Genomic DNA, 124592 nt, shown 5'->3' with positions numbered 1-124592 from the left:
CTTTTTTAAATAGCTTTTTTCGTTAATTTAGGCATGTTATAATTGTCCTATCGATTTCAAATTTTGCATGGTGATTCCTGTAATAGTTAGGTACGAGTTAGAAAGCGTAGCAACTCTATAATCATTACCAGAATGTCCGTACGTCCATTTTAAACATGTTGATTTTTTTACATTTTTAACAACAAATTTGTATGTGACCTAATTATCTGATTGGTCTGATTTTTGGTATACTGATTCCTAGGACAACAAAGTACAATATTAAAAGCGAAGCAACTCTATAATCAAGTCCTAAAAATGTAAGTATGTCCATAATCATTATCCTGTATCAAGCAGTTTTTCAACAAATTTACTTACAATTTTGCTTTGACTCTTATACATTCGCATTCTGATTATTCAGTTCTGACATTATACAAGTCTTAATGTCCGTTTGTCCTTCCATTTCAGAGCTTCGCTTTTATGGATGTTGTCATCCTTGTTACATTACAAATGGTAAAATATAAAACCATTATTTTTCAAAATACAAGCTAGTATAGCTTTTGATATTAATGTCCTATTTAGATATAGAGACTTATGTACTATATATACGTGTAGGCAGTGTTGTGGAGCCGTTTGATGTTGTTTCGGCTCCTAATTAAAATCAACAAAAACTCAAAAATAAATCTATTTTTTACTTTTGAAGGTTTTAAAGGTTAAATTTTTTAGAAAAATCGATTTGAAACAATTAAAAGGGTTTCCAAATTATCAGCGTTGCGGAGCCATTTGATTTTGGTGAGGCTCCAGTTCCGCGGAGCCGTATATGATGATGGCAGCTCCGGCTCCGGATTTTACTCCGAAATAAAATCAAGAAAAACTCGACATATTTATTTTTCTAAATCTATTTTTGACTTTTGAAGGTTTTAAAAGTTCAATTTTTGATAAAAATGGACTTGAAAAGCTTAAAAAGGGCATTTGCACATGACAAAACAGAGTTACCAAATTATAATTTATACAAAATCTCTTTATTTATCTAGCCTGGAGCCGTTTTTTAACGAAAATTACGGCTCCAGCAAAATATGGCGGCTCCCCGGCTACGGCTCCACAACACTGCAAATTATAAAACTTAAACATTAAGTTTAATCAAGGCATAAAAAATCTTTTTTACAGATATTTTTTTTTGCTACCCCCGGAGCCGGAGCAGCTCTGAAAATAACGGCTAATATGGCTTCTCCGGCTCCACAACATTGCTTGTAGGTATGTGTAGCTTGTCTTTCTTACTCTTACCTTGCTTACACTCGCACTGCTTTCAAGAAAATGCATATTTTCATGCCTTTACTTTCGAAGTTGTTTTTACTATTCTTGTTCAATTTAGAATGTATACACACATGTATAAATTACATTTTAAGTATCTAATGCTTTTTATTTTAACTAGTGGCTTTGCCCCAATATTAGGAGTAGTAGAGCTACTTTGTATATTTTCTTTGTTAAAAAAGAAAAATACCTGATATTTCGGGAAAATATTTTTTCTTTGAGCCTAACCTGTCAAATGGTCTAAAAACCTTGCTATTTCCAATACTTGAAAATTTGATAATATTACAAGAACTTGGGCTTAATAGATCTTGTATAAAAGGAACAGGATCTGTGAAGGTGTCTGTCTTTCCGTCCAAAAGAATCTTGCTAACAACCACTGATGGTTCTCCTTGACAGGGCAGCTTCTCATAGGACCTGGGAAGGTTTATAACTAAAAAATTATTAAAAATGAACCCCCTCCACTTTTAAAAACTAAAATTTAAAAAGGACAAGGAGGGGGGGGGGGGGTAGGATTCGACTCCACCTCAAGTGCCACTAAAAAACATCAATCTAACACTCACCGCTATACTAACCCCACCCCCATCCCCTTCTTTTTCAGTATATTTTATACCTTTCATACAGTATCGTATGTATAAATCACCTGATTCGAAAATCAATTTTCTATTGTGTGTTTAAGACGAAACTTAACAGTACACGAAACAATTAGGAAAAAACACAAATTCCTTTCTAAATTAGAATTCAGACTACTTTAGAGTCCAGAGAGGAAGGGGTAAATATACTAATAATTACTCTTGTCTGTAAAGTTTTATAACACAATCTCCCATTCGTTAGCTTAAAAGTAATAGGACTTTTATGCAATCTTGATAGGGTTGTACAAACCTTCAGTGGCCAAACTTTTCCACCAATTATATTAATATATATAAGGGATATTTGGTTTTATCTTGTTTAGGCTGTACATCATTATATCGTCCATTGTCTTATCCATTAAGATTCCTGTATTTCAGATGATTCTATAAACTGAATGTATAAAGTACATATAAATGAGTTATAGAAATATTTTGTCACTGATTTTCTGCTAATCAAACCTAGCCATTTTTAAAGTTTAAAATGTTGATTTGTTGTTAAAAGCAATAAAATTAATATAGGTAAGTTTTAGGTATATTGGTCCAGGGATGGATTTACACTTCACCCTTCCTCCACACACGAATTTTTTTTTAAATAACAAAAATAAAATTTTGGAGAAATATCGATTTTTATTATAAAAATAAAATTGGAATTCTGATAAAAAGAAATAAACATTAAGCAATATTCTTAATTTAAGTAAGAAATATGAAATAATACATTAAAGCGAGAAAAATTGTGGACTGACACTTCATTCATCTTGAATAATTACACACTTTTCTTACTCAATTATGTCTGCTACTTGTGAGTAGCTTAGCTGCTCTATAGCTGATTCATCTTGAATAATTACACTCTTTTCTTACTCAATTATGTATTCCACTTGTGAGTAGCTTAGCTGCTCTATAGCTGATTCATCTTGAATAATTACACTCTTTTCTTACTCAATTATGTATCCTACTTGTGAGTAGCTTAGCTGCTCTATAGCTGATTCATCTTGAATAATTACACTCTTTTCTTACTCAATTATGTATCCTACTTGTGAGTAGCATAGCTGTTCTATAGCTGATTCATCTTGAATAAATACACTCTTTTCTTACTCAATTATGTATCCTACTTGGGAGTAGCTTAGCTGCTCTATAGCTGATTCATCTTGAATAATTACACTCTTTTTTTTACTCAATTATGTATCCTACTTGTGAGTAGCTTAGCTGCTCTATAGCTGATTCATCTTGAATAATTACACTCTTTTCTTACTCAATTATGTATCCTACTTGTGAGTAGCTTAGCTGCTCTATAGCTGATTCATCTTGAATAATTACACTCTTTTCTTACTCAATTATGTATCCTACTTGTGAGTAGCATAGCTGTTCTATAGCTGATTCATCTTGAATAAATACACTCTTTTCTTACTCAATTATGTATCCTACTTGTGAGTAGCTTAGCTGCTCTATAGCTGATTCATCTTGAATAATTACACTCTTTTTTTTTACTCAATTATGTATCCTACTTGTGAGTAGCTTAGCTGCTCTATAGCTGATTCATCTTGAATAATTACACTCTTTTCTTACTCAATTATGTATCCTACTTGTGAGTAGCTTAGCTGCTCTATAGCTGATTCATCTTGAATAATTACACTCTTTTCTTACTCAATTATGTATCCTACTTGTGAGTAGCATAGCTGTTCTATAGCTGATTCATCTTGAATAAATACACTCTTTTCTTACTCAATTATGTATCCTACTTGTGAGTAGCTTAGCTGCTCTATAGCTGATTCATCTTGAATAATTACACTCTTTTTTTTACTCAATTATGTATCCTACTTGTGAGTAGCGTAGCAACTCCATAGCTGATTCATTTTAAATAAGGGGGGGGGGGGTTTAATGCAACCATCTCGTAATCAGTGAGCAAATGACACTTAGAATTCGAATTTCGATCTAAACTTTTGCATGAGTAATCCTTGATAGGTCTAATTTCCCTAAATCGAACAAAAAGTTGGAAAAGTAACGGCTAGCGGCTCAGCCGTTCAGCCGTTTTTTGCCTATTTTCAGGGTAAATCCATCATCAATTACGTAGGAATCAACTTTTTGAAACATATTTTTGGTTTAATTCATCTTAAATGATAGCAATAACCAATTTTAAAACTTCTAGTACCAACAGCTACCGTCTAGAACCGATTGATAGCGTTTTGGAGTAGAAAAGAGTATTATGTTGAGAGGTTTCGTGACTAATTTGCAATATAGATATCAAACAAATGGCAAAACAGATGAGCCGCCAGCCGTTAGCCGTTACTTTTCCAACTTTTTGTTCGATTTAGGGAAAATAGATCTACCAAGGATTACTCATGCAAAATTATAGATGGAAATTCGAATTCTAAGTGCCATTTGCTCACTGATTACGAGATGGTTGCATTAAAAAAAAAACCCTTACACACTTTTCTTACTCAATTATGTCTGCTACTTGTAAGTAGCATAGCTGTTCTATAGCTGATTCATCTTGAATAATTACACTCTTTTCTTACTCAATTATGCATCCTACTTGTGAGTAGCTTAGCTGCTCTATAGCTGATTCATCTTGAATAAATACACTCTTTTCTTACTCAATTATGTATCCTACTTGTGAGTAGCTTAGCTGCTCTATAGCTGATTCATCTTGAATAATTACACTCTTTTCTTACTCAATTATGTATCCTACTTGTGAGTAGCTTAGCTGCTCTATAGCTGATTCATCTTGAATAATTACACTCTTTTCTTACTCAATTATGCATCCTACTTGTGAGTCGCTTAGCTGCTCTATAGCTGCGTTACATATGTTGTCTGTCCTTACTTCTTTTTTATTATTTTACACACAAAGACCTACTCAAAGCTAGTATTAAGTTATTTAATTCTTAACGTTAGCGTTTATTTCAATTATTTATTTTGTTTTTGCTGCGTTTATTATGAACATAATTGTTCTTGTATTTCTAAAGTATTTCTGTATGTGACGTTATTCCAATTTATTTTAAATATGTTTATTAGCATTTTATATTTTTTATTTTTATTAAAAATCGATTAAACTGTATTTTCCAAAGAAAAATCGGATTGCATTGAAAATACTTATTCTCCTATTTTTTCTTTAAAAAAAATAAGATTTACAGTGATTGAACAATTTCTTTTAGTACGAAAATTTCTGACGAAATAAGACCAGTTAATGAAAAGGATGACAACATCCATATGTAGCTAAGCAAAAAGTCATGACAAACGGATAAAAGAATTTTGATGCATTACCAATTAAATTATTTACTTGATGCTCATTAGTATTGGGAATCTACCAGAATTTTTAGCTGTCATATCCAAAATAACAGCCGCGAATCGTATTTTCCTACAGCCGGACGGACAGACAAAGTGTATTAGAGAGTAGCATTGCTAATAAAAACATTTTTAAATGTAATGCTAAAACACATAACTACGTCATATATTTTATTGAATTTGTGAGTTTTTTCCCGTTTATTTTTCTTGTAAATGAGTCATAGTCCATGGATCTAAAAGGATAAGACAATGTCCGATAAACTGATAAACAAAATTTAAGAAGGTCCTCAAAGTTTTTGAGCCAACGAATAAGAAAACGTTATTTTGGAGTAATAAACAGCCCAATGTCTCCTTCCTCCCTGGTCACAGACCGTTGCATGGACGCACCTATTGAAAAGCTGTGCTATAATAAGGGGGGGGGGGGGGTAATGCAACCATCTCGTAATCAGTGAGCAAATAGCACTTAGAATTCGAATTTCGATCTGAAATTTTGCATAAATAATCCTTGGTAGGTCTTTTTTCCCTTAATCAAACAAAAAGTTGAAAAAGCAACGGCTAATGGCTCAGCCGTTTAGCCGTTTTTTTTGGCTATTTTTAGGGCAAATCTGCCATAAATTATGTAGGAATCAACTTTTTGAAACAAATTTTGCTTAAAATCATGTGAAATGATACAAAAAAAAAAAAACATTTTTAGATTTCTAGTACCAGCAACTAGCGGCTAGAACCGTTTGAAAACGTTTTGGAGCAGCAAAGAGTACTATGTGGAGATAGGTTTCGTGATGATTTGACTTGAAAATAGTTAAAAAATGGCTACTTACTTTTCCAACTTTTTGTTCAATTTAGGGAAAATAGACCTACCAAGGATTACTCTTGCAAAATTTCAGATCAAAATTCGAATTCTAAGTGCCATTTGCTTACTGATTACGAGATGGTTGCATTAACCCCCCCCCCCCCCCCTCCCTTAGATAGGAAACCAAAAAAGCGACAGCAAAATTTACATAGCTGCTGTTAGAGGGATCTAAAGAATTTAATTTTCAGACTAAGAACAATGTTTTCTTGAGAGTGAAAGTATGGGATTTTCTAGCTCCCTTCAGGTAATATTTTTATGTACTCAGCTTTACTTTTGCGGATGGTCTTAGAAGCTAAGAAACTTCTTTGCAACGCTTGTTTATTATGAAATAGTTGAGAAATAGTTATTTTTATTACTGACAAAGAAAGCCTAAACCCTGCTTAGAAAAATTCATCATTGAAAATGTTTCTTATACATAAAGGGTGAGCAAAAAAAATGCGTAGATTTTTAAAATTCAAATTGCGCGGCTTGTGTTAATGGTAGAAAAAAGGCACGCATATCGTTAGAACCGCTAAGAAGTCTATTTTTAGAAAATATAAAAACGATTCCTATGCTATGTATAGTTTAGGAGCTACGTGTTAAAATGTCCCAACTGACTTAAAACTTGACTTGCGAGTAAATTGTGGGACATTTTACCATCTGGCTCCTAGATTATTTGTAGCACAGGAACCGTTCTTATATTTCCAAAAAATACAGTTCATAGCGGTTCTAACGGTATGCGTAACATTTTTCTACTATTAACACAAGCAGCGCAATTAGAAATTTAAAAATGTAGGCATCTCTTTTTGCATAATATCTTCTCTAATTTTTAGTTATATTTTAAAATTTACTCGCAAGTCAAGTTTTACACCAGTTTGGACATTTTAACACGTAGCTCCTAAACTATGCGTAGCACAGGAATCGTTTTTATATTTCCTGAAAATAGACTTCTTAGCGGTTCTAACGACATGCGTGCCTTTTTTCTACCATTAACACAAGCCACGCAATTTGAATTTTTAAAATCTACGCATTTTTTTTTGCTCACCCTTTAGTTGAGTGTTTTCTTATACTACTAGCGGCTACGCCCTTAGATGCTAGGGGCTCTAATTTAAAGGAGTAGAGAGGGACAGAAAATTGCTTAAAACCATCTTAGGATATATATGAAGCTTCCCTTAAATCGATTAAGTTGTTTTGGAAATCTTAAGCTACTTTATATCATAGCATACTTGCCACACATACAACTTTCTACTTTTTCATTAAAAAGCCATTTCATAGATTTTAATTGACACACATCCAGCAACTTGTATGTGTAAGATTATAAATACAAATGTATATTAAGGGGGAGACAGCCCACGAGGCCCTGCTGGCCAGACAGGATGCAGAGCTCAGGCTTCTAGAGAATATGAAAAGATGTTTAGCCCTGAGAATCAAGTGTGACAGGGAATATGCCATATCCATGAACACAGTAGTTTTACAGGTAACAAAAAGTCAGGGAGGAAGAGGACATTGGGTTGTTAATTACACAAGTCTCCAAAGTTTTACAAGGTTTTCTTATTTGTTGGGTCAACAACTTAGGTATTTTTATTGAATTTTGATTGGTTTATTCATTAAGTTGAGTGTACAAACGTTTGAACCAATAATTGTAATCTACAGAAGGGATAATTATATTAATAATCATTGGGGATGTACATCAATGTATCAGCCATTGGCTTATCCCTTTAGATCCCTGAAAAAAAAGTACAAATCTCCTTCAGTGCATAAGCTTTGCATGTCTATCTGTCTGATTAATAGAATGTAGCAATTTATTTAAACACATTTTACTGTAATATTTAACTGTAGAAATTAAGAAAACGTTTTACAAACACAATTGCCGAAATCAATCTTAAACAGTAATAAATTCAATACTTTAAAGTCAACATAACGGTTTATTGTTCTTTTATTTACTTGCATAGCTGCATAACGTATTAACATATTTATCTTAGTTTAATTTTTTTTACTTATGTAAACATTGTCTGTTTAGGCGCAAAAGATGGACAAGGTTGAGCTAGCTGGGAGTTTGGTGGCCCAATCTTGGAGCACTTTCATTGATGAATCTGAAAAGATTATCAAGTCTATGAAGGATAATGCTGAGTTCCTGGCAACTACCACCCTGGAAACACTGGCTAATCTCATGGCAGAGAAAAGAAATAATAGAAAATGTTATTATGAAGAGCATACCAGAATTTGCAATGATTTAAATAAATTACAGGTAAATTGTTATCAAATCCCCTCCGCCTCCTCCCCCCCCCCAATTAAAAAAAGCTTGGATGTCGCGTCCTTGTAACTAAATAACTATTCTCTCATCCTAAATCGCAACTGGTAAACTTTTCTTTTATTTTACTTTCAATTGGTTTAACTAAATATCGTTCAAAGTTATCAAAAATATATCTTCCTTCGTATATCCGACTAGGTACAAATTCTTCTTGTTTTAAATTCAAATTATTTTGATTTTTAAATAAACCTAATTAAAGCTCATTTGATTATGCAATGACGTATTTTTTTTTTACATTTTAAAGAACTTATTTTTTTGTTCTAATAATACCAAATAATTTTCTGTCCCTTAAACAAAAATCTTGTCTCACGTAATTGATTATTTTATTCTTCATTATAAACAATAATATAGGGAGTTGAAAAGGAAAATAATTTTACCGGTTGAAATACTGTTTTAATCCAAGTTATATTAGAGATTAGCTGCAATACTAAATAGCACGAAATTTCTGCTTAACCCAATTAAAATTATGCAAGAATGCACAAAACCACTTGAAATTATTTTCAAAAATGGAATACATAAGTAGTAAAAAAATTACTATATTTTCTGGCATATTTTATTGAAAAAAATTGCCACAAAATAATAGTTATTTCTTGCATCGTATTATAAACGGCTTTCCGCGGATATAGAATGTACAATTATAAAATTAAAACTATTTTTTTTTAGCCCCGAGGTGCCGAAGGCACCGGCTAAAAAACTGGTTTTAATCTTATGATTGTACATTTTTATATTCGTAGAAAGCTGGATATAATACGATGCTAGACATAGTTTTTTCGTATGGATGAGAACCGGTTCCTATCCACCGGATTCGAATGAATACGAGAAAATCAATTATTTTTACCTTAAAAATTCTACCAAGTCTTGCTCGCATATCATCGCGTGGCCCATAAGCATTAGAAAAACTGTGCTTCTATTAAGTGAAAATATTTTTTATTTTATTGAAGGCAAAATGCATAAAAGTCTCGTCTCATCAGACTAAACTAAACAACATTAAATGTTTCGTATCAAAATAAACATAGAAAATTAATGCCTGAAAAGATATTTTATATGTTATTAAATATTTTCATAAATATTTTAGAAATGATTTGAGGGAGTGAGTTGACATTAACACTGGATTCCAAAGTTTTATAAACACATTTTCTTATTGGTTAGCTTAAAAGCTATTGGCACTTTTATTCGATCTTAATTGATTGGTTAAAACTAGAAATGTCCAAACATTTCAACCAATGGTTTTAATTTACACATGGAATTAATAGTCCCTTTTTTATAGATTTAGATTTTTTTATGATTTCAGGATAGCGTGATGCGACTAAGATCAGATTATGAGAAAGCTTTGGATCAATATAATTCTGCTAAATCTAAACTAGATGAACAAAAGGCAAAGGGATCTAAAAGATTAGATGAATACAAAGATAGATTTGTAAAGGTAAGTACACCCTTTTAAAAATTATCGTGTTGGGTAAATTGTGCTGAAATCTCGTAAACTAAGAATAATGTGCAAAAAAATGGCTCCTCTATTATATTAGTTCGATTTGGATTAAAGGGGGGGGGGGCGAAAGTGACACTTTTTGAAACCAAAACTAAAAGTCAACAAAGGAAGTCAACTGTCAACCTGTAACTTTTTTTAGTTGAGTTCCTTTGACATTTAGTTTTGGTTTCAAAAAGTGTCACTTTCGCCCCCCCCCCTTTCATGCCCTGATGATATGTTTTATTATTTGCTGATAATTTATTTTGACATCCATTCCCTCCTAGTATAGATATCTTGAATGAAAAAAAGAAATTTTATTAAAACATTTATGTATTAACTGTGCTTAATATTTGTAAAACTAAGAACTATTTTAGTTGAAAATGACATGAAATCTTTAACTATTTCATGGGTCAATTATTTTCGACATTTTATGAAGATTTGAGGGGGAAAAAATATAGCCCAATATTTTATGTAGAAGTTGCCGAATAACTTTTTTTTACATTTTAATACACGAAAATTTCATTAAATGTTTTTAATAATTGAACAAAATGAATATGTTCAAATTATTTATATTTGTTCGGTAATTTTTTTTTCAATTTCTGATTTTAAAAGTTCTACTCTAGGGGCTTTACTCCAATTTAACGGAAAAATAACTAATTTAGTGTTAACTTTCAGGCAAGTAAAAAGCTGAAGTTGATCCACAATGATTATGTGTTGTCCCTGTGCGAAGCAGCAGAATTTGAGAGAGATATGAGGAAAGAAGTTCAATTTTGTTTTGTTAACTTTACTTTTAACAAGGACAATTATGTCCATAGTCAGCACAACAAAAACAAGAACATGTAGATTAAGTAAAAAGCACAAGTTGTTACACAGTAATAATATAGAAATTTTTAGACTAGTTTACATGTAAAGCTGACTGTAAGTTATAAAATTGTAGTGTGTTTGAATGTGTTATATATAAATGAAAGAAAAATAATTTATTACCTTAACTGCTGAACAGATTCGGTTCTATTTTACAGTGTAGCTTCTCATATGTCCTATTTTTTACTTTTTCTTTTTGAAACTAAAATAAAAAATGGGGGTGTGGGTCGTATTTAAGCCCCCATCACTTCATGTGCCTTTAGGGGCATAGCCGATGTCAATATTAAAACAAGGCTATCAAAATGAAAGATTCGGAATTGTTCTTTGTTACAAATTTTTATATTTTGACTGTGTGCGGGTGATAAGAAATTATAATTTTGTCCCAGATTTATTATTATCATATCAAAACATGAAAATAGATTTTACTTCTACTTTTCTTTATCGAATGTTTTTTTTCAAGTTTAAGATGAATATTTCAATGCGGTAATTATTATTAGAAATTTACTGTTTTGTTTTACTAAAGGCGATAAATAAAAAGCAAAAATAGAGTGGGAAGAGGGTTGAAAACTAATTTTTTAGTTACCTCTTTTATATGCGACTTTATTGAACTCTTTATTTACCAGAACTATTTTATTACCTGGATTATTGGAACATCAGCAGGCTGTACAGGAGGATACCACAGACAGATGGAAAATGATATTACAGGTAAACACGTATAGATCACCCGCTACAGTGGCTCAACTCGTGGCACTCGTAGTCTGGGAGGTGAAAGTTTCGAATCTCGGCTTAACACCACGTCATAAGTAAAGACGTTAAAAATGATTCCTACTTCTGCTATGTAGGTCAGGTGTGCGACATAAATAGTTAAAGTATGGAGGAATGCCATGGTGCAAAACAGGCGCAACCCATTACCATGCACAGTTAGTACTTCTAAGACAAAGGTCGTGCAATCCAAGAGTTGGTTGTTTATGGGGCGAATGGAGTATGTTTCAAGGTGCATGGAGGGTCTTGAACACGAAGTGACACCAAGATGGCAGATATATTGCAGTTTGATTTTTCATTATTACAATAATTCTATGATATATTTTTTTAAAAATATTACAATGCTAATTTGCTAAATAACTAAATTATCATTTTTATTTTTGTGAAGGAAATAGCAAGATGTACCAATCTAGCCAATGTAAGATGCCAAGAATCTCAAACAAAAATTGAAAAAGGAATGAAAACCTTAATTTACGAGTATGAACGTTTTTTTTGTATTGCATTTACTCTACGGATAGATTTGAACTTGTGAACTTCATTATTCACTATATTTTAAGCCAAGGCCTTCGGCCTCTAAGGATAAAAATCCAATATTTTTTTTTATTTCCCCCTCTGCAGACAACTGTTGTGATAACCTGGTATGGAGGGGACTCTGGCATGTCAATTGTACTTGTAACCAAAGATTTAAAGATACATTCTCAAATTGATTAGCCTAAAACTTGAGGCACTTAAAATAAATCTTAATTGCTTCAAAATATAAGTTCCAGTTCCAGTAAAATCCTAATAAATAAAGGCTTTTTTTATGAAAGGTGTAAATAACATAAAATCATCTGAAGAATATGCAGAATTTATAGACAGAAACAAAACCTCTCCGCCCAAACCAGTTCTATTTAAATTTGACAAAAGCTTGCTGGAGCAATCCTCTGCTATGCTGCCGTCCAGCTTGAAGCCCAATGAGATCGTAGTGGACGAGTGCACCATTGATATCCTGAGGACCAAGTGTCGGGAGCAGGAGGTGGAGCTGAAGGAGACCAAGAATAAGATAAAGGACAAACAGACCTTGTTGATACAATTAGATACGGAGTATCAAACGGTTCAGTTTAAGTCAGGAATGGTTACTATGTTTTTTGTTTATTTTACTTAATCAATCAAAAATTAAGCAAATAAATTTTGAATGTTAAAATAATCTTTTATAGCAAATAGTTACGTTGCCTTAAGATTTTAATAGGGGAGACTTTACTGTAAGTATTCTCTAAATCTTAAATATATATGAAAGTAATTGAGACGTAGTTTAATTTTTCTTCAAATATTGGCTGTGTTATAAAAATACCTATATATTGATATTTAAGATGCATATAAAAAAAAACATTAAACTGTTGGTTCAGATGCTTTGAGTATAAGTAGAAAATATGCTCTGAAAAAATCAATGGATCTGTTAAAAAAAGAAGTTAATGAGCTCAGGTAAGATTTACATATTACTAGGTAACAGAAGGGGGAGGGGGGGGGGCCAAAAAGCGCCATTCTACGAAAGTTTTAATAATGATTCAAAGCTGTGAGAAAACATTCAACGTCCCTTTTCCCTTAATTTTTTTTCCGCTGACACCCCCCCCCCCCCATCATAATAATCTATTATTTTGATTTATTCTTGAAAACTTTGGGGTTCAGTGGTAAAAATAGTTTGAGTGAAAGCACTCTATAAATTCTCGGTTCTTTTAATGCCAAAGACTGGTAGTTCCCTCCAATAAAAATTTCTTCATCTATATTTCATAGCTTTATGATTTAATGTTAAATCAGGCCATGTATCAAATAAAATGAACACGTCTACTTTCCTTCTTCTATCATTTAAATTGTCCGAGGTAATTTGTTATTGATGCATTTTATTAATAGATATAAACTGCTTAAAACCGCTTTTACATATCTGAGAGTTATGAACCATGTCAAAATCCAGATAAAAAGTTAACCACACCCCTTCTGTGCAAAAGTTTGTTACAATCAGGGAGGAATAGGACAATTAGGGGAGAAAAAGATCTCTGCACGTAGATTTTTATATTGGTCGGGGGGGGGGGGGGGGGGGGGGTACATCTAATCAATTATCAAAATCCTACACCCAAGGTTTAAATTTAAAAAAAAATGATTCGTGAAAAGCATAAACTTAAGCATCATTACTTAAATTTTATTTTTTATATGGCATAGATTGCCTAATTTAAAGCAATGGTAATTATTTTAAAAATAGCTAAAACCTGCTCAGTACCCAAATAAATCTTCCATGAAATGGAAAACTAAATTATTTCAGTTATTAGATAAAACAGATTATTTGTCTATTTGGTTATCCTGTACTTAGCTTTTGCTCAGAAGTGGTGTATTATTATGAACTATAAAAATAGACAATTCTCATCTAATTGTTATGTATCTATTTAAAACTAAGGATTCACAAAATATTCATTTTTTACACGGAGCACTTGTAAGATTATCGTTAAAATTATAGGATGTTTTCAGTAGAGGATTTTTCTTATCAATGTTTTTCTGTTTGAAATTTTTTTCTATGAATGTTATTTAGTTCAAAGATTGTTTTTAATAGTATAGGGTAAGGGGGGGGGGGTTCGTTTTTTTTCTTTTTTTTTTTGAAAAAAAATGGGGTAAATATTAATATTTTCAAATAAAACCAAGACCATTAGAAAGCCTACGGAAGGGACTATTACGTCCCAACAGGACGTTATCCTAGGTCTTTTAGAAGTTGGTCGAAATTGGACTCAAAGAAATTACCGAAAATTACCCGGTATGGGGGCAATTCTGGGTAATCATTTTCAACCTAAAAAAATCGAAGAAAAACGGCCAAACGGCCAGTCAAGCATAAATAATCATAATTAGTATAGGTTATAGGGATTATCCACATAAATTTTCATAAGGATCGGACTATTCCTTATATGTTAAAAATACATTTTTTTTAAAAGACAAGAATTTACGATTTTTTTTTCGAAAAAAAATTCTGAAAAAACATAAAATTAATGTAAGAAAAAAAACGTACTTAATTACTTTTTAGGTCAAAAACATGAAAATTGATTATAATCGGATTTGAAGCAAAAGTTTCATCTTTGCAAAAATTCATGACTACATTTTAATTTCAAAATTAGTATAGGTTATTGGGATTATCCACAAAAATTTCATAAAGATCGGACTATTACTTCTATGTCAAAAATATTTTTTTTTCGAAGGACCAGTAATTTTGATTTTTTTCTCGCAAAAATTTGCTTCAAAAAATAATCCACGAACGAGAGTAAGTGATTCCAAGCACCTTCCAGCATTGATCCATAATACTTTTTTAATGAATATAATTGGTTTATGTTTAATACATGGTTTATCGAGGAAAAATTTAGATTTCACCATTGCTTTATATGAAACTAGCGGCTACGCCCCTAGAAGCCTCTAGGGGTACTTAAGGTAGGAGGTGGAAAAGTCGACCTCATCCCATATTAAATTTGAGTTCCAAAAGAGTAAAAAAAAATATTTTTTTGCTTGGAGGGGGGTGAAGACACCCTCCCCAAAAATAGTTTAAAACCTTCCCAGGACCTATAAGAAGCTAACTGTAAAGGAGAACAATATCGGTTCAGCGGTGAGCGAGATCCTTCAGGACAGACAAAAAACGCTTACTACTTTATATAAAAGACTAGCGGCTTCGCCCCTAGCCTCTAGGGGCTTTGCCCCAAGAGGTAATTTAAAAAATAAGGTAGTACATGTGGTGGATCTTCATCTTCATCATATTATAATTATACATCAAAAAAAAAAAATTTGGATCCTCATCTTCTTCAAACTATATATCAATTATACAAAAAAAAAAAAAAAAATTGGATCCTCATCTTCTTCAAACTGTATATCATCAAAAAAAAAAAAAAAATGGGGGGGATTTTTTTTGTTTTTGGGGGGGTTGGGGGTGTCCCACCCCCCAAGAAAATAGCTTAAAACCACCACAGGACCAATAGGTATATACCCTGAAGAGTAGAATCCAATCGGTTCAGTGGTTACCGAGATCTTAAGGGACGGACGGACAGACAGACATCGTTCTACTTTGTATTATAGATATACTTTAAAATGTAAAGCATTTTTTGATAAAATATCAACAAACGCTTTGTTGAGTTCAAAGGACAAAATAAAATAACATGGCAGAAAAGCATCAAATGCTGTAAATTGCAAAAGTAAAATAATAGGTAAACTGTTTACAATATTACAAGTTACCAACCCTTTTTTTAAATATACTTTTTTTTATCAAAATAATATTCTTTTGCATGAAGCTTTTAAACAACAGTTTGAATTCATCAAAACATTTCATGATATTGCACCAAATAGTGCTTAACATTTCAAAGTTTTTTTTTTTATATAAAACCATGGTGAAACCTAACTTTTTAGTCGATAAACCAAATATTTAACATAAAACTAGTATATTTATCAAAGAAAATACTATGGATCAATGCTAAAAGGTGCTTAGAATCACTTTTCAAAGGGCAATAAACAACGTACGTATGCACACCCTAAATGTTAAAAAAATGCTTTTAAAATTAAATTTTTTTCTACTAAAGAAGACTACTAGCGGCTGTGCTCCTAGCATCTAGGAGCTATGTATTTGACGTAGAGAGATATAAGAGTTAAATAGCCTAAAACCAATTCGTTCAGTAGTTATCGAAATTTCAAGCTAAAGACTTAAAAAAAGCTTACCACTGTATATAATACTAGCGGCTTCGGAGGGAGGATTTTTTATTTTTGGGGGGGTTGGGGGTGTCCCACCCCCAAAGAAAATAGCCTAAAACCACCACAGGACCAGTAGGAATATTCCCTGAAGAGTAGAATCCAAACGGTTTAGTGGTTACCGAGATCTTAAGGGACGGACAGACAGACGGACGGACAGACATCATTCTACTTTGTATTATAGAAGATGACAAATAAAAGACCAGTTTTTTCATTTATTCCTAATATGTTAATTCTTAAATTTTTAGATGTATAGAACAGAAGGTTGGTAAACAGATAGAACTAATATCAACTTCCTTGTCATCCATGAGCTCCTCTGCTGGCTCTCCAGGTAAAGGAACCCTCTAGTTAGGTAAACTAATAGAACTAATATCAACTTCCTTGTCATCCATGAGCTCCTCTGCTGGCTCTCCAGGTACAGCAATCCGCTAGTTGTCGGGGAAATCATAGAATTTACTCTTAACTTTAACCTCGTCATATGTAAAAACCTAAAGAAATAAATGTTTTAGACTTCCAGATTTGTTAGGTAAAAAGGGTTGGTTGAAATTAAGAGCGTCGCAGAGAATTATGGTAGAAATAACTATTTTTAGGTTTGTTTTTCAATTGTCGGGTTTGAGTATTCTTGAACATTTTGAAGACTATTCTATATCTAACCCTTTTTTCCATTCAAGTATCGAAGTATAATATAGTATGAGATAACTAAATCATGTTTTTACTGACATAATTCTTTGGGATACATCACTCCAAAAGTAAATAACTTTTTTGTCAAAAGATGCCTAAAATAATAAAAACTTTTCTCTTAAGTAATTTACCAGCCAAAGAAGGATTTGTGTTAATCATTAGACAAATGTATCGATATCTTGTACTGGCCATTTGGTGTGAACATGAAATTGTATGGCATCCTTGTAACAATATATTGTGTGTGTGTCAGGATCTGGCTGTGATGAATCTCCTGTCTGTGATACAATAACAAATATGATGATGGACACCCTGGCCAGCCCGGAGGATTCCATGAGCCAGTCATCCATCGGGAAGAAGAAGTCGACGCAGGTCATCAGCATGCTCAGGAAACCTTTCGCCAGAAAAACAGAAAGTCCGGTCAGGTTGGTGCATTTTAGATTTGTTTAAGATTGTTTAAATATTAAAAGTAGATCACATATAATCTACTTCCAATCCATTTTGTTGTTGAGATCTCTATGTGTACTTGTTTATTACAAAAAAAATCAAAGATGATATTTCTGTAATTGTAAGAAGGGGGGGGGGGGTAGTTAGGAAACTCATGGTTTAATAATAAATATATTTTTAAAGATTTTAAAAATCAACTTATTTTTAACAGCATTTCAAAAAGAGCGAAATTATGAGAATAGCTTCCTAGTATAAATGAAATATTCAATGTTTACAACGCTAGTTACCTTTTACTACGTTTCGAACATCAACGTAAAAGAACGATTTTGCAGCTCACTGTATGGAGAACACGAATTTCAAACACTTGCAAAATTGTTGACTTAGTGTTGACTAAGGTGTGACGACCTACGGACATACTTGTATTTGCTGCTAAAATTATTTTTTGCACATCGTGGCCTAGACCTTATTTCTATTGTTGTAGGACATCTAACCGAGTAGTCCACGACCCTGATGATCTGCATGACAACCACTCCTTTCCTGTCGGCCTTCTCCATAACTCTGGTACACATGAGAGAACCCTGGAGGAGGAGCTGTGGTTCCATGGGGTGCTCCCGAGGGAGGAGGTGGTCAGGCTTTTGCAACATGATGGTGACTTCCTGGTCAGAGAGACAACCAGGTATTGTTGTCAGCCCTCATACAAAGATTTTGTTTTGAAATAAGATATTTTAAAAAGAATAAGGCTGTTTTCTTATCCCCAATGTGTGATATATATTAAAATCACGCTAACCACTGAACCATTTTAGTGAAAATACAAATAGGACCAAGCATAGTTTAGGCTTTTTGTCCGTTTCTTTCCCGCCTTGTTCATAGAGCTCCTTGATGACAGAGGAAAAGCTACTAGACATTGAAAAGAGAAACAGGGGTATATAGCTTTAAGTATTGTTATTTATTATCCAATAATTTGTTAAATAGGAATGATGAGAAGCAGATAGTTTTGTCTGTAATGTGGGGCTCTCCTAAACATTTCATTGTTCAACTCTCTCCAGAGGGACTCTTCAGATTTGAAGGTAAATAGTTCTAGACTCTACTACAAATATATTTTAGTTCTAGGTTTGATAGGACTACCTTTTACTAGTGTAGTTTGTAGACTAATCTTTTTAGTAGCGAAGCTGCTTTAAAGTTTTACTTTGTCCGTCCAACAGTCAGTCAGTCTGTAAGGCTATGGAAAAAATGTAATTTTTCAGCTGCTATTCATGATAGGCGGCAGATTTGTTGTGGAGATTCTCTACGAGTCTACACTATATCTAGTAATTTACTTTGTCCGTTGGTCTGTCAGTCATACTTCAAAATAAAACTATATGAAATACATGTAAAAGGTTTTATGATTTTTTCCCCTCCAATAAATCTATTCTTGATTTTAACAAATGCCTTTTAAATCCCTTTTTATTAATAAAAGTTGAAAATCAAATTTAAAAAAAAAAATTTTTTAGGTCCAGCTTTTAATACAATCCAAGAATTGATAAGTCATCAGTTCCAGTCAGGAAGTCCTGTAACATCCAGGTCTGGTGCAATTCTCAAAACTCCAGTTTTAAGGTAACTTCCCATACATTATTTTGTACTTTTTATTAAACTTTCAAGTTTTAGAAAGAAAGGGATAGTTGCATGAAGAGCATTTCAGAAAAAAAGATTTTATACATAAGTTTCAAGTATACCATCAAAAATATATATTTTTGTATTACAATAAATAACAAACAATTAGACATTACCAAATTAGTCGTCATGTTGTTTTAGTATGTGCCCTATACATTTATTTTAAACCATTAAACAGAGAAATAAAATGCAGTTCACTAAATTCAAGTTTAAATACATTTCGTGTAACTACCCCTTTGTAAATAAAACTTTGTAGCAAAATTATTGATTTGCACTTATAGAGATTATTTCCCACAAACAATTAAGGTTCGATTATTTTATAATGTAAACATTTTGCATCTAGAAATACAGAAAGTATGATAAAAACTTATTATTTTTACGATCAAATCTTAAATATTTTTTTGTCTAATTTATAGGGAGAAATGGGAACTTAACAATGATGACGTTGAACTCATTGAAAAAATCGGCCGCGGTAATTTTGGAGATGTTTACAAGGCGAGGCTGAAGCCAGAAAATATTTCTGTGGCGGTGAAGACATGTAAAGTGACCTTACCAGACGAACAAAAGAAAAAGTTTTTGCAAGAAGGAAGAATATTAAAGCAGTATGAACATCCTAATATAGTTAGATTTATAGGTAATAGTTCTTGTTCTAGTTGTTTTAGTGTTAAATACAGGATATTTTTTTTGCTAATGTATGCAGTCTCTTACTCAGCTTTCATTATCTCGTGTCATTTAACTTTAAATTGCTAACTTGTGTAGTGTGCGCAATTAACCAAGACGTATTTGTTTTTCCCCTGATAACCTCTAAAAGACGGGAAAATCCAAGTTGTTTTTAATTTTGTGCATCTCTGAACCGAAATATGTAAATGAATGCCATGATTACGCGGCCAAACGCCCTACAGACAACCAACCCTTTGATTGCACAAACTTTGCCTGGAAGACTTAACTGTGTGAAGTTTTGAGTTGCACCTATCTTATACCAAAGCATTCCCGACTATTTATGAAGCGCACCTGAAATTGCTGCAGTAGGAACCATTTATAACGTCTTAAGTATGATGCGGTTTTGGACCTAGATAAGAACTCTTCGCCTTCTTAGACGAGTTTATAAAACCTGAACACTGAAAAAATCATAACAAACCATACAAACTATAATGTTATATTAAGGTATATGCGTCCAGAAACAACCAATAATGATAGTTATGGAGCTAGTTCCTGGAGGATCTCTTCTCAATTATCTCCGCTCTAATGCAGATAAACTTCCTACCAAGGCATTATTAGGTAATGTTCTTCTTTCATTTATATAAGCCGAAGACAAGCCCAAATATTTGAAAATAAATTACCATATAATTGCTCATACATGGGATTGCACTAACTTGAAATGACTATTTAACAATTTGGCGTAGTAGCTCAGTGTTTTCACACAGAGTAATCATAGAACCTACTGTCCTAACCAAAACTTGCACTAGACTCTCAATTAAAGGTCTCCTCCCACTCCACTGTTCTCGGTTATGGTCTTTGAGGGAAAGCAACAAAATTCACATCTCTTATGATTATTTATTTAAAACCTGTGTGCTATAGGCATGTGTGTTGATGCAGCCAGCGGCATGGAATACCTGGAATCCAAGAACTGTATCCACAGAGACCTGGCCGCTAGAAATTGTCTCATAGGAGAGACAAACGTTGTTAAAATATCAGATTTTGGAATGTCGAGGTAAATTTTTTTGTCTTTGCAGTTTTTGGGTTGGTAAAAAGAGGTTTTAGTTCTGCAACTTTCGTAGACATACATGAAATGTTTATTTACATATTGAATATTGTTCACAAGTTTGGAAGTACGTCCAGAATAATGGAGGTGGGGGTCGGCTTTCTAAAACTATTTCCCCTTTTTTAAAGCTACTAGGCAGGGACGCATATTAAAATGCGCGGAACGACTAGGGGTTCAATTTTATTTAACTTCATCGTACTAGACTTGGGGAGGGGGGAGTTCATTATTGGAGTTCTAAAGTTTTTATGAATTAAAAGGGTTGTGATATTTTGATTTTTCCTAACTCAGATGAGAAAGGGGGAAACCCTAACCCTCCAACCTTAAACAATTCAATTCCTCGATAAAAACAGTAAAAAAGCTAATAAAAAGATATTATAAAATTACTTTATTTTTGACGATTGAATAACATTGTAGAGAAGAAGAAGAATATATAGTTTCCGATGGATTAAAACAGATTCCAATCAAGTGGACGGCGCCAGAGGCATTAAATTATGGAAAATATACCTCATTATGTGATGTTTGGAGCTACGGTGTTCTCGCGTGGGAAATATTTAGCAAAGGAGGAACACCATATCAAGGTTAGCTACATTCAAGTATACCTCAACATACTCTTACATCTTGAAGTCGGCATTAATTAGCAGTCATCTGCAAAAGTTAAAAGGGATAAATTCAACTGTTATTGGTCATTTTTTTTCGTTAGACTTTCTTTCTTTCTGCTAAATATCTTGTTATGCAATCCCACAAAAACAGCTGATTTCATCCCCGAGTCATACTTTACCCCTATATTGTATTTTTTCATGTAAAATCACTTGGTGGGTATCACGAAGTTTCTTTTCTCTTTATCCTTGTATTATTATTTTCTATTCACCCATCAAAAATATTTGAGCTTTGTTATTTCAAATATAAATATTTTATTTTAGGAATGACAAATACTCGAGCCCGAGAGTTGATAGATACAGGTTACAGGATGCCAGCTCCAGATGGAACTCCAGATGAAATTTATCAGCTGATGCTTAGGTTATTATTATTCTATAAGGCGCATCTACTTTTTGGTATGTGTGTGTTTCTGTCGGTCAGCAACCCATTACGCACAAAGCAACAAAAATAATGGTTGCGCCGCGCTGGCGAATTGAAAAACACAAGCCATTATGCTTGTCGAAAAATTATTTTAGTTTGAACATTTTTGATAGTATTTACACTTACAATTCTCAATTGAATTATACAGGGTGCGGCACATAAATCCGGACAAATTCAAATTTTTAAACAAATGAACATAAAATCGTCAATTTTAAAGATTTTATTGAATTTTAAAAACTGGGAAGCAAAATAGGTATATGACTAGTAGATTATTCAACAAAATCGCCGCCAGCCTCAATCACCGCCTCTACCGGCCTCCTCAACCGCCGGCAGGTCCAGGTCAAAATATACCTGTCCAAGCTGGCGTAGTTCTCATTGATAGTGGCAATGAGGGAGGTCTTTGTGGTATGGGCACGTCTATTGGTGCATGCTTCAAAGTAGCCCCAGGCCCAAAAGTCCATTGAATTAAGATCGGGCTGCTGGGAGGCCACATTTCCTTAGGAACATGAGTAACCGCCAAATTGACAAAATCCATGTTTTTGCTCTCATTTGGGCTAGGATTTAGCTACAGTGGACTTTAAGTACTCAAAATGCGTGTCTCAATGAGCTTAAGACACACAAAAAAAATTTGGGTCACATTTCAAACTCCTTCCATGTCGGGCCCTACTGTTAGTGATTTCTTAAGGCTCAAAATCTTGAAAAATCGACCTCATTTCGGCTAGTATTGAGCTAAAATGGATTTAAACACGGCAAAATGTGTGTCTCAATGAGCCTAAGACACACACAAAATTTGGGGTCAAGTTTCCAACTCCTTCCCTGTCGGACCCTACGTTTTGTGATTTTGCGCATTAAACCACCGGCGCATTTGGAATCTGCCTTGTTGAACATATGCGCGGCCAGCTCGGTGTACACGTCCATCTTCGTCCAAAGATTTTTTTGTGCTAAAAGGTCATTACCTAAGCTTTCTATAGTGTGGTCAAACGTCCTGATTGGTCAAGTAGTTTTGACGCTATGGCCGTTTAAAAAATGTCCGGATTTATGTGCCGCACCCTGTATGTACCTTGTTACAGACCATGCAAGAAATGACAATACTAATGTCTCGGCAGCTGTTAAGCCACTTTATATTTTATTATTTCTTAAATATCATTGTTTATCGTTTTATTGTCTTTAGATGTTGGCAGTATGAGAGTGAAGATAGGCCACATTTTAGTGAAATTCATGCAACTGTCGACCTTTTATACTCACGGTAAACACATTTTAAGGTTTTATCTACATGTAAGTATTATTTCTAACATTTTTTTAAAATATTGATTTGTTTTTGGCTTTATTCCATTTTTTATGAGCTCGATCCTCCCCCTAAAAATTTAAGATTTAAAAAAAGTTGGGAGTTTCATTCAACCATGCTATTTTTTTTTTAAAAATTATATTAAGGGTCACTTATAAAGGCTGGAATATTCCACGATTAATTTTAATTTTTTATTTGAATTTTGTGTGTTTTTATTAACAATTTGATGGCTAACTATAGTCTATACTTTCTTTCTTAAGATTATTTTGTCACTTCTAATAAGTAGAATATGATTCGCTTTTCTTAAAATTTTGTTTTAAAACCTAATTTTTTGTTGGGGTTTAAGACAAAATATTGTATTTCTTTCAAAATTTTTAAATTGTCTTAACATTATTTTAAGCAAGTTTGAATTGTATAAGTCTACAAGTTTATTTTATGTGTGAAAAAGTACTAATTTGAATGCTAACTGTTTCAGCTGTGTGATAGGCCCCGAGACCAGGGTATAAATATCTACTAACACCATCACATATTACCCACACTACCAAACCATACCATTCATTACAAGTACACATACAACCTGTAATATCTTAGTATTAGCTAATATTCTCTGTCAACTGGCATAGGAAACAAAACAAGACGGAAATATTTCCCTCTTGATTTGATTCTAACAACATACTTTTGTTTTATGTTTTACATATTTGCTGCATTTACATTACTTTTTGACGTTTGGACATTTGACAATTAACATTATCATGATTTCCAACAGTAGAAATAAGCAAATAGGAAAATAAGAAATTTTTTTCTTTGGTTAAGTTTTTATATTTATCTTGAGGGGGGGTTGGGGAGGGGTGGTTGGTGCATTTGCTACTTTGAAATTCAACCTACTAAATAAATAATCATTTAAGACAAAATTATTTTTTTTCTAAAATAATAATTTTTCTTTGTCTATTCACGTAATACTTTAAATATATCCCCTACCCAACCAAACAAATGAAATAATAAAGTGAATTAATTAGCTTGGGGGTTTGGGATATTTAGACACTGATAATATCAGTGGCTAATTTGACGGCAGGTAATGATCCTTTGTCGTTCCTTCATAGTTACACGTTGAACCTCATCAAAGTGATATAACATTTTTATTGTGGGGTTCTTTTGGGTTTAGATTGGGTTTCAAAAAGTGTCACATCCGCCTCCAACCCTTACCTCTTTTAAATTTTAACGCAAATATTGTAAATAAGATTATTTCCTGTAGGGAAAGATATTTCAACTGAAGAAAAACAACTTGATTTAACTTTTTCACAGGCTTTTTTAGATATTATTTTCTGAGATTCATCACAAATACTGGCAGATAAAAATATTACAAATATCACGTTGATTTGTGGAAAAGTTGGTAGTCAAAATAGTTTTTCCTTGAGATGAAATATCCATTCCCATATAAACAACCCCTTAAATAGTGGATGTAAATATTCATTTATTTCCCGGAGGTAGTCATTTTTAGAAGATTTTTATTTTTTTTTTTGGAAGATTTTAGAATTTTTATTAATTATTAAAATAAACTTGATATCAGGGATATAAATGATCATAGCCGGGAAATAAATGAAAATTAAACCACATTTTAGTATAAAAAAAATGAGTTTTTTGTTTAAATGAGAATAATATTCCTGTCCAGTTTTTTGTTTAGGAATGAATATTTCTTACCCGAGGGAATAAATGATGGACCGATAGGTCATCATTTATTCACAGGAATACCCCATTCCCGACAAGCTTGAGTGCTAGATATTGATTGTTCATATTTTGGCATAATTTATTTTTTTATTCCGTCCACTAATTTAATTTTCATGTTTTTTGTTACCCTTGTTGAATTATTGTTAAACCATAATTTTGGTTTAACAATAATGATTTTGTGATCATACAAGTTTCTTTGAAAATGTGTAATATTGTGGCTAAATTTGCATTTTGACCGCTTTTTTTCTTTGTTTAATAATTTTGTTATTAAAACGTTAATAAGCCCAAATTACACATTTTTTAAAAATATTCTATAACAGCCTGTTAAAATTTCATATTTTTATGCAGTGGCGTGCTGAGGATTTTAATAACGCACTTTAACCAAAATTGAGGGGACTGTAGGCTTTAGTGGGGTGTAATATAGAAAACAATTCAGGTGCATTTTGGTGTAAGGGGTTGGATACACCCTAGGATTTTGCCCACTCACTCAAAAGTCCGAAAAGCGGTTCCACATCCCTGCTTAAAAGTCTCCATGAATTGGCAAATTCAAGGGGATTGGGGCTTTTTACCCTGACAACTCTCTAATTTTTGCCTGGGGTTGGATACATCTCCCTTCTGCACACCTTTTTTTTTCCTTACCAAGTAATTGTCTAAACTAGACTACAAGCAATCCTTGGAAAAAATTGAATTGTATACTTTTTAGGTTTTCTTAATACCATATACCTAAAGAACTAGCCAATTTATTACTCTATAAAGGGGGTTAGGGTATAAAAGTTCGCATAAATCCGTAAACCGTGAGCTAAATATAACAAGAACATATGGTTTCTTTATTTTTTGTACAAGTGATTGGCAGAAATATGGCTTAAACCATCCCCAATTTATACATACTTTATTTATTCTTCATAAAATTGGTATTACTTATTCAATTGGCTTTCCTTGCATTTCTCATCAGTATTCTGATAATTTAATAATTCAATCCCTAATTTAAAAAAATGAATACAGTATTAAATTAGAAACCAGATTGTGCCTTTTTTATATTTTTGAACATTTTATATATTTTTCTATGACATTAGTTTTGAAATACGTATTTAATTTAGATTGTACCAATTTTGAATTATGAAATACAGATAGATATATTTATTATCGTTATTATTTCTTTGATTAGATGATAATTTAATAAGAATGGATTTATTATTACTTAGATCTGACACCAGATTTTTATGTGAAACACGTAGCGGGCTAAAATAACTATTTAATTTTATCCTTTCATTAAATTTTTCTATGCATCTTGTGGGTGTATCACCTTCCCACCTAATGACGGTTCAGGGGTTTATACCCCCCCCCGCATCCAATCCACACAAATTGGATAAAAAGATTCCCCAAGACCTATACAATGCTTATCTGAATAGCACATCTCAAATATAATTCTTTGTTGAATTAAGTCTTTTATGTTTGAACTATATATTAAAAGAAAGATTATAACAGAATGAATTTTCTAAATATTTTTTTTTTAAATTGCTTGATTTTTTACAATAACTTTATTAAAAAGTAAAGTTTACCCTTTTCATTTAGTTCGTTGAGCATTTTTGAGGTATGAACAAGTCTATTACGCTGACATTTAAGGTAAACGCAAGATTTTAAATTATTCAATTTTAATCTTAATCACATTAAATGTACCTCAAATACTACATTCTAATTTTCAACAGTATGTACACTGAAACAAACATGTATTTTGTATTTAAAGCGTTCTAAATGATACTCGGACTTTCTCTGTTTTTTGTTTGTTTAATTTGCTTGTAGTAATATTTAGATGCTGTTTTATTATGTTCCCTGTATTAGTAAAAAACTTAGCATTGATCTGTAAGTGTTTCAATCAATTTGATTCTTTTATTAACAATACTAAATATATTTTCATGAACAAGGAAGACAACATGCATATAAAGCGTTTTAAATTGTAAAAATGTTTTTGACAACTTTAATTAAGATTAACAAAAATACATGGTTCTACCAAAGAAAGCATTAGCTACTCATACCTTACAGTTGGAATAAAAAGAAACGTACGTCTAATTTAAATTTGGCAATTCTACGCAAAGCTGACCGAAAAGAAAGCAAAATTTTTCTTAGTTTTATTTTCTTTATATTATAGCATGTTATATACAGTAGAAAGGTTTTTTGTCTAAAGTTCAAATACTGAACTAATTAAGTTAAGAAGCTTCATTTAGGTCCATAGATGGTTTTAGGAAGTTTTATTTTAGATTTTATTCTAATTAGTTTTAGGCTATTTTATGCCCTTTGAATACAGATCCCTTAGATACTAGGGGCGGATGCGCTAGTTTTAGAAATGGTATTAAAAAAATGCAAATATTTCTCTAATTTATGAGCTTCTCTTTTATGGACGTGATCATTATTGTCGTTATATAATATGTGTTTTATGTTATATAGATTATTCCGTCGGCGGGTGAGCGGAAGGTCTCTGGCCCCGATGGACGCCAAGTCACGTGCGGCGAGCCTGAGAAGCCTCAGGGTGAATGCGGATGGTGGCGGTCAGGCTGGAGCTTGGATCAACACACTCAAACATAAAATATCTATGAGAAAATAGTTATAGAATGCTATTGTATATTAACATAATTAAATGTTAACAAACTTATCCTTTAACCCCAGAAATAATATTGCTAGGAGTCTCTTATTAAGTAATGTGCAAATGTGCCTTAAAAAGGCTTAAGTTGACGAAACACAATCTTGTGAATTTCTTAATTTTGGTGTGAATATTTAATTCTCGCTGTTAATATTTTGCCGTAAATGATGACACACCACATGAAGTCTTGCTATTTCAGCAATTTCGGCTTTTAACATTTTGAGCTTTGTATTTAACTTAAAAAAGACAGAAAATCATTTGCTTTGCTCTAATTGTATTAAAAAATTATGAAGGATATACATTAATATATTAAGTGTTCCTTTCTGAAATGTAATACCCGGTAATTTCACGCAAAGTGTGTTTATAGAGCCTTGGTTTCACCATTATCTCTGTTAAATATATCAATGTTTGTAACGAGGTCTCTTGAGAAAATAGAATTAAAATTTTGAATTAAATATTTATCATTAGAACATTAGAAAAGGATATTTTTATTTCTAAACAAGCAGTTGTAAATAATAAAGGTAGTCCTCTTTATTTCTAGGGGCTTTTTGTGATCTTAGCCAAGCATATGATTATTATAAAGAAAATAAGGAAACCTTCTTTACTTTTGAAAATGCTTCAAAATAAGAAACCTTCTACGGAAAATCCTTGTGCTTTAAAATCTGGTTTAAATATCTTGTGTATTTTCAAAAATACGTCGTAGCGAACAATTCGAATTAGTTAGAGTGCTATTTAACTGGGTCCCTTTACTTTCTTGTATTTTGTGATAAAAACAAGTTGAAAATATTTCCTTGTTCGTTAAATAAGTCAAATAGAGAATTATATATCTTTAGATAAAACTTAAGTAGTTACAACCCATTAAAAAGTGTATTCCTATCGACTTAACCAAAAGATAATAATTGTAATATCCTTTTAACTGTTTTTTTTTTGTAGTTTCTTAGTATTTTATAAATAAATCTTTTGCCAAATAATATTTTACTAATTTGAATTTATACTAGTAGACTTGGCGCACAGCATCTGGGGGTCTGAATGCGAAGGGAGCAGATAATCAAATAATCAATGGCCGAAAGAACAAATTTAACGCCCTTTAAAAGCCTAATAAAATATTGAAATCTGATTGATTCTAAAATTTTTGAAAAGTGGTGTCATTAGTCACAGTGCGTTCGAAGGTGCTTTGACTTTTGTGTCAGAACCTAAATTGGGACATAGTGCATTTCATTACCCAAGGTTAGGTAACTTAATTTCACTTTGCAATAAAATCTAAATTGCAACCGTTTTTGAGAAAATTAAATTTGAAAATTTCAAGTTCAATTTTCATTCTCTAGGAGTTGACGCATAATCATGACAAGAAAAGCAAATATTATTTAAAATTTTTAACAAGTTTGCTTTTATAAAGTTCTTCATAAAACCATTCCTGAAGTGAGTTGATTCATGGCCATTTTATCGGTTGCTTTGCTAAGGTCATGCAAATTCAGCCTTAAATAAATCATATAGAGAGAGGTTTTATGAAAGACTTGTTCAAAATTTTAAATAAATAATCTTTGCTTTTCTTGTCATGATTATTTTTTACTGATACTTTCTAAAAGGGAATTTAAAATCCAATAATAATGGCTAAGTTACCAGAAATCTAAAGGTATAAGACAATGGCCGATAAATTGATGTACATCCCCAACAATGTTATACTAAATTACTCCTTCTGTAGATTACAACTAATGGTTGAAACATTTGGTTACTCAACTGATGAACCAACCAATCAAAATTTGATGATATTCCCCAAATTTATTAAGTCAACGAATAAGAAAACGTTCTTATAAACTTTGTGCACTGGTCTTATATGCAGCTGAATGACCCCTCCCTCCCTGAGATACGGAAAGTTTTACCAAGACAGACAAGCATACAATAATTTTTTCTTTAGCAGGTAGACATTCAATTACTATGCAGAGCGACTGAAAATAAGAGAGCGGGGGGGGGGGGGCGTAATGACATCTAAACTTCAAAAGTGAGCAAGCCTGGTCATATAGGTATAAAATCAAAAAAAAAAATTATTTTTAGTTTAGATTAGGTAAGAAAATGGGTTTTTAGGCCTTTTTTGGTCTATTTTGATGTAGAAACTTACCTTAAATTGTTTTTTTCTTAAGTTTTTTTTTCTTGAATACACTGTGTCTATTCACAATGACATTATTAAGATGATTCACAAGTCGGGGACCGACCCCAGCATGCTAGGGGGGGTGCTCACAAGGGTTAAGTATATTTTTTCTAATGTTTGTGTTGTTATTTTATCATATAGGTTTTTGAGTTCCAGTCCCCAACTTGCTTAATCTTAAATAATGTCCTTATGAATAGAAATAAAGTGCCTATTCATTACAAAAAAAAATTGAAGAAAAAATCAATAAAAGCAAGTTTTTACATCAAAATAGACCAACAGGCCTAAAAATCCTATTTCCGCAGAGTTTTCTTACCTAACCTAAAAATAAAAAAAATGGATTTTTTCCATTTAGATGAAGTACCTATTGGACTAGGCTTATGTAGGGTAAAGCGGGGCGATCTCTGTATTGGGGCGAAGTCTTTATTTTTTGACACACCTTCATTAAATGAAATTTTTCTCCATGTTCTAATCGACTGACAGAAAGAAACCTAAAAGATATGTATATACCCTGAAGAGTAGAATCCGATCGGAGGATGATAGAAAAATTAACAAAATATTGTTGTTGTTTTCTATCGGAAAAAAGGATAATTTTGATTTTTGTCTGATATACATAGATAACAACCAATATGTCTGCCTATCTCTTCATATTTTACGAATAATTACAACAAAGCTGGATCTTAAAATGTGTAGCCGTTGCCGCTGCCAGCCACTAACCTAATAGCGATCTTTAAATCATATTGGCTACGAGTGGCCACGGCTATATGCAATCTTTAAATCACAACCACTTTTAAAATTTTCAGCAAAAATATATGAGTAAAAATAATAATAACAAGGATGACAACATCCATAAAAGCGAAGCTCTGAAACGGTAGGACAAACGGACATTAACACTTGTATAATGTCAGAACTGAATAATCAGAATGCGAATGTATAAGAGTCAAAGCAAAATTGTAAGTAAATTTGTTGAAAAACTGCTTGATACAGGATAATGTTTATGGACATACTTACATTTTTAGGACTTGATTATAGAGTTGCTTCGCTTATAATATTGTACTTTGTTGTCCCATGAATAAGTATACCAAAAATCAGACCAATCGGATAATTAGGTCACATACAAATTTGTTGTTAAAAATGTAAAAGAATCAACATGTTTAAAATGGACGTACGAACATTCTGGTAATGATTATAGAGTTGCTATGCTTTCTAACTCGTACCTAACTATTACAGGAATCACCATGCAAAATTTGAAATCGATAGGACAATTCTAACATGCCTTAATTAACGAAAAAAGCTATTTAAAAAAGTAAAAAAAATCAATATGTTAAAAATGGACGTACGGACATTTTGGTAATGATTATAGAGTTGCTACGCTTTCTAAATCGTACCTAACTACTAAAGGAATCACCATGCAAAATTTGAAATCGATAGGAAAATTCTAACATGTCTAAATTAACGAAAAAAGCTATCCGTTACGGACGGACGGACGGACCGACCCTAATTATAGAAAAGCTTCGCTTTTAATAATATATGAGTACAAGGATGACAACATCCATAAGTAGCGAAGCACAAAAATTCATGGATGGGACTGACGGTCATTGTTGTTATCTTCAAACGATGGGAAATCTAATTTTGATATCTTTAACTGAAAAAATTTTGAAAATCGATCCATAAACACTAAAGATATGGGGGGAAATGTAAAAAATAGCCAAAAACCTGCAAAAAGACAGTCTGACCGTCATTGTTGATTTCTTCAAATGACGGGAAATTCAATTTTGATATCTTTAACTGAAATAATTTTGAAAATCGGTCCTTAAACAACAAAGATATGGGGAAAAATGTAAAAAATATAAAAATAGCCAAAAACCTGCAAAAAGGCAGTCTGACCGTCATTGTTGTTTTCTTCAAACGACGGGAAATTTAATTTTGATATCTTTAACTGAAAAAATTTTGAAAATCGGACCATAAACACCAAAGATATGGGGGAAAATGTAAAAAGTATAAAAATAGCCCAAAACCTGCAAAAAGGCAGTCTGACCGTCATTGTTGTTTTCTTCAAACGACGGAAAATTTAATTTTGATATATCTAACTGAAAAAATTTTGAAAATCGGACCATAAACACCAAAGATATGAGGAAAAATGTGGAAAATAAAAAAATAGCCTAAAACCTGCTAAAAAGCCGTCCGACCGCCATTGATGTTTTATAGTTAATTGTGCTCCTTAATGGTGGGAATGTTGTCAAAAAATTTCAGCATTCTATCTTTTATAGGAGCTGAGTAAATCCCATTTCCCCCATAGCGTTACGGACGGACGGACAAAGTGAATTATAGAGTAGCTTCGCTACTAAAAAAATAATAATGATGTAAAAACTTCAAACATTTAAAGATCCAGCTCAGTATTAACTCGGCTCTTTTCTTGGTTTTCTGACAGGAATATGGTATAAAAAATCATCTAAAGTTACCAAATATTTTTTTCAAATTAATTACAGCTAGAATTTGGATAATAAGCAAATAAATTATATAATTTATTATAAATAATGTATATTTATAGAATTACAGTAAATTTCGGTTCCAGGATAAACACAGGAGTGTTAAAATACTAATTTGATTAAGTATTTCTTTACAAATTAGGTTAGGTTAAGATATGAATATACAAATAAGCCCCCCGCAGGGGTTAGCATTTAAAAACTTATAAGATAGTTTAAAATAGGTTAGGTTAGGTTTCCACTCCGATGTTTGGGACTCCTGTGTTTGTCCTAGGACCTAATTTTCATCTTAGATGACAATATAATCTGACAGAATTAGAGAGAAAACACCATATTCAGTAACGAAGCTACTCTATAATTCCAAATGTATAATTCACACGGTTGCCATTATAGGTAGAAGGCTAAAAATCTATAATATAAATCCCTGTCTATCTTAGAAAAACGACGAAAAAGCAATTATATTTTATTAATCAAAAATATGTCTGCAAATTTTTGGGTATATCATGTTCTCTGACAAATGAAAATCACTTTGTCCAACCGTCCGTCAATAACACTATTAATATTAACTAGTGGCTACCCCCTAGAGGCCTCTAGTGGCATTTAAATGTTTTTTTTAATTTTAAATATCTAATTTGAGAAATAATTTGTCTATGTTATCAGCTGTTAAATTCATGTCGATTTTTTTCGATTTTATTGTGATTTCTCTTGGAAGGGTGGTGGTACCCTCCCCTAAAATAGTTATAAACCTTCCCGGGACCTATGAGAAGCTACCCTGTTAAGGAGAACCCGATCGGTTCAGCGGTTAGCGAGATCCTTCGGTACAAACACACAAACATCCTGTTACTTTAGTATAAGAATGAACGGCTTTATTCTGCTTTTATAAAATATACAGCTATAACTTTTTGTGATGAATATGTGATCTGTTTTTATTTCATTATTAGCTATTTGTGGAATTTGTCGTCTTTGTTCAACCATTAAAATAAAAAGGTTAAATCCTTCCTTAGACTTACTTATATGTAAAGGACCATCAATCCCTAACTCCGAGGCTGGCTAGCCAAAGCACTTTATAATGCCTAAAAAAAGGACGTCATACAATACAAATGACCAATGATAGGCCAATACACAGACTAAATTACTAAATGGTTGGCCAATTTTCATTTAAATTCACAAATGGTAGGCCAGTATGAGGTCATTTTTTATAGGCACTATTATAAGCTTCTTGCTAGAAAAGGGCTGCTATTCAGCCATATTAACTCCATTTGAAATTGCCGAAAATTAAATATTTTGTTGAAGTAAAACTTGTATTTTGGTGTACCTGAAAGGGAAGTGGGTAAGAAGGGGGGGGGGGAGACAATAGAAAAGGGGGATAATTTAAATCGGAATTGTTTGTCAGAATCACATTCCCTTTTCCCTGCTGGCTAGCAATATAAATTTAATGATTTGCCTTTACATTTCACCAGTATATTAGGTGTGCAATACTTTACGCTAAGTTTCTCAATAAATTATTAGCAAACTTTAAATATATATTTTTATGTATTTTGTAAAAATTCTTGATATTTGTTATATCAAATTATATTAGAAAAGTTCTTTATGGTTGTGTTGAAATATAAGCGAAAAATTATAAATTCTTTTTTTGTAGGTATTTGAAAAAAAAAGAAATTATTTGCACACTAAATATTTAAATAAGCACCATATACATTATATTAGAAAAGTATTTCCAGCATGGCTACAAAACCGATTAATATACGCTGGATTAGAACCAGTTCTGAGCCATACTGAAAATCATGTATCGTATTAAAGATTATTTTTCATAAATAATAAAGTAAAAATCATCAAATCAATATCAATTTTATTGTACAGGCGGTCAACAAGACTTGAATACATTCTATATTTTTTTCTTCTTTCATTTTACTATCCTTGAAAATCTGTCTATAATACGATACTGCCAAATTTATGACAGGTTCATGGGCTGTGATATATATATATGTACAGGGTCATTCAAGAGAAATGATTTAAAAAAAAACTTAATTATGCATAGAAAATAAAACAATTATGTAAAATCCTTTATATATTTGGAAAACCTATTATGTTTATTTATGTTTCAAATATTTAAAAATGATTATTTCAACAAATTATGCCCTAAAAATCGGTTTCTCCAAACGCCTTTTTTTCGAAGATTTATTGATTTAAAGGTTGTAAAAAATGCGCACCTTTTTAAAATTCAAATTACGCAGCTTGTGTTAATAGTAGAAAAATGTTATGCATATCGTTAGAATCGTCATAGGCTCTAGTTTCCTGTGCTACGTATAGTATAGGAGCTACATGGTAAAATGTTCCAATTATTTAAAACTTTTCATCCTTTTTCTCACAATTTTTCAACGTAGCTCCTAAACTACAAATAGTACAAAAACGGGTCTTATATTTTCAAAAACTAGAGTTTATGACGATTCTAACGATATCCATAACATTTTTCTACTATTAACACAAGCCACGAAATTAAAATTTTAAAAATGTGTGTATTTTTTTAACACCCCTTAAATCCATAAATCTTCGAAAAAAGGCCTTTGGAAAAAACCGGTTTTTAATAATTTGTTGAAAAAATCATTTTTAAATATTTGAAACATAAATGTCCCATAATAGGTTTTCCAAATATATAAAGGATTTTACATAATTGTTTTATTTTCTATGCATAATTAAGTTTTTAAAAAAAAATCATTTCTCGTGAATGACCCTGTAGAAGTAGATCTTGTAAAATACATTTTTTAATTACTTTAAGTAGATCCTAGAACAAACACAGGAGTGACAAATTTCGATGTGAACAAATGTAACCTGTAAAGAAATACTTTATCAACTTAATATAAAGACAATTGACGTTTGTCACTCCTGCTATTGTACTGGAACCTTTAAGTATAGATGAAAATAATCTTTTTTATTGTAAATAAATAAATATATGTAATATATGTATATATCTAGAGATGAATATTTTAAGGTTCTGCGCTGCTTCTTCTACTTCTTCTCCTTGTTCGTTGAGATCTGAAACACACATAAAGTGAAACTTGTAGTTGGCTAAAATAACGATCCCCCAATACACAACCTTTATCCCATCACCTTCCTCCTACTGGTTGAACGAACTGACCAATAAATGATGTTCATAATAGCAACCTAAATTCTTTATCCATTATCATGTCCATGATAACTATAATCGTTAATTAATAATAGATTATCACTCAGTTAAAGAATCCTATAATTTAATAGTTATTTCTCGCATCGTATTATAAACAGCTTTCCGCGGATATAGAATAAGAGATATAAGTTTTCCGGAATTGTAATGTAGGGAGTAGATTTGAAATCTGCATCAAATTTTAAGGATTTTTAATAAAATTCGTTTTTTGTATAATTCTTTATCTAAAAGCGGAAATACAAATTAAGTTAATTAATTTTGGCATCTGTGATTGGTGGATTTAAAAAATCTGCTCTCTGATTGGATGTCGTACATCATTCAACCAATTAGAGCGCAGGTAGTTTAAAATCCACCTATCCTATTGGTCAAAATTAATTAACTTAAAATGTATTTTCGCTTTTAGATAAAGAATTTTACAAAAAACGAATTTTATAAAAAATCCTTTAAATTTGATGCAGATTTCAAATCTACTCCCTACATTAAAATTCCGGAAAACTTATATCTCTTAATATAGAATGTACAATTATAAAAAAAAACTGGTTTTAATCTTATGATTGTACATTTTTATATTCGTAGAAAGCTAGATATAATACGATGCTAGACATAGTTTTTTCGTATGGATGAGAACCGGTTCCTATCCACCGGATTCGAATGAATACGAGAAAAGGATATAACACTTGAACTTTTAAGAGCGTTATACTGAGACAAATAAATCTATAAGTATAGATGTATAACCCAGATAACTACTCGGGTCCTGTGTTGAGGACCTTTTCGTCTGCTTTCTGCTTTTTTAATACTTACTTAAGTGTGTTAATATTCCCGACGCTTTTGGCGGATATTAAAAGACCCAATTGAAAGTCGGCACAGGGTCCACGGGGTTTGGACATACAGTTATTTAACCCGTTCCTCTACTCTAATTTGAGACAGACAAACAAATAAGATGTAATAAAAAGGTACTCGTGTATCAAAACTGCTTTTTCTTGACATAACTTAATGTAACTAAGAACAAAATAGGAACCCCTAGTAAACTTCATAAGGTACCTTAAAGCTTCCCTAAGTCTTACTTAACATTACTACATTTAGGAATACTTAACAATAACTTAGAAACTTCATAGGGATACTTAACTAAAAGCTCACATAAGCCTGACATAAGAAAATACCATTAGGGACACTTATCTTCGTTCGTGATTCCCACTTATATAAATATTTAGTTAATATTTAGTCAAGTAAATAATTCATTTTAACTAAGGAATAAAGTTAGTGAAGTACACTAAAATTAAAATCAATATTTTCAGATTGTTTAATAATTAAAATCTAATTTCTTTACTTTTAAAAATTCACAATTGGAAATCATTTTAAATTGAAAAACTAAATTATAAGAAAATAATCTAATTAATTTCAAATATTTATAGTTTTTAATTGAAATTTATTTGAATAAAAACCATTTATTTAATTTATAAAATTTTAATATTTATATCAATCAAAATGAATGATAAAATATTTAATAAGTTTTAAATAAATTGTATTTGATTCTTTATAAAGCTTCGACCAAGTCCACAAAAGAACCAATTTTTGACATTATCAAACCATTTATTTAATAAAAATTATAATTGTCAAAACTTTCAGATAAAAATATTATGTTAAACATTTTGTTATGTAAATGTGTTTAAATGATATCCTATTATATAAAGAAGTAGTCTTTTTTATCTGAAGCTTAAGATTTCAATAACTACTGAAAAGATTGTTTTCTCATTTTTAGGAAAGCTTCATTTGGGTCCCGGGATGGCTTTAGGCTATTACATCATTAAGATTTGGTCTTTGGATAACTTAGGTTTTTTTCCTGTCCCCTTCTTACTAACCCTGTTTAAATACAGAGCCCTTAGATGATAGGGGCGCAGCTGCTAGTTGTTATTAAAACGGAAAAATCTTAACTTATGAAACTCATATTTTATTGATAACACTATAATTTACATGGGTTACCATGATTTTATTTTTTCGACCATAAGTAGCACAGCAAAAAAACATTAGGTTTTGTGTTGTGTAGGTTTTGCAGGAGGAGAATGTAGGTTTAAGGCTATTATTTTATTTTTTTGGGCCTAGTTTTGAAATGTGATGGCTACCTACAAAAAGTTTATTTTCAAACTCAAAAATAAATACCCTCTCGGGGCAAATCCTTTAGTAGTGTAATGGTTATAAGGTTATATAGTTAAGGAACCAAGTCTTTTTTCTTAACAAACTGCGGAACACTTAAAGCTGTATGTATCAAAGTAAACATTACTCAGCTAGATACCTTTCTTTATTTTAAGTAATTAATAATTAAAATTGGTCAGTTTTGTTTACAAGTCACGTTGTTCTAAGGGATATGGGGATACATTAACAGTATATTCTTTGCTTGAATTGTAAAACTAAAGATTCTGTAATCCTTATACATAAAAGTATCATGATGTGTAATTGGTTATGTTAAAAATTCTAAATATTCTTAATCAAAATGAAAAATCTCCACTACGAAAAATATTCTACTTTTGTTTATGTTTTAAATTATTCTCCTTTGCCAATTGGTGCATCGCTGCATTGTTTGCAAAGCATAAAACATTTTTATTAACATTTTAAATTAAGTACAGGAATTATTTTAAGAAGTAGATTTTTGAAAATTATAAATCAATGTAGAACATTTATAAAGTCCCTTTTTAGTCAAACATTATTTATCTTTAAACTTCTTAATTTATAACCAAAAACCGCACCAAATAATAATTTTGTAAATGATAAGCAAATATATTCATTTTATGACTCTACCATGGCCTTTAACAGTGTGTGGATTTATTGTTTTAAACCAAACAATTTCTCCTATTGACGTCAGAATAAAAAATCAGCAAGAGGTTCAAAATGTATTTGGTCTGTATTATTGACTTTGAAGCATTTCAGCAACTTTAATAATAAAAAAAATACTACTAATACCATTAAAACACGAATAAACAAAAGCAAATGGTAATTATTTATGATTAGTAGTACAAAGTTGAGTCAGTAAGAGAAAAAATGTTCAAATTGCAAAACTTCAGCTTCTATGTCTTTATTTGTATTGACTATTTTGGCGTTAAGTCCTAAATTAAACCTTCGCTACCTACTTAGCTGGGCAGGTTTTTTTCTATTTAATTTCTAAATTAAAGATCCTCAAAGGGACGCGTCTACTAATATTCATAAAACTAATATTAACCTGCTTCTACGGCCATCATGGTATCCCTCATCACCAAATAAATCATCATCAAGCTTCTGCATTTGTAAAGATCTTGGCCGCGGCGACTCGTCCTACATTTGAATTGACTATTTTTACAATTTACATTCATATCTTGAAGTATTTGACTTCCAAACAAAGATTTTTAAAAATTTCTTCCCACAAACCACTTAAAACACTAAATTAACAATCATATATATATCTTCCTAAGTAAATAAAAAAATAGCCCAAGTCACAAATTAAAACAATTTCCAAATTAAATCCTAAATTCAATTCTTACTATTCTTTTGATATCAGCACCATTCCTACATATATCAGAGGATATATAAGAAGACAAGGGGGGGGGGAGTTCTGACACATTTGCGTAAACCTGGTGTATAGGCTTTATCTTTGCACTGAGAGGATAGGTTATTAGGGATAAAATCATTCTTATATGATGAATTTCTCCCAAATTTAAGATTTTTTGGTTAGGCCTCCAGGTTCATGAGCTCCAGGCCTCCAGGTGGTCTCTCTACAGTTAAAAATAAAAATTTTTAAAGAGTTAGATGTCAGCTTATGAGACAAAATATGTATGTTTTTTCTTCAAATATGTGAATAACAATCAAAAGAAGCATATTTTGTTTTGTAAGTTAACCTCTAACTCTTTAAAAAAAATCTTATTTTTAATTTTTACCTGTACAGAGACCACCTGGAGGCCCGGAGCTCCGGAACCTGGAGGCCTATCCAAAAAATTCTAAATCTGGGGGAAATTCATCATACAAGAATGATTTTATCCCTAATAACCTATCCTCTCAGTCCAAAGATAAAGCCTATACACCAGGTTTACGCAAATGTGTCAGAACTCCCCCCCCCCCTTAATAATTAATTATAGTAAAACAAGGATGATAACTATTTCACATAAAAAAGTTGTCATAAAAGGTTAAAAATCATCATGTTTTTAAATGAACGTACGGGGATCCTGGTAACTAAAATAGAGTTGCTACGCATTCTAAATAGTACCTAACTATAATAGAAATCATCATGCAAGTTTGAAATCGATAGGACAATTCTAACATGTTAAAATTAACGATAAAAATAACATTTTACGTACGGACGGACCGTCGAACCTTCGTTCTTAATAAACTACCAGCAATAAACTTTTAAAAAAAATATTATTGATCTTTTTGATATAAAAAAAATTGAAAAAGTGGCTGTTAGCTGTTTTCAGGGAAGCTATTTACTTACCTTGTGTTCTGGTTTATGTTGTTGATGTTGTGTTGGAGTATGTTCCCTCCTCCGTCTCCTTCCCCCCTCACTAGGATGTGAACTGTGGTCCTGCATTCTCTAAATAGTCACAATGTGCAAGGATCTAAGGGGGTTAGACAATGGTCAATAAATTAATGTACTTCCCCAATGTTGATGATACACAAAATTATCCCTTCTGTAGGTAAAATTTATCTGTTGAAACGTTTGAACACTCAACTTAGGTCCCTAAAGTTGTTAAGCCAACGAATAAGAAAGCCTTTATATAAACTTTGGGGACTATAGTAATAAATAGCCCATTGCCCATCCACTATATATCTTTCTAGCTTTCATAAACATGTGTTTTATAACTTTAATCAACAATAAATTTTTTGTATGGTTCTTGACTTGATATCTTAATGGACACACACACACACACACACAGCATGATTAAATTTGATATAATGAATACTAAATGTCTAATATATTAAAACAAATTATAAAAATCATTAGTATACTATAATACAGTTAGGGAGTTGAATCAATTTTTATAGAAGCAGAAATATATTTTATGATTATGGTTTTGAACCTCTAAAAAACGTAATCTACCATTCCACTTTAACCTTTTTTGGTGATGATATCATCAACGCCGATACGATTTTTGAAATGTACCATTCCACTTTCAATAGAGGCAAAACTGGAATGGTACATTTATGCTTACATATCATCGTATTCATAAAAATTGATTTCCTTATTTAAATCGACATAATAGTAATGGTATATTTTAGTTATTTTTTTATTTTACATAAATTTTTAAAAATTATAAATAGTATTTTATACATTCCTATGATTAACATAATTTAAAAATAGTATGTATGATTTCAATTATGTTGATGTTAAAAGTGTAAACCACCATTCCAGTTTTGCCTCACTTGAAAGTTGAATGGTACATTTCAAAAATCGTATCGGCATTGATGATATCATCACCAAGAGAGGCAAAATTGGAAAGGTAGATTACAAAATCATATTGGCGTTGATGATATCATCACCAAGAGAGGGGAAAGTGGAATGGTAGATTACGTTTTTTAGAGGGTCAAAACCGTAATCATAGAATATATTTCTGCTTCGATAAAAATGGATTCAACTCCCTAACTGTAATAGATTATTTTATGACAGGCTTTTTTATTCCTTTTGTACAGTAAATTATAAAACTAATGATTTCAAATAAATATTTTATTTTCCTTCAATCCACGTGACACATTAGTCATTTGTCGCATCGTATTATAAACAGGTTTACGCTGATATTAAAATAACCAATTTATAAGATCATAACCAGTTCAATTAGCCCCAAGGGGTTGAAGGCCCGGGCTAAAAAATGGTTTAAATCTTATGATTGTACATTTTTACATTCTTAGAAAACAGGATATTGTAAGATGCTATACATTATTTTTCAGTATGGCTAATAACCGGTTATAATCCACTGGATATTAATCCGTGTCTGTGTCAGTAAATGTTTAAAAAAACAATTACCTTAACTTTCTTCATGTAATCTTTGTCATCGTAAATTTTCACCCTAAACATTTTATAGTAAAGTTGAAGATTCCTATCGATTTAAAACCATGCTTTTTACATTTTAATTCAATGCATGAAATGGTGATTTCTATGGCGACTTTACACGATATTATTCAATTTCACATAAATGATAAAACTAATTAAAAATTGAAATAATCTGTTTTGGTATAACTACTAACAAAATATTGTGTACTTCGATATCTTAATTTATACAGCTTTGGTTTGTAATGCAAAATTTGATTATGTTGAGCTTCGCCATTGTTCATATTGTCATCATTTTTTAAAGATTAATTTTAAATTCATTACTCAAAAAGTTTTTACCTTCCGCCTCTTGGTTTATAATGCGCATTATCCCTAGAACCAACCTTAGACCTCACATTCTCAAAATCAGGCGGCCGCGCCTTCCCAACCTCTGGGTAGCGACCTCTGGCGGGCTCCCTATAACTCTCGGGGCTGTCTGACTCCCATCGCCTGCGTCTCCTCCGTGGGGGTGGCGGGGTCACACCCTCGTCGTCTGGTCGGGGGGACACAGAGTCGGCACTGGAGGGTAGCCCGGAATCATAAACTCTCTGCCGTTCACTCTCCAGCGCTTTCTTTTCTTCTTCAAGCTTTCTGTAGCATAAACATTTGAATTTTATCTGTAATTTGGGAAAATTCATGAATAGAATTAAAATCTATCACAGTAATAATGTATTTTTAAGTCAAGAAAGATATTAACAAATAAGCTGATCGACCCAAAATTGTCATTGTAGTTTAGTAACAGACCATTAAAGGTTTTAAGCTATTTTATATGATGGCGTACCCCCTCTAAAAGATAAATGTTGAGGGAACACCCAACCACCTCTCTTGGCCCAAGAATTGACCTACAATGAATTGGAAAATTAAACAAGAATCAAATGTTTCCTGTATTCATCTTCAACTCGCCTCTTCTCAGCCTCTAATTCTTTTTGAATTCTCTCTTGTCTCTCCTCTAGTAGTTTATTCTCAGCCTCCACCCGGCGCTTGAATTCATCATCCCGCTGATGCTGCAACTCTTGGTTAATTCTTTGCTGTTCTTCCCATAAACTAATTTTCTTTTCTTTTTTTAACATCTTTTCTTCTTTTTTTCTGAGATCAGCTTCCCTTTTCTCAAATTCTTCCTCTTTGCGCTTTCTGTCTTCCTCAAATCTTCTCCTTTCTTCCTCCTTTTCTTTTTTCAATCTTTCCTGAGCTTCTCTTAATTTTTCTTCTTGTTCTCTCAGTGCTCTGTCATCTTCATCCAATTCTTCCTCAGCCTTTTTAATTTCCTCTTTTTCAGAATCACTTTCGTCTTTCTTTTCCTCGTCTTCTATTTTGCTTTCATCGTTTGATTCCTCTTTCTCCTCACTCGATGGTTCTTCAGCTGAACTTTCCGGTGGTTCTTCACATGCCTCCATTTCCTTTTCCTCCTCTTTCTTTTCTTCTTCTATTTAGTCAATACATACATATTTTCAAGTTTAATGAAACAGTTTTATAAATGAACCATTATAATAGCCCTAATATAGTTAAAGATAACTTTTGATAACTTACTCAGACAGACAGACAGTATACAAATGACAGGATGCAGATGTCCATAGTGTCCTAGATTGACTAGGCTTGGTTAATCAGTTTTAAAAATGTAAAATCCATTATTCTAACTACCCATTAGAAAAAGTTAGAGTTTGTGTTATAAAGTGTAATAGACAGACAGACAGAGTAAAAGTGTGAACAAAGACAAAAAAAGTATTTGAGACCATTGTTTAAGAAGTCCCAAGGGACATACAAATGACAAGAAATCACTAAAAATTGTTTAAATTGTTGGAAGTAGTAAAACTGTATGACTTTTTTTTTAAAAAGGCGCTTACTTCAATTTAATTAAAAAATAACTTGTGTTAAACCTAAATGTCACCCTTAAAAACCAACTGATATTACTTATGTAAATAGTAGACTTATTGCTTTTAAAATATGTATGTATCTTTTTCCTTCTTTTTTCTCTTCATCAAGGGGAGTTTCTTCTTCTTTTTTATCTTCTTCAGGGGGAGTTTCTTCTTCTTTTTTCTCTTCAGCAGGAGGAGTTTCTTCTTCCTTTTTTTCTTCAGCAGGAGGAGTTTCTTCCTCTTTTTTCTCTTCTGCAGGGGGAGTTTCTTCTTCTTTTTTCTCTTCATCCTTAGGAGGTTCCTTTTATTATGTATCCATTATATTATATCCTTAGCTGGATCTTTAAATCATTTAGTGCAGCCACAGCCGCTCACCTGATAGCGATCTAGATAGTCCAACTGACCCTATTTTTCATCAAAATTGAAAAGGGAATTTTTGCAGACAGAACTATTGTTTACATTTTGTTATATACTAGATACCAATGAAAATTTTTTAAAAATCTATTCAAAGATATAGCTTTTAGAAAGCTAACTTTATTTAAAGAATTTCATAACTAACTTAATATATGTTTTGTCGTAAGCTCCACATTATATGAGGAAAGAATGTTTTACACGAATTAATTTACCCAGGAAAAGCTTAATTCAAAGTATGCGACAATTTATAGCTGACTCATAATACAAACAAAATAAAAAAAATTATGCCTTTATGTAAAAATATGTACACAATATCAACCTATTAGATCTCTTGAATGTTCCTATAGTATTCTCCTATTGGTGGAATCAGACAATATGTCTCTTGAGTAACTCTATTCTCTTAATTTAAATTGTCTTTTTGAAATTATTTGTAATTTTGTAAAAAAAAATTAAAATTAGACATAATAATTTCATTTTTTTGCTAAAAATGACTTATTTTTTGAGAGACATTTTTTTGGATGATCTGGCATAAAATCTTTAAAAAATCCATGTTTTATTGGCAGCACTGGCAGTGGCTGCACTAAATGATTTAAAGATCCAGCTCTTGTATTGTATTTTATAATAAATCTTTTCTATTTTTAGGGCATTTTGTTTTTAGACTATTTTCCTACTATATAACTCCTTCAAAAACTTTGCTCCTAGATGCTAGGAGCACAGCCGCTAGTTAGGATTAAAATATAATTTTCCTGAGCAGGTTTTTCTTCAGTCTCATCCTCTTTAGCCTCTGGCTCTGCTGCTGCCTTTTCTTTCTTTTTCTTCTTATCCTAAGTTTTTAAAGCCATAGTAATAGTAACAAGGATTACAACATCCACAAGTAGTGAAGCTAAAAAACTATAAATGAACATACGGAAAAATTGAACTATAGAGCAGTTTCGAAAAAACATTACACTTGGTGAAATAAATAACAATTTTCTTAAAAATTATGATATGAATAACGTGAAAAATTAGTAATCGATCTAGCACCCCAACAAAAAGCATATCTTAATGAAACTTGATGGAAATATGTAGAATGTAAACTTATTCAATCCCTGAAAGCTGAGAAAATCATGTTTCCCCCTAAACGTTTCATACGGACGGACATTTTAAATTATAGTGTAGCTTGGGATCTAAATATCAAAGATCGGAAAGCAGTGTTCAGATGCTTTTTAAAAGTTAGGCTACTCTACAATCCGAAATGTGGTCCGTCTGTCTGTAAGACAAGATGTGAAAAAAAGTTAACTTCTCATAACCCCTTTCAAAATAGACGACTAATTTTTTGTCCCTTTACTGATGAGCATTTAGACATTTCATATTTTAGACAAAAATTGATGTTATCTAGTGCTAGGATATGCGGAAAGTGTCATGTGTGACGTCATAAAAATCTATCTTTTTTAAAGCGTTTCTTTTCCACTTATCCTCTCATCCTACCTCTTAAAACGTATTTCAATAACGTCACACATGACACTTTCCGCATATCCAAACTTTAAGTGATGATTCTTATGATAAATACGCATCTACTCAATTAATCACTTTGTTCTTTGGTGTGTCTTAACTGCTATTGGCGCATAACATTTTCATAGAGGACATGTCACGTGTTTTCTCTTTCATTTTCTTAGTTGAGAAGCTACTGTATAACTAACTTTGTCAGTCTGAACAACTAAGGGGAAACGATCGCTGGTTTGTTATGATAGATAACCAAATTTTGTTTTACTCAGGGGTATATTACTCAGCTGTTCTAACAATCAATTCTACAAAAAAAATCACGAAACCCTTTAAAGTATCTAGGGGTATATTTTGTTTTTTTATTTAACTAAAGAGGGGTGGGTAAGAAGAGGAGGAAAAGGGGAAGGGGGTTGAATTTTTAGAATTGTTTGTCAGAATATCATTCCCTTTTCCCTGGTTTTACTAAATTAAATACTGTTTTTTTCTTACCGTTTTTTCTTTTTTCTTAGCCATTTTGGATTAACTTAAACAAAAAATATATAATTTGAAGCAGGACAACTCACACTTCAACCTTAGTTTTAATGTTTCCAGTAAAAAATGAAAATGTAAACTACATAAATGACCTGAAATGATGTTAATTATTAATTGGTCTGGTGTCCATGTGTTGGTGTCCCAGAGAGAGAGAGAGAAGGTTTGGTCATCATGGAGAAAGGAATAATAAAAAACAAGAAGTACTTAGGAATAAAATCTAATAACTAAATCATATTAGGAATCACCCAGAGATCTGAAGGGATAAGACAATGGCCGATAAATGGATGTACATTCCTAGTGATGTCACACAAAATTACCCCTCTGTGGATTAAAATCAGTGGTTGAAACGGTTAGACACCTTACTTAATAAATCAAAAAGTTGTTAAGCCAACGAGCACGAAAACGACATTATGAAACTTTGGGTACCGGTGTAAACAGCCCAATGTCCCCACCCTCCATGGGAATCACGCCTCCACCACCCAAAAACTCATCAAAATCTAAAAAATGGATATTCAGACCTTTTAGTAAGTATTATAGAGTTGCTACGAATTTAAAGTTGCATCCAACTGTTCTAGGAATAATCATGGTAAGTTTGAATTCAATGGAACGATATAACACATATCTGACACGGACGTAAGGATGCTTTGCGCATTATGAAAATAAGTAAGGAATAGTTATTTATCGCATCAAATGGAGACAACTTTCTGTAATTATTAGAATAAAAAATTATGAGATTCAAACCAGTTTTGTTTTGATTTTTACCGTGGAAAAGTTGTCTGTAATACTATGCTATACATGATTTTTCAGTATGGCTGTGAACCGGTTTTAATCTAGCGGATATTAATCGGCTTCGAAGCCATACTGGAAAAGAATGTATACCTTACAACCTATCTTTTCTGTCGTTTAAAAAGACTTAACAATCTACGAGAAATAAAAAAAAACTGATTGGCTATTACTTTACTTCTGTATTGGGTCACCATGGATAGCTGGACCTGGACATTTTATGCATTTCCCGTCGCACACTATCCAACCATCAAGCCCCCACCAAAAAACTTGTTTTATAATTTCCAGGGATCTATAGGGATAAGATAATAACCAATAAATTGATGTACATCCCCAATGATGTTACACAAAATTACGCCTTCTGTAAAGAAGTAGTTGAAACGTTGGGACAATCAACTAAATGAACCAACCAATCAAAGTTCAACAAATAAGAATACTTTATTGTAAGACTTTGGGGACTAGTGTAATTACCAGCCCAAAGTCCCCTCCCTCCCTGATAATTTCAGTTTAATTAACTTGTTTGCTATGCTAATTAATATTTGATGATTTTAAGTTGGACTAGGTAGTACTTCACAATTCAATTTTGCCTTCAATATTTTTCGTTTTTATAAAACGTTCAGCAGTTCTCTACATTTAGGGTTAGTCCTTAAGAACATCAGCAATGGATTGCTCTAATCATATATGTTAAATCTGGGTAAAAATTAGAAAGCGCAACATCTCTTTAATTATTACCAAAAGTCCATACATACATATCAAATTCTTTCATAATTTTCACAAAATTAATTACGTCTTGTAAGACTCCTAATTATGGAATTGTGATTCCTATAACGGTGAAGTCTAAAAATGTAAGCGCCTCTTTACGTTCTATATCAAGGGGAGGGGGAACCACTCTTGAAATAACAAAATGGGACAGACAGGCATCCTACCTCTTTAATTTTAGCTAATCCTATAATATGAAGTAATAAGCTTTTTTTGTCTGTAGCGAAGGATCTCGCTGACCGCTGAACCAGTGTGGTTCTCTTTTACAGTGAAGCTTCCTGTAGGTCCTAAGATGGTTTTAGGCTAATTAATTTTTAAAAAATAAGTCTGGGTATGGTTTTAGGCTAATTTTCCGCCCTTCGAATATAGAGCACCTAGATGCATATCAAAATATGAATATATAATTCAAGCATTTAAATTAATATACCCTATTTAGACAACATAAAATCAATTAAGCAATTTTAATTAAAAACCAATACATCAAAAAGTAAAATAAATGAGAAAGTATGGCAGTGTGTCTAAAAAGATCTCTACAACGGCTCTGATTTTTAAACGCTTAGTATAATTCCTTGAAAGCTTAATCAATGTTCTAGGTAGTATATTGAAATAGGAGAAAACCTACTGTGAAAAATACGAAGAATCGCCCCTTAAGGTGCGATGTCACGAAAGGGACTATACCCAGAAATTGCCTATACTATTTCAATTATAGCTGACATACGCTACGAATGAAATGAAGAAAAATACCTTTTTATCAAATTGTGTACATTTCTATCAAAAGTGTGTTCGGATGATTCCTTCCTATTGGTCTAATTAGAGGATTGATCATCTACTTATTTTAATTTTAGAAGCAACGGTTTTTTCATAATTAAGATATGTCTGTCCGTCCGTGACGGTTAGAACTTTCAGTTAATTTAGATATCGATTTCAAACTTTACATGATGATTTCTATAACAGTTAGGTTCAATTTAGCGTAGCACCCCTATAATAAAGGAATAATAAATACCAAAAAAATCAGTCCATAGAGCTTTTGAACCTTTTCAACAACATTTTTTTATGTGATATAATTATCCTTAAAATGTAAGAATGTTCTTAAACAGTAGCATGTATTTAAGCAGTTTTGCAAATTTACTTAAAATTTAGTTTTGACTTGTTCATTTATATTCTGCTTATTAAGCTACAAGTGTTAATGTTCGTTTGTCCAAACGTTTCAGAGCTTCACTTTTATGGATGTTGTCATCCTTGTTTATAAATAACATTTATGCTTAATTTTTTAGTATAATATATTATCTTAAATGAAGAAATTTTATAAATACTAACAATTTCTTAACAAAAATCTTATCACATAATCACATGTAAAAAATACTTTGTAGGTATCACATCAGATCATAACTAAATACATTTTGTAAAAATAAAATACATGATTTAAAAATGCAGCACTTAAAATTAAATTTTTAAAGTTTATCATAATAATAATAACTTAATAATGGAATGATCATCTTTATATAAAATCAAAGTCATTTATTGACAAAAAAAATTGTCTTCGAAATATTGTTTTACTTACTTAGATATTATCTACTAGATACAAAATTTCATTAAATATATTTGAAAATTATCTTGATAAAATAGAAATAATTAATAATATTGAATTCTAAACGTTTAAAGGAAAAATACCCTTAGGCAAATCAGATAAACATAAACCAATAATAATAAATAATATGCTATCTTCTTATTTTACTCTGGAGATCATTAACAATATTGTTTAGCTTCTGCCTCGCCTTGTTGTTACTATAGGCTACAGCATTCACCAGAGCGGTCAGCTGTGCAGCACTGTATTCTGAGTGGGCCTCTACCCACCCCTCCAGCTCACTCTCAGGTATATAGAAGGCCTTGATGTATGTTGTCACATAGTCCTGACAGGGAATGGGCCGAATATCGGTCAGCTTTTCCATTTTCAGGACAAATTGTCTGTAGTCCAACTGCATTAAGGCCCGGCCCTCGTTGGTGCATTTTTTGGCGGTTGAGAAGCCTTCCACGAAAAGGTGGGCGGCGGATCTAAAGGCAAGCTTCCAGATATGCGTTCTCACCTCAGTTTCTATTGGCACGGTCCCGGATAACATGTCTAGCTTATGTCTAAAGTCAGTAAAGCGTTGTATCAAAACATCAACATATTCAGAGTGTTGGGAGCGAACCTCTTTCAGGTCCCACTTGATCTTGGTGATGGCAGCTAACACAGGCTCCAGCCCTATCAGGTTGTTGATGCTGGACAGGTACACACAATCACGCAGGGAGTTGACAATGGACAACTCTTTGGAGAAATATTCATCTGCTAGCACTACATTTTCTAAACATTCTTTAATATAGGGCAACAGGGAGAGAATCTGGTTGTATAAATAAACACAGGATTCTACTGCGACAATTTTCTCCAGAAGACCCTTATACTTGGTTGAGTTGAGATCTGGTAGGATTGATAAGCTTGTGCTAGGAGCTCTTACTAGTCCACTGTACACATCTCTACTCACTATATTGCCGTCTGCGTCAGTTTCTGTCACCTGTCGGCTTTTAACAATAACATCTTTCTCAACTCTGTCAAAGTATTCAATCAAGCTTTGTGATGTTGACGATCCTATCCAGCTTTGAACTTGATGATTTGAAAACACTTTGTATACTGAAAACAAATAAAATTCAAACAGCTGTTTAATCCCTAGCAAGATATCACTTGATATTGGATGAAGCAGTTTCATAAGATGAATATACCGTCCAAATTGTCTAAGAACCATGAGACTAGTGTTGGCAAGACAGAATCCTTGCCTCGGGGGCGGAGCAACCCACACCTTCTCTCCTTGATAATTTACAGCACTCTCCAGACTCTCTTGCTGATCATTAAAAGCACCCAAACTTTCCTCCTCCTCACTAGAAGCTTCATCTGAATGAGCAACATCAAAAATAAGAATATCCTCTTCACAACCAACTTCTCTGAGACTTTCATCAAAAGGATTACCATCTGCCCAGTAGCGCACAAAGTACGAGCCTCCAGCCTCACTGGAAGATATACTCGACCGTTTGGAGGGAGATTTAGAGGGAGACTTTAGTGACTGTTTCATATGGCCAAACTCTGTGAGGGACCTAGGGCTGAAGCTGAGCTTCACAGGACACAAGGTCCAGCCCTCGTTTTCCAGGTGGGTTTTGAGTTCATCCAGTCTGGCCACATGGTAGGTCTGGAAATAGGCAAGGCACTGCTTCTGTAAAGATTCCTGGAGGGTTTCTGAATCATGACCACAAAATTCTTTACCAACCTAAATAAAAAGAAATAATAAATTAAGATTCAAATTAGAGATCCCTTTATATTATATTTAGTTCAATGATGTGCGCCATTTTGAAAAATTTTTTTTTATACATATATCATAAAATGTAAATCATGTTAGATATGAATATTTAATAGGTGAATCTTTATTTTATGACAAAGTAAGTAATCCGACAAATAAGGTATTTTTCATTGTTACTCAAGAACCCCGAGCCCTTAAGAACCAGTTCAACCAATATCCCTTTCCGTTTAAATAAATGAGATAATTTCTAACCTGTAGTAAAGTATGTATTGTATCAAGGAAGCGCAGGAACTGTTCAATACTGAACTGTGCCAGATTGCTGGAGTGCACCAGGATCCTGACCTTTGTCTGGACCTCCTGCCAGATACGGCCCAGGCCAGAGTCCAGTTTCTTGGCTATATACTGCTTCTAAAATAACAAAATCCATTGTAAAGAAAGCAAAAAACTGGTAAATTATGCCAAAGATGAATTTGTGGCTAAAGGATAAGACTATGATTGATAAATTTATGTACATCCCCAACGATGCTACACAAAAATACCACTTCTGTAGATTTTTTTTAGTGGTTGGAACGTTTAGACACTCAACTAATTGAACCAACCATTCAAATTTCAATAAAAGTCCCTAAGTCCCCTTCCTCCCTGGTATATACTATGAATACAATTACAGTAGACATTTTGTTTTTATCTATGATTTGAAAAAAAAATTTGATTGTTTTAATAGTTACCTTTAATTGAACTTCTAGATCATAAGCTTCTCGTTTTCTCTCCCTATCCACATCAGTTTCATTGGAATGTTTTGTTTCATTATTTTCTACAATGCTATCACCATCATTAGTTTTGTTAGCATCTTCCTCATTAGATTCATGTATTTGTATTGATTGTGTGTGATGCCAACTATGGATCTTCCTGTAGTTCAACATTATATCCCATAATACCTTAAAAATATAAGATTATTTAAATCAATTGTATGAAGTAGTTTTTTGTTTGTTTGTTCGTTATGATCTAGCTAACCACTGAACCCCAAAAGTTCTCCATTATAGGGAAGATTCACATAGGTTTTCGCGGCCTCCTTTCCCCGGCGTTTCCTACATTTAAAATAAAGTGGTAAGGTTCTTTTTTTTCTAGAGCAAAAAATCTCGGGTGTGGCTGATTCGAAAAGGTTATTCTTCTGCTGCCCACCCCTTCCTGCTCCATGCATGACATTGATTTCTTAATTGACATTTGCCTCTAAAATCAAGAGGAACATGATATTATAACTCGGGGGAAAAGGGAATGTGATTCTGACAAACAACTCTAAAGGAAAATTTAGGTATAGTCCCTTTCGTAACATCGCACCTTTTGGGACGATTCTTCGTATTTTTCACTGTAACTTTTTTCTAGCACCTGCGGGGGGACTCTAACCCTGCGGGGCCAATTACCTAACTCTGTGGAGCAATCACCTAACCTAACCTAAAATAACCTATAAAAAGCCATTTTAAAAATACGACGAATCGCCCCATATGGGGCGATGTTACGAAAAGGACTATTCCCGAAAATTTCCCTACTTCCCCCTCCCCTTTTTTATCCCTTCTTACCTACTCCCCTTCAGTTACATTATACGCCAACTTTACCCAAAAAAAATATTAAATTTTTCGGCATTTTCAATTGGAATTAATTGGCTGAATAGCAGCCACTGATTATAACTTAATTTTTTTTTTTATACAGGCATACCTTAATAAGATCTATAAGACAAGGTAGAAAGAGGTGTTGACCGACAGTTTGACAAAGCTCAGGGTAAGGTCTTCGCGCCAATTCTTCAGGATTAACACAGCTTGACATGGCCGCGTGTACCTGAATTAATACAATTAGGGATTGCAATCCGTCAAATTTTTGGATTGGATTCGGATTCTTACAAGAATCCGTCAACAAAAATGGCGGATTCCCGCGGATTCTGGATTCTTATTTTTGGCGGATTCCGGATTCGGATTCCGGATTCTAGCAATATTTTAAAAGGCTTTAAAAAAAAAAAAAATTAAGTGATACAGTCCTAAATTTTGATGTTCTTGGTGTTCTCTATAATTCACTTCCGAGAATCGAACCAGATTTTAAAAGATTTTATATAAAATGATGATAATCTATGCCTTCAAAAAGCGGGAGTTGAAAGAAAAAACTCAAGACGCTATACCAACTAAGAATCCGAATTCGCTATTAAAAAACGGATTCCGGATTCGGATTCCAAAATTGACCAAAAATTGGGCGGATTTTGGATCTCGGATCCGGATCGCCAACCCTAAATACAATATTGCTTTTAAACAGGATTATTACAAGAGTGGTAGTGGCCAGGATTATGCATAAGTTGCCGGCAACCAGGAAAGTTAAACATTGTTGGCTCCATATATATATTTTGTAATGCTAAAAACGTTGCAATAATCCCAGGAACAAGGAAGCATTCGTTACCAGCAATATTTTACCGTGAACTGCATTTGACCCCAATATTATTATATACACAACACATGTTTTAGGCTAGGTACTAATATTTAATTCACGTTAAGTTGGTCATTTTAGAATAAAGGTTATACGTTTTCATATCTTTTTTTCGATGCCGTTTTCTGAGGCCCACGACAAACATTGCTGTGCAAAGTAACAATATTTCTAAAATTTCTAAAATATACCTGTACGAGAGACCAGCTTCTGCTGTGGATTGAACTAGTGATATGCATTAATAATTGATCCATGGCTGTTTGTGTCTTTCCTAACAGATCATAAGCTTCCTAAATTAATGTAAAAGACCTTAAAAAGTCAATAGAAAAATCGGTAAGATTGCAGTTTAAGTAGAATAAGAGTGTGTATCAAAGTTTATACAAACTTCAGCCAGAGCTAATCTAAACCAATGGACACCCCCCCCCCCCCCTCCCAAAGTTCCCTTAGAGGCCTCTAGGGTCGTTGCTGCTAGTATCAAAATTTGTGTACCTGTATTCTTGAATAAGAGTGTGTATCAAAGTTTGTACAAACTTTAGCTTGAGCTATATCTAAACCATTGAACAATCCCCCCCCCCCCCCCCCCACCCAACAAAAAATTCCCTTAGAGGCCTCTAGGGTCGTTGCTGCTAGTATCAAAATTTGTGTACCTTCATTCTTGAATAAGAGTGTATATCAAAGTTTGTACAAACTTTAGCTAGAGCTATATCTAAACCATTGAACAATCCCCCCCCCCCCCTCCACCCAACAAAAAAATTCCCTTAGAGGCCTCTAGGGTTGTTGCTGCTAGTATCAAAATTTGTGTACCTGTATTCTTGAATAAGAGTGTGTATCAAAGTTTGTACAAACTTTAGCTAGAGCTATATCTAAATTTTCTTCTGCCATCACTAAAATATCCTGAAAAAAAAACGAATTCTTGAAAATATTTTTTCCCCATAATCCATAATACAAAAGTAGAATGATGTCTATCCGTCTGTCTGAAGTATAAGATCTCGGTAACCGCTGAACAGATTGGGCTCTAATCTTCAGGGTATTGATAATATCTCTAGAGCTTTAAGAAATGTTCTATATAGAAGGGGGACTTCTCGTTGCCTCCAGGGGCAAAGCCACGAGGTTTTAGGAGTTAAGCCGCTAGTAAATTTTCAAATCAGCGAATCTACTGAGACAGTCAATTATTGAATTTTAATTTTGGTTTGCCTGTAACGATTATGTATGTTCATATATTTCCCTTCTTTGTTACTAAATCATTCTTGTTTTTTTAATACAACAAAAAGATGTTATAACCTGTAATTTTACGTTTAATTGTTTAATCGCTGTAAAATGTTTGTAATTCTGTGCTACACTCTGACATTCTGAAAATATTAATAGGATATATTAATTCAGCAATAATTAAATGACATTAACTATTTGTAAGGGCTCAACACATTGGGGAGTTGATTCTTTTTTTCTGTAGCCCAAGAAGTAGGGGAGTTGATAAGATTCGAATATCGGCTTATCATACCGTCAAAACTAAAGAAGGTAAAAATGGTTACAAGAGAAGCTATGTCATGGTACACGACATTAATAGTTAGAGTGGTGGAAATGCATTGGTCCAAAACAGCCGCAACTCATTACCAGGTAAGTTGGGACTTTCAGACAAAGGTCGAGCAATCAAAGAGATGGTTGTCTAATAGGTGTTACTTAACAGGTGTTTGGACAGAAAAGGAGATATTTGGCTCCCCTTAGTTATCCTTGGTTATTGGACCTGACGTTATAGTATCATGGACAGCAGCCTTACACGTATGAGGTAATTGATAGGTAACCAGTCGTAAGTATTTTTATGCAGATATTACATATTTTAATTTCTAATTAATATTTAATAACTATAGGTAACTATTGTTACAAAATCATGTCTAACATAAAAGGGTTAATTAAAAGTCATGAAAAATCTTACCTAACCAGAGTTTGATAGTTTCTGGGTATTTATCTTGTGCTAACAAAGAGTCGAGTCTTTTTCCTGTATTTTCTAATGTCTGGATTATTTTCAAATTTTCTACTAATGATAATGCCTGCTGTTTACGCCTAAAATAAATATGTACATCTACATTTTCACCAAACTTTCAGTAGAAAGACTAGGTAAATATCTATTATATAAAGTAGTAAGGTTTTTTTGTCTGTAGTTTAATATTTTTATAACTACTGAACCGATTGAGTTCTCCATTTAAGGGAAGCTTCATATAGGTCCCGGTGATTTAGGCTATTTTATTGTTATATTTAAGTCTAAGATGGTTTTAGCTATTTTTCTCCCTTTTCTATCTATTTTAATAGAGAGCTCCTAGATTATAGGGGCGTAACCGCTAGTATGGCATAAAACACAAGTCTCTTCTTTTCGGGGAAAAAATCGTTAATAATCTGAATACCCCGCTAGAAAGTCAATGAAAAGTAAAGTTAAAGATACTTTATATCCAAGACCAGCGGGATTGGCCTTTGCCTTTAATAACAACATATATAATATTTATTTCATTTTTGGTTAAAAGTGTACTAAAACCTGCCTGTTTGAAATAAAGAACTCGATTTAGACTTTTGATAATTCTAAACGGATAAGTATTATTTGATTTAACATACCTATAACCAGCTAATATACCAAGAGAACAGTTGACAAACTGATGTTTGGCCCTTCCCAATGATTCTCTACTGGATTTACATGTTCCAAGACAATCCAACAGGTCCATCTAAATTAATCCATGTTTCAATAAAAACGTTGGTGTAGAAACAAAATCACTAAACTCAAAAAATGCCTATTCCAAAAAAACGCCTACAATCCTACAAACTATCCATTAGATTTACATGAGTTTCATATGAATTGTTTATTTTTTGGTAAATTGGCCAAAGCAAGAATCTAGCTGCTATGCTTCTTAAAACAATTACAACATATTTTTTAAAAATGGCATCTAAGAAAACAAACACAGGTTAAGTTTTGCTTCATCTAAAACGTCTGATCTACATATATATCCAGGGATCTTAGGGATAAGACAATGGTCAATAAATTCATGTACATCCTTAATGATGATACACAAAATTAACCCCTTCTGTAGAAAACAGTTATTATACGACGTTGGGGACTAGTGTAATGAACAGCCCAATGACTCCTCCCTAACTGAGATATTGATATTTTCAAATTGAAAAAATTTTCATGCTACCCTTAAGAAATTCCTACCTGTACAGAAATTATATGATCCAGCTGAGCAGTGTAATCACTCTGTCCATCCAGTATCAACTTGAACACTTTCTTCGACACAACTGTTAGCTGTTTTAGCAGCAGCTTGCGCTCCAAGTCTATAGAGGCTTGGTCACTGGGCTCCGCTAGGCGGGTCAGCTCATAGGCGGAGGGATCAAATTCTTCGGAGAAGTACTCTTTGTGTATTGTCTCTAAATAAAGAAGATCATAATTAAACCGATGATAAAAGGAAAAGCTGCAAATTCTAAAAAAGCCATAAAACAAAAAAAATAACAATAGTTTTCAAATAAATGTTTTAAGGCAAATAACTAAAACTACCCAGGGATCTTAAGGGATAAGACAATGGCCGATAAATTGATGTACATCACCAACGAAGTTAAACAAAATCACCCCTTTAGAAGATTAAAATTAGTACCTAGTTGAAAAGTTGAACACTAACTTAATGATCCAACTAATAAAAATTCACTAAAGTCCCAAAAGTTGTTGAGACAACGAAAAAGAAAACTTTGGGGACTATTGTAATATACAGCCCGTTGTCCCCTCTCCCTCACTGAAAACTACCTAAAACATCTTGGTCTGCATGTGGATCTGTCTCCAGCTGGCTAATCTCCAGATCAGAGGGTGGCAACTCTGGTCTTCGCTGGCCTATTTGAACTTCAGTTGGCAACAGCTCTCCTATACTTGGCTCCTTAAATCATTAAAATATTGATTACATGATTTAAGTAGAACCTAAGAGTGGAGGGAAGTATTTGGATAATAAAGATCTTAAAAGTAGCAGGATGTCTATCTGTATCGAATTATCTCGCTAACCACCAGGGTGGTGAAAAACCCAGGTTTTTTTTTTAACAGCCACGCCCAACCCAACCCGTAAAAACCCTTAAAACCCTGGGTTTTTAAGGTTTTTTTTGGGGGGTTTTATTGTTTTTTTTTAAAAAAAAAAACTGGGTTGTTTTTTTTTTGTGGTTTTTTTGTATGCCCGCCCTGCTAACCACTGTACTCCTTTAAAATGTAGCTCCTCATAGGTACAAATCTATGAAGGTTTATGTCTATTGTCTATTTTGGGGGAACGAGAAATTAAATCGCTTCTAGAAAAAATTACCACCCACCCCTATTTTTTTACTTTTTCTTTCCACACAAAAATTGAAAATGGAATGGACGACTCAAAAAGTGCAAAAATCAGAGAAACAAAAATACCCAAAATAGAAATATGAAAATTCTCAAACATCCCCTACAATTTGTCAAAATTAACTTTTTACTGGAGAACACTTATATATATTCCATTTAACTATACATGTATTTTGGTAAATGATATAATTTTGCTTTCTCTCAAAGTGCCTAGGGAGCTTAGAACCCATCCACCATTTTTTTTATATGAATAGAAAATAAGAAGGTTTTCTTCTAAAACATTGCGGGTCCTATACTTGCAGTGCCCTAACCGTATGGGGCTATCAAGTACGCAATATAACTTTAGGAGAGAGACTTTAGTCCTCCACAAGGCACTTTGAAGGAACCAAAGATATATTTGAATGTAAATTACCTCAAAGCTTGTGTTGGCATTTGGACTTAAGATCTTGCTCTTTGACTCCTCAAGGAAGTTCTTTACTTTTCCTTTAAAATCCATTCTTTGGTTAGTTTTACACAACTATAATGAAAAAAAATCAAACAAACGGATTAAAATCCATTTTTTTGAAACTTTCAATTCTACATTTGTATCTGAAATGCATAATTTGTTTGTTAATATAATATTGATATAAAATATATAAATGATGGTCAATTTAATAATAATATAAGTATTTTTTAAATAAATCTTTCATAGAAATTTGGGGTCATGTGAAGGAAACGAAGTTGCGGGTTTTGTCGTCATTTAACAATAGCTTTTGAAAGGTTATTTTAGGTGATTGCCCCGCAGGGTTAGAGTCCCCTGCCGGGGTTAGAAATAGGTAAAAAGCTACTGTGAAAATATGACGAAACCCGCAAGTTCGTTTCCTTCACATAACCCAAAATTTGACTTTAATCACACATTATAAAATATAAATTGAAACAAAAATTACTTTAAAATCACAGTTGGGTGCTTGTTAATTACAGGTTGATTGTAAATTATAATTATGCAAAAAAATAACTTTTTTTATGGCCTTTTTTTGACCAAACTTTTTTTGTAATAGTGAAAATATACTTATAGGTATCTGTTAGTGATTGCAACAAGAAAAAGTTTATTTTGCTATACTACAGTACAAAAAAATTATTTTGTCATATTTGGTTCAAATTAGAGATGTTACAATAAAAAAACTAGGTATACAACATAAAAAATTAAGTAATAACTTTTGAATTTGAATTAAATATTTAAAAAAAAGGTAAAGGCGAAAGTGTATCTTTTAAAACCAAACCAAAGGAACTTAACACAGACGGAGGCTATAGTTACAGCTCCTTATTTTTAACAATTCCAAATTGTACTACATTTAAGGAACTGCCATGAAAAGTCACAGAACTTTAAATATTTTAAGGCGGATTTCCTTTCGGTTGGATGTGAAAAGTGGCATTTTCTCCCTCAAACTTTATATTTCAATTAATTGTTCAAAATTTTTCAAAAAATGAGTTTAAGAAATTTTAAGACAGCATTTTCAATATATATTAATCATGTTCTTAGAAGTTTTCTGTGCTGGTATACTTACTTTGTAAATTTATTCATTAATTTTTTTTAACTCAACAAATCATTTATGTCTGCCATTGAAAGTTGCTTCGTTGCATTTGAATTACTGGACGGCTGTGTTTGAGTATTACTTGGCTGTAGGATTCCACCTGGAGACAGAACAGGACGCGGTGCAACCATTTGTTGGTTGGATACAGGAAGACTAGAGTACATGCCGCCCATCACGTTCAAATTTGGCCGGGCCAGGTTATTCATGGAAGAACTTAGTATATTAAAATTACTACTTGGAGCACCATAGTTTGAACTCATACCAAAATTTGGTTGTAAGGTTGAACCCATGTCGTGGAATGATTTTGATGCAGACATATTTAGACCTGACATGGTACTGCTTGATGGGGTCATTAAGCTTACAGATGGGCCTTGTGTAATTTGAGCCATTGGAGTTGATAATGGTTTTATTGATGTCAAAGATGAAGTATTATTTTTATTGTTATTATAGTTTGTTGAACCTAATACATCCTTTTGCAATGGTGGGCCAAAAATAGAATCTTTATTTTTCTCTTCTTGTCCACGGAACAAACGTTGTTTATCCTCCAAGCTCAAAGTAGATGTAGTTGAAGATATATCATTTATTTTCTTAGATTCAGCAGGTTCGGTTGAAAACCCTGAGAAGGAATTGGAAGAATTTGAATTAAAGATATCGGTGGAAGTATTTGTAATTTTGGTTTCTTCTTGAGAAACTTTCATTTGTTGCAGCCTACTTCTCTGTTCAGTTTCAACTCTTCTAGTCATATCTTTGATCAGCTCCATGACTGAATCAAATTGTGCCACAGAAAGACTGTTTTCAATACAAACTGGAAATAGAAAGGGCAACACTTTGTTAGCCATGACTTCTTTAGACAATCCTATCTTTGGATTATTCATTGATATCTTAAAAATGCCAACAGTCGCCATAACAATGGCAGGTTCTCTGGAGGGTAGCTGCGTTATCATAGGAATAACCTCTTCAATAACTTGCCATTTATCCATATGTTCCAACATCTTGCCGACACACACCAAACAGTTGACTCTAACACTGAGAAGCCTAGTGCAATGGATATATTATTACTTGGATCTTACACCAGATTTTCATGTTCTCTATGCAAGTCGTTAAAAAAATCAGCATCACTCAATTTAATGACGTCAGGATTTTTTAATAAAGTGAAACTTGCAGCGGGCTAGAACAACAATTCACCCCCTTTCTAACACTTTACCCCCCCCCCCTCCTACAGGAAGAACGATCAGACTAATTAAGGAGTTCGACGAAAGCAAGCTAAATTGACTAAAAAAAATTTCCCCTGTCATAATATCCACGAAAATTCTACATCCATTCCTAGTTCCGGAGCAGAGGCGACGAATTCGTGGCAGCAATCCGCTACGGAGAACAGAGCTGTCCAGGCGGTCGGAGAACTGGGGCAGGATGGTCAGGCACAGCTCCTGGATCAATAGATATAATATTTCTTGCTGGTCTATTGAACTCCATTGTTCGTTAAACTTAAAAAGGGATTTTTTTGCAGACCTAAACCTTTGTTTACTTAATATATACCTACGAGATTTGGGTGACATTATTTGCGACAAATTTTCTTAAAGATATATTTTTTACAAACCTAACATTACTCTAAGAAATTCAACATACCTAATTTATTATATATTTAGTCATATGCTTCACATTATACGAGGCAAGAATTTTATACACAAATTAATTTATCCACGAAAAGCTCAATCCTAAGGTATTGGACAATTTGAAGCTGATCCATGATACGAAGGAAATGATAAAAATTATGTAGGTACCAAGATCTGTAAAATGTTTCAACCAATAAGATGACTCGAATGCACCTTTAGTATTCTCCTATTGGCTGATTTAGAGAGTATGTCTCTAGGTTATATCTATTCCTGGATTTGAGGGTCGTCTCCGTCCAGTGCTCGGTACAGCATCGGCAGCACGTCAGAGCTTAGATCATTTACTGGCGTTTTCTCCAACAGTGTTTTCATATTCTAATGGTTTATTGTTAGTTGAAATGTTTAGATTAACCTTACAAATGTTATTGTAAATCTTTATAAATAATACCTAAGTATTACCATAAAGCTATTTAAAAATAATTCTGCACAAGATTAATTTTTTCCCATTCTTCAAAGAATATTTTAAACCCCACCCCCCTATGAGGGGAAATTGAACATGGTAAGGAAAAAAAGAAAAATATGAAAAGTATACAAACCCCCATAGACGTCCAAGGGGGGGGGGGGGGTAAAGGGGTGATTACCCCCCCCCCCCCAAAATGAATTTGGGTTTTTCAATTTTTGACCCCCCCCCCTAAATAAAAAAAAATGCCTCTATGAAATAAAGATTACACCCCCTCCCCCCCCCAAAAAAAAAAATTTAAAAGCTTTGACGCCCCTACAAACCTTCCCCCCCCCCCCCTAAATGCATTCAGTTAATTCAAGTTTTCTTCTCTATTTGATTATGTACATTTTACAATATACATATGGCTCAGCATATGTTTCAGTAAACTTTATTTCTTCATTTTTCTCCCCGCACATTTCCCATTCCACCCCCCCCCCCCCCCGTTGGGATATACCATGCGGAATATACATCCTTGAAATAATGTGCAAAAAAAATATTAATTATATTTATTAAATATTTCAACATTCCTGCATAAAAATCAATAAAATCTGAACAGGTTCTGTTAACTTCATAACAGGCTTTAGACTTTGTAATATAGAGCTCGCAAACTCTTCTTTGCTACTTCGTTCAATAATGTTAAATACAGCAGGCAATAGAAAAGGCACCATTGTAGCATTGACAAACTCCTTGGCTAGACATGGATATACCCTACACACTAGCACTCTCGTGGGTAGTTGTGGCAGTACTGTTAATAAACTCTTATAGAAATGTGATTTTTGGAGGTTGTCAAGTTGAAATTGTGAGTCTAGTTTCTGTAAGGTTTGAACTCCTATGTCTTGAAAATATTTGAGCTGTTGGACTTCTTCTGGGGAGGGACGTAGCTCAGCAGAACGAGATAATAACATCTTTACAGTTTCAATCAGCTCTACTGGAACACTCTTTAATTTTACATCTGGTATTGTTCTTAAATCCAAAGCATGTCGCTTATACGCTGACCAATTTCTATTAGTCTGATATAGCGTCTTCTTGTTATGCACTGTATAGGCCAGCATTCCATATGAGAACATATCTGCAGATGGTGTAATTGTACCTGTCTGCAGCCCCAACTCTGGAGCTGAGTAATCTAGATGCGGATAGGATTCTGCAGGTTCACTCTGATCATACTCAGGAGGATCCCAGGTCAGGGGGCCAGGAACACCTGGCTTACCCACCAGACTGTACTCAAATCCAGATATTTTCCAGGCACCTTGGCTGTTGACTATTATTGATTCTAAACAAATATTTCTATGCAAAAGTCTAGCACTGTTGTGAAGAAATGTTAGTCCTTCAGCAACTTGTAATAATCCATATTTAATCTCTAAAGGTTCCAGCTTGTAATTTAAAATATGACTCGGCACAGAGCTTGATATATTTTCTTGTATTATTAGATTAGAAAGACTTGCCAACACTGGTTCTGTAGCAAAAGCAAGACAATCACGTGATTCCTCTAGTGGATATTCAACAGTTAAAATGGCAGGGTGTCGAAGGCGAGTTAGTTGGGACACACCTTTTTTCATCATCTCCCATATAGTTTCTCTGTCCTGGAAAAAAAGAGATGTTATTAAATATATTGATATGTGATGTAATATCATTAAAATTAATGGCTGGTTGGCAAATTAGAGATGTTAGAAAGTTGGGCTACAATTACAGATAACTTGCATCAATGGGAAAACACGTTGTAAGGTAGGGCATCTAACTAAAGACTTTAAAAATGGTTACTACTGCTTTTATGTCAGATGCTAGATAGAGTAAGAGGTAACCAACAATGCACTGTTAGGACTATTAATCGAAGAGTTGGTTGTAATAGCAGGTTCTGAGAAACGCTTAAAGAAGACCTAAGGTTAAATGTCCCATCTCATCATTACAAAATTAAGAATAATTTAGATGCTACAGAAAAATTCTCTACCTGTTTATCATATTTTTCCAAGGCTAATCGAGTAAGAACCCAAACAGATGCTTGTTGGCCGTTACTTTTCTTAACAGCAGAGTAAATGACCCAGAGTAGACCAGGACCTGCTGTTCCAGTTTTCTCTTTGATCTCATATTCTCTGGTCACAGGATTTCCAGGAATCACACCGTTTATCAATTGGCCTACAAAAAGGGAGGCTTAGTAAGACACTATTAGAAACCACAACTAAAAGTTAAAGCTACTAAATTTTAAAAAAGGGTTACAGCACTAGCATGAAAGTAGCCTTTGAGAAGCAAAATATGGAAATGTGAAGAAAAGGTGGCAAAATTCAATAGGTTCAGAAGTTTGCGAAATCTTAATAGACAAACAAAAAAATTGGATATTTACCTGTGCTGTAAACAGTATCCTGAAGCGCACTACTGACAGTCTGTGACAACGGGGTCAAGCTAGATTTAATCTTATTAAACATATCCATGATTCTGAAAATAATAACACAATCTTATTGCTTGCAATACAAAAGAGAAAGAAGTATCATAAAAAAATCTTCCATTTAAACTCTTGTAAAATAAGATAAGACTAGCCAACAATCATACATAACAAGATTTAAACCGGCTGGATAAGAAAAATTCAATAAAAAATTGAAATATTAATAATATATTAGATGAATGAGTGCTTGGTTTTTTAATTGAACTTAATTCACAATAAAGAAATTATCATAAAAAACGTGAAAAAATACTACAAAACAAATAGGTATGAAAGTAAACAATTCTATAAAATATTGATTACAATAAACCAAGTTAAGTTTCTCTATAAATGAGAAGAAAATATTCCCTAAATCTAATGTTAATACAGTATGACAGATATTAAAGCTGCATCTCAATTTCAACAATTTTTCTGTAAGCATCAAGTCCACCGTCCAGACTGTACACCTTACCCTTGCTGCACACCCACAGCTCCTGGCAGACCATCTTCAACAGACGCTCGTCGTGAGACACAAGAACAACACCTCCATTGTACTTGGTGAGCGCATGGCCCAGTGCTTCAATAGTTTCAATGTCAAGATGATTTGTAGGTTCGTCAAGAATTAGGAAGTTTGGATTGTGCGCGCACAGGATAGAAAATGCCACGCGCGATTTTTGTCCTCCGGACAAACTTTCTGTCTGTTGCAGGGCAAGATCTCCACTGATTCCAAATTTTCCCAACATGCGACGGTACTCTTCACCCTTCAAACCTGGAAACTCCTTGGCCATGATTTCAATAGGGCTGACAGACATATCAAGCTGGTCCACAAAATGCTGAGTAAAGTAGCCAAACTTAAGATTCCTGTGCACGCTCCTTGTTCCACTGGTGGGGGTCAACTTGTCCATGATGATTTTCAGCAGTGTAGACTTACCAGCTCCGTTTTCTCCGACAATACAGATACGAGACTCCATCGTGGCGGACAAATCAACATTCCTGAATATGGTTCTGTCTGTTCCCTCGTACTTGAAAGCAACCTCGCTAAGAACTAGGATAGGAGGCTGTAGCTTGTCAACCTCTGGAAATTTAAGAGTTACAGTTCCTTCAACAATGACGGGCTCTAACTTTGGCAGCTTTTCCAACATTTTGATCCTAGACTGAACCATAGAGGCTCTTTTAGCATTGTACCTAAATTTGTCTATGAACTCTTGGACGTGTGCTCTGTACTCCATCTGGCTTTCATACTCTTTCTGTTGTGCCTTCAACTTTTCAACCATTGTATTATAGAACTCAGAATAGTTGCCACGGTAACATGTAATCTTTTGAGAGTTAAGATGCAGAATATCTGTGCAGATTTCATCAAGGAAATTACGGTCGTGAGAAACGACAAGAGCGGTAGACTGCCAGGTCTGCATGTACCTTTCAAGCCATATAATGGCCTGCATATCTAACATGTTTGTAGGTTCGTCAAGTAACAGCAAGTCAGGCTTGGAGAAGAGTGCCCTGGCTAAAGCTATTCTCATTCTCCATCCACCAGAGAATGTTTTGGTTGCCCTCTCCTGCATCTCTGGAGTAAAGCCTAGACCATTTAGGATGACGGCTGCACGAGCTGGAGCTTTGGCCGCGTCGATAGCTTCAAGTTCTGAATAAACTGAATTCAGTCGAGTGCCAGCCTCTCCAGTTGGGTCGTCGTTTTCGTTCAATCTCCGTTGCAACTCTTTTTCTTCATCCAAAAGATTTACACGGACAGTATCACTTTCCAGGACAGAATCAATGGCTCGAGTTTCATCTCCAACAACCTCTTGCTCCACATGAAGCACTGTAATGTGGCTGGGTATGAAAAGCTGTTTGGTAGATATCATTTTCAACACAGTAGTCTTACCCAAACCGTTACGTCCAACAAAGCCATATCTTCTTCCATAAACAAATGAAACATTTGCACCTTGAATAAGAACCTTCTCTCCGTAACAAATATCAAAGTTTTCAATGAAAATGTCCCTAGAGTTGTTATTTCCAGAAGCCTCAGCACGGGTATCTTTCTTACTAATGACCTGACTGGCCGTGGCCTCGACCTGTCGATAGTTATTCACAGGTTTTGTTTCTTTCATATCTCTTTTATCCTGTTTCTTTTTGGCCAACTCTTCTGCCCGCTCAACCGCTTTAGTGTTAACATTTCTATTGATATCGTCAGCATTTTTCATCCAAATGCTATTAGGATCATTTACATCCTCTGCAGTATTTTCTGACACTAAATCATTTAACTGAATTGGGGCGTTTAACATCCTATGCAGGCCACCGTTTGTCGTCTTGGTCTGTTCATGCTCGGGCTTTAAGATATCAAGAAGCTTTTGGCAGATGTCGCGAATATCATCTTCGCTTTTATCTACTTCCACCTCGAGTAGGACCTCGCCAATTGCTTCATACACATCGTCAACGTTTTCAAACTCATCAGCTGAGGTTTCCAGCACACTTTCAACATATTCGGATATGTCGTTGTTTATGTTGGGAAACGATTTGAGTATCAGCTTACTACTGGCTGACATTTTGACGATTTTCACTTCAAAATCTGAAATATAGATTACACGATAAAACGCAAATATAAAGGTTTAAACTTTAAATGAATATATAAGGGGACAATATTAATCTAATCTATCTTTTATCTACTTTTAATCTTCATAATGAAGAATAATTTTGTTTAACATAGTTAAGTGGTGAATTATTTAGTCATTGTCCATCATTTAATTTCTTTTAAGAAGTCACAGAAGGAATATCCACAAGCAAAATGAAAATGTATAATTGTAGAAAAAAATATGATATAAACATAACATAATTAGATTAGTTAAGCTAGATGTATTTAATATGAACACAGAATAGGATAGAATCTAACTGTTGATTAAAGTGGCGGAAAAATTAAGGGTAAAGAATACTATAATCATTTAAATTCATGTAGGAAATTGATTTTTAGTAAGTTTTTATACTTTTATATATAATCTCTTTTGTTTAATTTGATTTTTAAATGTCAATCTTTTGTCTTATTACAAATATTAGTAGCCCCAAAAGTTTTATAACAACGTTTCTTATTCGTTGGCTTGACAACTTTAGGGACTGAAGTGAATTTGATTGGTTGGTTTATTATGTTGAGTGTTCAACCGTTTCAAACACTACAGAAGGGGTAATTTTGTGGATTTATTTGTCTTTATCCATTTAGATTACTTTCATTAAATGAGTAAAATGTTTAGCTTGTCCTAAAAACTTTTTATTATTAATATTATTAGACTTTATACCGGGCAGGTTAGAAACATATGGATTTATTATGGTAATAGAAGTACCTTTATTATTATGGTCACTTTTGAGGCTTTTAATGATATCATATATACAAAATTTCTACCATTTCAATTAATATCTAAAGCTTTTTGAATAAAAATCATAATAATTTATGTTATATAAGCAAAAATGTATTTTTTTCTCAATATTTTAAGCACAAAAAGATTGCATCAACAAGTTAAGCGCTTGATGCCGCGGTGTGGTTGTAACGCGTCATGTAATGGGAAAAGTACCTTTTAATATATATATATAAAATATATCTTTTTGTGAAATATAGGTAAACTTTAGAATTGTTTTATAATATAAAATAAGATTTTTTTAAAAATGTTTACAAAAATTTTTCAATTAGTCATCAAATAAAACAATTAAATAAGGTTGATTTTACGTTTTTTTTCTTCAAATTTCTTTTTTAATATTTTTTTTCTAAGATAAAGAAAATGTACTCAATTGAATACTTTTTTAGTTTTCATTACGTATTTGTCTTATTAAAATAATGAGTTACAAGGTAATGCAATTTAATGGTAATTAAATTTGCGATGAGAAAACTCCTTAAAGAAAAAATATGTAGGGAAAAACTATACAGAGAAAAATGAGGGAAAATGTGTTGCGAGGCCCAATTTACTGAAAATTTTAGATCAGCTGATCACGGACTTTCTTCATCTTTCATGGGATATTCAGCCATAGATGATAGCTGGCTTTAGTTAGCTATGAATTTTTAGTACTTTTATTGTTAGTTTTACATTTTATGCATCCTTTTTGATGCTTAATAAGGTTATTCTGTGTGTGAAAATTGCTTTGGAGCGAAATTGTAAAAAAAATCAGATTGTCGATGATTTTAAAATCTTTTATCCTTAAAAAAGACCTAAAAATGATGTGGTGATCGATTATACATTACAAAACACAGCTATATTGGATTGAAATCTATCCTAAAGGTTTTTTATTTGTGCTCCTAGAAGTTTAATTACTTCCCTAATACCGTTTGACCCTAAATCTTTTTCTCGTCGATTAGTACAGATCTAGACAGTATAAATACCCTAAAATAAAAATTGAAAAGTCTGTTAGTCTTAATTATTAAATTAATTCATGGTATAATTTACACAAAGATATATTCATCTAATCGAAAAATTGTATAAATTTGCAATTGTTGCTTTAAAGTTATCAGCAGAACAATCCAAATTGCATAGTTAGTTTTTTTAGTACCTCTTCCTAAATATATTCATTTTTGAAAACTATAAAACCAAATACGATATTGATAAGTTCATAAATATATTTGGTTAAACTAGCTTTCTTCAATTTAATTTGATACAACATAGTCTAATCTTGACATATGATTGAAGGCCTATTTTATAAACGAATAAATTATTTCAGAGTGTTGCAATATGGCATCTCGTTTTGTCAGCTCCCCTGGTCTCAGAAACTTCAGCGCTCAAGCTGTTGCCAAGACAGAACATGTTGTTCTGAAACCCGAGCCTTTAAAGGTAAAAAAGATTTAGTTTAGAAACAATATACATGGGTAAATTCTGACTATTTTCGGATAGTTTTGGCCTTTTTATTAGAATATTCCATGATAGAGGGTAAGCTTACTATTTAAGTACTGAATTAATTATAGATATGCTTCGCTTAAAATATTGTACCTTGTTGTACTGGGATTATTGTTTCTGACCGATAAATAGATGGACTCACGTTCTATCTGTGAATGATTATATAGTTGCTACGCTTTCTAATTTCTTCCTTACTGGTATAGATTATTAGATACAGTATAGTCCGAAACAACTAAATCACCCGCTTAACTTCTTTCCAATGCCAATTTGATCTATTATTATTATATTTATTGATTCAGTTATTGTCAAAATTAACCAATATTTTTGTAATTTAGGTTTCCACCTTGAAGAATGGAGTGACGGTAGCTTCTGTGGAGAACCACGGCCCCGTGGCCTCTCTGGGCGTTGTTGTTAAGGCAGGAGCTCGCAATGAGACCTACGAGAATACCGGTGTCTCTCACATGCTGAGGATCTGCGCTGGTCTGGCCACCAAGAACCACTCCGCCTTCAATATCACCAGAAGCCTGCAGCAGGCTGGTAGTGGTCTTGTATGCACTCAGGGTAGAGAACACACTCTGTACTCTATTCAGGTATTTATAGTTCATGTGCTTCATGTCATGAAGCAAATAGTCTTTATTATGTTAATAACTTAATTATTATAAAAAAGTTGAAGGATCTCTGTCTGTCTGTGTGTACCAAAGTATCTCGCTAACTGCTGAACCAATATGGTTTTCCTTTACAAGGTAACTTCTTAAAGGCCCTGGGAAGGTTTATAACAATTTAGGGGAGGGTACCACCATCCCCCCAAGCTAAATCGCAATAATCCCCAAAAAAACAACTAACCCCATCTGGTGGCGATAGAATAATTTTTGGTAAACAGTTGATCTTATCGTAGGTTTTTAAGAAAACATTTTACATGATCTTAGAGGCCTCTAGGGGCGTAGCCGCAAATATATTAATAGATTGAAAAGTGATCAAGTTAAAGCATGAAACAATAATATTAAGGTAACAAGAGACAACTCTGACCTTGCCGGAGAGTATTTGACCGATGTTGTAAGCAATCAGGCATTCAAGCCCTGGGAGTTGGGAGATAACGTGTACAGGCTGAAGCTGGAGGTTGACAACAAGGCTCCTGGCACAGAGGCCATGGAGCTTCTTCACGCTGCTGCTTTTAGGTATTGAATTTTATCTTACTAGTTGCTTCGCCCCTAGCCTGTAGGGGAGGGCGAAGAAAGCTAGCAAAATAGCCTAAAACCACCCAAAGACATTTATAAAGCTTCCCTGAAAAGTACAATCAATTCGCACCAGCAGTAACTGAGATCTTTAGCTTCATTCAAAAACCTTACTTTTGTATAATATAGGATTTAATGAATACATTTTAAAATCACATGGATTCAACATACATATGTATAAAAATATTTTGCACACTAAATCTTAGCCAGTTAAAGTTTGTATACCAACGTAGAAAAAAAAAAAAATATTTAAAGAAAATCTAGTAAAATCATCATTCATGCAGGTACACGCTATTTCGTGTGGACATTGCTTGTAGTGATGGATTTATTTGATTTATACCTCCCTCCAATTATTCGACTTCTATGATTACATTTCATTGTTTAGAACTGGCCTCGGCAACTCCCTGTACTGCCCCGCCCACAAAATTGGTTCCCACAATACCGACACTATGCAGCAGTTTGTTACAAAGAACTTTACAACTGAGAAAACAGCTCTGGTTGGCATTAATATCCCCCATGCCGTTCTTGCACAGGTAATGCTTATTTTTATAAAGTATCCGTATATAGTAAACGAACGCACAAACGGTTGGTAGAGGGGTGTAGGGAGATTCAACACACACAAAGGCTGGTTGATTTCCAACTTTTTTGGAATTTCACATTGGCAGGGGTTACTGGGCCTATATAAAACCCTGTGAAACTTGAAACAGGTTTTTTTAATCCAAAAACAACGAGCGCGCGGGGGGGAATAAAAAGTGCCCACCCCCTTATAAAACCAAAAATTGAAATTCCTTCAAACACAGGCATGTTGCATATCAAAATGACCGCATTGAAATGCTGATTATGAATCTGAAAACCGTTTTGAAAAGTATTGCTCCTAGTTCGAATAAGAGCTCATTAAAGTACCTTACAAGGCTGATTTAGTCAAAATTGTTCATTTTGGTAGGTTATTTGAAAATCATTTCAGACTGAATCAATATTTTCTAAAACGGTTTTTAGATCTGTAATCAGCATTTCAATGCGGTCATTTTGATATGCAACATGCCTGTGTTTGAAGGAATTTCAATTTTTGATTTTATAAGGGGGTGGGCACATTTTATAACCCCCGCGCGCCCGTTGTTTTAGGATTTTAAAAAAACCTCTTTCAAATTTCATTTTTATTGGCCCAGAAACCCTTGTCAATGTGAAAAAATGTGAAATTCCAAAAAAGTTAAAAATCAACCCGCCTTAACACACACCCCTTAAATTTGTAATTTAGAAGGGCTTCTTTCTTCCCCCCCCCCCCCCCCCCCTCCCACTCATAATGGTTTCACAACCCCCTGGTGTAAATCGCTGTGCACGCCACTGCATATTAAAGATCATATGTAAAAAAAAGTAACAGGGTGTATGTCCGTCTGTACCGAAGTATCTCGCTAACCGCTGAACCCAACTTAGGACTTTTTAAACTTTGATTTGTCGATTTATCAAGATGAGTGTCCAAACGTTAAATCACTAAGTGTAATCTTTTGAAGTGATATTTTTGTGTATCATCATTGGAGACGTATCAATGAATTTAGTGGCCATTGTCTCATTCCTTTAGATCCCTGGTTAAAATACTTAACGTTAGGAAAATAATCCATACTGGCTAAGTTGATATTCTATTCTTCTCTGTATAATAAATCTTTTTTATTTCTTAGTACGGCGAGCTGTTGCACCTTGAGACTGGAGCCGGATCCACTGCCCTGGCCTCTAAGTTCTCTGGTGGAGAGGAGAGACGTGAGACTGGAGGTGGTCTGGCCTACATTGCTCTGGCTGCAGCTGCTCCTGGAGCTACCTCTGTAAAGGTTAACTTTTTATTTAATTGTGTATATTCTGCACATTTTCTTTCTCCGGCTGCTCCCCCCTAGATTTTACCCTGAGGAGGGAGAAAAGTGGAAAAATTGTATCTTTATTTTTTCATTTTCGGGAGGGAAAATCCCCCTCCCCCTTTAGCCGGGGATTTCATGCAGAATAAACACCTATGCTTTTTATTCAAATATTTTCTAAAATAAATGTTAAATGAAAAATTATTAATCGCCGATATATCATAGATTTTTTAGAAAAAAATTTTCATTTACAGATGAAAATAGCGTCATATATTTTGCATGTGTTTGATATAATGTCTGTCTATAAAAAGGCCTGAGTTTTCATCAAAATTAATCTCATTTGTAGTCTTAACTTTAAATTGACATATTTGTAGGAAGCTTTGGCTGCCATGCTTTTGCAGCGTGTCCTTGGATCTGGACCTCATGTAAAGCGTGGAACTGGACAGGGCAAGCTGGCTAAGGCTGCTTCCGCCGCCTCTGCTGGAAACTTTGCTGTTGGAGGTAATTTTTTATTTTATTTATTTGCTAGGCTACTTTTCTAGAGGCCTCAGGGGGCCCTTAAGTCGACCCCCCCCCCAATTTTTTTTTCTTAGGGGCGATTTCTCGTTGGAGGGTGGTGGTACCTTCCACCAAAATAATTAAACTTTCTCTGGGCCTATGAGAAGCTACCCTGTTAAGGAGAACCATTTCGGTTCAGTGGTTAGCGATCCTTCGGTACACACATAGAGAGATCCTTTTGCTTTATTATTAGGATATTCCAACGTTTACAATTTTTTTTTCATGCCAAAAGTCAGGAAAGGTTGGATATTGTGAGAAAAAAATCTTTATTGATCGCAACTTTTTTTGGCAATTAAAAATATAAATAATAAATAAGATGAATCATTAATAATTCTTTTTACTTTGAATATTTTGTTGTAAAAAAGTTGCACTGTTTTTCAGCTATTGGACCAATGTACAGTGACGCCGGTCTCTTGGGCGCCATGATTGTTGCTGAGGGCAGTGCTGCTGGCAAGGTGACAGGTGCTGTGGCTGCTGCCATCCGCTCCATCAGCGTGACAGAGGCTGATGTGGCTGCCGCCAAGAAGAACTTAATTGTTGATGTTATGGAGATGCAGGGCTCTCCTGCCACCCTCCTAGAGGATATTGGTTCACAGGTCAGAAAACGCTCATCTACTTTTTTTTGTTAACTGGCAGCTGAGGCCCTGTCATCTAGGGGCTATGCATTAAAAGAGTTAAGAAAGAGGGCAATAAGAATTAGTCTAAAACCATAAAGGAACCTATGTAAAGTTCCTTTGAAAGGAGAACTCAATCAGTTCAGTAGTTATTAAACTCCTAAGTTTCAGACAAAAAAAACTTTGTCACTTTACATAATAGGAGATCACAAAGTGCTTGCCCTCCAGTCTTTATGTAAAGTCTTCCTTACATTCTCACTTGGAGCGGTTCTTGTTTAAAATTCAATAGGTTTCATGGCCCTAAATAAAGTTAAATTTTATTTTCCATGCAAATCTGTTTGGGAGGGAGGTAATTTTTTCATGGGACGATTTCTCTTGGTAGGGTGGTGGTACCCTTCCTCAAAATAGTTTTAAACCTTCCCAGGAGAAGCTACCCTGTAAAGAGGATTCAGATCCTTCGCTACTTTATTTAAGTCAAGAGTATGATTTTTAAAATTTCCTAGAATTTTAAGTTTTCATAATCATTTTTTAGGTGTTGTTGGCTGGTGACGTAATCCAGGCTGAGAAGATCCCAGAATTAGTAAACGGTGTTGGTCTTGCTGATGTTCAGGCTGCCGCCAAGAAGTTGAGCTCCAGCAAGCTCGCCATGGGCGCCGTCGGAAACCTTTCCACCTGCCCATATGTTGACAGTCTATAGATTAATAATTAATTAAAATAATATTACAATAAATGAAATATTTATAAAAACTTAGCTTGTTGGTGGATAGTTGACTTTTAATGTTTTTTTTTTTGAAAACTGAAATGGCCGGAATATATGTTACTTCTATTTAATAACTTTTATTTATTTAATCATTTTTATATTAGAAAAACGAGGAATTTGAAATAGTGTTTCTGGTTATTAGATTTTTTTGTTATCTAAAGTACCTACCTAATAAAATAAAATAAAAACAGTAAGTTTGAGACATAATATTGAAATAATTCATATTTTAATTTCAGATCTGTTAAATGAAAAAAGAATAAAAAATTAAAGAAAAAAGACAAAATAAATGTGAGTTTTGCCTACAGTACAGTAAATCCAAAAGAACATATTGAATAGTTTCGTCACATATATTCATAAATTCCTTGACGTTTACTTTTTTTGTCCGTGTATCCAGTTTTCCACGAATTTCATCTAAATCCTATTTCGTTCCATAGCAAAATTCTGTTTTTCCTATCGTTGAAATTTGAGGGAATGTTTGGACGTGATTTTTTTGATTTCTTTACCCCCCCCCCCCCCCCCCCACAAAAAAGGACAAGAATTCAATTCTTTTTCCAGTAGGGCTTCGAAACCGATTAATATCCGGTGGATTAGAACTGGTTCTCAAAAATACTGAAAAATCATGTATAGCAGCGTCGTAATACAGACAATTTTCCACATATCGTAAATAATAATCATAAAAGTGGTAGTTTCACGAAATGCATTTGAACTTAATTTAGTGAACCGCATATTTTATCCTGGTTAAATGGTTAATTTATATGGCATATATTTTAAAGAACTTCAATTTTTTACCACGTAGTTTTTAAAATATCAAGACTTGAAAATCGTCTTCTTAAATTGCATATTTCACAAAAAGACAATTTTCAAGTCATGATATTTTAAAAACTACGTGGTAGAAAATTTAATTTATTTTAAATATATGCAATATTAAATGACAATATTAAAATGTAGCGAAGAACACAATGTCATACACATAAGTTGTTTCACAATATCCAAAAACAAGAATATTATACACATGAAAGATGAGAAAATACCGAACTATTATCGTATTTCTAGTAGCGAAGCTACTCTAATTCGAAATGTCCGTCCGTCTGTTAGACAAAAAGGAGGAAACGTGATTTTCTCGGCTCCTATTAAAGATAGAAGGCTGAAACTTCTTGTCAACATTTCCATCAATATGGAGCATAATTAAGTATAAAACATCCGTTAAAGTCTGACTGCTTTTGGACAGCTTTTTAGCCGCTTTTACTTTTGCAACAGATTTTCTCGGCTCCTGTAAAAGATATAAGGCTGAAACTTCTTGTCATCATTCCCATCAATATGGAGCATAATTAAGTATGAAACCGTGGAAGTCGGACTGCTTTTAAGGAGCTTTTTAGCTGTTTTTACTTTTTATGACAGATTTTCTCTGATCCTACAAAAGTTGCACGGATGAAACTTTTTGCCAATAATCCCTTCATTATGAACCATAATTAAGCATAACAAATCTATGATAGTCTGGCTTTTTTTAAGCGGCTTTTAATATCTATAAAAAAATTTCAAAGGTTTGTCATTATTTCCCTGTCCTTGTATAAAAACTTTACTTCTTGTGTTGCCAGGCCCATTTTCTCTTGACGCATGCGTATTGCGTGGCCCACTGGAATATGTTAAAGAATATTTTTTAGTATTTTCCCCAATTGAAATAGTTTTTTAATTAAATTAAACACATTTTATTTATCTTTCAAAGTAGAAAGATTAAATAAGATTATAAAAGCATATTATATTTTTAGTTTATAGAATATTATTGAGTTCTTTATACTAAATGACGCAGCTATCATCATGCTGTTCGGCATAGAGTAATTTAAATATAGATCCCCTTTTAAGTAATGTGGATTAAATGTATAATTTTTAATTGTGTATATTCCACTATAGCTTCCAAACCGATTAATATCCACTGGATCAGGACCGGTTCTCAGCTATAGAATGCATAGCATCATATTACAGACAATTTTCTACGAATTTTTAAATCAAAATCATAAAATCAGTCCAATTTTAGAAAGCTGGTTTTAATCATATGATTTTTCATATCCGCGGAAAGCTGTCAATAAAACGATGCAATAAATAACTCTTATTTGGTTTTAATTAATGTCAAATGTTATGAGGAATCTAACAGAAATATATGTAAACAAAACGGCTTTTTCGCAGGGGGATGATAAAATTAATTTAATTTAATTCTTAAAATATTTCTACTTTATAACGAATAGAAAAGCATATTTCATACAATAGGTAATGTTCTCCTTTTCTTGCAATATTTACCTATTTTTTTCAATTGATTTAATTTATTATTTTGAAAACGTGAATTATTTAATCTATCTTTACACTGTAAAAAAAAATAAACTATTTGTCAAGCAAATGTAAATTGTAAAATTAAAGGAACCCTGCAAGAAATATACTGCTTAAACTGCTGAAAGACTGCCACGAGTAGACCCAGTACAATGAAAATCTTTCAAAATTTTCATTGTACTATAAGAATCATTTTGAAAAGTCTGTAACTTTTTTGTTATTGAAGCTGGAGGCTTAAAATTTTGGGTATTGGGTCTACTCATGGCAGGCTTTAAGCAGTTAAAGCGGGGTATTTCTTGCAGGGTTCCTTTAAATGTATTCGAAATCAAAGTTATATCCTATATCCAAATGAATGTAGAATATACGTGGATATTATGACAGGAGAAAAATTGTCTTTAATTTATCTTGCTAACTTGAAACTCTTATTATTTAATTCGTTTATTCTGTAGGAGGGAAGTTGGTGTAGTAAAGGGGAGATCGTTATTTTAACCCTCTGAAAGTTCCACTTCATTAGAGAACATGAATATCTTGTGTAAGATCCATGTGATAATATATCAAAATTTGAATATATGTATCTATAATCTATATATTATTATGTCTATGGTACTCAGTCCTGAATGGAGGGAGGCAGCTTGGTAAGTGCGGCTGTTATCCGAATTACACACAACAACAAAAATTATTTTCTGTCCACGCAAGAAAGAAAGGGATAATAATACAACAAAAAAACATACAATAAACCCTGGTTTCATGCCATTTCATTAAATAGTTAATTTTAGTGATAAATTGAAAAAAAGACCTTCCTAAACTAATGAACTTCTTTTAAAATGTACAAAGGCATGTTTTTTATATATACAACATACATACATGTAGTTTTTATACAAGGTTGAGTGGTTGATTTTATGGAAATAATAATATTGCAGCGTGGACAGTTTTTCATTTTTTAAGTTTTTTTTTTAAAGACTTTTATAGAAAAGTATTTATTTGACTTCGAAAGTTACTAAATATAGATCTAATACCCATTTAATTTTTTTATTTCATAAAAAGAATAAATAATAACTAAATTGAGATATGTAAGTAATCTAGTTATTTATGGCATCGTTATAAAGACAGCTTTTTATGGATACTAAATGAAAATGATAAGATTAGAACCAGTTGTGTTTGGCCCGAGGGGCCGAAGGTCCGGACTAAGAGAAGTGGTATTCATTTGATATATATTATGGTTTTTCATTATGGGTGAAGAACGTCAGTTCTAATCCAGCGGATATTTATCGGTTTTATAGCCATATTGGTAAAGGGATTATTATAAAGGGAAAGATAAACGCCAGTTTCTTCATACCTACCTACAATTAAATTCTTATAAAAAAATTTGTTTTTTAGACTAGAATGTATTTTTAGTAACATTATGTCCTTAAGTGTAATGAGTGGTCTATCATGGAAATGGTTGGTAGGGGGTGCGTTGTCTGGATTTCTGGCCTATGCCAACCTTCCATCTAGGCATGTACCACTTTATTCATCAAACCTTTGTCCTAAAGATGTTATGAAAAATTATAGTCATTGATTACAACATTTTCATTGATAATTCTCTATCTATATCTTTCCTGCAATTAATATATTTTACTACTCTAAGACTAAACTTTGTACATTGTTTTAAACAGTAACTCTATTTTATGTTCTGTCTGTAATAGAAGCTATTTTGACTGGCCGAAAAGCCGTAAATGTTATTATTAAGCTAGCTTACTTGCCCTAAAATTGTCTCTTAACATATATTTTTATACATTTCAAAACATAGACATCATTTATGTGTAAATGTTATGCATTGTCCAGATGGTTGATGCCCCAAGAGAAGGCAACAGAGAGCTACCTGGCAACAGCTAAGCTTATTGCCCTTCCCTCAGGTCAGGGATTAGAAATTGTTGCCATTTAGTATTTAGGGTATTTGTTTTCAATTAAAATTTTTTTTATGTTTGGCATCCTAATTTTCTTTTTGCAATATATTTTTTTAGGATTAAGGGATAAGACAATGGCCTATTAGTTTATGTACATTACCATTGATGATACACAAAATTACCCCTTCTGTAGATTACAATTAGTGGTTGAAACATTTGGAACCACCTATTCAAAAGTTAATAAGTCCCAAAAATTGTTAAACCAACGAATCAGAAAATGTTCTTATAAAACTTTGGTTACTAGTGTGATTATAGCCCAATGTCCCCTTCCTCCCTGACGAATTTCCTAACTAATAGATATTCATCATACATTTTCTAACGCCCTTGTTGATCAGGCAGTCCAGTAGAATCAACTCGTGCCTTGTGGCATGATCATGGAGCTGTTGTTATGGCTGTAAGACGGCCAGGATGACAGCTGTGCAGGGACGAGGCCCTGGCTCTTAGTAAACTAGAGCCAGAGCTCGCCCAGCTCAATGTTCCTCTGTTGGCTGTTCTTCATGAGAAGCTTGGCTCCCATGAATTTCAGGGATAAGTTATTTCCTGTAATGTTTAATATATTTGTTATTATGCCTTTTTTCTAAAAAGGCGTATAGTTTTCACTTCTTCCATCAAGTTTGGCATGTCTTGGCAAAGTTTATCTATTAGTTTGGTAGATTCTATTTATACAGATAATCTTAAGAAATATGGGCATATGTCAAATGAAAATAATCAAATTGTAATATTTTTTTTTCTTTCTGTGTTTGTGGGTTGGAAGTTATATGAAAGGACTGTTTAACAGATTGTCATGCTTTGTAATTAAATAGATATATTATTTCTTGGATGTTACAACAGATGTTCAATTTCTAATAAAGTGAAACACGTAGCGGACTAAAATAACGAAACTTCCCTTTCTCCTCCTTTACCCCCATCCCCTCCCCTCCCCTCCTACTGGATGAACGAATTAATAAACAAGTTCCATGTTAGCAAACTTAATTGACAATTTGTAAATAAAATTAACAAAATTATGCGCGAAATAACTTTAAACTTAAAAGGATTTTTTCAAAGGTTCAATCTATTTGGACTCTGATAAAACTTTCTTTGGTCCCAAGAAACGAAAGCTTTTCCTGATGGGTTTTCTAAGATTGGACACTTGGATGAATGTATATCGTTCTAAGCAGGCTGGAACTCCGGGAAATTTAGGCAAGATTTATTATTTATTAAGATTCATTTTTTTTTTATCTATTTATTTGTAGATTTAGATTTTTATAAGGTAAATTATGAGCTCTCCGTTAAATCATTAAAAAGCGAGAAGAGAAAAAAATACACCTACTTTAAAATCTAAATTAGTACTTATCACCTAACATTTTATTATTTTAGATTCTTCAAGTTAATTTTTATATTTGTAATAGATGGTGATGGCACTCTGCTTGGTGCTGTCTATGTTCTTGGCCCTGGGGACCAGGGGGTTATTTTTGAACATAGAGAAGGAACTTTTGGAGACAATGTTAACACAACAGAGGTTATGGCAGCTGTTAAACAAATTAGAAAAGTTGAGTAATGTGCAATACAATTAAAATCCAATCCACAAAATTTTAGTCTTCCTTTATATTAAAGATTTATGTTTGCTGAATGAAAACTAGGTAGAAAAGTTTCTAGAAACCTACCTAGTTGGATGAGCTAGCAAAATAGATCAGATCAAATAAGCTGTGATACATATAAAGATACTCTTTTATTTATATCAGAGAGAGAGAGAGGGGACAATAGGCTGTGTATTACACTTTTACCCAAACCAAAGTTTTATAACAACGTTTTCTATTTTGTTGGTTTAACAACTTTGGGGACTTTAGTTAATGTTTATTAATTGATTCTTTAAGTTGTGTGTTTTAACGTTTTAACCAATGATCTTAATCTACAGAAGGGGTAATTTTGTGTATCATCATTGTGTGGATGTACATCAATTTATCGGCCATTGTCCTATCCCTTTAGATCCCTGATTTTTATATAATATTAATATTTCAGATTATAAAATGAGAAGATGATAAATAAATGTTTGTAGCCAATAACGAAGGGGATGTAGCAATAGGGGTAGGTGGTTTTAAATCAGAAATAGGTGAGTGTGGAGGTGGCGGTGGTATGGATACAGAAGGTGGTGGAGATGGTGGCCAGGAGCTGCAAGTGCGCGGCAAGGTTGTCAGCTTTAACCGTGGCGCTGGCTTTCTCAAGTTTGAGCTGGTTGGGAAGGAGGAGGTGTGCTTGTTCCGACCTAACAGGCTGGTCGTTCATGGGGTTAAAGTGCCCGCGGGAAGGTTGAAAACTTTAGAAGGTGTTGCACAGGTTAGAAATTTTTTGTTTTGTTTTTAAAAGTACCCAAACCAAAATCTGCAATAATATACAGTACTAGTAGAGACCTATGTAAATAAAAGAAGTAAGGTTTTTTATGTCGGCTTCTCTTGAGATTTCGATAAGAACTGAACTGATTAAGTTCTCAAATTAAGATAGGCTTTACATAAATCCCGTGATGGGTTTCTTAGGATGGTTTTAAGCTATTTTTCTAGCCTTTATATGACAGCAGCTGCTAGTTTTTAAGTAAAAAACTAATTTTCATTCTAACATTTTTTTCTATTTCAGTATATTGCATTTGGCGATGAAATCAATGCATTTGTTACGGCTTCGCTAGATCTTAAACCTTATGTTGTCAAGGAAAGAAATAATGCTTAATTTAAAAAAATATGTAGTAATAAAAACAATAAATTTTACAAAAAATAACGAAACCTTATCAAGTTTTCTACAAAAAAAACACAAAACCTTTTAAAGTGTTTCATTTGACTGGAGAGTGGTGGGTAAGAAGGGGAGGAAAAGGGAAAGGGGGTTGTGGAGAAATTTTCCATTAGAATTGTTTGTCAGAATATCATTCCCTTGTACCTGATAGGTTTATTCACACTGAATTTCAAGTCTCTAACACAAATAGTAGCTAAAAAATAACAATATTACTCTTAAGTTTTTAATTACAAATAGAAGCTAAGTAAACAACACATTTTGCACAGAAATTTTCATTAAAAAACAAGTCATACAAGTCTTGAACAGCAGCCGAGAAATTCTCTTTTCCTCTTTAACCGTTTCTGAGACAGGACATTTTGAATCATAGAATAGCTTCGCCAAATAACATGCATTGCATATGAATTATTTGCCTTGAATTGAATTCATTACCTACCTAAATAATAAATTAGATTTTTTGAGACAACTTTTCTGTCATTTTTAAAAGCAAAGCTTTTCTATAATTAGGGTCGGTCCTTCCGTCCGTAACGGATAGCTTTATTCGTTAATTTAGACATGTTAGAATTGTCCTATCGATTTCAAATTTTGCATGGTGTTTTCTTTAGCAGTTAGGTACGATTTAGAAAGCGTAGCAACTGTATAATCATTACCAAAATGTCCATACGTCCATTTAAAACATGTTGACTTTTTTACTTTTTTAAATAGCTTTTTTCGTTAATTTAAGCATGTTAGAATTGCCCTATCGATTTCAAATTTTGCATGGTGATTCCTGTAATAGTTAGGTACGAGTTAGAAAGCGTAGCAACTCTATAATCATTACCAGAATGTCCGTACGTCCATTTTAAATATGTTGATTTTTTTTACATTTTTAACAACAAATTTGTATGTGGCCTAATTATCCGATTGGTCTGATTTTTGGTATACTGATTCCTGGGACAACAAAGTACAATATTATAAGCGAAGCAACTCTATAATCAAGTCCTAAAAATGTAAGTATGTCCATAATCATTATCCTGTATCAAGCAATTTTTCAACAAATTTACTTACAATTTTGCTTTGACTCTTAAACATTCGCATTCTGATTATTCAGTTCTGACATTATACAAGTGTTAATGTCCGTTTGTCCTACCGTTTCAGAGCTTCGCTTTTATGGATGTTGTCATCCTTGTTTTACTATGAAGTGTTGTTAAGCATTTGACTTATGTCCTGCAGGACCAAAACGGGGACGACATAACTTTGTGTCCCAGATGGTACTGTTCCCGGGTCTGGCGGGGAGATGATCCCCACCCCGGTGGCGCGGGGGGTGATCAGCCCATGCTCGAGGGTAATGAAGGTAAATAGACATTTAAATGGTCCATATGACCCCATTTTTCGTTCAACTTAAAAAGGTATATTTAGCAGTCAAAATCCTTTGTTTATTTTTTGTTATATACGAGATACGGGCGACATTATTTTGCGACGAAATATAATTTTTAGAATGCCAACTTTATTCTAAGAAACTCAACTATTTATTAACTAATTATAATATGTTTAAAGTTTTACGATTTAAGAAATTTTTGCACAAAATAATTAACATAAGAAAAGCTTGATACTAAAATACGATAAATTATAGCTGACTCATAATGCGAACAAAATGAAAAAATGATGCCCTTACGTACCAAGATTTGTAAAATGTTTTTTTTTTTAATAATAATAATAATAATGTTTATTTGGTGCTGCCAGGTACCCCCTAGCTTAGGAGATAGCACATAAAATACTCTAAATTGCTGCTATCTATTGACAATTTAGAGTTTACATTATGATGTTTAGTCTCATACAAAAATATTATAATATATACTAAGTTTAATTATTAACTAAATATAAATTGGTGGAATAAAAGGAAAATTTTTTTAGGATATGCACCAGGAGCTACAGGAGTACTATCTTGACCAAAATGGGGATAGTGTATTTGATTCCTGGAGCCCCTTTTTAAGGAGGACGAAAAGAAAAAAAAAGAATATAAAACAAATTAATTGTAAAAAGGGAAAATTGAAACTTTAATTTAGTTAAATTGAGTTGTGAGGATGGTAAAAAAAAGAAAAAAACACAAATAAACATTCATATTATGTAAGAGAAATCAGTAAAAAATAAGAAAGATGGAGAAAAAAAAATAGATGAAGGAATTTAGAGAAAAGTAAACCAATGACAAAATGTAGTTCACTGTTATCCTATTGGCTGATTTAGAGAACATGTCTCTAGAGTATCTCTATTTGAAGGTGTTGGTGGCGGCATGGCTGGTGGTGGTGTGGGTGCAGCTGCTGCTAATAGCGGAGAGGTTGTTATAGATGATATTGAGGGGCGCATTATTGTCAATCAGCTAGGAACTGGAACAGGTAAGAAAACATTGTCCTGTATAGCTTCTGGTATCTCGGGATATCGGGGCTCACAAAACTGCTTTTAATCTTATCATTGTACATTATTAAATCCGCGGAAAGCTGTTTATAATACGATGCGATAATCACTTTTTTAAAATACAAATACAAATAATTTATCAGACCTAAAAATCCAAATTTTCACCCGTTTCGAATTAGGATTATTAGTTTTGGTCCGAAACGGATTGGCATATTTTTTGCAACAAAACTAATTTGGATGCACGTGACATTTTTTCCATACCTATAGTAGAAAAACGATATATGATATTCAGGGGTATATATTCTCCATGTAATTCCTTGAGTAGGTACCTACTGAAAACATTTTTAGTTTTTACATTATTTCCCCATCTTCACGGGAAAAAAAGAAAATTATGTGGGAGAGGGAAAATGAATAAAATAAATAGTACATATTGATAACATTTTCCCATTATTTAACCCTTCTTGGAAGGGAAAAATGAAATTTTTGTTGCAGTCGGGGAAAAAAATTAATCTTGTGTAGAATATTTACCCCTGATTGATATTTTTGCAGGTCGTGGAAATGTTGGTCAAACCTTGATATCATTTGTGAACCCCGAGGGAGAACAGGATATAGCAATGTTCAGACAACCAAGACTTTTCTATATAAACAACAAGAGAATTGAACACAAGGAAATTATTTATTTATTAACTTATTATTCTTAGTTTAATAGTCTGTGGTTATTATTAAAGAAAGATTTTAAACAACTAAAAACGATTTTTAAAGTCATGGAAAACTGTAGATAAATGAACATTGTACATGTGTGCGGAATTCTATCACTCTGGTTACTTGTTGGGGGAAAAATAAGATAGGCATAGAGTGATTTAATAGCCATTTACCCTCCATTTTCCATTGCCTTACAGTTTCTCAAAAAAGGAATTATTAGTTTTTAAATTGAAACTCTAAAGAAATAAAGTAAATAAATAAATGTTTGAACAGGAATACTCAAATTGGCCGCGTGACTACCAGATGAATGTCAAGTTTAGTGCAGTGTTGACGCCAGGTATGAAGGAGTACACCATCAGCCAGGAGGGGGGCAGGCCAGCTGTCTACCAGCCAAACTGGAGGGCTCGCCTCGTCTGGATCGGAGAAAAGCCAACAGAAAAGGTTATGGCGGAGATGAAGGACAGCAAACCTAACAAAAAGTCTGGCACTTTTTTGGATATGATACAGGAAAACAGAATTTTTAATTTATTTGAATTTGATAGGAAACCTATGATAAATTGATATTTAAAATATGATTTTCGGCGGTTTTCATCAGTGCCTAGTCGAACCGAGATCCCACAAATTCTTATTTTGGGGGAATAGCAATCTACTAAGTATCCGTTTAGGTACTTGACTAAAAACAAATGTAATCCTATAATATAAAGTATTAAGTTTTTTTATCACGATAACCGCTGAACCGCTATGGTTCTCTTTTACAGTGAAGCTTGTTAAAGGTCTAGGGAAGGTTTTTAACTATTTTGGGGGAAGGATATCTCCACCATCCAAAAAGAAATGATGAAATGATAACAATGGTAGTTGAATTTAAATTCTGTTCCTACCAGGGTTGTGAATATATGACAACAAGAGTTGAGAAAATAATAAACAATAATCTGGGTGTAATAACATCAAGAAATATTCATATTATGTTTCACATTGAGAATCTCTCCATAGATGGACAAAGGTAAGAGGTTTTTTAAAAAATCAAAATAGAAAATTCAACAAAATAAGCATATCCATATAAAAAAAAGTAAGAGGATATCTGTCTGTGTGTGTGTCTGTACCGAAGGATCTCGCTAACCAATGAACCGATATGGTTCTCCTTTAGCTTCTCATATGTCCTGAGAAGGTTTATAGATTTCAATGGATCTTTGTAATACAAAATGATCTTTAGAATTATTTACTTCAAAAAAAAAACACCTAAAATGCTAAAGTAATAAGATGTCAGGATGTCTGCACGACACGTTCCTTTGTGTCAGCTTAGTAAGGGAAGCTTATACTTTGTAAAATCTTTTATTTGATTATTTCCCTATTTGGTCATCTTAAAAAACACTGAACATAATGATTACTAACCCCCCCCCCCCCCCCCCCCAACTTGATGTGTTTGAATAGGGTGTCAAAAGTATCAGTTGCATATTCCCTATGTAAAATTACTCTGCTTGCGCCTGATTTAAAGCCCAATTCAATTGATCCTATTGTTTTAAAGATCTTTTGCTTTGGTCTAGACAAATAACCAAGAATCAACTAATACTCTTTCATTTGTTTTACAGGTATGGAAATCAGGATGACCTAACAGTTCTGTTACAACCTGGTGAAACTGTGTTTGCGTATGCTAAACCACTGGACCCAGCTGTCAACATTGAGGACCTACATATCACACACGAGGCTGTTCAGGTAAAGAATATTTATCGCATCTTATTATAAATAGCTTTCCAAGGATATGAAAATGAAAAATTATAAGATTCAAACCAGTTTTGTTAGCCACGAATTAATTTTATAATTTTATTTTTTCATTTTATTATCCATGGAAAGTTATCTATAATACGATGCGATTCTGGTATATACTATCCAATTTTAATTAACTTTAAAGTTAGAATCAAAAGAGTTCTTGAAATTTATATGCCCCTTTCTTTTAACTTCAATATCTAATTTACACTTGTTTGCTATATATATAATTATAAAACTTCTTTTCTTAATCAATTATAAAATAATACCTACCCATCCAAAGAAAACAGTTTCCTGTAATAAATGAATTTTTCAGGTATGGAAAGGAAGAAAAGGAACAACAACATCCCTATCCAGCCAGACAGCCTCCAAACTGAAAGAAAACAAAAGCCTAATCCCCCTGCCCTCCGAGGCCACACACATGGATGTCAAGGGCAGAATTGTCAGCCTCGAGGCCCCCAACCTTGCCTATGTTGTCATAGAAAGTGATAATCCCAGCATCCGGGGCCAGAAAGTACTGATTATCAAGCACAGATTCTTTTCGGATGGAGTTAAGTTACGGTATCGGGGATCTATTGACGATTCCTTGGTTGTCGGGGATGTGATTCATTGTGACATAGTTGAGGCTAATCCTGAACAGTCGCTAGGCAAGTATGAGTGGATCACTGTGCTGGCCTGGAAAGGAGAGAATGTTAATAGAGATGAATATAATGCAGAAATATCAAGAAAAGCTGAAAATCTGCGTGGAAGAATTCTCAGGAATGTTGTTTTCATCCCATACATGTATTTTTACTAGACATGTTTTTACCTTTTTTATTAGTTTACTAGCAGCTACTTGGGGGGAATTGAATCCCAAACCCCATTTTTTTATTTTAGATTTTTTATTTTTTATTTTTTTTTTTGGGGGGGGGGTTGTCAAACTCCCCCATCCCCCACCCTCTCAACCACATTTTATCAAAGACTTATTTCTGCAGTAGATTATTATTACGACTCGATTCTTAGAAACAGATGACTAATTGAATACATTCGTTAATACATTCGCGTGACATAATAAAAAATCTAATGTTAAAACAACAAAAAACAAACAGATTCAAGAGAAGCAAAGGGGAGGGTGTGGTCGGAGGAATCCTACAAATATGTCTGGGCCCCAGTAAGATAGGGGAGAAGGTTGTGTTCACGAGGGAGGTGGTTCATATCAACGGGTTGAATATGAGACGGGCGGACATCAGCCATGTGCTCAGACACAATGATAAAGTACAGGTTAGAGTTTGTCTTATTCTAAGATGTTGAAAAATACGACAAATTTATATATTTACTGATTTACTCAGAGCTGGATCTTTAAATTTCGTAAAATGCGCCGCTGTGATTGGCTGAAATTCTGCGCGGGTTGATTTAGCGCACCAACCATTGAAATGATTTAAAGATCCAGCTCAGAACTAGCGGTTGCAAGTTCACCCCTATCATCTAAAGACTTAAATCTAGAAATAAAAAGTACCTATGTGAAGGATCCCTAAAAGGGAGAATACCATTGGTTCAGTTGTTATGGAAATCTTAAGATACAGACCAAAAAAACCTTTCTACTTTATATTATAGTATTATTTTTAAAAATTCTATCTTTAACATTTCCGGGAGGGTTACACCTCTAAACAATTTATATTTAGGTTGAAGTGAAGGAAGTCGATCCTAAATCCGAAATTTACACCTGGGCAAAGAATACCTACAACGCAGAAATATCGTACTGTGCTACCAGCGTCATGTTCGGCAGTGTACCTAGCAACAAAGAAGCAACAAAGAACTGTGATGAATCTAACCTTTTAGCTGATTTAACATTGTGTCCCACTCTTGCCAAACGTGGGATTAGTTTAGAATTTATAATTTCCTTGTATAACGGCGCCGTGTCGCCGAACGAATCTGGCTCGCCGCAACCGGAAAAGCCAGGAATTGGCTGCGGTGGTGCGGGTCAATCATCTGCAACGGCTGAATCGTTACCGCCTACAATTACCACCGGCAAGGTGATCGAGTTGAAGCGGCCAGATGCCTCGGCCCAATTTCTCGTGTCGCCCAAGGTTGAAAATGCAATTGTACGGATTGAAAACGGCCCCTACGGCCAGGAAAAGGCTTTCCTTCACAGAAGCAGTCTGTTCTGTTGGGGATTCAACTGTGCAAAGGCAGATTTGATGTACTTGCTGAATGAAACAGACACGCTACAGCTTGATGTTCAGAGTTCAACTAATAACAAAGCTGTCACGTGTAAGGTTAGATAGTTTAAATATTTTTATTTTTAAAAGCTAAGCTTTTCTATAATTAGGGTCCGTCCCTCGGTAAAAGTTAGCTCTTTTCGTTAACTTAAACAGGTTAGAATTTCCCTATCGATTTCAAACTTTGCTTGATAATTCCTATAACAGTTAAATCTAGAAAGCGTGTTCTGCTTATGCAGTTCTGACACTTTACAAGTGTTAATGTTCGTTTGTCCCTCCATTTCAATTGATTCAAAGCTTCGCTTTTATGTAAACTGTCATCCTTGTTTCTAAAAAAATACTGGTTGTCTTAACTACCTAGTGTGTCCTTATGCATAGGAATCAGGCAGGGTTCATAAGGGATAAGACCATGGACGATAACTTTACATCTATCCCTAATTATGATAAACAAAATCACCCCTTCTGTATATTTAAGAAGGTTCAAACGTTTGGACAATAATAGTTTAGCATGCTATTAACGTCATGGATTTTAAAGGATAAGACAATGGCCGATAAATTTATGTACATCCCCAATGATGATGCACAAAATTACCCCTTTATTAGATTACAATTAGTGGTTAAAACGTTTGGACGCTCAACTTAATAAACCAACCAATCAAAATTCAATAAAATTTGGTCCACAAAATCGTTAGGCCAACCCATAAGAAAACGTTGTTATAAAACTTTGGGACTAGTGTACAAAAAAGCCCATTGTCCCGTCCCTCCCTGTATTAACGTACTTTTTCCTGATATACAGGTGACCTGTGCCTGGATAGGGCCGCACAAATCTCAGAAGAACAAGGAGAGCTCTGCAATGCCTGGTAACGCGGCCTTCATGAAGTGGCTCAACGACCATGATCTTACCATTGAACTTTTCCATCAGGTTAATATTCAAATTTTTTGGGGGGTATAGTCCCCATAGTGACAACGACTCTTAGCGGGCGTTTCGTCGTATTTTCACATTAGTTTTTGATAGGTTATGTTAGGTTAGGTGATTTCCCCGCAAGGTGAGGGGTTTCCGCTAGAAATAGGAGAAAATCTACTCTCAATGCGATGAAACGCCCCTTAAGAGGCGTTGTCACGAAAGTTTATACATTTCTTCAATGTTTTTCTTTTTAATTTTACTGCATAAAATTAAGGTATATGTATATATTCAATATTAATGTTTTAGTCTATCCGTGGCGAGGCACCAGTGAAACAATTTTTTCCTCTGTCTACGGATGCGCACACTGCAAAGTTGGCAACCCTGCTCTATAATAGAAACGGCGACGCGGATGCCGGAATTTTAAAGTAAGCTTTTAATTCCGATCAGGGAAAGAAAACGAAGTCGTATTTTCACAGTAGCTTTTGATAGATTTGGTTAGGTAAATGTTAATGATTGCCCCGCAGGGGCTAGAAATAGGTGAAAAGCTTCTGTAAAAATACGATGAAACCCGCTACTTCGTATACTTTCCATGATCCATTTTCTTTAATGGATATTAGATGTCATAGATTATATGTTTTATCATAAAAACTTTTACTTTTAGTTAGGTATTTAAAAGGGTGAAAATAAACATATTAAACGACTAGGTAATCAAAATAAAACATATTTGACACTAAAACGCATAGTAGAGATTCGTTACAAAATATCCTTCAAAAACCATGAAAATTTACCTAATGATTTTTATCAAAATAAAATACCTACCTATTGAAATATAAATCTTTAAAAAAATCTGCCAAAAGTAAAGAATACAAAACATTAGAAGAAGATATTTAAGTAAAAGTTTGCACTATGTAAGTGTTGTCATACTATTAACTAAACTTTATTGCTCTGCAGGATGTTTCAAACCGGAAATGGAAAGGATGGAAGAAAAGCACCGGAAGTAATATTTTCCAGAGAAACTTTCTATATTTGGAATGTTCCTATCGGAGACGGAGACCTGGCCTATCTTATCAACGACAATGATAAATATTTTGTCGAAGTCACGGATTTGGTTGGCAAAGAAAAGCGCCGGTGGCAGACGCGCATGGGCACGGATAGTATCCCTAAATTTATAGCAACTCTTGTATATATTGGCGGGGGTCGACCCAAAGCCTCTAGGTTAAATGATAGCATAGATTCTAATACAAATTTACAACAATGGCTCAGAAAACGGGGTATGAACGTGAAAACATTTGCCGACTTGACCGCGGGCCGTCTGCCGCCAAAGAACGCGCGGCGGGACAGTGATGAAGATATGTATTCCGCCTCATATCCCGTGCATCCCAACCGCAAGGAGAGCTCGCCCTTCAACAGCGGAATTAGAAATATTAGCGATGTTTATAATATGAACAGTGTTACCAATACAATGGGTTGTATCAGCATGAATTCTATGTCGGCAATGAATCAGTTTCCCGTTCAGACGAACAACGGGCAGCACCAAATGATGGATCGCCGTTCGGCCTTTCTGACCCGCGCCATCAACCTGACCCAGCGCACAATGCAGCTGCGCACCCCAGAGGACCCCGAAGTGAATCACTTGCTGCAGGATGAATCTGACGCGGAGCTTGCCATATTTTTGTCCAAAACGTTGACAAATGCAATATTAATGTTCCACGGAACACAAAACCATCACATGAACCCGGGCAATGCGCCGGGACCTATTGGACCGCCGGGGCGCAACCAACGAAGATGTGATTTTAATGAATTTTACGCGGACGGCAGCTTGCTATCGGGACCTTTAAATGGACGGAATAACGGTATCGGCGGTGGTGGTGGTGGCGTCAACATAGGAGGTGGCAAAGGACTATACGGATTAACAACGCCTCTTTTGGACTGTCAACGGAACGGCGGGGGTATTAGTAATGATATTGAACCGCCTCATAAGCGGAGAGTCAACGAATGGTGATATTTGTTATGTGTTGCTTGACCGGTTTACATTTTTGTTACTTTTCATACTTTCTAAATTTCAGAGATAGTCAGAAAATGTAATAATGTAAACAGTTTCTGTACATGTGTTGTATAAACTGAATTGGAAGATGTAATCTGCAAGAATTTAATTTGTTTTATTGCTGACCAGGTAAATCCTTTTAATTTCCAGGTTCGCCTGCCTGTAGGTAATGGTGTTCCTTTAAACCCGTCAATAAAATTAAACATTAAGACTTTTCCCTTATAATTTAATTCAATTACTTTTTGGGATTTAATCGTTGATATTCCGATTTTCACTAAGATATTAACGGCTGTATTGGATAGATAGATGGGTCAGTCGCAGTTCAATCAAAAGAATAAATGATAAAAAGAAACTTTTTATCTTAAAATCGGCTACGCCCCTAGAGGCCTCTATTAACATTTAAAATATTTTTCTTTTAATATGTCTATGTTAATATCATCTGTTTCTTATTTTACGACACAGGCGCCGCAAAGCAGCAACTTTTAAAAACTTTTTAGCGATTTCTCTTGCGAGGGTGGTGGCACCCTCTCCCAAAATAGTTTTAAACCTTCACAGAACCTATGAGAAGTTACCCTGTAGGGGAGAACCATATCGGCTCAGAATTTAATGAGATCCTTAGGTACAGACAAACACTGAGAAATCCTATTACTTTAATGTAAGGATAATAAGGAATTTGCTTTAAAAATTCTTAAAAACTTTTAGTTTGTCTATATGACCAACTATTTAGTAAATGCAGAGTAGAGCACATTTATCTTGCTTGTATAAACTAGATAAACATTTTATTTCTAGGCTGTAAACTTGAATTCATGCTACCTATATAATATTAAACCTACAATGTATCTAAGTTCTTTAATTTAAAATAGTTCATACTTGCTATTAGAGAATTAAAATTGTAAATATTATCCTTACAAGATCTATGTCTGTTTGTTTGTACCGAAGGATCTCGCTAACCGCTTAACCGATTCGGTTCTCCTCTACAGTGTAGCTAGAAATTTTGAAAATCGGACCAAAAACACAGTAATCATTTGGTAAATAAATAAAAAATCTGTAAAAGGCTTTTTGTCCTGTCAGCTACAGACGTAAAAACCCTTGGAAATTTCATTTTTATCAGGGGGGGGACGGGGATGTTTTTTGTGCCTTATACAGTGTGTTTTTTTTTTATGAGCACTTTTTTGAAAGCAATTTTACCCCACTTATAGTTATCAGAATTTAATGATTAATGGCTTATTTTCTTCGTTTTTTAAGGGAAATTATGAAACAACCAAAAAAAATTACAGTTTTTGTTGAAAAAGTACAGTAAAGTTGAAAATTAAAAACTTAGGTGACAACATCTAAAAATGGTTTTAGCGCATTTTTCTTATGCTCAAAATTGGATTTTCAGTAGTCGACTTTGGGGGGCCAGTACTTTCTCCCTGATTGAGATATGGCCTTCAAACTTTGACCTATTCTAGTACATGTCCCCAATAGTATCTGTATAAATTTATAGCTCTATATCTCAACTTTGAAGCGTTTTGCAGCCATTCTTGCAAAAGGTAGAATATTTGAACATAAGAAAAATGCGCTAAAACCATTTTTAGATGTTGACACCTAAATTTTTAATTTTCAACTTTACTGTACTTTTTCAACAAAAACTGTAATTTTTTTTGGTTGTTTCATAATTTCCCTTAAAAAACGAAGAAAATAAGCCATTAATCATTAAATTCTGATAACTATAAGTGGGGTAAAATTGCTTTTAAAAAAGTGCTCATAAAAAAAAACACACTGTATATGGACACCCGTGGAACTATCCCCTTATATAACTATACGTAACCTAACTCATTTGAATATTACTCTAGTGCCTGACAGCCTCAAGCTGGCGGAGAACCTGTACATGATGGGGGCTCCGCCTGTGGACGATGCCAACTATTGTCTCAGATGGAACGACTACGAGAAGAAGTATGCTGAAACATTCAGAACGCTCAGGTACAGTTTTATCTTATTTTGATGTTAAAAAAATGTCTTATTTTGCAAGGGTACATTTTTTGCTATAATAACTCGCCCATCAGGGATATAAAGGAATAGGACAAGGGCAGACATATTGATGCATATCCCTAAAGATGATACCTACACAAAATGTCCTCTTCTGTAGATTACAATTAGTGCTTGACACGTTGGGCCTCCAACTTAATGAACTAACCAATCAAAATTTTAAAAAGTCTCCAAAGTTGTTAAACTAATGAATAAGAAAACGTCATTATAAAGTTTTAGGGACTAATGTAATAAATTATACCGTATACACCCCTGCCATTTTCAAATTCTTCATCACATCAAACTTTACTGATATGTACTTAACATGGTCAATTAAAATTCCTTACAGTGTTGAAGTAGTTAGGTAATGTAGTAAAAGCTACAGATTTTTTTAAACCATAGGCTATTTTATCAAATTAAAATCTTCGTACAAGACAAATTTTTCAAAACAAGTTTTTATTCTCAAACGATGTATAACCTTATCGACATTTTTAACACATTTCACTATCTATTAAAGTTAATATGAATTATATTACATTATTAAACAATGTTTGTGGTATATTTTGACCAAGTAATCTTGAATATAAAGATAAGTTGAAAGGTGAGAAAGATTTTCCCACTGCAGTTTCAAATCTGCATTTTACTAGGGTTATGATGAATTGTCAGATTTAGATGTTTTTTTTTTACAAAAATAGAAGAAAAAAACATACACGTAACAGATTTCATTTACTTATATTCATTTACCTACTATATATAAGTACTGTAGATATAAACATAATTTTTTTAGAAGAAAGTCAATTTTCTAAGCAATCGAAATTCTAACCAACAGTTTTGACCGATATTTTCTCAAATTCTCACTGATAATAAAAAGAGCTGAATTGAATATTTTCTATAGAATAGTTAAAGGATTATGTTTTAGAAAACCCCTCTATTACCCTTATTACCTATATTAGTTGTCATGCCCTTAGATTCTAGGGGAGGACAAAGGGGTCAGGAAAATAGCATAAAACTATCCAAAGACATTTATAAAGCTTCCCTGAAAGGTACAATCAATTAGGTCTTAAAGTTTCCGTGGCTTTTAGCTTCAGACAAAAAAGCTTTACTGCTTAATATTATAAGATGAATTTTAGATATAAATGAAAATATGCACAATCCTAATATCTTATTTGAGAGATTGGTGCATTTTTGTTGTAATCTTTGCTCTTTCCATCAGGATATCCCCTGTCATTTTATCCCCCTCGCCTATCTGACCACCCACAGGGAGGGAGGGGACATTGGGATGTTTATTACACTAGTCCCCAAAGTTTTATTATTTTCTATTTGAAAGCTTAACAACTTTGTGGACTTTTATTAAATTTTGATTGGTTGGTTCATTAAGTTGAATGTCCAAGCGTTTCATCCACTAATTGTATTCTACAAAAGGATTAATTTTGTGTATTAACATTAGGAATCTGCAACAATTTATCGGCCATTGTCTTATCCCTTTAGATCTCTGGTCCACTCAACACGGATGGAGTGGTCCACGGCAGATAAAATAATATATACTAAAATATTCCTTCTAATATTTACAAATAACATAAATCAAATCATTGGAATTGGCGGAAGATTGTTTTTAACCGTTAACTTTCCCCTTATCTCTGCAACTCAGAGTAAGATTAAACGGATAAAGAATTCAAGTCATGGATTTAATGCATTTTTCTTGCTTTGATTGATCAGATTGATTATGGCAGAGAAAAAAGAAAAGATAGTGATTTTATAATATATACAGTAGGCATTTAAGTATAGATCCTAACCTGAATCAATGACTCTGAATTAAAAGGGTTTTGAGCCTTCTAAAAAAAACATCTATCGCATTCGAGTCATTTTTATACGAAAAGAAAGCAAAACTCGGCTCCCAGGGACAACAAATCAAAAACGTTTCTTACAATTTTTTTAGTTTCCTTTTCGTGGAAAAACTGTCCATATTATAAGGCGTTTAATAGTTTATATAACCGACGATTTTAAATAAATACAAAGTTTTCCTACAAAGAATCATGTTGTAAATTATAATTTTAACTAGGGCAAGTTAAAATTACTGATAATCAAACAATTTGCTTGAATTGAAAGTATCTTAAAATCTTATTGTATTTTTACTAACTGGCGACTAAGCTCTTATCATCTTGAAGCTATGTAATCATAGAAGTAAGGAAAATAGCATAAAACCAAAGTTATGTTTAAGAATTAAATAATTAGAAATAAGCTTCCAAAAATGGAGAACTCAATCGGTTCAATAGTGATCGAAATCTTACTAATAGTAGGATTACTTTTTTAGGGAAGACATCCATTTTGCGGATGTGACCCTGGCAGTTGACGGACACTCTATGAAGGCGCACAGGATCATCCTCTGTGCCTGCTCCAGCTACTTCCAAAATATTCTCAGGTAAACAAACTTCCAGTGTTTGTTTGATTGGTTCATTAGCAATAGTTTCTTAGTCTTCATTGAGTAGGCTGAGACACTTTCGTATAGCTCGAGCTTTACGTTCAAGCACATGACTTGACCCACTATCTCATGAGAGCTCCTCATTATTACCTCACCCTTGCCTCCATTTGCTTCGAATTATCTTAAATTTGGTAGATACATTAGGTATTACAATAACAACCAAGGAAAAGGGAAGAAAAACTAGAGCTTAGTTAAGTTTTAAAAATTTTTTTATTTTAAAGTCAAAGATACACAAAACTCCAAGGTTTTCCTACTCAGTCTTTTAAAACATATTTCTTACCGCACTGATAGAATTACCACAAAGGTAAAACTTCAAAGAAATTTTAAGGTTAAATCGCTTTAAATGGGAATATTTTATACCAGATTATCTATTTTAAAATCTGCCTGAAAGCAAGCAAAGCAAAAGTAAAAAAAAAAAATACAGAAGGTGTAGATTTTTGTTATTTTTATTTCCCTTTTTCAGGTCTATAAACCCTTTACAACATCCGGTATTACTTCTATCTGACGTCCAAATCAATGATCTCACTGCTCTTATGGACTTTATTTATTTTGGACAGGTTAGTGTTATAGTTTGTTTTAGTTGCATAGCTGCTCTATAAGCAGGTATGTTCGTTCTTTCCATATTTTTTTTTATTAAAGTAGGTATTAGGTACGTAAATGCCATTTATCCAAATGCAAAAAATATACATAGGTATTTATTTCGAATTTTCCATTTTTCTTAGGTATGATTATACTGTTCTTAATTTATAGGAATTATATTAAATGTTTGCTAAACAATTCTTTTTGGTAAACCTATATATTAAAAAACAAACATGTAATGTTAAGTTGTAATGAACAAACGTATTGATTTACCACAAGTGGCCAGTTGAGCACTGATGATCCCCCCCCCCCCCCACTATTTGTGAAATAAATTGTAAATATGTAGGGAGGGTTAGTTTTTTTCTTATGCCTAACTTTTTTGGGGGGACTCTTAACCTGCGGGGCTACCCAGTACCCAATAACACGTAACCTAAAGTAATAAAAAAAACCTCCCCTTCCCTTATTTTCAATTTATTTTAAAATATGTGGAAGAAGGGTTATCAGTGTTTAAGAGAATACATTGTTGAAATTGCGCCAAATATTAAGTTATTTAAAAGAGTTTTTAATTTTATAATGCCCTTTTAAAAAGGCATCTAGTTTTTACTTCTTCCGCCTATTCAAAAAATGAATTCTATGCTTTCTCGTCATTTGTTAGGCCTTTTGGACATCTTAAACGATTCTCCCCAGAAAGTTTGTCCGTCTGTTCTGCTATAAGAATAGTTTGTTTAATAGCTTGTGATACTTTATCAATGTTTCAGGGTTTGTATGGCGTACACGAAAGGATAGTTTTGTTTTTTCATTTCAAAAGGGCATTAATTTTCATAATAACTAGTCTTATTTAGGTAAACATAACACAAGATTCGCTGAATTCCTTCCTAAAAGTGGCGGAGAAATTGAAGATAAAAGGGCTGTGTGAAAGAGGAACTCTTATCCCCGAGGGTCCACCCTTCCACAACACAATTACAATACCCTTACAAAAGGTAAAGGACACTTCAGCAATAGGAAATTTGTCTTCTCGTGTTGCTAATGTTTGATTCAGAGAAGCTTTGTATGATTTTATTTTCACAGACTTTAGATTGTTTTTCGGCTGAGTTGCTATTCGTGCATCATATACATTTTTATTTCGTAATCCAGTAGATTGTAGTCGCTTAGAAGCTACTGGTGCAACAGCTTATTTAAGATAAAATACTAAGATATTTTTTAAAACTCAAACTTTTTTTTATTAAAGAAAACCATTTTTGTTTAGGACAAAAAGAATGATGCAAACAGTCCTAACAGCATCCTTCCCCACGGTGCAAACTTTGAGACCCTTCTCCCCAGGTCTCCCTACCTCACATCTGAACACGGCGCCGCCAATGTGGCGACCGTTCAAGGCGGACAGGTTCTCCCCTCCATCCGCCACACCACTGTCAACCAGTCTGGCGGGGGTGCCCCGCCCGCCCATCAATCCCCAAAGAATAGTCAAGGTGGCGGAAATGTGGGCGCCGGCGGACCGCGAGGCACAACAAGGCCCGCGCCGCCGCCCTCAGAACCGCAGTACATGCTGATCTCGTCCCCCAAGAAGACCCGGTATTCAACAACTACAATGGGAGTCACACCCACCACGTCAAATCCTTCAATCTTGAGAAGCCAATTAATTAACAAGGTATATACCTAATCAATTTTCTGTTATTGTAATTATAAATGTACAAGTATACATAGATAGATAATCCAGATAACTACCTGGATACACTGTAAGGGACCTATTTCGTCACCTAGCAAAATGCTTTCTGCTCTTTTGTAGCGACTTTGCTGTGGTGTTTTTATTTCCAACGCTTTTGGCTGATATTCAAAGACCCAATGGAAAGTCGACAAAGAGTCCACGGAGTGGGGACATACAGTTATCTAACCCTTACCCCTCTATTATTTTACTTTGATATTGTAATTTCGTTAGTTTTACAATTTACTAACTAAACTCAACAAAACTTAAGAAATATTTTTGATTGTTTAATTTAAAACAAATTCAATTTATCTAAAAAAAATATTCTTTTGTCCAGGATTTATCTGGCTCAAGTGGAGTAGAGGTAAAGTCTGAACCCTTGTTGATGAGCACAGGTTCCCATAATCAGGATGATGTTCCATCCAGTGTCGCTTCTGTTTCTGTTACAGAGTTCATCACTACACCTGAGGTAACAAATTTAGAAATTTTGAAACCGATTAATATCCGCTGGATTAGACCCATTTCTCAGTCAAAATAAAAAATTCTACATAACATTATATAACAGACAATTTTCCACGAATGTTTAAATAAAAACCTTAAAATTAGAAACAGTTTTGTTAGTCTGGCCCTTCGGCCCCTCCGGGGCGAACAAAACTGGTTTTAATCTTATAAGTTTTTATTTTAATATCCGCGGAAACCTTTCTATTATACGATGCATTAAATAACTCATAGAACTAAGTTGATCATCTAAGGGATAGATATATCTTAAATTCTTTCTATAATTGAAAAATTAATATTCAATGATTTTTTAAAAAAAGGGATATTTCTTAAAATATTAACCACAATTATCTAGATAACTAGAAAAGCATAAGAATTTTGTTTACGATAATTTAAATTTTTTAGTTAACTATTTTGAGGGCATGCTGAATTTCAGAGCTAATATGTATGAGTTTGTATTTTATTCTGCTAATGTTCTATCCCTTCCTGTATGTACGTTTTAAAATTTAGGGAGACCTGTTGCCACCGCTACACCCCGGATTACCTGCAGGCTTCATCTCCTCCTTTGATCCATCTGGAGGTGATCCTGGAGCTGTGGCTCCGGCTCCAGCTACACATGTCACCATCCAACCTGAAAAGGAAACAATCACCTCAGTTTCTGGGTAAGGTTTATTTCCAGTATGGCTTCGAAACCGATTAATATTCGCTAGCATTTATAGTTTTTTGTTTGTTTACTACAAGACTTTAGGTCAGGTTAGGTTATATTGGTTACTGGGTAACCCTGCAGGGCTAGGGCACTGCAGTTATATGCCCAGCATGGCCGTTAGGTACATTTCATAAAAAGGATGGGGTTAAGTGTTCTATATCATGCACTTTTTTAGGAAAATCACTGGATTTGTTCATAAATAATTTAACTACTATTGAATGATTTCTATTGTTACATATTTCCTGTGTCTTTATATTTTACTTACCTATTTTAAGTGTGTCAAAATTTTTGTTTTGTTTAGATCTGGATATAGTACAACACGAGTAGTGTCATTATCAGTGGCGAACAACGCTGCCAACCAAATGTATGCAAACCAAACACAGGTAAACATTTTGGAACTTAGCCCAGAGGGGTTTGTCCGTCTTTTTTATGCTTTTGCAGAAAATAATAAAACACTGTTTATTATACTAGTCCCCAAAGTTTTATAATAACATTTCCTTATTTGTTGACTCAATAACTTTGGGGACATTTACATGAATTTTGATTGGTTGGTTAAAGAGGTTGAGTGTCCAAAATTTCAACCACTAATTGTAATCTACAGAAGTGGTAATTTTGTGTATCATCATTTGGGATGTACACCAATTTATCGTCCATTGTCTTATACCTTTAGAACTCTGCATTATTGTCCTTGAAAATATATTTGTTTTAACATGATTGTTTATATAATACTTGTAAATTATTTTGAGTAATTTTTTATAAACTTCCGGCAAAGACAAAGCAAACATTTTGCCATATTATAATGTAAACATGGCAAATTAGGTTTTCTAACAACAAGTTAAAGGATTAATTTTTTTGGAACTTGAATAATTCCTAATTATATAAGTCATAACCTAGTTTATAAAATGAAAAAAAGTAGATAGAAAAAGTAGGTTGATAAACTTTTTGCTTCTAGAAATTTTTGAGTTGTCATAAAATGATATCTATTTGATTATTTTTTATTGTTGGCAATTAAGTGAATAAACGAATCAAATCTGTCTTGATGTTAGAAAGAAAAAACAGGGGCTGTGTTTCTATATGAAATTTCTGAAAATATGGATATTTTTTTTTTTTGGGGGGGGGAGGAAGTGGATTGAAGGAAAATTTTCACTTGGAATTTTTATTTCCAGAATCCTGGTAACTTGGAACCCTGGAAAAAAAACTGTTTACAGTTAGTTGAACATTCTTTGCTACATGATAATAAATACTAATACATATAGTATATGCACTAAGATATATAGGTTGGTAAGAATTTTAATGATAGAGGGAGATTTGAAATCTGCATCAAATTTTAAGGATTTTTTTTTATAAAATTCGTTTTTTGTTTAAATTTATATTTATCTAAAAGCGGAATTACAATTTGAGATCTGTAATTGGTGGAAAGAAAATTATCTGCGCTCTGATTGGAGAAGCTTAAGTGTCGTACATCATTCACCCAATTAGAGCGCAGGTAGTTTCTAATCCACCTATCCTATTGGTCAAAATTAATTAACTTAAATTGTATTTCCGCTTTTAGATAAGAATTATACAAAAAACGAATTTTATAAAAAAATCCTTAATATTTTATGCAGATTTCAATTCTCATCTCTAAAATTAAAATTCCTTCCAACTTATATATCCTAAATTATACACTTCTAAAAATTGAATTATTTAATTCCAACTTATGTCTAGGGACGACTAGATGATCATGAGCCGAAGGACCTGACCCCTATGCAGGATGTGGAGAACCATGTTGGGACACCGGGTGGAGTTCTCACCTCCATGAACACGTCACCCTCCAGTGGCAAGAAGGACAGGAATGCAAGAAAGAATTGTCCACATTGCAACAAAGGTATGTTATACCCATGGAGGGAGTGGATATTGGACAGTTTATAACACTAGTCCACAAAGTTATATGATAGCGTTTTCTTATTCTTTGGTTTAAAAACCTTGGAGAATTTTATTGAATTTTGATTCCAAACGTTTCAACCACTAATTGTAATCTACAGAAGGGTAATTTTGTGTATCATTCAGGATGTACACCAATTTATTGGCCATTGTCTTATCCCAATAGATCCCAGTATGTTATACTTATGGCTAAAGTGTAAAATTGCATCCGTTCGTCGTGAGGGAGATTGGAGGGGTAAGTTCGAATCTCGGCCACCAGAATTGGCTCGGGAGACATACTCTTATTTTTTATCATATATTTTCGTCTAATTCAGAAAAAAAGGCGGATTTTTGGCGGTTTTATTTTTGTGGTATTGAGATCAGTTGCTTTCCAATTTTCTTAGGCTAGTGAGGTGGAATATTTTACCTGGATTCTATTATATACTTTATTTTCTTTGACCCTTGTCTTTTAGCCTCTAGGTTATATAAGTCTAGAATGGTATTTTCTGTCTTTCATCATCCATTCGAATAAAGAGCCTCCAGTTGCAAGGGACAAGTCGCTAGTAATTTTTATAAATCTGAAAACTAAATATTTCATATTTTTGTTGTTGTTTAGATTTCCACGAGATGTCTCTGAAGCGGCACATCAATGATATTCACCTGAGGAACCAGAACACATATGTCATATGTCCACAGTGTTGTAAACAGTATTCAAGTCAAAACTCACTCTACTCACATCTTAATAGAGTAAGTTTTTTAAAAGGGGGAGCGGATGTGCCACTTTTTGAAACTAAAAGTAAAACGTGCATGATCTCAGCCCATAAAAGAGTGTTAGCTCTAAAATTCGGCACAGCAGTTGCTTTTGTGGAGAACAATATGGAACTGTGAAGAAATGGCGGCGGAACCGCCGCTCCCGCCGAAAACTGCTGTTTCCCGCCGATTTTTTTGTGCCTTTTTTCGCCAAATTAGACAGTTCTCAATCATCTGAGATAAACTTTTTTTTCTCATAAAAATTTCCCTTATATTTTCACGTTACAGATGATTGAAAATTGTCAATTATGACGAGAAAAGGCAAAACAAAATTCGGCGGGAAACGGCATTTTTCGGCGGGAGCAAGGTTCTACCGCAGTTTTTTTTTGACGGTTCCATATTGTTCTCTACAAAAGCAACTGCTGTACCAAATTTTAGAGCTGTAACTCTTTAATGAGCTGAAATCATGCACGTTTTACTTTTGGTTTCAAAAAGTGGCACATCCGCCTCCCCCCTTTATCGCATCGAATTAAAGACACCTTTCCGCAGATATTGAAATGAAAAATTATCAAATTTAAAGTAGTTTGGTTAGCCCCGAGAGGCCGAAGGCCTGGGCTATCAAAACAGGTATTAATTCTATGATTTTTTATTTTAATATTCGTGGAAAATTGTCTGCAATACGATTCAACGCATGATTTTCCAGCATAGATAAGAACAATTTCTAATCCAGCGGATATTAATCGGTTTCAAAGCTATACAGGAAAATAAATTACGTATGCTGTCATAGAAATATTGAGTAAAAAGTTATTTAAAGCTAAAAATATCTGCATAATTGTTTTCTATGCAGAAGATGATGGATTTTTACCTACCTTATTATTGGGCTGTTTATTACACTAGTCCCCAAAGTTTTATTATAATGTTTTCTTATTCGTTTGCTTAACAAATTTGGGGGCTTTTATTGAACTTTGATTAGTTGGTTCATTTAGTTGAGTGTCCAAATATTTAAATCACTAATTGTAATCTACAGAAGGGGTAATTTTTTGAATCAGCGTTTGGGATGATTTAATAGTTATTTCTCGCATAATATTATAAACAGCTTTCCGCGGAAATAGAATGTACAATTATATGATTAAAACCATTTTTTTAGCCCCGAGGTGCCGAAGACACGAGCTAAAAAACTGCTTTATTTATGAAGATCAATAAACTATGGCTAATTTAAAGGGTGTACAATTAAAAAATTCTAATTGCGCAGCGTGTGTTAATAGTAGACAAATGATATATGTACATACCGTTAGAATCGCCTTAATTTCTATTTTTTGTGTTTAAATGTGATTAAAATCGCCGAATATATCAATGTAATTGGTGCATTATTTGCCAAATGTACCACTTTTCTGCACTACCTCTCCGATTTTGTTAATACTCTATATTTTGGTCCGTTGGGTCATTCAAGGATGCTGGATGGCCAAAAAAAAGTTTCAGAGTCCCTGGATGTCTAGATATCTAGCTATCTATGAAGGTAGGTAACAAAAATGTAAAAAACACCCATTTTTTCACAATTTTAAAAATTAATTTTTTCATCAATCTTACATCCAATCTATACATTTTATATACCAAAATGATCGTTTATTCATGTAAAAAGCGCACATAATGATATTTTGGCCAAAACTCTAATTTTACAGGGTGTCCAACAAAAAGTGTATTTTGGATATCTAGCGTAATACCCAAAATACCTGTCCGAAAAAAATCATTTTTTTGGCTTAAATCCTGTGTTTTATCTGTGCATATGCGGTATATAACGGTTTGGACCACCCGGGACTATAAGGTTGTCAAATTTCACTTTGGGACACCCTGTAAATGTGATTTTTGCGTCTGTAGAGTTAAAACTTGGTCCAAATTGGCTATTTTTTTCAAATTACTCTAATATGTGTCTTAGTATGTTTGGCCATAGTGTTTTCTGACCAGATCAATATTTTCATATTTTTTGGACACCCTGTATTTTCAAAAAAAGAGAAAATTTTTTTTTTGTTTTTTTTTCAATTTTTTTTTCTATTTTTAAGTTACTTAAAACTGTCAAATAGATACAGATTTTGACTAATAACAATAATATTTGCCTATTTTACAATTTTTTACACTTTTGGGACACCCTGTGCATGTTTTTGAAAAATGATGGTTTTTGCCCATTTTTAGAGGGAAGGAGTCGTTTTAGGGCCATAGACTATTTCTTCATTTTTGTAGAACTTTTTAAGACACATCATTTGTTATTTATGCAAAAACCGCAAAAACCGAACCGTTTTGCGGTTATTCACCGCCAAAGGCGGAATTTTTTTACGTTTTTGTCATTCCGGAGGTTCTTATGGGCATTTGTGGTAAGAAGACGTTGATTTATCAAGATAACTATGAAATACTTTTATTTAGGCATTTTAATTTACTAAATTTCATGTGAAGTAAATTTGTTTGTATATCCAACAGATTTTTGTCAAAAGGAATTTCAAATGCACATGATTTAAGTTTCTTTTATCACTTATGTTATATCAATTATTTATGTTATATTCACTTCATTTTCTTGTTTTAACAATTGGAATCCATCTCGGCAAAAACGTAAAAAAATTCTGCCTTTGGTGGTGAATAACCGCAAAACGATTCGGTTTTTGCGGTTTTTGCATAAATAACAAATGATGTGTCTTGAAAAGTTCTACAAAAATGAAGAAATAGTCTATGGCCCTAAAACGACTCCTTCCCTCTAAAAATGGGCAAAAACCATCATTTTTCAAAAACATGCACAGGGTGTCCCAAAAGTGTAAAAAATTGTAAAATAGGCAAATATTATTGTTATTAGTCAAAATCTGTATCTATATACAGTTTTAAGTAACTTAAAAATAGAAAAAAAAATTTAAAAAAAAACAAAAAAAATTTTTCTCTTTTTTGGAAAATACAGGGTGTCCAAAAAATATGAAAATATTGATCTGGTCAGAAAACACTATGGCCAAACATACTAAGACACATATTAGAGTAATTTGAAAAAAATAGCCAATTTGGACCAAGTTTTAACTCTACAGACGCAAAAATCACATTTACAGGGTGTCCCAAAGTGAAATTTGACAACCTTATAGTCCCGGGTGGTCCGAACCGTTATATACCACATATGCACACAGATAAAACACAGGATTTAAGCCAAAAAAAATGATTTTTTTCGGACAGGTATTTTGGGTATTACGCTAGATATCCAAAATACACTTTTTGTTGGACACCCTGTAAAATTAGAGTTTTGGCCAAAATATCATTATGTGCGCTTTTTACATGAATAAACGATCATTTTGGTATATAAAATGTATAGATTGGATGTAAGATTGATGAAAAAATTAATTTTTAAAATTGTGAAAAAATGGGTGTTTTTTACATTTTTGTTACCTACCTTCATAGATAGCTAGATATCTAGACATCCAGGGACTCTGAAACTTTTTTTTGGCCATCCAGCATCCTTGAATGACCCAACGGACCAAAGTATAGAGTATTAACAAAATCGGAGAGGTAGTGCAGAAAAGTGGTACATTTGGCAAATAATGCACCAATTATATCAGGTGCACGGAGTGAAGAAGGACGAGCTGCAGCTGCTGTCCAACTCTGTGGGCAGCGCTGACAATGGTCTTCTAGTCCGCCAGGGAACATCTCACAATGATTCCAACCATGTCATGGACCTGGCACAGCACTCGGACCACTCCAACTAGGAGGTTGCTGCTGCACATGTCAGGGACGGAGGGGACAATGGGCTGTTAATTACACTAGTCGCCAAAGTTTTATAATAACGTTTTCTTATTCGTTGTCTTAAAACTTTGGGGATGTACATCAATTCATCAGCCATTGTCTTGTCCCTGTGCACATGTCCACAACTATGGGGGCTGGCAGACATGCCCTGGGGAAGGCAGGTCTGTCTCTTCATAGAATATATTCACACCTACGCGTACACAAAATAACAAGCGCTGGAAAGTGTCATGTTTGACGTCATAGAAATACCTCTAAAAAGAGGGGGGATTAGAGTAGAAGTGGGAAAGGAAACCCCTAGAAAAAGAGATGGATAATAGACGTTTTTTATGACGTCACACATGTGACACTTTCTAGCGCTTCCAAAAAATAATGCTTTAAAAGGATAGAAAGTCACTTGGGGAGGTGAAATTTTCTACCTGGATTTTGTTCGTTGACTGATGGCTTCAAAATTAATATTTTATTTTATTATTATTACAAATAAGCCTTATCTTGTATTATAGATTATGACATTTTTTATCTGTTAATAATAAGTGTTTGTAAAAAAAGTAATGAAATTAAATTTTTTATTTTAAGAAAATACAGGGGTGTATATTCTTCATGGTTGACCCTGATAAAGCTGGGGGGGGGGGGGGGAATTGAAAATATATGGTGTTGGGGGGGGGGGGGGGGGGTTAATGTAAAAATTAAGAAACTGAAAACATATCTTTTCCATGTAAATATGAATAAAAAAAAGAGTTCTGAAAATATTTTTCTATTTTTCCCCATCCTAGCTGAAAAAATAAATTGCAACAGGGAAAAAATTAATTTGTGCAGAATATACACCCCTGAGAAAGTATTAAATAAGACATTGACAAATATAATACAGAGACCTGAAAAATAATATTTATAAGAAATGAAAAAATCTACCAGTTTTACAATGTAAGGAAGCAAAAAAAATACTTTTTATCAAGAAAGTAAAAGCATGATTTTTTATAATTTCAATTACAAGTTTTGAAAAATAATATTTCTACAGTAATATTAAAAATCTGATCATAGTGTGCATTTTTTTTTTTCAATACTGTTCTAAAAATTGTATGTAAAGTTATTTTAGATTGTTAAGTACAAATTGTTATAATTTTTAATGTATTAAATCATTGCCTTTTTATGATTTTATGCAAAGCGGCATAATCCCATATTTCACAGAGGATTATTTATAATTTTCAACTATCTTAAATTTCGAAAACAAATTATTTTACTCTGTTTAGGGTTAGGTTAAGTTAGGTTTAGGAAAACCACGCAGGGTTTATACAAGCTACAGAAGATTTGAGCATGTTTTTTGACAGAGGGGTTCGGTAACTTTTTGATCATATGAAGAAATAAGGGATTTTACCGGTAAATGACCAATTTGTAAATCATTTCAATAGTTTTTTGAGGACTTATTAAAGCAGGCATAATTAACCTATTTTCCAGTGGGGCTCTGAATTGTTAATTCTGCTTGATTAAAACAAGTTCTGAGCCATACTGAAGAAAAATTATGTATCGTATTACAGACGTTTTTTTATAAAGTAAAATATAAATCACAGCATTAAAAGTAATGTTTTATTTCGCGTATAATTGTCTATAATACGATGCTATAAGTATACATATTTGTCTTTCAACTAAATGGTGAAATTCATGTATAAAGGGGGGTAGGTAAAAAGGGTCATATAACTAAATTTTTGGTAAAGACGACTTTTTTATCTGCCCAACAAATATTATTTTTGATTTATTTCGCTTGTTGGCTGTACCTTATTCGTGCACATTAAGTTTGAAATCATATAACGCCTACCCCTCTTTATTTACACTTAATTTGTACAATGATTTATGATGTTAATATTATCTAAATGTTCTACTGTGTAGAGAGTCTTTATGACATTAATAAAGGATACCTAATTGAAAAAGAATAATTGTTGGCATTAACTAAAATATTCCATTGTCTTCATAAAGAATAAAATTTTGTTCTACGATTTAGTTAATACGTTTATCTTGAAATAGTGCAAGCGACGGTACATTCTCCAGTTGCCTACGTTACTATCAAATAATTAAAAAGGGGGGGGGGGGGTTAATTGAACCATCTCGTAATCAATGAGTAAATGGCACTTAGAATTCGAATTTCGATCTGAAATTTTGCCTGAGTAATCCTTGGTAGGTCTATTTTCCCTAAATCGATCAAAAAGTTGGAAAATAACGGCTGGCGGCTCAGCCGTTTAGCCATTCTTTGGCTATCTTCAGGGCCAATCAGTCACGAAACCTATCTCCACATAATACTCTTTGTACCTTCAAAACGTCATCAAACGGTTCTAGCCGGTAGCTGTTGGTACTAGAAATTTTAAAAATGGCAAAACGGCTGAGCCGTTACTTTTCAAACTTTTTGTTCGATTTAAAAATCACGAAACCTTTCAAAGTATGGTGGGGGTGTATTTTGTTTTTTCATGTAATTAAAGAGGGGTGGATAAGAAGGGGAGGAAAAGAGGAAGGGGGTTTGGAAAAATTTTCTTTTAGAATTGTTTGTCAAAATATCATTCCCTTTCCCCTGGCTCAAAGAAAGAAAATTACTTTTGAAAAATGTTGAGTAAGGAAAAAAATTGAATTTAATACGTCTAGGATCCATTCCATCTGTCAAGATAACAAAATTAAAATAGATTTTTTTATATTCTTATGGAATATTTGAATTCATCTCAAATCTAAAAGATTTTTTCTAGTATGGCTTCAAAACGGGTTAATATACGCTAGATTAAAACCGGTTCTTAGCCATACTGAAAAAATAAGTATGAAATCATATTACAAACAATTTTCCACGAATATTCAAATATAAATCATAAATTAAAACAAGACTCGTAAGCTCGGGCTCTCGGCCCCTCAGGGTTATCAAAACTTGTTTTAATCTTATATTTTTTTGCTATAACATCCGCGGAAAGCTGTCTATAATACGATACGATAAATAACCATTATATTACTTATTTGACATTGAACAAGTGGCTAATTTATTTTAATTTTATGAAGTAAAATAAGAACAAATATCATGTAAGAACTTAAAATAGGGGACATTTTTATGTTTGAAGCTTATCTAATGAATTTTTTAGAGTAACTAGAACATTTTTATGGCAAATATATTAAAGGCAAATTATTTTTTTTTTTAAAAGGAATTACTTATTTAAGGATAATGTTGCTTTTGTCGTGCGTGTAGTTTTGATTTCTATTTTTTCAATGTTGTATTGCACAAAATAAAAATCTATATAAATGCATTATACAATTTGATAAAATCAATTTTCATGATTTTAATTAGACTTATAAATACCTAATGTTTACACAAATTTATAATAAATATTATAAAAATGTCCGTATTTTGATAATTATGTAGTAAAGCTATCTATAAGTCCGTTAAACGGATGGTTGGTTTGTTAATACTAACACGACTGGAAAACTCGTTTACGCTAAGTTCAGAAAAGGAGTTTGGGAAAAATGTAAAAACATAAAAATAGCCATAACCCTGCTAAAGGGAATCTGACCCCCATAGATGTATTATAGTTAACTATACTCTATGATCATTGGAATGTTTATGAGAAGTTTCAGCCTTCTATCTTAATTAGGAGCCGATAAAATCACGTTTCCCCCTTTTCGTGTCTAACGGACAGACAGGCGAATATTTGTAAATTAGAGTAGCTTCGTTACTAAAAGGATAAATCCAGAAAATCAAAAATGTAATTTGAAATTAAAATCCAGGATGACAGCATCCAAAAAAGGGAAGATTAACAAATCAGAGATTTGGGCAAACTAACATTAATACTTGTAGAGTAAGGGGGGGGGGGGGGAGTTTTGACACATTTGCGTAAACAGTGAGTATAGGCTTTATCTTTGGACTGAGAGGATAGGTTATTAGGGATAAAATCATTCTTATATGATGAATTTCCCACAGATTTAAGATTTTTTGGATAGGCCTCTAGGTTCCGGAGCTCCAGGCCTCAAGGTCCTCTCTGTACAGGTAAAAATTAAAAAAATAATTTTTTTTTTAAGAGTTAGAAGTCAACCTATGAAACAAAATATGCATATTGTTTGATGTTATTCACATATTTGAAGAAAAAAATGCATATTTTGTTTCATAAGTTGACTTATAACTCTTGAAAAAAAATTATTTTTTTTAATTTTTACCTGTACAGAGAGGACCTGGAGGCCTGGAGCTCCGGAACCTGGAGGCCTATCCAAAAAATCTTAAATCTGGGGGAAATTCATCATATAAGAATGATTTTATCCCTAATAACCTATCCTCTCAGTCCAAAGATAAAGCCTATACTCACTGTTTACGCAAATGTGTCAAAACTTCCCCCCCCCCCCCTTAGTATTTAAACGAACAAAATATTAAACTTGTGGCAAAATTGCTTGAATACAAGGTCGTCAAACCGATACCAACAAAGAAATTAATTCGGGATAAAATCACGAAACCTATACATGTTTTTTAAGCTGTCGTTAGGGGTTAACACGTAGTAGAATTTACATCTGACCCTTAAATATTATCTCAGATTTATTTCGCTTTTCGGTTATACCTTATTCCTGCAAACAGACACACCTGAAAATTTCGTAATACTAACTTGATTATACGGATGCTTCGATTGCAACATTGTGTCTATTTCTCCTATGAATCACCACAGGCTATGATAATTTTATCATGAGTATCCGCTAGTAAAAAAGAACAAGACTAACAGTACATACAAGTTATATTTCACCAAATATTACACTATTATGTTTACTCCAAAGTCTCAGATATTTGCATTGTTACACTGGGCCTCGAACTTGTGGCTTGTGTGTTCATATTTACTCTTCCTCATACACGTTCTTGATCTGTTTAAAAGTTTTCAGACATCCCTAAAAAAAATTATGTAGAAATAACAATTGAAATTAAAGCAAAATACTAGTACTTGCAGCTATTTCGCTAAAATCATAGTTGTAAAAATCTTGCAAGCTAAGTTTTTAAAATAAGTTTCAACAGAAATGTATAACACTGCAAGTCTCCAAAACAAAATGTTAGCATACGAAAAAGCCTTAGATATAAAAAGGGCTCAGTTGGTATTTTGACTGAACGTGTTGCTTGACCAATAAGGGATATTAGGTTGCCACCCACTCTTTGATAGCATGACCCTAACAGGAAGTCATTGCTGTTCATTTTAGTTGAGATTGTTAATGGACCAAGGTATCACCCATATTCTTATCAAAAGTATCACGCATCAAACATAGCAGCAGTAGTATTTTAGTACTACTCTGTAGTACTACGCGATGTTTTCTAGACTCGAGCCTTCCGGCATAAAGTATCTTTGATACCAAAAAAAGCTGCAAACCTGCTTAGGTAGACGAATCTGAGAGTGATGGCACTGCTCGAGACCAAATGCCACCTCACATTTGTCTAGATAGATCTCCTCGGGGTCCCTGGCCCTCTGGCGGTAGGAACACTTGTTCTCAACAACCTTAAAAGATAAATTTTTTTTTGTATATAACCTTAAATACAGTAACAGGATGGCTGTCTGTAACAAAGGATCTCGCTAACCACCGAACTGATATGGTTCTTCTTTAAAGAATAGCTTCTAATAGGTGGGTCCCGAAAAGGTAATTAACAATTTGGGGTGGGTGCACGCCCCCCCCCCAAAAAAAAAAAAGTTATGGGGAATTATACTTGGTCTTTTTTGAAACTAAAACTAGGGCGAGGGTCAAATTCGATTCGCCACCACCTAGAGGCCGCTATGGGCGTAGCCGCTAGTACATATGTAAAGTTAGTTGATTTTTAAGCTAGGGGCTGGGAGGGACAATCCCGTGCCGCTACCGCACTATCCATGATGCTTACCTGGCTACACTTGACTCTGGGCAGGGCAATTTCTTTGGTTATACAGACGTCATAGGGCTGGGGCAGCTTCAACACAACATCTCTGTGCACAGGATTCAATACAGGAGAATCATAACATACAGACTAAACAAGAATAATTATCTTAATGAGTAAAGATTCAACACAACATCTCTGTGCACAGGATTCAATACAGGAGAATCATAACAAACAGACTAAACAAGGATAATTATATCCATGAGTAAAGCTTCAACACAACATCTCTGTGCACAGGATTCAATACAGGAGAATCATAACATACAGATTAAACAAGAATAATTATATCCATGAATAAAGCTTCAACACAACATCTCTGTGCACAGGATTCAATACAGGAGAATCATAACATACAGACTAAACAAGGATAATTATATCCATGAGTAAAGCTTCAACACAACATCTCTGTGCACAGGATTCAATACAGGAGAATCATAACATACAGACTAAACAAGAATAATTATATCCATGAATAAAGCTTCAACACAACATCTCTGTGCACAGGATTCAATACAGGAGAATCATAACATACAGATTAAACAAGAATAATTATATCCATGAATAAAGCTTCAACACAACATCTCTGTGCACAGGATTCAATACAGGAGAATCATAACAAACAGACTAAACAAGAATAATTATATCCATGAATAAAGCTTCAACACAACATCTCTGTGCACAGGATTCAATACAGGAGAATCATAACATACAGACTAAACAAGAATAATTATATCCATGAGTAAAGCTTCAACACAACATCTCTTTGCACAGGATTCAATACAGGAGAATCATAACATACAGACTAAACTAGGATAATTATATCCATGAGTAAAGCTTCAACACAACATCTCTGTGCACAGGATTCAATACAGGAGAATCATAACATACAGACTAAACTAGGATAATTATATCCATGAGTAAAGCTTCAACACAACATCTCTGTGCACAGGATTCAATACAGGAGAATCATAACATACAGACTAAACAGTAAACAAGGATAATTATGTCCATTAATATTAAAATGAAAATCATAAAATTAAAATCATTTTTGTTATCTTTGGTCTTTGGGGCTAAGAAAACTTGTTTTTTAGCTTATAAATTTTCCTTTTAATATCCGCGGAAAGCTGTCTATAATACGATACGATAAATAACTGTTCTTAACTATAAACGAGAATATTTTTCGACTGAGAACGCAAAAGGAAGAGATACCAACCTTAATTTGTTCCTTGCAATATACATCCGGATGATAAGCTCCTTTGGCGTGAGGATTCTCACAAATTATCTCGTCCTTGCATTCTTTCACCCAGTCAACATGGACAAGCTTGGCTGTTGTTGGTACCTTGATAAATAAATCTATTAATATAGATGTATAACTAGACAACTACCTGGATCCTCATGTTAGGAACCTTTTTCGTCTGCTTTTATATTGCTTTCTGCTGTTTTGTAGCGACGTGGCTGTTTTAATATTTCCGACGCTATTGGTTGATTTTCAAAACCAATTAAAAGTCGGCACAGGGTCCTCGGAGTGGGGACATACAGTCATTTAACCCCTTCCCCATCTATTGTTTCACTCTAATCTTTAGACATAGAATATGTGCATCCTAATATTTAAAGTAGTAAGCTTTTTTTGTCTGTAGCTTAAGATTTTGATATCTACTTTATTGATTGAGTTCTTAATTTAAGGGAAGATTCATACATGTCCCGGGGTGGTTTTAGGCTGTTTTATTTTCAGATTTACGTATCGAGGCTACTTTTTGCCCTTTCTTAGCCCTTCGAATACAGAGCCCCTAGACGCTAGGGGCTCAGCCGCTAGACGCTAGGGGCTCAGCCGCTAGAATAAGTTCATAAAGTGTTTGGGCTGTAGTTTGTATGTCCTCCAAAGTAAGTAAATAAATACAGAGATCAGACAATGGCCGATTAATTGATTTATTTCCCCAATGTTTTTTTTGTCTGGCAGCCGTGGCTGCTGAGGATTGCCCAATACTGCCAAAAAAAGAATAAGGCTACGATTCTTAAAAAAATGTCTAGATTTTGTGCAAAGCCAAAGTCTTTAGTAAAGAACTTAATATTTCTGTTGAAATGTCTACTGAAATTAGGATTTGTGTATTACATTAATCTAAATCTTGGGATTAAGATTTAAGATTAACTCAACTTTAATTCATGGACTTAGGGAAAGGCAATGGGGAATTGAATTGTCTATTTTTAAAAACACTTTTCATAAACATCTACATATATATGTGTATTAAAGCTAAAGCAAAGTGTACAACTATTGCATTGTCAATTTGGTTTTGTTTCTAAAATACTTTTTACCCATCCATATTTCCGTGAAACATTTAAAATAGACAGCGATCTAAAGGGATAAGACAAAGGACGATAAATTGATGTACATCCCTAATAATGATACACAAAATATCCCCTTGTGTAGATACATTTAGTGGTTGAAACGGTTGGAAACTCAAGTTAAAAAACCAAACAATCAAAATTGTCAAGCAGACAATTAAGAAAACGTTGTTATGAAACTTTGGGGACTAGTGTAATAAACAGTACAATGTCCCCTCCCTCCCTGAAATTAAAGAACTGTAAAGGATAAGCGGTATTTTAAGCAGTAAAATGTTATCTCATGTTGACATTTTCAACAAATACACATATAATAAACTCACAAATGCACTAGAGATTGGGGTTGTAAGGGCAATGATGGGGTCCTTTTTTAAATGCCAAACTTGTCGCATCAGGCTGCCGGCTTGCGCGCGTGCAATGGTATCTTGTGTGTTGCATGCGTGCGTTCCGTACCGTTCTGTGCGTTCACGTATACGTCTTTTAACTATTTTTATAACCACGTCATTTTTCTTTTTAAAGATTAATATAATAAACTTAGATTATAGGTATATTTTTATTGAAAAAAATGTATTTTTATCTTATCAGATAGGGAGGGGACATTGTGCTAATTATTACAATAATCCCCAAAGTTTTATAATAACGTTTTCTTATTCGTTAACTTAACAACTTTAGGGACTTTATTTGTATTTTGATTAGTTGGTTTGTTAAGTTGAGTGCTCATGTTTTAACAATTTTTTGAAATCTACAGATGAGTTAATTTCGTATATCAATATTGGGGATGTGCATCAATTTATCGTCCATTTTCTTATCCCTTTAGATCCCTGATTAATAGGCGGTTAAAATAAACGTAAAGAATCTCTTAACTGCAGTTGCTTATTAGATGCTATTTAATTAACCCATTTTAGGCAAGGCGCAAAGTTTGGCATTTGACTCAAACAACTATTATACTGTTGACCTTTAAAAATTATTGAATATTTTGGATATGTACTTTTATTAAGTGATAAGTTTTAAAGACTATTGTCCGCGTATACGAATATTAAAAGTTAGAAGATTATCAAATATAGGATTTCAATTTCAGATTAGTAGGGTAATTTTTTTAATATTAAAATATCAGACATTAATATATCAGCAGAAATACAAATAAATTCATTCTTTTCTTTTTCGGATGAGAATTATTGAGAAAAAAAACTTGTTACCTCTTGAAGACTGTAAGAGACAGCGCAGACCTCAACCTGGGCGTAATCTTCATATTCAGTGCAGATTGTTCGAGTGATCTAAATAAATAATTTATAGAAAATTCACAGTATAATCTTCAATAAGTAAAGTCAGTAAGTTTTCTAGGTATATGTCAGATCACAATATTACATGTATTTGGCCATAACTCTGTAAGAAATGCTTACAAAACAGACCTTTTTCGACCTAAGATACTGAAACAGTTTCTTTACACGACCGAGTAAACAGTTTTTAAATATCTTTTATGATCAAACATAAAAAAACTAACAGACTTCTTCTACAGTTTATCAAAACAAAACTGTAGTTTTAATCATTTAAGTCATTTTTATCTAAACATTTCCCTTCTTGGTTTGCAAATGAAAAAGTTACCATTAACAAATTAATTCGAAAAAAATCCCAAACCTATACGTGGTTTTCCGCTGTCGTTGTTGAGCAACATATGGTAAAATTGATGACCTTTCCATTTGGCCCCCAAAAAATTATTGAAGATTTATTTCACTTGTTTGTTACACCTTAAACCTGTTATGACACTATAATCCATATGCAAAACATTGATTTTTTACACGGAGCCTCAAATAAAATGAAACTTACTGGTTTACAGTCATATTCCTCAGTTATAGTAATTCCATTTCCAGTCTTCTCTGAGGAACAATTGGAATCCAGAGTCGGCACACAAATCTAAAAATTATTATAAATTATATCAGTACCCAAAGTTTTATAAATACGTTCTTTAATTCGTCGCCTTATAATCTTTGGTTACTTTTACTAGATCTTAATTTCAAACTGGTAGTGTCAAACCTTAACCAACAAGAATATAATATGCAGAAGGAGTAATTTTGTTAAATATAATTGCATCAATTATCGTATATTGTCTTATCCCTTTAGATCCTTAGATTATAACAATGTGTAAAAAATATTGAGTATAAATTAGCACAGCTAGTATACAGCAATTGCAATGAGTGAACTCTTTTTGTTTTTGTAGAATCTGTTGTATTTTTTCGAATATGTTGTAGATATTGAATAAATTGTATAAAGCAGCTTATAGTGCCTATAAATATGACGTCATATTGACTTGGTCAATTAAAATGTGTACTGCCTATCATTGTATGTCTATCATTTAATAGGCACTATAAACTGCTTCAAATTGTGGTAGTTTTAATTGAAACAAGGATGACAACATCCATAAAAGCGAAGCACTGAAACAGTAGGACAAACGGACATTAACACTTATATAGTGTCAGAACTGAAAAATTATAATATAAATGAATAAGAGTCGAAGCAAAACTGTAAGTAAATTTGTTGAAAAACTGCTTTATACAGGATTATGTTTATGAACATACTTACATTTTTAGGACTTGATTATAGAGTTGCTTCGCTAATAACATTATACTTTGTTGTCCCAGGAATCAATTTACCAAAAATCAGATCAATCGGATGATTAGATCACATAAAAATTTGTTGTTAAAAAAGAAAAAAATTAACATGTTTAAAATGGACGCACGGACATTTTGGTAATGATTATAGAGTTGCTACGATTTCTAAATCGTACCTAATTACTAATCACCATGCAAAATTGAAATCGATAGGACAATTCTAACATGCCTAAATTAACGAAAAAAGCTATCCGTTACGGACGGACGTACGGACGGACCCAAATTATAGAAAAGCTTCGCTTTTAATAATTATATTTCGTTACCTCAATATCTTCATCCTTGTAGTCCAGATGGCACTTATCACCATAGCTTTCCTTTACAGGAGCGCTGTAACTAGCAGCTGGCTGATGGTAGGTAGCAGCTGGCTGGTGATAGGTAGCAGCTGGCTGGTGGTAAGTAGCAGCTGGCTGATGGTAGGTAGCAGCTGGCTGGTGATAAGTAGCAGCTGGTTTGCTGTAAGTAGCAGCTGGCTGATGATAAGTTGTGGCCGGTTTATGATAAGTAGCGGCTGGTTGGTGGTAAGTAGCAGCTGGCTGCTGATATGTTGCAGCTGGCTGGTGGTAGGTGGCGGCTGGTGCAGGCTGGTGATATGTAGTTGCAGGGGCAGGCTGGTGATATGTAGTTGCAGGGGCAGGCTGTTGATAGCTAGCTACAGGGGCTGCAGCTGAATAGCCTTAAGCATTTTTAAACAAACTATAAACATATTCTTGAATTTACCACATTTGTATCCAAAACAAAACTTATAATAGTCTTATAATTGCATTGTACTATAGACAGCTTTCTGCAGATAGGGAAATGAAAAAATTAAAGATAAATTCCAGTTTTGTTGACCCCGAGAGGCCAAGACCAACATGATAGGAATAAATTTAATTATTCTTGGAAAATTTTCTTTTATACGATACGATACATGATTATTCAGTATAGCCTAGAACATCTATATTACAGCGGAAATTATTACTATTGGAAGCCATAATGGCATCGTATTATAGACAGCTGTCCGCGGATAATAAAATAAAAAAAATATAATTAAAACCAAATTTGTTCATTTTATTTTTTGGGGGAAAATTGACTGCAATATGACACGATACATGATCATTCAGTATGGCTCTAAACCAGTTTTATTCCAGCAGAAATTAACTCAATTCGAAGCCATACTGGAAAAGTATATTATCCAATGTTGTACCTGTGTTAGCCCCATGAGAAACTCTGGTGTAGGAACCTCCCACGTCAGTAGTGTGGTACGTGGCCTGGCCATTACAGGCAGAGTAGACACAAAACAATATCAGAGACTAAAAAGATCAAACAAAATATTAAAAATTTTGAAAATAAAATAATCAAAGTCACAACAATAATGTAAATAAAATTTTATTATTATAGAAAATGAAAAATTATAAGATAATATCTTTAGAAAACTATACAATAAATGTGTTTTAAACACAATTAAGCACCGGTTAAATAATCGGATTCGTGAATGAAATTAAAAATATTTTACATTCACTAATTAATGTAATCCTATTATATAAGTACTAAGCCATTTTTGTCTGTAGCTTAAGATTTCAATAAATATTGAACCGATTGAGTTATTCATTTTAGGGCAGCAATACAAGGATTACTAGATAGTTTTAGGCTTTTTTCTGTCCTTCCCTACGCATTCATATACAGAGCTCCTAGATAATATTGACACAGTCTTTAGTTATCTTATAAAGTAGCACACATTTAATACAATAAATTAATTTAAAATATAAGAAAGGCTGACCTTTGGAGTGAACATGGTTGCTCTGTGACGCTGACTGCGCGAGTAACAACCAAAACTCCTTTCACATCTCTTTTTATACTCACTAAGTGGCGGTTCTTACAGTCATCAGTCTTCCCGCATTTGTCACAGTACAAAGTGAGGGTTGGTAGGCTAAGAATCAACTGTTAACCAAGGTAATAAATGGTTTTAGGCACTGCTTCGTGCAAGTCAGTGAAAAGTGTTCAGGATACCCAAGGATCTAAAGGGATGAGACATTGGCCGATAAATTTATGTACATCCCCAATAATTATACTCCAAATTACCCTATCTGAACACCCAATTTATTTAACCAACCAATCAAAAATAATTTAAGTCCCAAAAAAAGTTAAGCCAACAAATAAGAAAACATTTTTATATAACTTTGAGGACTAGTGTAATAAACAGCCCAATGTCCCCTTCCTCCCTGAGAATACCCTTACCCTTCTAGCACACATATGACTACTTCGAGGGTTAAATGGGGTGTGCAACTTTAATTGCAAATCAGCCTGTTTTGAATTAGCGAAGTTACGGCATAATTCCCAATTTACGTCACTCAGAAACATTTACTTGGAAATCTATTCGTGCCTTTTTAGAAATAGTATATCTTTTTACTATAGTACTTTTGTATAAGTATATCATAAGAAAAGCGGCGGTTAATCCCCTAGAGGCCTTTAGGGACTCTTGAGAAGCGGGGGGGGGGGGGGGAGACAACCACCCCAACTTGAAAGTTGGTTTAAAAAGAAAGAAGGGATGGGTATTTTTTTGGGGGTGAATTCTCTTCAGAGGGTGGTAGTAGACCTATAGACCTTCCCAGGACCTAAGAGAAGCTACCCTGTAAAGAAGAACCATATCGGTTCAGTGTTCAGCGAGATCCTTCGTTACACACACACAGATCCTGTTTCTTTATCATAAGGAATGAAAATATTAAATAATAAAGATTTTTTTTTCTGAAATAAAATAGGTGTTGTTTACATTTTGTAATGTTATATTTGCGTAAAAAATACTGTTGTAAATCTGTGCAAGATTTTGCACATATTTATATATATGTATAGTTGAAAGTGAAAGGTTGATAAAAATGTGCAAGGGAAAGGTAAAACCAGTTTCATAAATGCAAAATTATATCAGAACGCGTAAACAAGGAAGCTGAAGACCAATATACTAAATCGCATTAGATATTTTTAGGCGAATTATTGTCTAAAAGTTATAAAAGTTTTTTTTAAAGCAATAACGGCAGGGACTTAGCCTCTGAAGAAAGCTAAACAAATGTTTTATAATGATTCCACAACCAGTTAATATTAACAGTCCTTTTAAACAAGAAAAATCAGAGGTGTAGCTTTAATAGCAGCTGAGTAAATCTCATTTCCCCAATTACGTTGGGGACTGATGAACTGACAAATTGAATTATAGAGTAGCTTCGTTAATAAAAATTAAGCTTTAACATGGAACAACCTATCAAAAGTAGTATTTTTTTAATTGAAAGGTGTAGTCATTACCCCTTCCTCCATCCCTGACAGTTTTGTTTTTCTTCCTAAAGCAAAATATAGAAAATCACATTGCATTCGGTAAATAATGCTGTTAGCTTTGTTTTTCTCTTTCTGTTATTGTATTATTCCTAAAAGTTAATATGTTTACCAAACCAGAAAAGGCGTATCTAGGAGAGGTTTCACTGATAACAACTATTTTGTAAATGGTGGAAAATGTAAAAGAAAATACGCGAATTTTTCTATTGTAGTTATTTTGATTTTATACACAAGCCTTAACAATATCATCAAATGCATACTATATCCTATTATATAAAGTAGTAAGTTTTTTTTTGTCTGAAGCTTAAGATATCAATAACCACCGAACGGATTGGGTTTTCTATTCTAGGAAAGCTTCACATAGTTACTGTGATGGTTTTAGGCTATTTTGTTTTCAGATTTCAAGCTTTGAATAGTTATAAGCCATTTTTAACCCCTTTCTGTCCTTTTAATTACAGAGCCCCTAGATGCTAGGGCGTGGTAAATATAATCTAGAGGCTAGGTGCGAAGCCGCTAGTAATATATAATGAAGAACTGTCTAACTGGTGAAGCTAATCGCTGAAAAAATTAAATTTTGATTAAAGCTGTTCATGAAAAAAAAATTACTGAAAATGAAAATGTAATGATATATCCTATCCTAAAAATGTAAAGTCACCCTTGTTGTAATGAAAATATGTTTTTATCCCAAGCAACCATTTTCTTACAACTTTTCCTTTTCACCATAGGCAGATTGTTACATGAATGTTGAGACCTTCTTTCAGCTGCTCGGCTGCTGTAATATCAACCGCTATATTTGAAAAAATCAGTGCACTTTATTAATAATCGGGTGCTTCACGTAAAGATTATCCGTTATGTTTGAGCAAACTTAGACGGCAGCGCAGTTTTTTTTATGAAAAGTCATAGCCAATTAATCAGCAGCCAAAATATTAACAGATGCTTTTGTTTAATCTTCAGCCGTCCTACCTTTTTTTATATTTTTATAGAACCATTGTTTAATAAGCTGCGCTCAATAACATGTATAATTTTTTCCTTATTTTTACAAAAAATTGCATTGCAATTTTAACCAAAGAATATTCTAAAAAAAAATTTAATTACTCCTATATGTCTCAGTTTTATTCGAACGGTGACACTCTTTTACGAAGTTAGAAAGTTTGAAAATTGAAACTTTTAACCTATTATCTTTCCAGAAAAAAAATAATTTCTAGCACATACTTGTTTAGAGGGAAGATGTAAATAACCCCAGGGAGGGAGGGGACTATGGGCAGTTTATTACACTAGTTCCAAAGTTTTACAACATCGATTACTTATTCATTATCTTAAAACATTAAGAACTTTTCATTGGTTGGTTTAATAAGTTAAATGTTCAAACGTTTCAACCATGCTAATGTAATCTACAGAAGGGGTAACTTTGTGTATCATTATTTGGGATGTAAGTCAATTTAACAGCCATTGTCTTATCCCCTTAGATCCCTATACTAAGTGGCAAAACCTTCAAAGTATAATGAAGTGCCCATAGAACCGAAGCAAAACCTATCATATATCCTTATACTAAAGTAACAGGATGTGTTATGTGTTATTTAAAAAAAAATTAAAGTGCCACTAGAGGCTTTTATGGGCGTAGCCGCTAGTATATACTAAAGTAACCGGATATCTGTCTGTTTCTATGATTTTCTGCATTAGTCTAGGGAAGGTTTTAGGCTATTTTGATCAGGATTTAGCAGTAGTAGCCGCTGCCTCAAGTTGAAGAATTAATCAATCGCAAACAGAGGGATCGAACCTTATTATAGAAGAGCTTCGCTTTAAAAGAAAATACACGTAAAGCACATTGTAAAGTTTTATTTGGAAACTGTGCATTGAAAATCTACAAAGTGTCACTATTAATTTAAACTTTAATTAGCTTTAAGTCCTTTCCAGTTTTGTACTTTTTTTTATAAAAAAAAACAAGGAGAACAACATCCATAAAAGCGAAACTCTGAAATGGAAGGACAAACGAACATTAACACTTGTAGAGTGTCAGAACTGAATAAACGAAATAATAATGCATATGTCTTTACAAAATTGTAAGTAAATTTGTTGCAAAACTTATTAAATACATGTTACTGTTTAAAAACATACCGTCGTTTCTAAAACTTGATTATAGGGATGCTTCGCATATAACACTATACCTTGTTGTAATAGGAATTAGTATTCAAAAAATCATATGAATAGGATAATATTAATATTCAAAAATTTGTTGTCAAAAAAGTATAAAAATCAGTTTGTTTTAAATGGACGTACGGACTTTCTGGTAACGATTTTAGAGCTGCTGCGCTTTCTAAGTCGTACTTAACTGTTATAGGAATTTACATGCAAAGTTTGAAATCGATATGCCAATTCTAATTTGTTTAACCCCTAATTATAGAAAAGCTTCGCTTTAAAAAACAAAGATGACAACATCCAGAAGCAGCGAAGCACAAAGAAATCATGGATGTACAAACGGACATATGTAGTGAGTTACAAAGCAATTGTTCTGTGGTCATAAAAAAGAAAGAGGGGAAATGTGTGTTTATTAGACTGTATAAAATCACGGAACCTTTCTATTATCTAATAAATACATTGGTCTTTTGTAGCATGACCGACAGACTGACGGACAAAGTAAATTAATTACTGATCTTTGGTAAAAAAAAAATCAGCAGTCTATCTGGAGTAGCAACCGAGAAATAAATTTCCCCCATAGCGTTACAGGCGTACGGACAGACAACGTGAATTATATAGTAGCCTTGCTACTAGAAACAGCTTTCCTCACGTGCATTTTGTATGCATTGTATATTTTATACTGATTTTAATTGCTTTCATTAAAAACTAAATGTCTTTAGGTTTTTTATGTACTAAAAATTTTTTTAATTGTTTTCTATACACTTTTCTTTATAATTTAAACTGTATTACATTTTTATTTGAATTTTGTCAGCTTAATGTTAGTGCGAAACTTATGGACGTTTTTATCCTTGTTGTAATCTTGTTTTAATATTGTTCATATGTTGCAATATATGAAGTTAACTTTATTGGCACCCCAATCCAAGTAATGGATGTAGAATATACGTGGATATTATAACAGAGGAATAAATGTCGTCAATTTAGCTTGCTAAAATGGTCTATTGGTCAGTTTGTTCATCCAATAGGAGAGGAGGGGAAAGGGGAAATAGGTATTTTATCCCGCTGCAAGTTACACTTTATATGAGAACATGAAAATCTGGTGTAAGATCCAAGTAATATTGTATCCATTATCCAAGGATATGGATGGTGACACCTGAGCCTTTAAACTTCATCCCAATTATATAAAAGTAACAGGATGTCTAAGTGACTGTGCTTATGTCTCCTTCTTTTCTAGATCTTCAGGACAATACTTTGATAATGCAGTTCAAAAGATTAAAAGCTGTTTTATCTCCTAAACCAAAAGTAATGTACTTCGGTAAAAAATAAAATCAGTTAATAAACTAAAATAATGATTTTATACCAAACAGTTTAAATAAGCATCCTAAATTGATACAAAAAGAGGGGCCTGCAAAATTTTAAAATTTCAATGTTTATTTTGTAAGATAAATATTGCAAATATATTTATAAAATGGTGTAAAACTGCACTCTAGTTTTGGGTAAAATAGCACAATTTGCAAGTGACCCCCTTTCAACCACTCCCTGGCAGGGATTCTAAGGCTAGAAGGGACAATGGTCTGTTTAATAATAACGTTTTCTTATTCGTTGGCTTTAACAACTTTGGGAATTTAGTGAATCTTTATTGGTTGATTCATTAAGTTGAGTGTTCAAACGTTTCAACCACAAATTTTATTCCACAGAAAGGGTAATTTCGTGTATCATCATTGTGGATGTACATCAATTTATGGGTCATTGTCTTATTTCCTTTAGATCCATGGAGGGATCCTCAACCCTATGGTGCATATTATATTTAGTAACCTAATCTAAATTAAGGCCCTTACTAAATTGGTTGGTGGTTGTTTGGTGTTCCAAAATGAAAATTAGTTACTGTGGGCCTACTTTCTTGTAACCATCTGCAATGGCTTGGATACAGAAGGTTAGAAATAGGTTACATGGATAAAATTTTGAATTTTATATAAATTTTTAACTATAATAATATACCCATTGATTTTCACCGTTGTTTTTTGGTATCTAGGGATATCATCTGAGTAAATTTGATGCCTGATTCTGGGTCAAGGCCAACTACACACGCCAATAGGTTAAACCCAATGATACCTTCCAGAAACAAGTTGACAGGTTACACTTTTTATAAATCCATATTTAATGTACCTGAGGATCAAGTTAAGCTTAGTATGCTAATAATTCATCAAGTAAAGCAGAACATGCCAACATTTAGTAAATAAAAGAAGATCATACCTGTATTAAGAAAAGCGAAGCAAGCCAAAATATCATCAAATGAAGCAAAGCAAGCCAAAATATCATCTCGTACAGCAGAGCATGCCAAAATATTATCAAGTAAAGCAGAACATGCCAATAGCATACTAATATTTCATCAAGTAAAATACAGCGTTCCGATATATTACCAAGATAAGCCAGGTAAAGCAGGATATAACAATATTTCATCAAGTAAATCAGAGTGACCAATATTTTGACAAGTAAACCACAGGATTCTAAACACTTGTCTACTCAACCGGATCTGTTTTTTTTGCAAATGTATTTAAAACCGGCCCAATGTGAAGGTTTGGATATAAATATCGGTTGACAGTGAATTCTTTTGTAGTAAATGCAAACAGTTATGCACTAACAAGGACAATTAGGTCCATAAGTTGCGTAGCATTAGAAATTAAATAGAAATATTTTGAACAAATAAGGGATGGGAAAATTTGCAGGAAATGAGAAACAGAGGAAAAGTGTTGTAATTGTAGCTCATTTAGAAAATAAGTTTTTTTGAATTAGCTTAAAAATTGGGATCTTGTGCAGTTCACAGTAAAATGTAACGGTTATCTACAAAAATCGATTAATTTTAAAGGCTGCACTGCTTGCTCAAGAAGGCCTATCAATAATCTGAGATAAACAAGATCCAATGAATACGTTCGACTGTTTGGCCATTAGCTGCCTTTAAAGTTCATTGATTTTTTTTTGGGATTATTGTCACCAGGAACATTTTACCGTGAACTAGTTCCAAAAATTCTTTTTCAGAAGATTTTTTTATGTTGTTTTGGTAAAAATTGTAGTATTTCAAAATAACATTAAACAAAATTTTCAGATTTTTAAAATCATACTTTACATATTTTACAGTGCCTATAAAAAATAACGTCATATTGGCCTTCCATATTGGTCGATTAAAATGTATACTGGCCTGTCATCGGTAATTTAGTCTGTGTATCCGCCTATCATTGGTCATTTGTATTGTATGACGTCATTTTTTATAGGCAATATAAAGAGCTTCAAAAATGAACAAAACAATCATTAAATTAATCCTAAATTAAAATAATTTTATATTTTTTGTTGCAGTAAAAATGCAGTGTATTCATAAAAGTATGCATCCGGCAAAATATGTAGAAAAATAAATGAAATTGCAAACAAATATAAAAAAAGTACGTATCATATCCTTATGATTTCAGAAATTTTTGATTAAATTGATTTTTAGTAGCGCATCTACTTTATTACTATAGCGTATCCGTCTTAGACTCCGTGTTAGACTTATATTGTCTTTACAACTCAAATCCCAGACATAAACAAACACATTGAAACATGTTTTCACCGAAGGATTTTTTTCAATGTTTTTCAATTCAAAGATAATTTTTTTCTCAATGTTTTTGAAAACATTAAAAAAACAAGGAAATCATTAAAATAAAACATAAAATCGG

At 33.4% G+C, this 124592-nt stretch overlaps 12 protein-coding genes and 1 long non-coding RNA gene across 20 annotated transcripts; 6 read left to right on the top strand and 7 right to left on the bottom strand.

The window, feature by feature from the left end:
- The first annotated feature begins 6167 nt into the window (after positions 1–6167).
- FER (tyrosine-protein kinase Fer) lies at positions 6168–27992 on the top strand. 7 transcript variants are annotated; one of them, XR_013878541.1, is made up of 24 exons: positions 6168–6286; positions 7361–7498; positions 8042–8269; positions 9624–9755; positions 10473–10552; positions 11282–11363; positions 11809–11876; positions 12231–12529; positions 12806–12881; positions 16406–16488; positions 17089–17260; positions 17764–17958; positions 18255–18349; positions 18773–18875; positions 19349–19566; positions 20097–20210; positions 20511–20643; positions 21109–21272; positions 21615–21711; positions 22943–23017; positions 23532–24540; positions 24642–24971; positions 25102–25217; positions 25784–25922. XR_013878541.1 is itself a non-coding variant. In XM_080157069.1 (22 exons), the coding sequence occupies exons 1-21, from the start codon at positions 6263–6265 to the stop codon at positions 26376–26378; spliced, it is 2601 nt and encodes an 866-aa protein (XP_080013195.1). In that variant the 5' UTR covers positions 6168–6262; the 3' UTR covers positions 26379–26404; positions 27224–27992. The 7 variants fall into 7 exon arrangements, 2 of the variants coding, with proteins under 2 accessions (XP_080013195.1, XP_080013194.1); XR_013878540.1 differs by having other exon boundaries at positions 24642–24985; XR_013878539.1 differs by having other exon boundaries at positions 24642–25217; positions 25855–25922.
- A 6967-nt stretch (positions 27993–34959) lies between these two features.
- Positions 34960–41922, bottom strand: LOC145316501 (uncharacterized). Its single transcript, XM_080157064.1, has 5 exons — positions 41570–41922; positions 41207–41249; positions 39680–39778; positions 38438–38529; positions 34960–35078 (listed from the first exon to the last, which is right to left on the bottom strand). The coding sequence occupies exons 1-5, from the start codon at positions 41905–41907 to the stop codon at positions 35030–35032; spliced, it is 621 nt and encodes a 206-aa protein (XP_080013190.1). The 5' UTR covers positions 41908–41922; the 3' UTR covers positions 34960–35029.
- Positions 41923–42047: 125 nt separating this feature from the next.
- LOC145316502 (uncharacterized) lies at positions 42048–42739 on the bottom strand. Its single transcript, XM_080157065.1, has one exon. The coding sequence runs from the start codon at positions 42661–42663 to the stop codon at positions 42130–42132; it is 534 nt and encodes a 177-aa protein (XP_080013191.1). The 5' UTR covers positions 42664–42739; the 3' UTR covers positions 42048–42129.
- A 347-nt stretch (positions 42740–43086) lies between these two features.
- Positions 43087–45646, bottom strand: LOC145316500 (uncharacterized). Its single transcript, XM_080157063.1, has 3 exons — positions 45508–45646; positions 44285–44360; positions 43087–43425 (listed from the first exon to the last, which is right to left on the bottom strand). The coding sequence occupies exons 1-3, from the start codon at positions 45529–45531 to the stop codon at positions 43178–43180; spliced, it is 348 nt and encodes a 115-aa protein (XP_080013189.1). The 5' UTR covers positions 45532–45646; the 3' UTR covers positions 43087–43177.
- Positions 45647–48353: 2707 nt separating this feature from the next.
- Vps50 (vacuolar protein sorting 50) lies at positions 48354–57810 on the bottom strand. The gene is made up of 12 exons (XM_080157059.1): positions 57626–57810; positions 56650–56776; positions 56068–56279; positions 55476–55582; positions 54805–54932; positions 54156–54223; positions 53679–53768; positions 53066–53164; positions 52125–52244; positions 51140–51349; positions 50667–50822; positions 48354–50384 (listed from the first exon to the last, which is right to left on the bottom strand). The coding sequence occupies exons 1-12, from the start codon at positions 57707–57709 to the stop codon at positions 48810–48812; spliced, it is 2976 nt and encodes a 991-aa protein (XP_080013185.1). The 5' UTR covers positions 57710–57810; the 3' UTR covers positions 48354–48809.
- An 855-nt stretch (positions 57811–58665) lies between these two features.
- Positions 58666–63322, bottom strand: LOC145316499 (SCY1-like protein 2). Its single transcript, XM_080157062.1, has 6 exons — positions 63232–63322; positions 62842–63026; positions 61426–62476; positions 60675–60771; positions 60105–60218; positions 58666–59816 (listed from the first exon to the last, which is right to left on the bottom strand). The coding sequence occupies exons 1-6, from the start codon at positions 63317–63319 to the stop codon at positions 58784–58786; spliced, it is 2568 nt and encodes an 855-aa protein (XP_080013188.1). The 5' UTR covers positions 63320–63322; the 3' UTR covers positions 58666–58783.
- LOC145316498 (ATP-binding cassette sub-family F member 3) lies at positions 63322–66794 on the bottom strand. The gene has a single exon (XM_080157061.1). The coding sequence runs from the start codon at positions 65844–65846 to the stop codon at positions 63708–63710; it is 2139 nt and encodes a 712-aa protein (XP_080013187.1). The 5' UTR covers positions 65847–66794; the 3' UTR covers positions 63322–63707.
- Positions 66795–67950: 1156 nt separating this feature from the next.
- UQCR-C2 (Ubiquinol-cytochrome c reductase core protein 2) lies at positions 67951–73202 on the top strand. Its single transcript, XM_080157058.1, has 8 exons — positions 67951–68105; positions 68504–68758; positions 69174–69343; positions 69786–69933; positions 71074–71220; positions 71616–71742; positions 72181–72395; positions 72946–73202. The coding sequence occupies exons 1-8, from the start codon at positions 68007–68009 to the stop codon at positions 73108–73110; spliced, it is 1326 nt and encodes a 441-aa protein (XP_080013184.1). The 5' UTR covers positions 67951–68006; the 3' UTR covers positions 73111–73202.
- A 3627-nt stretch (positions 73203–76829) lies between these two features.
- On the top strand, positions 76830–79437 carry LOC145315401 (peroxiredoxin-like 2A). Its single transcript, XM_080155383.1, is given in 5 exon segments — positions 76830–76986; positions 77317–77387; positions 77774–77967; positions 78470–78617; positions 78827–79437. Coding segments are annotated over 5 exon segments (654 nt in total). The 5' UTR covers positions 76830–76894; the 3' UTR covers positions 78976–79437.
- On the top strand, positions 79424–90215 carry LOC145316492 (uncharacterized). Its single transcript, XM_080157056.1, has 14 exons — positions 79424–79751; positions 80046–80119; positions 81407–81525; positions 82448–82564; positions 83133–83254; positions 83562–83793; positions 84168–84285; positions 84872–84995; positions 85363–85805; positions 86135–86306; positions 86708–87301; positions 88041–88166; positions 88455–88573; positions 89100–90215. The coding sequence occupies exons 1-14, from the start codon at positions 79464–79466 to the stop codon at positions 90148–90150; spliced, it is 3699 nt and encodes a 1232-aa protein (XP_080013182.1). The 5' UTR covers positions 79424–79463; the 3' UTR covers positions 90151–90215.
- Positions 90205–105735, top strand: LOC145316493 (uncharacterized). 2 transcript variants are annotated; one of them, XR_013878518.1, is made up of 13 exons: positions 90213–90321; positions 92028–92154; positions 94511–94618; positions 95142–95235; positions 96100–96237; positions 96504–96902; positions 97294–97425; positions 97965–98116; positions 98462–98543; positions 99868–100027; positions 100679–100809; positions 104391–105158; positions 105408–105735. XR_013878518.1 is itself a non-coding variant. In XM_080157057.1 (12 exons), exons 2-12 carry the CDS (start codon positions 92063–92065, stop codon positions 104535–104537), a joined length of 1635 nt encoding a protein of 544 aa, XP_080013183.1. In that variant the 5' UTR covers positions 90205–90321; positions 92028–92062; the 3' UTR covers positions 104538–105145. The 2 variants fall into 2 exon arrangements, 1 of the variants encoding a protein (XP_080013183.1); XM_080157057.1 differs by lacking the exon at positions 105408–105735 and having other exon boundaries at positions 90205–90321; positions 104391–105145.
- Positions 105736–105953: 218 nt separating this feature from the next.
- Positions 105954–106559, top strand: LOC145316496 (uncharacterized). The gene is made up of 2 exons (XR_013878519.1): positions 105954–106089; positions 106192–106559. It is a non-coding gene; the product is annotated as an uncharacterized LOC145316496 (long non-coding RNA).
- Positions 106560–109286: 2727 nt separating this feature from the next.
- Positions 109287–117700, bottom strand: LOC145316491 (uncharacterized). The gene is made up of 9 exons (XM_080157055.1): positions 117215–117700; positions 116642–116747; positions 115722–116131; positions 114617–114703; positions 113989–114066; positions 111669–111794; positions 110423–110545; positions 109923–110048; positions 109287–109452 (listed from the first exon to the last, which is right to left on the bottom strand). The coding sequence occupies exons 1-9, from the start codon at positions 117227–117229 to the stop codon at positions 109402–109404; spliced, it is 1122 nt and encodes a 373-aa protein (XP_080013181.1). The 5' UTR covers positions 117230–117700; the 3' UTR covers positions 109287–109401.
- Between the last annotated feature and the right edge of the window lie 6892 nt (positions 117701–124592).

The sequence above is a fragment of the Acartia tonsa genome, chromosome 4 (genome assembly GCF_053477335.1).
Source record: "Acartia tonsa isolate MP-2025a chromosome 4, ASM5347733v1, whole genome shotgun sequence".
Taxonomy (NCBI): Eukaryota; Metazoa; Arthropoda; class Copepoda; order Calanoida; family Acartiidae; genus Acartia; species Acartia tonsa.
This window is presented reverse-complemented; position numbering and strand designations above follow the sequence as displayed.

What these genes read in the sequence shown, in the direction of transcription:
- FER (XM_080157068.1), top strand. Translation starts at nt 6,263, where the DNA reads ATGGGATTTTCTAGCTCCCTTCAG. An exon ending in ACAAAGATAGATTTGTAAAG is followed by an intron (nt 9,756 to 10,472) that starts GTAAGTACACCC and finishes GTTAACTTTCAG; the next exon opens with GCAAGTAAAAAGCTGAAGTT. An exon ending in TCAGATTTTGGAATGTCGAG is followed by an intron (nt 20,644 to 21,108) that starts GTAAATTTTTTT and finishes ATAACATTGTAG; the next exon opens with AGAAGAAGAAGAATATATAG.
- LOC145316501 (XM_080157064.1), bottom strand. Translation starts at nt 41,907, where the DNA reads ATGAATTTTCCCAAATTACAGATAAAATTCAAATGTTTATGCTACAGA. An exon ending in ATTACATGAAGAAAGTTAAG is followed by an intron (nt 39,779 to 41,206) that starts GTAATTGTTTTT and finishes GTGACTATTTAG; the next exon opens with AGAATGCAGGACCACAGTTC. An exon ending in CATGATGGCCGTAGAAGCAG is followed by an intron (nt 35,079 to 38,437) that starts GTTAATATTAGT and finishes TGTGTGTTTCAG; the next exon opens with ATCTCAACGAACAAGGAGAA.
- LOC145316502 (XM_080157065.1), bottom strand. Translation starts at nt 42,663, where the DNA reads ATGGAGGCATGTGAAGAACCACCGGAAAGTTCAGCTGAAGAACCATCG.
- LOC145316500 (XM_080157063.1), bottom strand. Translation starts at nt 45,531, where the DNA reads ATGGCTAAGAAAAAAGAAAAAACG. An exon ending in CTAAGAAAAAAGAAAAAACG is followed by an intron (nt 44,361 to 45,507) that starts GTAAGAAAAAAA and finishes TTAAAAACTTAG; the next exon opens with GATAAGAAGAAAAAGAAAGA. An exon ending in GACTGAAGAAAAACCTGCTC is followed by an intron (nt 43,426 to 44,284) that starts AGGAAAATTATA and finishes ATACATAATAAA; the next exon opens with AGGAACCTCCTAAGGATGAA.
- Vps50 (XM_080157059.1), bottom strand. Translation starts at nt 57,709, where the DNA reads ATGGATTTTAAAGGAAAAGTAAAGAACTTCCTTGAGGAGTCAAAGAGC. An exon ending in ACTCTTATTCAAGAATACAG is followed by an intron (nt 53,165 to 53,678) that starts GTACACAAATTT and finishes ACATTAATTTAG; the next exon opens with GAAGCTTATGATCTGTTAGG. An exon ending in GAAGCTGGTCTCTCGTACAG is followed by an intron (nt 52,245 to 53,065) that starts GTATATTTTAGA and finishes GTATTAATTCAG; the next exon opens with GTACACGCGGCCATGTCAAG.
- LOC145316499 (XM_080157062.1), bottom strand. Translation starts at nt 63,319, where the DNA reads ATGGATATGTTTAATAAGATTAAATCTAGCTTGACCCCGTTGTCACAG. An exon ending in GGATACTGTTTACAGCACAG is followed by an intron (nt 63,027 to 63,231) that starts GTAAATATCCAA and finishes CCCTTTTTGTAG; the next exon opens with GCCAATTGATAAACGGTGTG. An exon ending in GATTTTATTGATTTTTATGC is followed by an intron (nt 60,772 to 61,425) that starts AGGAATGTTGAA and finishes CAATAAACCATT; the next exon opens with AGAATATGAAAACACTGTTG.
- LOC145316498 (XM_080157061.1), bottom strand. Translation starts at nt 65,846, where the DNA reads ATGTCAGCCAGTAGTAAGCTGATACTCAAATCGTTTCCCAACATAAAC.
- UQCR-C2 (XM_080157058.1), top strand. Translation starts at nt 68,007, where the DNA reads ATGGCATCTCGTTTTGTCAGCTCCCCTGGTCTCAGAAACTTCAGCGCT. An exon ending in CTGGAGCTACCTCTGTAAAG is followed by an intron (nt 71,221 to 71,615) that starts GTTAACTTTTTA and finishes ACATATTTGTAG; the next exon opens with GAAGCTTTGGCTGCCATGCT. An exon ending in TGGAAACTTTGCTGTTGGAG is followed by an intron (nt 71,743 to 72,180) that starts GTAATTTTTTAT and finishes ACTGTTTTTCAG; the next exon opens with CTATTGGACCAATGTACAGT.
- LOC145316492 (XM_080157056.1), top strand. Translation starts at nt 79,464, where the DNA reads ATGTTTGTAGCCAATAACGAAGGGGATGTAGCAATAGGGGTAGGTGGT. An exon ending in TTTTTTGGATATGATACAGG is followed by an intron (nt 83,794 to 84,167) that starts AAAACAGAATTT and finishes GTTCCTACCAGG; the next exon opens with GTTGTGAATATATGACAACA. An exon ending in TCACACACGAGGCTGTTCAG is followed by an intron (nt 84,996 to 85,362) that starts GTAAAGAATATT and finishes TGAATTTTTCAG; the next exon opens with GTATGGAAAGGAAGAAAAGG.
- LOC145316493 (XM_080157057.1), top strand. Translation starts at nt 92,063, where the DNA reads ATGATGGGGGCTCCGCCTGTGGACGATGCCAACTATTGTCTCAGATGG. An exon ending in GAAACATTCAGAACGCTCAG is followed by an intron (nt 92,155 to 94,510) that starts GTACAGTTTTAT and finishes TTACTTTTTTAG; the next exon opens with GGAAGACATCCATTTTGCGG. An exon ending in ACTTTATTTATTTTGGACAG is followed by an intron (nt 95,236 to 96,099) that starts GTTAGTGTTATA and finishes AGTCTTATTTAG; the next exon opens with GTAAACATAACACAAGATTC.
- LOC145316491 (XM_080157055.1), bottom strand. An exon ending in TCTCTTACAGTCTTCAAGAG is followed by an intron (nt 111,795 to 113,988) that starts GTAACAAGTTTT and finishes TTATTTATCAAG; the next exon opens with GTACCAACAACAGCCAAGCT. An exon ending in ATTGCAAGGAACAAATTAAG is followed by an intron (nt 110,546 to 111,668) that starts GTTGGTATCTCT and finishes ATTCTTGTTTAG; the next exon opens with TCTGTATGTTATGATTCTCC.